Source organism: Carassius gibelio, chromosome B12, assembly GCF_023724105.1.
Source record: "Carassius gibelio isolate Cgi1373 ecotype wild population from Czech Republic chromosome B12, carGib1.2-hapl.c, whole genome shotgun sequence".
Lineage (NCBI taxonomy): Eukaryota > Metazoa > Chordata > Actinopteri > Cypriniformes > Cyprinidae > Carassius > Carassius gibelio.
This window is the reverse complement of record NC_068407.1, coordinates 9,739,420-9,861,315: the sequence shown is the minus strand read 5'-3', so window position 1 is coordinate 9,861,315 and position 121,896 is coordinate 9,739,420. Positions and strand designations below refer to the sequence as shown.

Sequence of the window (121,896 nt, the reverse complement as noted above, 5' to 3'; positions counted from 1 at the left end):
TTCAGATCATTATGATTTCTGTTTTGCTGCATTAATAATTCATGCTCTCCATCCAAAAACCTGCATGGCAACCTGATCCTAATCAATGATGTTTGTTGGAGCTGAGGGATTGTGTTCTGTAGGCAACAGAGACTAAATTCATTAAAAACAACTCTTTTTATGCTTAGGTCTTGTAATTAAACATCTAAATATCGTGTAATGGAAATATTATAGAAAAGCTGTAAGTGTTGAATTCTTGAAGTATTTTATTGTGAGATGGGGAGTCATTAAAAAAAACAAAACAAATGATCAAACAAAAAACTATCACTAAAAAGGTTAAAACAGGGACATATAAAAGACTTTGTTGTCTTGATGTAGACAAAGAGAGTTACAAATTGGCACAACCAAAAATAATAATAATAAACAACACTGATGATGTTTTGGCTTTGTTAAAAGGGCAGCGCAGTTTCATGGTGAAGGACAATCTTTCGATGCAACATCAAGGACTCATGCGTGTATAGCATACAATTAGTTTTCAGTAGCTTCAAAGTATAGTGGGGTAAGAGACAATAACATGAAAGTGACATGTAAAAGCTAACAGTTCTCATATACTTTAGGGGTGTTTTTGTTTTGTTTAGTTTTGTTTTTTGTTTTGTTTCAAACAATGCATTTTGAAAATTTGAAAATAACACTTTCTTTTTTCCTGTTCTAAAACACTTTGAAATGCTAGAGTTCGTTCCCCAGCTTTGATTTCATTTATCTTCGAAATTATTCTTCATACTAAAATATATTATTGTATTAATACAAACTACAGTATTGTACACTACATTGTGTAATAAATAACCATAAAGAAAATACAAAAATAAGACACATAAATATAAAAGGTCTCTAAAACTAAAAATGTAAAGTTATACATGGTGAGGGATGGGAGGGGTAATACTGCCTTTACTGAGAATCCAAACAAAACGAACAAAAAAAAAAATTACACAATGTTCACTGAAACAAACAACAACAAAAAAAACTTCATTTCAAACAAGACAAAAATTAATACTGACAGGTAAAAAGGCTGACCGAAAAAGAAACAAAAAACACTAAAAGTGAATTCTCCATTGATCGTATCTGCTTACATTTGTTACCTGAAGAAAAAGTGTCGTGCAGCTAAAGATAACAAGAGAAACAAGTGCACCAAACAGGGGAAAAATACTTCAAGGCTGAAAAAAAGAGCTATTTTTTTTCTCCTTTTTGCTCATTGATCGTCTTTCCTGAATTCTTGATGCAGTGTAGTCCTTACTGGATTGAACAAATTAAAAAAAAATTATAATAAAAAGAGGCAGTCTTGTCCTTTAGCCAGGACTAGTGGTTTAGGTGCAGGGGTCCAAAATTTTGCTACCAAAATCAAAGACAGCATGAGCCCCACGCGAGTGTGCTGCTCAGCGACGGCGTCACAGCAACGGCACAGCACTGTTCAATGGCACTTCCAACATGCATGTTTTTGCATAAGGGTGGATGATGGGTGGTGAAGGGACTGATGGCGATCACCTGAAACCAGCTGTCCAGGATTACTAAGGTTTTAATGTCTTGGCTTTTTGGGATTCATTAAAGCCCTCCCACCATAACCACATCAATATTTTGACATTTAAGGCTCACAGTCCTTCTTGAAATGAGACGGCAGACAAATGTTGTGCTAGCGAGCACTAGCGTGGCTTAGGGGTGCTAATACTGGAAGGTAGACATTAAACAACACAAGGCCCACATAGGTGTTCCATAGGTAAACTGGGAATATGGTAGTGCACAGGATTCTTTTTTTTTCCTTCAAATGCAAGAAAATACTGAGTTTTGTTCATTGGCAATAAAAACGTATAGAAATCTCTCTCTTCCAACTGTACAGCTTTTGAGGGTAAACCGAGAGTGACAAAAAATTAGTAATACTGATAAAAGAAATTGACCCAAGGCGTTTTAGTAATAAACATTATTAGCCAAAACGTGAGTAGCTTTCAGTCTGTATATGCGTCATTTTCTTTTTTGTTTTAGTTTTTTTTTTTCGTGAAACTTTGCATTTATACAAACCATACTCAAACACTGAAAATCGTCTTCATGTGGAAAAAGTATTTTGTTATTATCAGGCACACCTGGGGGTTTATACACAGTAGTGGGTTTAGATGCAGCGTAAGAGCAGTCACGCTCTCTTCCTCACTTCATTCTTGTCTTAACAGTCACTTCTCAGGAAGAGAGAGAAACATCTGCGGAGAGAAAACGTCTTTTTTGTTCCTTCAAATTAGTAACATTGTAAAACGACGTCGTAAGGAATAAGGGCCATAAAAACAGAGCTGTAGCTTCACTTCACGTCTCCGTTCATAGTGGCTGTGTTTTCTTCATTTTCAATCTTTTTCTTATCGTCCACTGGGTTCTCTTTTTCTGTTATGTCCTTCATGTGTTCAAGAGTTTCTGTGTCCATGGCCTCCTTCGCCGTTTGCTCATCCTCTTCGTTTCCATCTTCACATTCATCCTGCATCACTATGACTTTCAACGTTTGTCCATCATTTTCCTCACTCTCACCTTCCTCATTGCCATCTTCTTCTTGTTCCACCCCTTCCATCCTCTCTCCCTCCCCGTCCTGGTCTTCATCTGCTCCCTGGTCGTCTTCATCTCCCTCCTCTCCGATCTTGACCACCTGAATCTCATCCTCATCCACTAAGCTCCCCGAGCCCATCTCTTCATCCTCCTCACTCTCATCCTCTCTGGTACTACTCCCCCGCTCATCCGAGTCCAGGTGGGAAGGTGGCGAGGTCGCTGTGCTGCCTGTCCGAGGCTGCTCTTCCCCAGGATTGTCCTCTTCCTCGACTCCCTGGCCTAACCCTTGGCCTTGAGCCTCTTTCTTACAGTAGGAGTATCGGTGGTTCATGTGTTGCGAGTAGGAGCCAGAGTGGGAGAAGCGTTTTCCGCACTTGTCGCACTGGTACGGCTTTTCCCCGGAGTGCAGGCGCATGTGCTCTATTAGGTGGTGCTTGTGTTTGAAGGCCTTGCTGCAGATCCCACATTCATGAGGCCTCTTTCCTGTAAGAGATAAAGAGTTGTACTCTAATTAATATTTATCTTGGAGTACTTATTATTAGAATAAACAGAGAAATACAGTCATTTCTGAGCTTTTATTCTGTGCAATTGGGAGTTTCAGGTAAGGGCGTAATAGGTCCCCATGTAGAATGCAAATTAGTCATGTTGACCAACAGAACACTCCTTGGTCAAAAAGTGACTTCTGTTTGAGTGTTGCTAATTGCGGTAATGTGAACGCTAATTGTGCTAATGAAATCCAAGAGCTTTCTGACCCTGCATAGATGGCAACAGAACTACCACATTCAATGCCCAAAAAGGTAGTAAGGACATCATTGGTTCAACTGTGATTTTATGAATGTACGGAAAAGAAAGCATAAATAGTAATTTTATGAAACAATTTATTCTCTTCCATGTCAGAATTCGACATGCGTTCACGAAAAGTACCACCTGGCTTAGAAGACATGCACTGGGCCTTGCACTGCGCAAGCAGAGCAATGCACACAAAAAGTATTCTTGTAGCTTCATAAAATTAAGGTTGAACCACAGATGTCACATGGAGTATTTTAACAATGTCCATACTACCTTTCTGGGCCTTGAAAGGACCTAGTATTTCTGTTGCTGTCTATGCAGGATCAGAAAGCTTGTGGATTTCATCAAAAAAATATCAAAAATATTTTCCAAAGATGAACAAAGATAAATAAATAAATGCTTGTCAGTTGATCGACACAATTACACCACAATATTATATATTAAATAGACAAATTTTCATCTATAATGCATGCTATAAAAAACTAATAAAGGGTCCAAAACACAAAAAAATATATATTGTAATCTCTACATGCAGCCCTAAGGGTGCTTTCCCACTAGCACTTTTGGTGCACACCCGGGTTCGATTGACGTCAGAGTTCGGGTCGTTTGGATGATGTGAAGGCTGTCTTCCGTACTCGGATGCGCACCTGCAAACTGTACCCGATACCGCTTAAAAACGGTGGTCTGGGGTACGCTTCATGTGAACTCTGGTACGTTTTGCTGCTTATGTGAACGCAGTCATACCAAATCATGGAAGTGAACCGCTTTTAATGACAAATTATTTGATAAAAATGTGTGTTTGTGTGTGCGTTTCACTCAATTTCCTGATGAGTGTGACTGACGCGCTGCAAGCAGAGAGCTGTACATCTCATTTATGTTCGTCTTCAACGTTCTTTAGAGCATTTTCAGTACATTCGTAAGACAGACGCAAGTGCCGTTATGTACCGCAGCTTTATAAAAAAAATCCGAACAGTTCAAAAACGTAATACATAAAAGTGCAGAGAGTAATGTTATGCATTTGCTGCCTTCTCCTGCGCTGTCGTTACCAAGCAACGGGGTAAACAGCTTCTGGCTTGTGGGAGGGGGAGGGTGGAGCAACTGAACTCGGGTTCGGACCAGGCAAGCAAACCAAGTGTGAAAGCACCCTAAGAAATCCCCCACACCCAGTGTTCAACCCTGAATCTTTAATGCATTAAGAATTGCATTACATGTTGTTATGTAGCCATGGATAATAAGACCAAACAATGAATCAAAACAAGCTGTGGTGCACAAGACAGGCCAGTTCCACCAAGGCCTGTAAGTTTATAAACTTACAAAAAATAAGTGAGAGAGAAAAGACAGCACAATTTGTGGTTCAAGGCACTGTGATGTCATTTGGATGAGTGCTGCTCAATTTTTGGCCAGGTATTTTAACAGTGAGAGGTGACCGACTCTTGGCTTAGCTAACTTCTCATGTTTTTAAAGCAAAAGAGGGAGGATGAGTGTAAATTACTAACAGAGAACTGATGCAACAGCCTGGGTTCGGTGTGGAAGGTAATGTATTTGGCCAGCGGAAAAGGGAAAATAAATCACCACACCCTCCAGCACGTGTAATTTAACAGCGGTTGGAACTTGAAATTCTGTTCTGCTCCCTGTGTAATATGTAAAATTACTGCAACACAATGTATTCTGTCATAATTTCCCCTTCAGTATCACTTCAAATCATATTTCTATGAATGCCTAGCCATTTACATATGAAGGAACATCTAAAAACTGTCTAAACTCCTTATGCCTACTATTTTCCCCTTGTGTGTGAGAATCCCACCTGTGTGTTCGTATTTATGGCGGAGCAATGAGCTGCTCTTCTGGAAGATTTTGTCACACAGGTCACAGGCGTACAGCCCACTCTCCGTCCTTTTCATCTTCTTTCTCGTCGGCCCTGAGTCTGAGTCTGTCTGTTCTTCCAATGTCGAGGTGACCTCTGACCCCATCTCCTGTTTTTCCTCCTACATTGTGAGAAAAAGACGATCATTTTGATTTGATATAACCAAGGTACATTTGTAAGCATAAAAATGATTCATGGTACAAGGTACATTTGTATGCATGGCTCTCACCTTGATGCCATTGACGTGTATAATGTTCTTCTGTGGAGCGTCGTTCCCTGCTGGGCTGGAGGATGTAGTGGTGTAACTGTAAGTCAGCTGCGGGATCAGGATGGTCTGTTTAGTGGTGGTAAGTGCACGAAGACATTGCGCTTGTCCCTGGTCAGTGATAGCCACTAGGGTGGGCAGTTGAGTGGTCACGATGTTTATGGGATTGGCACTTGGTTGGCTGGCATATATGGCAGCATTGGTGCTTGCATTGCTGAGCAGTTCCTTCTTTGTGCAAGTCAAATTTAATGGCTCCTCTTGAGCCGAGTAAACAGTGTTTACGTGACTGCTAGCCACAGCAGCTGTAGCAGCAGATTTTGGTAGCGAAAGATCAAGAGGTCCCTCGCCTTCCTCAAGAGTCCTGGCTGGGACAGGACCATCGGCCGACAGGTTTAGTGGTGAAGGGGATGTAGGGACACTTTCTATCCCATTCTCCCCAGCTTCTACACCCTCAGCTGGGCTACAGCAGTCCCTCTCTCCTTGCTCCTCTGTGATCAGTTGCTTATCTGGCTCTGTATGGGGTGATGCACCTCTAGTCCCATCCAAATCTCCAGGAGTGGTCTGCTCATCCTCAGCCAGGGATGAGGAGGGATCTACAGAGATCTGTCCCAACTGCATCTTCTCAAACCACTTCTTCACCACCTCTGCCGGAAGATTAACAGACTCTGATATCTTTGCCAGCTCCTCCTTGGTGGGCTCGTTGTTTAAGGCAAAGTAAGCCTTGAGCAAAGAGAGAAGGTTTTTCAGAGGAGGCTGACCAGGACACAGTCCTTCCTCCAAGTCTATCTTCCCCTCAAGGTTTTTCCCGTTTACCCTATGTCCATCTTTACCACAGTGCTTAAGTGTTGTGTCATTGTGTAAAATACTCTTCTCGTCCACAGTGATGGTGGTTTTGTCCCTATTCATCTTGACTGTCAAGTCCTCTGGCAGCTTCTGAGCCTTGCAGGTTTCTGTGTTCAACCCCAACGATTCTTTCTTCGGACTTTGAATGACCACTTGGGCCTGTGAAGGGTCTAGACTGTAATTAATGAAGATCTTAGCACTGCCATCCTGGTCCAAGATGGGAAGACTAAAGGCCTGTATGACTTGCTGGGGTGCTTGGGCAATTCCCACCCCTCCTGCTCCAACGATTCCTGTCCCTGTTTGCTGCCCCTTAGCTTGTGTGCTTTCCAGCACTTGCCTGATGACATTCCCATCCACTGCCACCTTCAGCATGTTCTGTAAGTCCCCGATGTTGATGCTGATTGGGGATACCAGACCCACTGTTGGGAGCACAACAGCTTGTACGGCTGCCGCCCCACCTTGTAATATGCCATTTACTCCTCTAGTAGATGGGGCCACCACCACAGTCTTGTACTCAAAGTCCAGTGGCTCAGATTTGATCTGTGTCAAGGGAAGCTGTTCCTGAAGGGGTTTACTATTGTCCAGTTTGTCTCTGACTTGGACACGTGCCGTGGGGGAAGAGGTTGGCAGGGACGGGGAAGAGCACTGCGGGGTCTTGGCAGCCCCAGTGGCGGGAGAAGATCGCGGCCGTCCATTTACTGAGATGAGGCCGATGCATTTCTTACTGCTGATGTGGGAACTATAAGAACCGGAATGAGAGAAACGCTTCTTGCAGTTGGAGCACTCGTAAGGCTTTTCTCCTACACAACACACACAATAAAGAAATTAGAAAACTGACAATTCACATAAATATAAAGAGGTCTTCAACTGGTACAGATTTGTGATGATCAAATTAATGGAGGGTAAATCTCTTAAGGTAAATGAAACACTTCATAGGTGGTCCTCAAAAGAAACTACAGGGACTACAGTGCAGTTTTTAAAGGACAAACTCTCTTAGGTAGCCTCTGACAGTAAGTACTGTAAGTACTTTGAAGTACTTGAATGCTGAATTGCCCTGCAAATTTGTACAAAGAAGTAAACAAATGCACACACACATATGCATGCTTGCAAACACACACACACACACAAAAACACAGAGAGATACAGCAGCATAGCATATTTCAAGCAGTCCTCACCACTGTGGATGCGCAGGTGTTCTTTCAGGTGGTGTTTGTACTTGAAGGCTTTGCCACATTCAGTGCATTTAAACTTTCGATTCCCTCCTCCACCTGATTGAGTAACATGCCGCTAAAAATGTAAGAGAGAATGTGTTATAATCAGATGAACAATACTTCTGTCATAATTTATATGTAAGTGTAAAATCTCACAAAAAGTGTTTTTAACCAGCTCTTTGTATAAAATGTAGCTATGTAGTATAAATGCATAACGACAACACAGTACATTTTACAGTTTTTAGTTCTTTTCTTTAGGTAGTGCATGAGTGATATATTATCACTTGTGTGATAAATCCAACCATTTTGAGTTTTAAATCTTTGGGTTTCACTACAACTCACAATAGTCTCAAATTGCAACCTTATTCCCAGAATTGTCCCTTAGAAACTATTTTGAACATGTTAGATTAAAAATATGGCATTAAATCACACTTCTCACAAACTCTACAGAAAAAGGACAGAATACCTGTTCTCTGCCAGCTTTGTGTGCGGTCATGTGTCTGTCCAGCTGTGTTCGGTAGGCAAAGGTGTAGCTGCAGAGTGAGCAGCTGAAGTTGTCCTCGCTCTTCTCGTGTCTGTATTTAATGTGTTCTTTCAGTGAGGTGTAGCGCTTGTAGCCACGAGAGCAATAGGGACAGGTGAGGAGCTGAGAAAATGAGTCTGGCGTGCCTGAGAGTGAGAGAGAAGAGAGTATTACAGATGGGTAGAGGTGCATGTGTGTATTTTTTCCTCAAAAGCATATATTAGAAACATGAAAAAATCTGTTATCTTTCAGTAATTGTGAATGTATGAAAATTTGCATACAATTATTTGCTATGCTGTTCAAATATATCTGAAGAGGTGTGCAAGTAGACTAATGTACTGTAATACAAGGGAATCCAGTTGAATGCACTTCTGGCATAGATGATTTATTTGTGAAGTGTGTGTGCGCGCATGTAGACATGGATCAATGCACTGGCAAATGAGAATATGAGAGTTTGGGAAAATCTTTAATGTTTTACACTTCCCATCCTGAAATATCTCCAGCATGAAGAGCTGAAGAACGGTAGCCAAAATAAAAAGAACAAGGATTGGCAGTTTGGTAATTAAAGAATACCACGACAACAAGGCAAATAATTACATGGATGAACAAGGGATTTCATAAAAAGAAACAAAGAAACAACATGCTGGTAAAGCCTGTTATAAAGGCAACATGAATAACAAGCTAGAGAAGATCTGACAGCACATACTAGCAGAAAAATAAAGCCATGGATGACATATCATACGCTGTCATACATTGAGAAATTAACAAGTTTAATTGAAGTACCATTGTAGTGAATACAAATTAAGATATGCCACTGTCTTATTTCTCAAATAAAATGTCTACATTCAAGGAAACACTTATCTATGTTATATAATACTTATATATACATTTTCAAATGTCAAGTGGAAAATGTGCAGGAAACACCTGGACAGGTTTTTGTCCAGCTCTCACACAGGTAACATATTACCTGTTAACAGGTAATATATTAACCTTCTCTCTCCGGTCAGGTGAAACGTTCTCTCTCGCACAAACACAACAACAGGGACGTGAGAAATGAGCTCAGGTATGGAAGATTTGCACAGGTGTTGCAGGTCTTTTGTGCAAATTGAAATTGCTTATAGAAAATATGCCTAATGGAAGCATGTCAATTAAGCAAAAAACTCCCATATAGCGCAATCGCAAAAAGTGTTCTACACTTGCATGAGGAGGTTTTTAGGTAATTTGAAAAAGGACTGTATCAGAAAACTGCAATGTTTTGCATTTACAGGTCACCCGGTGTATGTAAAAATCTCATGATCATTCTTTAATGTGCTATAACCTCCAAGAAACACCTCATATGTGGCCGCTTTCCTTGCCATTAATTGCATTAACTGCCCACATCTGTGGCTCATTACGGTTCCAACACGGCCACCAGAGATGATCACAGCTACTCTAGTCAACGCTTATGTTTACACCAGCAGCACGTTTCAGAAGAATCCCAGAAGTGGCTTTCCGTACTGCTCCGTACACGCATACATGATGTCCTTTGATTAAAAAATAATAGCTAGTGTGGTGACTGGGATACATGTAAACCTACCAACATCCACCCATCCATCGACTTATTGCCAAAGGAAATAATTACGTTTATGTTACATCGGTTTATAGAAACACTGCCATTTTGCAATTGTTTTTTAGCGACATTTTATAAAAATTGCAAAGGTTTTGTGCAAATCTGAAATTGTTTCAAATTGTGGCTACTCCAAGTGTGAGATTTAAATGTCAAGTACATACAGTTGCTGGAAAACATATGTGAACCCTCGTGCCTTCTGCTGTATTACTCAAAAACACGGTCACAACAACAGATTAACAAAATAAACAATGATTAAGACAAAATCCAAGAGTTCAAACTTATTCTAGCAACCATTTATATTCATCTTGCGTGATGTTAACTGATGAAGTGTTTACAATGTGTGTGATGTGTGTGTGTGTGTGTGTACCATTTTCATCATGTCCGCTGGTTTCTGGTGTGCCCTGTCGCGGTTCGTCTTCTGGAGCCTCCGGGAAGATGACGGCCGTGTCTCCTTGCTGGAGCATCTCCTCAACCAAAGCATCTCTGCTCCTATCATCCTCGTCCGACAAGCACTCTTCTTTCACTGCAACACACACAAACACATACTTACAGTGATTCTCACTGCTGTTTCTGTGGACAGAATATCAGTCATACGATACGGCCCAATGCAGGAAAAAATTTGAAGGATGTGTAATTTGAATGAGACCAAATAACAGCTAAAATATTTAGTGGTGGCTCTCTATTAAACAGTACATTAGCTAAATACTCAGAGGAGTTTGAGTGGGTATGAGCTTTAGATACATAGCTTCACGTCCGTGGGTATGTACACCTACAAAAACACATATTAGTCCTCGATTGCACATTTACCTATTAAAAGCAAATGAAAAAGAAATCACTCTGGTGCGGCTAATTCAATTCCGGGCTTAATGCACAATCTGAGCTCAACGTCCCCATTAAATGAGCTTCTTTAATTTGAGAAATGTACTCTCATTCTCTTTTGCTCACAAACGAAAGATTGGCTCAGCTAACGATTGCAAATGAACAAGTGAAGGCTTCGGCAGAAACTGAGCCCTCGGGCGGCACGCTGTTCTGTGCCTTAGCAATGCGCTCTCTCATGCGTATGCTGAAAATGAGTCCGCAATGTCAGCAATTACAACTAATGGCATTTGCTAGCGAGTCAAAACAACATTCGGAAACACCTGAGGACATTTGTGCATTTGTGTGTCGGAACGATTTAAGAGATCCTGCAATATGTGAGGGACAAAAAGAAAACGAAGAGGGTTTTTGTTTGTTTTTGTTGATGTCGGTGTTCTTTTGCTCATTCTCACTCTCTTTCTCAGCAGCTCTTTTTGTAGTGCGCTCTACCCTTGTCAGCAGTGATGTCTTCATAAGGGACACTGATTCACACCGACACTGTTTATTTGTCTGACATGTAGGGTTTTCTCACCAGAGTATAGACGGACGTCCTTGGTCCAATGATGACACATATCCTGTCATCAGTGTTATTATATTTATTTAAGCTATTATTATTACTTTTTTGTTTTACATTTTTTTTGTCAAATTTTGTCTTTAAAATGTATATTCAATTGTCAATAGTTATTATTATTATTACTGTTATTAGCTATTATTTAATATGAATTAATTATTTATTAATAAGTAAAATGTGAATTTTAGTGTTTTCATTATTTTTAATTTATTAAAAAACATATATTAATGAAATACAAATGTAATAAAAATATTTTAGTCCATTTTACTCTGATTGAAATGGTATGATTTTACTTTACTTTTAATTCATTACATGCATCCAACAATTAGAATGAATCAAGATTAGCCAAATACAATTAAATTTTAACATATTTTAATGTATTGTTAATATATTGGTATAGTTGTCTCATTGTATTATTTTTTTTATTATGATAAAACTATTAAATGTTGATTAAATCAAGCACCCAGTCAACAAAAAAATAACTTATTATTTATTAATAATTAACATGTTAATTTGATTCTTTTCATTTTTTTATTCTAATTTATTTATTTTATTTTAGTCCATTTTTTAATTTAGTTTTTCATTTTAGTCCATTTTACTTTGAAGTGGTATGACTTTCGTTTATGTCCATAAACACAAACTTTTATTAATTCATTACGTTCATCCAACATTTAGGATTAATCAAGATTAACAAAATACAAATAAATCTGAAAACGTTTTAATGTATTGTTACTGTGTTATAGTTGTCTCATTATATTTTATTTATTTATTTTTTCATTATGAAAAAACGACACTCTTGCCATTTACTGACAGAAAAAAACATGAACACATTGAAAAGATAAACTCCACTGAAATGACTGGCTATCATGATCTCCAGTGATTTCGATAGCAAATGTTTCAGTCGGTCCCTCCTGAAGGTTCCTGAGAGCTTTAAATCGTGTTGAAATCTGGGTGTGAGATGTTCCACTAGTGAAGGAACAGATGATTACCAGAGCTTTGCCCTGCACTACACAGCCATCACAGCACGCTGTTGTTAGGACATCACAACACAACTGTAGCCATGACAGTCTCACATTATAAGTGGGCCAGAGATAGAGACATGAATGTTAGTGGGGCTGGACAACAGAGTCTCATTCCTCACTCTACACAGAGTTGTACACTACAGCGTTTCCAAGAATCGTTCACAAACTAAGCCCAAACACTTTATTATGCTACATTATTAAAGTCCTGTGAGGAACAATATTCCCTCATGCCTTACAATAAAACAAGTTGACAGAAGCAGATATTGTCTTGTGATTGTACAACAACCTAAATTTTCTTTGAAGAGAAACAAATAAGATACTGTTGTAGTCTAAGCTCAGGGAAGTAGCTAACACATGTGCATGATTATATATGACATCCTGACCTTGTTAAAGACATTAAGGGTGAAGGTCAGATAAAGTGCATGAGTGTTCTGTGACGGGCTTGGTTTGATTTGACAATGACGTGCTATTAGCGTGCCAGAGCTGGGTCACATGAGTCTAAAAGCTCAGCCAGTTCATGGATTTACTCTAACTTGGATGATTAAGTAGAGAAAATGAAGACATATGTACATAAAATCTTGTGAGGTACTCTAAGTGTGGTTCCACTATCCATTAAACCCACTAACAAAACAGTTACGGATGACTATGGCATTCTCACCGAGGCTGAATGTGGCCCAAATCTGATTTTCTGCTAAAATCGGATTTTTCTGTGAGGTTGCTCACATGACCCTTCAAATGTAGCCTGTATCAGATACTGGTTTGGACAGAGAACACTCCTAAACTGATTTTTGCTTGTAAAACATCATAGCATGTCCATTAGAAGTAAACAGGTAGAGGATTAGGTAGATAGGTAGAGGATAAAATTTAATTGCGAGTTTTTATCTTGAAAATCTGACCTTTTTTCTCAGAATTTGATATATATATACTGTATAGTTTTTTTTTAATAAAATTCTGACTTTATAACGTGCAATTGCAAGTTTACATCTCACGGTTGAGTAATAAAAAAATCAGAATTGTGAGTTTGTATCACGTAATTTTGAGGAAAAAGTCAGAATTGTGAGTTTGTATCACACAATTTTGAAGAAAAATTCAGAATTGCGAGTTTGTATCAAGTAATTTTGAGGAAAAAGTCAGAATTGTGAATTTTTATCACGTAATTTTGAGGAAAAAGTCAGAATTAATTATTAATTATAATAATAATTATTATTATTATTCAGTGGTGGAGCTTACATATATCTTTACGTATACTGCTATACATAGACAATAGTCAAAAGTTTGATGTCAGTAATTTTATTCAGCAATGATGCATTAAAATGACAGTATGAATGAGGCATTTATATAGAATTGTATTGTGTATTGACAGTTAATACAATTATAATGTCACAAATATTTCTATTTAAATTAAATGCTATTCTTTTAAATGTTCTATTCACCAAAAGAATCCTGAAAGAAATTTATAACAGTATCCACAAAAATCTAAAGCAGCACAACTGTTTTTAACTTTGATCATAATAAATCTTTATTGAGCCCCAAGTCAGCATAATATAACGATTTCTATTAATAACACTGTATGTTGTACTCCTCCTCTCTGTTTTCACAGCATTACTGTTTTTACTACATTTTTGTAAAAATAAATAAATCTTACCAACTGCAAATTTTGGAGGTAGAATGTAAACTGTGAGATTCATATGATTCTGATTATTGCGTGCCTCTCACAGCATAGACCATCAGCATGCACTACGTTTCCCAGAATCCACCAGCTTCACCTTTCCTGATTGAAGTTCTGGTGAGATTTCCATTATGAGTCAGGCACTTACAGCACTTTCCCCAGTGACCAATTACTCCATCACCATATGCTCATGCACTTTAAAACCTAAGAGTCAAATATAGAATGTAATCCTCCCTAACAGTAAAAAATGAGGTAAACCCACTTGCCATGTTTCTTGTTCCATTATGCTAGGTGCCTCTACTCACCGCATTACGTAAATGGCTGATTCCTAATGCCTGTTCAAGAAACGTGTGGTTAAATTACAGGGAAACAGAGTGGCTTGACATATCGAATTGGATACGCAACGTCACTATCCATACCACAGTAATCATGTATTGGTTTACGGAGTATTTACCCCATAAATGACTGCAAGAGGAGCGTTTTCATCTCTGTGAACACAAGAGCTGACAGTGAACGAGTGGCCAGTCATCTGATAGTGAAGAACAAAGCACAGAAACATAGCTTGGATGGAGGGAAAGTAAATGTGGAGGTTGAGGTACAAGAATTGTAGCCAGAGACCACAGAGAGCCAGCCATACGGTTTATAAGTGAGCTGGACCTCTAATACAGAGATTGCTGCCAAGATACAAAGAAAGAAAAGAAAATAAAGGTGCAGGGTTGCCCAAAATGGAGAGTCAGAGTTGGACTGATAGCGCTGAACCATTATGGCTAGTGGCTGCTTTACAGCTCTGAGCTCTATGAATGATGGGAAGCTCAGGCAGAGAAGTGTATATAACTCAAACGCGACATGTGAGAACAGAGAACAATGCACATTACATCTCAGCAGACCGATTTCTTTATGTTACACACCTTGCTCGTATATCTGGGCCTCTTGCTGCAAACAAGCCTTTGGCAATGAAGAGAGGGAAAAGCTACGAAATGAAGAGGAAAAGGTGCTGCAACAGGTGCTGTAACATGTTAAAGGGAGGAATTCTGGGAAAACATAAGAGACTCACAACAACAATTCATTCGGAGTTACAACAAAGAAGCAACAGGCAGACAAAGAAGGATTGCAAAGAGATGAAGGTGGTATGGAGGTAATAAAAGAAATGTTCAAGAGAGAGTGTGTGTAGTCCCTCTCTCTTAACTCGGGTTTCTGTGAAGTGTTTAATGTTTGGAGAGCGCTGCCAAAAACAATGACTTTCTTCTTCACCGAAGCTCTATCCTGCAGAGAACTGACAGAGAAGCCAGGAGAGAGGAATGAATGAATGAATACTGGCAGAAATTAAAATGACAGAGGACTTGAATTTGGGGGGCGAACTTTGAAATACAGAGTGGAGAGAGTAGAAAATGTTCCGAATGAAAAAACTGAAGAAGGGGCTGCTGTGCAAGCAGTTGCTGTGGTTATAGTGGCGGTATATTACCTGCCATGATGCCTGCGTCCCGCAACACTAAGCTTAATGCACAATAGCACCCTGGTAGCTCACATACAACAGACTTTACGTTCACCTCTTCCAGCATAATCAATCCCCACACTGCAGGCAATACATATTAGCCCAGGAACAGGAGAAATGCCTTTCGTCAAAAGCAAAAGAGCTCCATTGTATCCCAGTTACCCTTTATCAAGCTTTATTATCCAGATGGAGCCAAGATTTTAACATCACAATAAAAACTAGGTCTGCATTTTCTGAAGGAAATACCTGCGCTTAAAAGGCAGCAAAGGAATGGTGTTGAATTGTCGCAATTAGTGTTTGTTAGAGAGATTATGCTTAACAAAAAAAAAAAACTTTTGTTATTATGTTAATTTTGATCGAATAGTTGATTTGAAAAGTCAACTAGTTTTTCAATAGGGTGCTTTTTCTGAATACCATAGTCAGAACTTTTCAATATAATAATTTTTCTTAAAAAATTCAAATTTTCTTTTTTTGCAAAAAGTCATGAATTTTATTATAAACTAATGACTTTCCAGATCTATTATATAAATTAGACTTATGAAATTCCCTGATATTTAAAGTACAACCTTTATATATATATATATATATATGTATATATATATATATATATATATATATATATATATATATATATAAAATTTCTTTAATTCGTTTTGCAATACTATTGAAAAGTTTCAAAAGAGGTCTCTTACGCTCATTATTTCATTAGGTCTATTTGATCAAAATACAATAAAAACATTAATATTGTAAAATATAATTACAATAGAACTCTTTTTTTATATATATACTTTAATATTTTTTTCTCGTGATGACAAAGCTGAATTTCCAGCAGTCATTACTCTAGTCTTCAGTGTCATATGATTCTTTTGAAATCATTCTAATGTGCTGATTTGGTGCTCAAAAAACTTTTTTGATTTATATCAAAGTTAAATATGGTAGATTGATATATATTTTTTTCATATATAATTTATTAAATTAGACATTTTTGTAACATCATAAATGCATTTACTGTCACTTTTGATCAATATAAAGAGTGGGGAAAAAAAAAAGTATAATTTTTTTCTGTGTGATGACAGAGAAGTTGCATATTTAAATTCATCTCTTTTAAAGCATCACAGTACACACACATTCAGACGGAGGTCTTTGGCTGTTGCATCATGTCAAGCTCTGTTTTTGGAGCATCCTGCCACAAGCTATGCATTTTTAAGACGCCGTGTCAATTTAAAAATAGTCAAACTTTTAAAACATGCATACAGAGATACCTTCATTCTCTTCTATCTAGTTGTTTTCGAATGCAAGAACATGTAAGCACTTCCTGAGAAACTTAAGACTTAATATACAGAGCTTCCGTGATAAAGATATTTCACAAAAGGGCGAGCTTACCATCGTCCCATCTGCTGTCAGGGTCAACGGTCCCGTTAGGGTCATCATCAGGGGCCACACTGTCACAGTCAGCCCCGTCCAGGAGACTCCCTTCCTCCTCCACGATGTGAAGCTTATCTTCATCATCTGAGTCTGACTGGCCCTCCAGCACATGACTGTAGTTACTCACTGCAGAGACACAGAGAAAACACAACGCTTAAAGAGAATGCTAACATATGGAGACGGGAAGTGCTTGCAAACCGTAGAAAGGCTTGATGAAACCCTTGAAATCTGGAAAGACGCTGCTGGTGAAAATGACTACAATATAGAGCCAGACGAGATTAAAGCGAGAGACTGCAGCTCAGTTGTTGAAGCGGGAGATGACTGAAGAGATGTAGAGAGATGAAGCATACTTCAGGGAATAATTCAATGAAATGCCAAATAGTAGTGGAGCAGTTCCTGCGTCTTTCGGTGAGCCAATGAAACAAGGCAAAGAATCACTCGAGATTGAATCAATAAATCAGAACGGCTCGTGTTTAAACCATTTGTGGCCAAACGGTCCAGTGTGGACACAGTCCGACGGTGTAATCAGATCATGAAATGAGGATCAAGCTGCTGTAATCATGAGATCACACACCGTACAATACTGGAAACGTATCTTCTTATAGGTGTGCGATCAACGTTTTGTAATGATTAAATGCATCTTTTATTTTTTGACAAAAAGGTGGGACAGGTTGACCTCCATTTAAGCAGCACAGGAAGGAGAGACAGGGAGAGCTTGAGCTAAAACACCATTGATTTTCTGTAACAGGCCAGACGGCCTTAATTAGTAATGTGTGTGTTTGCATGCTAGGCTAAGTGTGATTTGACATTCTATTAAAACAGCGGATGACGGAGTGGTAAGCTCACCTAACACGTTCTCCTTCGTTAAAGGAAAGTGCTGGCAGGACAAGGCCTCTAATGGAGCCGGCATAAATCAAGCAGAGCTTTTGGAATGGAATATGTTTAGATTTATAAATTCAGCTAAAAGAGAGACCTTTCCAAACCCAGTGACAAGCATCCAGCACATGTTTATGCCTCGGACTGAAGAGTTTATGGCCACCTGAGGAATCAGTTTTATTTTAAAGGTATATTTCACCCAAAAATGAGAATTCCGTCATTATTTATCCACCCTGTGCTGTTCTTACTTCTACTGGACAGAATTTTGAAAAATATCCTGGGATTTCTTTCATCCATATGCTGTTTAGGATCCCATTGACAAGAACAGCAGAAACATTCTTCAAAATCTCTTCTTTTTTATTCCACAGAACAAGTTTAGATGAACATGGAGGTGAGTTATTGATCCAAAAAGGTGAACTATCCCTTTAATTGGTAAAAAGAAATTCTACAGACTGATAGCGATTATCATCGTAATATGAGTGAATCCTTCTTGACCGTTTTTTTGCAGGGAAAGGGATAGGTGTGCGGAAAACCCTTCCTCTTCATCCTCCTCCTCTCTCTCCATTTCTCTCACAGTTCTTGCTCTCCGTCATTCTTCTTTTCCACTCATCTAAGTACCTCTCTCTCCGGCCAAATCAATTTTCCTTTGAGAGGAGCAAAGTCAGCAGAGGGGCTGGCCATACACACACACACACACACACACACACACACACACACACACCATATCTCTTCTGCTGGGCTTATCTGGCACATTTACATTCAGCTGATTTTGTGCTTTTTGTTGCACACTTTAACCATCTCTCTCTCTCTCTCTCTCTCTCTCTCTCTCTCTCGGTCCCACACTCTCAATCTTCTTTTATTTCTCTGGCCTGTACTTTCATTCTCCACCTGTTCTGTGCATGTACAAACCTCTTAACCTCTTTCTTTCTCTCTATCTCATGCTTCATCTTTAGTTTTAAGGTCATGGATCACAGCAAAGACCTGCGGTGTGTCTATATATGTACCTGAAATAGAGTCTCAACATGGCAGTGGTTGAAAAAAGCTGCCTATGACAAAACGGTAAAAAAAAAAAATCACATAATCATAAAGATAGACCCATCGCTCACTAGCCACAAGTTCTGTCAAAGCTATCCGAGTGATGCACGGATCACCACAACAGTCAATTCGGTGTACTGTGAAGGAGAAGCTACCAATCCCATCAGGCTGTTCAGCCAAGGGAAGCAAACAGTGTGGCTAGTCAGCAGAAGACAGAAGTAAAGGGACAGCGGAGAGTGTGTGAGCTCACTGTGAATGATCCATGACAAACAGCCACGAGCCTTGTTCCGCCGTTCCACATGAGAGATTTCATTACAGCCTTCAGGAGGTACACACAGGAAAAGTGACTAAATAAATGCTTTACAGAGAAAGGAATAGCTCACATTATGCTGGAGCTGTAAGCTAAAACTGTGTAAAGGCACAGGAAGAACAAACTGTACTACATAAAAACACCTAAAAGACGGCATGAAACATTTAATATCTGTGCCTCAAAATAGAAAAGTCAGAGGTCAGTCGAAAAAACTAAAGTAAATAAATCAATGGAAAAAATAATTACTACTCATATTTTAAATATTTGTTAAAAACATGAGATGGAATACAAATTTCTACTCTCTTTAGTAAAACTAAGCAAAACAAATCTTTATATAATTTTGTGAAAAAAATTAACTAAATTTCTGCTTTACTTTATGAAGCTGCTTTGAAACTGTGAAAACCACTACACAAAAAAGTGTGCATAAATATGATTTTAAACAGAACTTAAGCATTTCTTAAATTAAAAAAAAAATTCTGGGTAGTATTTTAATGATTTGTTTTTTGATTTAGTTTAATGACAATATAAAAAGCCAATTTAATATAGGAAAGCTTATTTCACACAGTATACCCCACAGTTCAAAAGTTTGCAGTCGTTAGGAAGTTTATTTAAAAAATACACATGAATACATTCATTTAGCAAAGATGCATTGATCAAAAAACTTGTTTTATTGAATTGTTTTAAATCAATTTTAAATCACCCCTGGTTTAGAGGCAGAACAGAAAATGACGGGGTAAAGCTTCTTGTATTTTTAGCATGTGCACTAACCACCAAGCCAACGCTCTACCATTACTAAGTTACATAAATGCTTGCTAAATGTATTTCCTATCTCCTAAAATATCTCATACACTTGTCCAAATACAAACACTGACATTCCACCGAAACCTTCAATGATATTTTCGTGTGTTGTCGGCATGCACAGCACTATGAGTATGTCAAGTCAGCCTATGAAACCATTAGCCTAATGAGTCTACATTCTTACTGGTCAATCAGTTTTCCAGCTATGCATTCTCGATGGATTTTACAATCAACCCGTTGAAGTGATATGTTGACTGGGCAAAAGCTGGCCTCCAATCTGCTGCTCTGTACCTGTATGAATTCCCAGAACTATAGGTGGTTCTCTGAAAGTTCTATTTAAAGCAAACACAACCGAGACCCCCCAGTGACATCTGTCAAGGCACACTGATAAATGCCTCTAAAAGCCATCCCTAAACAATACACATATATATTGTGACTCACATGGGTAGAGCTCAATTGCTTGTTAGCGATACAGTACATCACATATAGAACCTTTAAATAATAAACCGAGCCTTCACCCATCTAAACTCCAGCTCAGGTAAAGGACACATGAGACTCTGAGGCAGACAAGAGTTATTGATTTGTCATTTAGGAAGGTGAGCTACAGGTTTCCCATGAGACTTTGCCACTAAGAACATTCTCCTCTCGTACTTGCCCTCTCAGTCTCTATGTAGAGCTTATTGAAGCACAAGCACAATGTGTAGGATGTTTATAGATCAAAATCAACAACAATTTTTTTTTTTAAATGCTTCAAGTGAAATTAGGTGTCATAGCATTATATTGTAGAGTGGATGAAAATGGATATTCATTTTGGAAAAGGATTACATTTTATTTAATTTAGGAGTATTCTTAAAGATTAACTTTAAGGAAGCATAAGATGAGTACAAAGGTAATCTAGATGTAAAATACAGGAAATGTGTCCACGCATAATTAAGTATACAATGTTAACAGATAAAATAAGAATAGCATTTTAAAATTAGTGTTTAATTTAACGTGATTAATTGCATCCAAAATAAAACGTTTTCTTTACACAATATAGTGTACTGTGTATATTTATTATGTAAACATGCATATATGCATGTATATACAGTATTTAAGAAATATGTTATGTTTATATATCAAATATACTTGTGTGTATTCATACATAATACATTGACACACATAGAAACAGTACACACACTTATTATGTAAAGAAAAACATTTATTTTGAATGCAATTAATCGCGTTAACCGTTTGACAGCGCTATTTAAAATAAACAATTATTTGGAAACAATTATTGTATTTTTTATACTAGAGTTTTTACTGTTTCTTTTTTTTACTTTATTTTTGATCAAATAAATGCAACCTTGATGAGCATAAGAGACTTCTTTCAAAAACAATAAAAAAATCTTACCAACCCCAAATATCATTTTAAGATTTTGTATTGTTTGTGTTGTTTAATTGGTCGGCTGTTATAATAATAACCGATACCCATTAAATAACACCCATGATACCGATAAAGTGTGCATCTCTAATAATGCATTAAAAACATAAATCTTCTGACCTGTGCATAGTTTTCCATTTTAAGAAGATGCACAGAATTAGGCAGTAAGAATCAGATGTGCTAAGAGGACAAACAGTGAGTTAAATCTTTCAGGAGTGTCTCTTCTGGAACACTCTTCTGCAGAACATATTAATCATTGTGGCCCATGGTGTAAGAAAATAATCGCTGGGGCACACTGATACCTCACTCAGGATTCTGTACATGGGATTTATCACCAATGAAGGGATATTGAGGGGGGCACAAGAGCGGTAAATTACAGCAGGCTTTCCTCTTCAGCATTACGTTTACCTCCCAGAGTCCTGAGCTCTGCATTGCTGGTCTTTTTTTTCACCTTTGTATGGAAAGTAACTTGTTGTATACCTGCAAGTCTGTCTGAATCAACATATGACAACACGAGGTGGGTGATCGCCACAAAAAAACCTTAATGGCCTGTAATTGGGTTTCCATTGCAAACACAGTTGTCTTTAGGGCTTAGGTACGCATTTTTTTCCCAAAGCTATCTTTGTGTCGAGAGAACTGGTGTTTGTTTTAGAAGGAGGTTACAGTAAGAATGGATAGTTGGGTTTTTCGTTCGTTTGTTCGAGTGCTTCTAGTTCACTCCTGCAGCCCTGGTGAGAGAAGCTATGTGTGGAATGTCCAATCATAACACTCTCCCTGAGTGGCTCGACCATAACGACAGATTGCTGTGTCGGCTTTTTTTTTTTACTTCATTACAACGGGCACATACTGCACTGTTGCTTTTCAGCTGCAAAGACTAATTAGTGGTGCTTACTAAGGGAAGCATTGCTGTTACTGTTGCTCATACTTATGTCAGATTTGGTGACAAACCTTTGAGATAAGTATTAAAATTTCAGAAGTCAGACGTCAGAAAGAGCTTTATTGCAAAGTATGTTTGCACATTCAAGGAATTTGTTTTAGTGTCACAAGCTTCCAGTACACAGACAATAAAACATATGAGAATAAAAATACACAAATGTATATTAAAGTAAAAAAGAAAGAAACTGGAAAATAACATAATGCATAACTTGTTTCTCATTATTTGTAATATGGACTTGAACGATTCCTCAGATCATACGTTTTTATGAGGAAAGGTGTGCTGTTACTTCTACACGTGATTTGGGTGCAATATTGGGTGTAATAATTTATAAAGTCTATAACTGTAGCATCTCTTATAATTATAAAACTCATAGCTGGATTTGTGACAGAAGTATAACACACAGAAGCAGCGTTGGAGGAATGAAGACACACCCTGCGCTAGAATTGAGCTATATATAAACCAAAGCTTCAATACACACAAACACACACGTCTGCTCTTATCTTAAAGCTAGAGGTGTTCGAAAACTGAAAAATAACAACGCAGAACTGGAAAAATGAAGTAATGCCTCCTGGAGCATGCACGCTCTGACTACATGGCAATCCTTTTTACACACAAACTACTTTTTTCACTGGCCAACACAAACACAGTGCTTCAAACCACATCCCCACCCAGCATTCTTTTCTCTTACACACACACTAACCACAACAAGACAGAGCCATCACATCAAACAAAGGCCTGTCACCGCACACATCTCTGGGCGTCTGGGGAGTGTGTGAACCCACTCCTGAGAAAGACTCGGGTTCCACATGCGGCCTGTATCATTATGTTTCTGTTTTCGGAGGCTGGGCTTGGAGCTGCACCCTCTGCTCTGGGCTGTAGGGGGCAACCTGTTCCCAAGGAGACGTCAGCGAGGCAACAGAGGCAGATGGAACACAGCATGGCCCAGTTTGCAAAGCATTTAGCATTCATGTGACATTCCTGATGTCAGAGATGAAAAGAGATGGGAAAACGAAAGAAAATTATGTCCGACATCAACAAGATAATAACTGATGTCACAGGCTTATAAAGTCAAAATCTAAATTTATAAGTACTAAAAATCCATGACAAAACTCATATGGGATACTGGAAATACAACCGAAAATAATATATATATTCTTTATAAATATATATATATATATATATATATATATATATATATATATATATATATATATATATATATAATTTTTATAATATATAATTATATATATATATGAAATTTATAAATATATAATAATTTATTTAGTTTTTTTTTTAAATATTATATTTATTTGAAAAGTGTTTTATTTTGACATTGTAACTGGACTTTACAATTGACAAAAACCTCTGCTATTTTGTTATATATTATTGTTATTATTTGCTAATTTTATTTTTTTATAATTATATATTGTTATATTTGTTATATTACACTATATAGTTTATATATTATTTTATATAATAATAATAATAATTATTGTTTTTGTTTTTGCCGTTGTTGTTTTAACAGTAATTATAAAATCAGACAAATATTTCTGTTGTAAATAACTGTTTTGTAAAATAAAGAACTAATGTTTGAAAATAATTATAACAACAAATATAAGTTTAATTTTACACAGCAAGTTACAATACTAATATTTATGTTTTAAATTCTTCACTTTCAAGCATTTAAACCCTTGAGCTTTTAACGTTTCTATTAAAGTACAAAAGTAAAAGACAGGAAAAGTCCAAAACAAACAGGGGTCTAAAATTAAATGTCCAGAACTGACTGTTACAAATAGTCCAAGATGGTGTGTCCCTATGGAAAACTTAAGCAAATAAAGTTAGTTGCTGTAGTAAAAGCTCAACATATCTTAATCATGTGCAGCCCTGACATGCTGAATTACATACTATTCATGCTCCTACATCTCATTCGCCTTGCTCTTCCCACTTCCTGCCCTCAGGGAGTCAGCACACAAGCTAGTGTTATAGATGGCGGCGGTGCCACTTGCCTTGCTAAGAGCGTCATTTCACAAGTGCATCATTATCCAGCCAATGCTAAGAAGCTAATTAGTCGCAGCAGGCTGTCTTCTCTTTTCACTGAAGAAGAGCATGTCAACCACAAACACATTGCGAATGTTCACTTAGCTCGACTGCAGGTTGGTGATAAAAAAGTGATGTGCTGCTGTTATACTGCAATACGTGTGTGTCTGTGTGTTTGAGCAAAGGTGACTTTGAGAACTTACATCTGACCATGCATGATGTGTGTCAGGCCTTCACATGAGACTCTGTGAGTGTATTTTGAGCTAATCTTGCTCAGCGCAACTGGGTTCTTCTAAATAAGGTCACAGAGCGCGGTCATACCTGCGCTATGATAACAAAGCACGCTGCCCAAGTTAGTCAGCGCTTACTTTAGTGTGTTTTGGTTTGAGGTGAGACTGACCCCCTTTACAGAAATAATGCTCTTACATTTATGTGCTGATTGGCTAAAGACTAATTTGAGAGTCTGAGAGTAAGTTTGTTTTTCATGGCAGTGCATTACCTGTTAGTGAAAATATGGGCGGTATGCTGAGGCACTCATTCATTATCAGAGCCTGTTCTGTATCTGCGCATTGCTAGACTTTGTGTCTGTTCATGTGTGTTTGTGCTTCACCATTGTGTAGATATAAAGAGGAAACATCTGCTGTGCCTGCTGGGTAGTCAGTCAGTCCTGTACCTGCAGATATGGTTCACTAACCTGAACCTTGCTTTATACAGTTTCACTACCTTCTCTTTCTCTCTCTCCTCCCACTCCCGCTCTGTCCTCACACTCGTCTTCATAAGCAGATCAGACAGAGGTTCAGTGCCGCCCATGGTCAGCACGCTGGATTTAGACGCTAACATAACACACTTTGTTTGGGGTGGGAAAGTCCAGTCGTCAAGGTAACACTACCAAAATTAACACTGACAATGAAGAAAGCACTAAACTGTTGTATGAGAACACACTGACGTGACCACACACCTGCGTCAACAGGAAATAGGGATTTCTCTCCTCCCCCAAGACTGGAACAGTAACAAAAAAAAAAAAAAAAATATATATATATATACATACATACACACACACACACAAACACACACACACACACACACATACATATATATATATATATATATATATATATATATATATATATATTATTTCGGTCATCAGATCTTCTGCACTTACTGTGCCATTTTGAGGGAAAGTGTGCGTGATTCTGTGGAATGGATTTAAAATTGTAAAATGTGATTTAAATGGAAAAATGGATTACATATGACTAGTAAACTCTTATTGGTAGCAGAAAATATAATCACATTCATCAAAGTTAAAAGCATGCAAGAGGCAGATGAAATGTATAATGTTGTGAATGACAGGTGTTCAAATTCTGTGGAAACTTTCTGTGGAGTTCAGCAGCCACCGATTCTAAAAACTAAACTAAACTTTAATCTTTCATTTGTCATCTCTATAGATTTAAGTATTGACTGGGGATGGTAAGATTCACCGCTATGAAGCTTTGGTATGAAGCTCAAAGTAGGGAGAGGAGGCCGTCAACATCTGACAACACGTCACTGCACGACACTCCCAGATCATTGCTGAAGCCACGCCCACCTAGCTCGACGGCATTGACAGCAGCAGCAATCCACCTGTCATTCAAGTGGCCACGCCCTTAATTATGCAGAACTTTAAGGCTTAATATAATTTGAATGGATGAGTCATCAAAAAAATTCACCCCCCTCACAATTGTCATAAAGGGCAAAATTAGCTATTTAGACCAAAATAATTTTTTGCACCAGGCTGTAAACACATTTTTTATTGCTGTAAAGTTGGGCGTTTTAATATGGGGAGTCTATGGGATTGACTCCCTTTTGGAGCCAGTGATGAATTGCAGCTTTAGTCACTTCCTTGTTGGCTTCACGAGAGAGAGCGGGAGGTTGGCTGCTATGTGAACACGACATAAAACAACACAGAGGTGTTAGGAGTCAGAAGCCACTGTTTGAACCAAAGAAATAAAGCAAACTATCTGTAAAATTTTGAATTGCATTGCATCATATTTTTTTTTTCCCATTGCTTTGTATTACATTGAATTGCATTGTGTTAAATGGAATTTAAATCGGATCACACTGCATCGTGATGGGGTGAATGGGGTGCTTGGATTTACCAAACATCTTAGACTAAATGCAATACATTTCAATATAAACTCAAACAATTCTTATCCAGTACATACAAGATCAAATGTTCTGAGTCACATAATTGTTTTTTTGTTTTGTTTTTTTTTATACAAATTTTTAGAACTTTTATTTGTCTTGAATTTTACAAAGCCGGTGAGACTAAGTTGATAGTTCAATGAAGCATAAGTACATACACCATTATGTATTCTCCTGAGCCATAAAAGAGCAACCTCTGAGCTATAAAATATTCCTCTGGTACAAGCCTTCCTGATTGGTGGTTTTTCCAGACATGTAATAGTGTCTGCTCACTCTCTTGGACACAAACACTGTCCGAAAGTTTTAATCTATGAAATGATCAATAAAAGAACGAGTGAATGAGCTAGTGGTGTCTAGACGAGACATTGAACAGCCTGTCTGACTGACCAACTCGAGCAAACCACTGGACAGCACACTCTGATACACTAACTTATGCACAAATCCAAACCAACACACAGTGACTCAGATATGATTAGTCATTTTAAGAGCATCTGAATACATTTGTCAGAGTGTGTGTGTGTGTATCCAGGGCATTTCCCAAACAGTTCAAGTGAGTCAGACAAAGAGGACAGAATATTTTGTTATGATTAAGAACATCATGTTAAAATAATCTTATAAAAGAGATTCTGATTCATCATTGTAGCATTCCAGCCATGATGCAATTTTATTTTAGTATGAATTATATACTATCATATGATTAATTGGCTGATGGATGGTGTTTTTCTCTCTCTGTTTCTCTTTCTAATATAGCACATCCAGACTGAAAACACCTTAAACCGGATTAAACCAGTCTGTGGTCCAGACCGACAGGAGGCCCACTCACAGTCTCAGCTGTTGGATTGTGGGAACAGGTGAAGTGTGCAGCAAGGATGACTATTCTTGTTAACGGGGCACTGGAGATGGGGGAGGGAGAAACAGATAAGCCGTCCCTTTCTTTCAGACCTAAAATAAGTCAAAATTGCATTTGATCTGTGAGAGATTGGGCTGTGAGTATATGCAGCGGTACAAAAAACTGTTAATGACTTGAAAAGACAAAGAATCGCTGTCAAAGTCCATATTCAAAGTCTATATTTTGGACCGAGTGTTCGCCCGGAGCAGATCCTGTCACACACGGTCAGAGCGAGGAAGACTGAGAGAGCGGGGGCTGCTCAGACTCTTGTATTTAAAGGTCAGGTCTCATAAAGCTGATCATTCAGACAGCCTGACACTTACAGAGGTGAAGAGATGCCACAGGCGTACACACACTCGCGCACACACACACATTCAGAGACTCGCACTGGAGGCAGAGGGATGAGTCAACAAAACAACCCCAGAAACTCTCCCACGTCACACGCAGAAACAGCTCAGATCTGCAAATTTCACTCTCTGTTTGCTTCACAGCCCCTTGCAACTCGTTCTCTGGTGACTGTAAAGAGTAAAATAATTTGTGATAATTGTAAATAAATTGTGGACACAATTATTGGCCGACCCTAGTGAAAAATAAAGATACTAAAATGCTTATTTCATGCTAAGTATCCTACAAATACATTGATATATTTATGCACTTAATACAAATACCCTGCAATTGTACTTTTGGTATACTAAACTGCTATATTTAAAGTCTGCTAAATTGGAATAACTGATTTTGGACTAAATTGTGCAGAAGTAGTGCTCAAGTCCAACTAAAGATATAGGCTACTGAAGTATATTTGATTGTGCTAAAGTTAAACTATTTGAAGTACAGTATACTTCAGGTATACTTGAAATATCTTGCATTTAAAGACCGTTATGATTCAAAGATCATACAGTCCTCATCAATAGTGACGTTAAAACACATTTTAGGCTTAATATTAAGAAATGTGCATTGTGCACACATGTAGTACTCCAAATAAAGTTTAATTATAATTTATTTATCAGTAAGTCCCACGCGTTAGGTCAGTAAATATGTTCTTTATTTTGAAATAACTGTATTTTAAGTATATCAGTTTTTTACTAGCGAATGCTAATAATTTGAAAAATTTCAAATAAACGATCGGTTAATCTGATAAAAGTGCCCGTTTGTTTGCATGCTTTGTTAAATATTCAAATTCAAAAGAATAAATGTTTTACTTTAGAATAAGTGATACATTGATCATAATGAATTAATTTATCAGGACTCAGAATTAGTCACACAGAAAAAAATTCATTTCTATTTTATTTATTTATTTTTAACGCTTATGAAAATAGCCTGCTTATGCAGTCGAGTCTGTTTCTGTTTATTTGTAGCCACAGTAGCCTATCCGTCACATTTAGGATGAATGATAATATCTCAATTTTTAAAGCTCCCAAACAAAAACATTATTATATTTTTATGATAGGCATCGTGGAGCTAAACTCTGTAGACAAGACTTATGACAGATAATATAAGTTCCTAAATAAAATACATGATCGCGATAGAGAATAAGAAGCTGACGTCTGATTTCTTCAAGCGGTCATATTTACCATGTTTACTATGGTAAAGTTAATGGCTAGCAGGCATAGTCTTTTACATCGCTTATAAATATTTTTGCCTTTTATTGTGATTATAATCCACATCGGCTCAAGTTATTTCAAACACCCGCTGCTGACTAAGAGTGAGTTTTGAGCTCAACTTATTTTAAAAAGTTTTTAATACTGGTGTTAAAGCTGTTATCTTTCTGAAATGATCTGCAGTGCTGAGCTCTCAAGATGTGGAGAAACTCCCCCTTTGTTCATAACCACTTCTCTAGCCCCAGCTGGCCCGCTTTGGCCCAAGGTTTTCTTTGGGCCAAAAAACCCTGGCCGTTGGCCCCGAGGAGGCCCGATGAGGCACGATCAAGCCCCGGAGTGACAGTGGAAACGCGACTGGCCCTGACACGCACTAGCAGGCCCGCTTTTAGCCCGACAGTGGAAACGTGGCTAGTGTCTTGAACTTGATTCGAGCCACAACCGGTAGCCAGTGCAAGGAGATAAAGAGATGTGTGACATATGCTCTTTTGGGTTTGTTGAAGACCAGTCTTGCCACTGCATTCTGAATCATTTGTAGAGGTTTGATTGTGCTTGATGGAAGTCCAGCCAGAATAGCATTGCAGTAGTCCAGTCTAGAAATGACAAGGGCCCGGACAAGACGTTGTGCAGCGTGCTCCGTTAGAAAGGGGCTGATCTTTCTGATGTTGTGCAATGCAAACCTGCCTATGTTCTTTAAATGAAATGACGTGTTAAAATACATTAAAACAGAAATTAGTTATTTTGAAACATAATAAGGTTTCACAGTATTATTGTTTTTACTGTATTTTTTTATCAAATAAATTCAAATTATGTGAGAATTAGGAGACTACTTTCAAAACATCCCTTTTTATCTTACGAAAAACAAACTTTTTAATGGTAATTTAAAGCATTTTTACTCACTAACAAACAAAACCTCCATTACAAATGTAATCTCCAAGATCCTTCAAACTATTGTCTGTCTGAGCCCCAGAAGGGTATCTTGTTCCTGGGCAGTTTGGTGGGGTTGAGCCCCCATCTCTTGGAGCTCACTGATCCATCCATTGCTGCTCCATTACACACTACTAAACAGGCAGGACAGCAATCACTTACACAATTACAGGCAGCCGAGATATATCTAACCTAACCAGCCATGAGAGAGTGTAAATGTGTGTGTGCTGAGAGGCACAGGGAGAAGAGAAAAAAGGGATTGGATGTTGGTGTAGTCACTAATTACAAGAAGTGACAAGGATCAGATGTCCTGTTTTTACCTTGATCACCAATCACAAGATTTAAACGGCCTTCCTACAGACACACATACAGCACTATTTACAGTCAACGTGAAACAATATCCTCAACCTGTTTTATTTAACTAATGTTACATACTGGACTGTATTTCCAAGTGATACGTAATATTCAACAAGAAAAAATGTAATGCATGTGTGGCTTTTATCCATCGGCTATTGCTTGGATTGCAAAAAGTGGGCGTTACATGCCAGACTGAAGTCAGGTGGTTTGGGACAGGAGCAATAAAAGATTACACATACAAACATTTCTCTTTGGAATAGCTTGGTTATACCAAAGTAAAACCAATGAATGTTGCATAATAAATACAGGAATATGGGTCTTTTACGGGGCTCTTTTGCGGTAAAACAGATAAAACAACTGACCTGGCAGATAGATGATGTCACCAGGGACAGACATATTGACATACTGAAGCTTCTCTTTGTCTGTGACTTGTGTATGCGTGTGTGTCAGAGAGGAAGAGAAAGATATACACAGACAGAAATCAATGTGCACACTGACAAATCGCTCAATGCAAAACAACACAGAGCTCTAATTTCCTCTCACCTTTACTAATGGGATCTCTGACCTAGACAAGTGCACATGCAACAAATTCATTATTTGCTTGTATAATACAACACTGAGCTTAAATGTTCTCCTATAGCATCATAAGAGCATTCGAGAAGAGCGTTTGTATTGAACTACCCACAGTGACCTAATAATTCTATTAGTCAATGTGACCCTGAACACAACCCTTCCTGTGATAGTTCTCAACACACACAATCACATGCACACAGGACACCTTTAAAAGATAGACAAGGTGAATATTTGTGCGCGTTTGTCCTTTAAGCTTTGCGGATCCTTTGACACTTCAGGAAACTCACATATGCAGCTTTTAATAAACACAATGGGAGGGTGTGACGCAATGCTGTGCGGAGAAGTGTGTGTGTGTGTGTGTTTAGTGACTGATAGACGGTTTGTCCCTGATTCCCCCTTAAGTGCAAAGGGGAAAAAACGAAAGAAATGAGAGGAAAGAAGAGGATTGAATGCTTTGAAGCAGACCCAAAGGCAGTTTTGGTTGTGTTGGCACACTTTAGGAATAAAACAAACAGAAACATCTGTTAACTCTTTTTTGTATAGTTTTCTATTATACAACAGTTTGTTCCGGTCCTGTAATCTGATTGGCTGAGCAGTGTTCCTAAAGTGATGATATTTAGTTTAACATCACACTGACATTTCCCTGTTTGCAGCATTTGTCAGTGACACGAATCTGTTAATTTAGCTTTAACTTCATTGAAAATGCTTACAAGAACTTTACATACTGTTTCTAAAAGTGATAGCAAATGCAGTGTAAAGACTCAATGCCACATTAAAGCCATATTAAATTATGCCTGCTCAGACCCATCTCAGCCATTAGTATCAAAGTACTGTAATTGCTGTGTAAATGCATTCATGCCACCTCTGAGCAGCATTAAACTGTCTATATAAAGACAGCTAGAGCACATTCCGCTTCATCTTCTGGGCCACCTGTGCAGAGTAAGTTTGGCATAAGATGTTAGCTACTTTATAATCCGTTTTTTGATTGTTAGATTATTATGAGGATTTTAAAGCAACTAATGGTAATACTAAAACATACAAACACATAATCACTGTTCTCAGGTAAATATCTAAAAGGTAAATAGGTAACGTATAGGTAAATATTGAGAAAAGATGAGACAATCACTGCCTTTACACAAAGAAAACAGCAACTCTAAGCACCATGTAGAAATTCCGATAACTAAGTTTTAAATCTTATTAACATCTTTGTCGAAATTCTTAGGGACATTGGTTAAAATAGTCCATGTGATGTCATTACGATATCCTTACTACCTTTCTGGGCCTTGAACGTCTCAGTTGCATTGCTGTCTATGCAGGGTCAGAAAGCTCTCGGATTTCATCAAAAAACTTGTGTTCCGAAGATGAACAATGGTCTTAAGAGTTTGGAATGACACGAGGGTAATTAAATAACAGAATTTTCATTTTGGGCTGAACTATCCCTTTAATTTAAAGTTTAATTAACATTTTTATAACCTTTGTGACATCATCAGTTGCCTCTACACATCACAGATATATAATGATGTCACAGAATGCTTTTTTTCTGTGAAACATATGGTAGTGGGATGAAAAAAAGCAAGGTCTAGAGACATTTCTTGAAATTTTAATTTATTTAAGCTTGAGCATCACATTATGATTATTGCGTCATACATGAGATGCTAAAAAAGATGCAAGATGCAGTCAAACACTTACATCCACTGCATGTTTATATATAAAAAAACAATGAAAAAGCAGCACAATCGAATGCAAAAATGTAATGCAATCTGTGAACAGACCCTTAGTTCATAAATATTCTGAAATAAAATACAGAGGTGATTTAATATTGTGATTAAGACATCAAGAACAAAGCCACAGTGGATCCATTCTGGTGTTATGAAAACTGCCACAAAAATTACTTGTAAGCAGCTCAGAGTAAATTCTGAAAAACGAGAGTTATCATCTCGTAATTACAGTAATTCCAACTAGAGGTGAACGCAGCAAAAATCCATAAACATTGTCTCAAACCAGAGTCAGAAACACGAGCAACAAAGCACGAGTCCTCCATAAGCACTCAGAACATCATCAATAAAGAGTTCAAAGGGACACACCATTTGCTTTTTAATTATTTGATGAAATGAAAAGGAAACAGGAAGTGTGTGTATATGCAGATGAGTGGCGGGCGTTGTGGACATGTTATTTGTCAGGAATGTGAAACACGCTCTCACTCTCATTGGGCTAATGGCATTTGATTTTTGTAGCTAGGCAACACTCCCATGCGTGACATTTACCTGCCAGACCAAATAAGCAAATACAAAACATTCACATATACACATTAACACATGCAGATGAGCACAAAAGCGAGAAGAAATACCAAATGGTCTTTGTTCATGCAGACATTCTTGATATGCTTGAAGGCCTTGGTCATCATCAAAGTAGCAGAGAGATCACAGTTTATGAAAATATACACAGATCATCTGCTGATCTTCATCACACGCCTCCTCACACACACCCACACACCACATACACAACAACAGTGGTCAAATAGGCTAATCGTGCTCTCAAATGATCACATGTGTTAATGCTTTTACTCTCTAAAACACACACACAATTAGTAATGAATAATAACACCAAAAACACCGGAGCTCTAAACATCCTCTTAATCTGAGAGAAACAAACAGCACATCAGATAAACAACAGAGATAAGGGATTATAATCATTTGACTGTCGTCACACACACACACTCACCTGTGGGTTTGCAGCAACAATCAGGCACAGACTGTGAGCGTAATGATTATTACACTAAGACATGATCTCTGGACTATAGGCCGGCATTATAAGCATGTGCTCTAAACCATGATGTGTGTGTGAGAGAGCTTTACCACAAGGCTTATATGCCCTACTGCACAAGGCTTGGGGGAAAGCTGCCCCTCCTGGCACCCACTTTTAACCCCTAATTCTCTTTGTAGACAGAAAGTGTGCATAATCAACCCAGGCATTCATTTAACACAGTATTTCACTGTGATTTTCTCAAACATACATACAGTAGGTACACAGTTGCCCTAAAAACAGCTATACAGGAGCGTTTGTCCACACTTACTGAAACTGCAAATCCATGTGATAATTACAACCAATTAGAAACTATTTGATGTTAAATCTACAGATATGTTGAGTCAGATTTGGAACCAATGATACTTTTTATGGACGGGGCAATGGACATAATGTTCCATTGACTGTCACTTACTGTGGGTAGTTAAAAAAATTAAAAAATTTAAAAAAAAGTTGGTCACACTTTATTTTAGGGTCCAATTCTCACTATTAACTAACCATTAACTATGACTTTTGCCTCAAATAACCCCTTATTTTAAGTTTAGGGTATTGGGTAGGATTATGGATGTCATGCATTATATGTACTTTATAAGCACTAATAAACAGCCAATATGTTAATAATAGACATGCTAATAAGCAACTAGTTATTAGTGTGAATTGGACCCTATACTAAAGTGTTACTGAATAAATGTTATAGCATTAGAAACAAAATATTTAGAAACAAGAAACATTTTAGAAAAATATATAATGTAATAATATATAGAAATATATTAACAGTATATGTTTTTTATACTGTACAAACTGTATATTCTATGGCCCTACACCAACCCTACACCTAACCCTAACCCTAATAAAGGAAACAGAAGCTTTATTACTTTCTCAAAAAAAAAAAAACCTCATTCTGTATGATTTACAAGCGTTTAAAAATGGGGACATGGGTTATGTCCTCATAAGTCACCCTCTCCTTGTAATACCTGTTTCATACACATGTCATTATACAAAGTTGTGTCCTGATATGTCACAAACACATACACACACACACACACACACCAGTTTTAACAAATCAAAACCTAACAAAAGCTGCAAACGTATAAGACATTGTTCCTCACTAACGGAACACAGTGGATCATACACTGTATTAGCAACATGGTTATTATTTCAAACACCTGAATGAACTGAAACTCAAACTCATTAAAAATCATAAGCAAAAATTGTTATTTAAAAGCCCCTTTGTAAAATTGTAATGAAATGAAAGTCATAGTTTTTTTTGGCCTAAAAAATATTTTGTTGCCACTGTACAGACTCAAACATGTGTCCATGTATCCAAATACAAAAACAGAAGTTAAGACATACTGAAGAAAATGTTCTGGACAGAATCAACTCGACAGGTGTGTGCTCTTGTATGCGTGTTATTTATTCATTCAGTTGAATTTGTTCCCCATGAGTCTCCACCGGCCAGGTCCACGTCACACAAGAACTGTTGCTTTGACGTTATTTCCTGTGCTGTTTCACAGTCCTTCCCCCTTCCTTTCTCTATCTTTAACAACATCTTTTCCTTATTTAAAAGAAATCAAACGGAAACTGAACAAATGGAAGTTATCAGAACCCACACTAAAGCGCTATGTGTGTGTAAACCAGGTGTGCTCCAGACCTCTCCTCAATCCTCCCTGTGTCTGGGTCTCATCCTCCTCTTATATCCCCAGACAGCTTTATTAAGTCAGCCTCGAATCCATGATAAAGAAAAACTGTGATGTCTCTAAGCTTGTAGGAATATCTGGTGCTAATAGATGATTTATAACTAGTCAGTACTGTAAAATCCCCAGACTTCTAATTATGACTTTGTCTCAAAACCTACTGCGCTGACTATCTGGACAGCCCGAGTGTGTTTTCAGAGACATTCTGTGGCATCATAAGAAGTCTTTGTGATTTGACTCTGTAACTGAACGGTAATGAACACGGTTAGTCCTTCTGAGATAATTTCCCATGACATGGTGACAAGAAAGTGACATTTTTTCCTAAACGAAAAGATTGAAATGGATGTTTCACTGGGGAAAAAAAGTATGTAGTGTTTGTGCTGGAGGGCATGTCCTCCAGGTCTCAGAAGAAGAAGAAAGAGAGAAGGAGAAGTGAAAAAAGTAAAGAGCTTGTTGACATTGGGCCCATATTTAACCGCCTACACACCAGGCTGAGCTTTGATGTAGCAGGAGAAATTAAAAAAGGGTGGAACAGAGAACTGAAAGAGAGAGAAAGAAAGGAGCAAGAAAAAGAACAGAGGGACAAGGAAAGAAAAACACACCAAAGTCATCAACGTCTCAGTTTCAAAGTGAGAGAGAGCGAGAGAGAGAGGTCAGGCTACAATATTAGCGGTTGAGCATCTCTTGTAAGAAGATATCTGAGAATCATTTAGATCACGTACTGTAAATGGGCATATCAATCCTGAAGTATAGATATATCGATACTGATGCGAGTATCGAAAGTATCGATACTCAAATAAAAAATATCGATAATAAGGTGTGCTTTATTTACCTGTAATTTTTATATAATATGCCTATATATATATAACCTATAACCTATATATATATAGGCCTATAATGTTTAGAACTGTCATTCTGACTGACACCCGGAGAACAACAGATATTAAATAACCTACTGTTAAGAGTTTTTTTTTATTCTACTTGTGTCCTACTTGTGTTTTATAAAAATGTATTATAATTGAAATCTCAAAAGGATATGCACTTGTGTGCGGTGTGAGCTGCTGTGCACGTGCACAAATGACTGCAATGCAAGATAACTTGCCATATCAGTTTGTTTCTCACCAAACCCTCAGTTTACCTTCAGAATGCTTGGAATATATGACACGAGATGCATAGGATTATTTTACGACAGATATTCATCCACTTCTAAAAAAAAACATTCTCTGCTATTAAATTGGCAAGTGCGGGCAGGACATTTTTTGTGATATTAAGTAAAAAGCCTTTAGAACAACATTAAGTAGTGACACTAGTTCACACAGTTTCAATAAATTGCGATAAACTGTGGTCTCTTTGCTTGGGTTAAATAAATAAAGCTTTAGCATGTCTCGGTCTCCTTGAATATCTTTCTGGAGCATGAAACAAACATGAACCACAGCGAATACTTGTTTTAAAAGGCTTAATTTAGATTATTTTACATTAAATGCATCATATAAGTCACAGTAGGCCTTTGCATCATGATAAAAAATGTAAAGACATTTATAATATGTTATCCTTTTTTATTTTTTAAGTAAATGCTTTTCTTTTGAACCCTGCCTTTCTAGAACCATGAAAAAATATATTTTTTAAACATTTAGCATCACAACTCTTTTTTTTTACCTTGATAATAAAAGTTTCTGGAGCATTAAATCATTTTATTAAAGTAATTTGTGTATAACAATGGGTTGTTTATTTATTTATTTATGATATAATTTTTTTTATTGTAATGCTTTACAACAGTAATGTTTTTTTTTATCATATTTATGCTAAAATAAATGCAGCCTTGATAAGATACTTCTTACCGACCTCCAACTTTTCAACAGAAGTTTAAGTGTCTCACATTTTTTGAGAGAAATGTGCTATTTTAATGTGTTAAATCACATTATCTGTTTACTTGAGGCAAACTCTTTGGTTTGAAAACTTGCATGAAATGTTGTTTCAAGCAATGAACACACTTCACTTTTCTGAGTCCAAGATATAAGAGAACAGAGAATCCAATGTCTGACTTTATTTAGCCTAGCTCTCCTTCACACCGTCCCTCTCACACACACAGTTCATACTATCCACATCCTCTCTTCTCGTGACACTGCCACAATGGCTGAATTCCCACCAGCCCTTATCTGAGGTAATGTACTTCCTGGGTCATGACCTTGGCAGGAACAACCTCAACTTCCTGGTGAACTCGCGTCGAACCAATACGCTTTTTCTTTTGAGTTTTCCATGATGTGATGTTCCCCAGCTGTTCAAAAGAGTGGCGCACTTTCACTTCACAAATGTTCTCACGCTTTGCTACTAAATGGCAGCTTAAAATTAAGCAAGATTAATCTGGAAATGGTCCACGATCTCACTAAATCTGATAGCTATAAATTTTAAGAAACTTTAGGCCTAATTTGAGTATTTCAAAGGTTTATTTTGCAATGATTTAGCAATTTAGGATAGAGTCATTCAAGGTAGATCTGTGCCAATGCTGCAGAAATTTTACCCTCCACATGACACAATCTCTCCTAAGGGCAGTTTATACTTGTGTAGCTAAAAGTCATTCATTTTTAATGAGTGTTGGAGGTTTGAGGTGACATGATGGAGGGATGCAACAAAGTTGAGCAGAGTTGAACTTTATGCAAATATGGTGGGAGTTCAGACAATGAAGCTTGCGATCTCCCAGCTGATACATTTAGATACATTTAAAATGAAACTCTACTATCGGCAACTTGGCAACATCTAACATCTCTTTACACACAAACACACCAGCTACTTTTGATAACAGCAGTATATTTTGCTCTTGTGTTTACATTCCTTAGTGTCTGAGTCCTCTAAAACAAGTTTCTGCATTCCCCATTACCGTGCTTCACTCCTGCAAAGAGGCGGGAGCTGGTTGCTGAAACCACGCCCACCTGGCTCAACGGCGTGGACAGCAGCAGCAACCCACCTGTCACTCAAGTGGCCACGCCCTTAATTATGCAGAACTTTAAGGCTTAAAACTTTTTAAAAAGATGATTTATAAAAAAATTCACTCCCCTCACAGTTGTCATGAAGGGCAAAATTAGCTATGTAGACCAAAATAAATTTTTGGTACCAGGCTGTAAACACATTTTTTTTCTGCTGTAAAATTGAGCATTTCAACATGGGGATTCTATGGAAATGACTCCCTGTTGGAGCCAGAGATGAAATGCAGTTATAGTCACTTCCGTGCTGATTTCATGAGAGAGACTGGAAGGTTGCCACTCGGTTGCTACACACCTAAAGAAATGACAGAATATTGATTATTGGGTGAACTATCCCTTTAAATTTCTTACACACTATAAGCTTCCATTGACTTCTATTCTTTTAAACTTTTCTATTTCTAATAAAATATATTCTCTTTTACACAGATATTTTTTTTTATTCCCTAACCTTAACATAAACCTTTCTGCATGTTCAGATTTTTATTAAGACATTATGTGTTTATTAAGCCTGGCTGGTCTCTAGGCCAAAACCTATGCCACACACACATCTGTGGCCTGAAGCTAAAGTCATATAAACCATAAAAGCTCTTTCAGGATCTAAATGGATCTTGGACTTGTGGACCCTGACTTAATCTGTCTAAACTCAAAATATTACACTGCCAGCCGACGGCAATAACAACAGTGGCTCTGTCCTGATTTCCTACTGTAAATTCCCAAAGCATTCTTTTCACTGCTCCAAGACAGAGATCAAAACATCTGACATCTGACAGTCAAAATTTAGAGCAGAAAGAACCAGAGGGAGTGAACATGAGCACATGACAAGTGAAAAAGAAAGATAAATATCAAATAAGGAACTGTAGAATCATGTCTTCGGGGTAACTACCTTTGACACAATATACAAAAAGGCGCAACTATTTTTGTCAGAGTAATATTCAAGGTTTGTATTCCTTAATTTAACAACTGTCCGCTTTAGTTTATTTTTTGATAGTTTTATGAGTAAAATGAAACATAATCATAAAACTAAATTAAACTGAAAAAAAAAAATAACCTAACGGATGAAGAACTACATTGTAAGTACAGTAAAAAAGTAATCATTTTTGTTTCATTATAGTTGTCAGTATCATTCGTATCAGTTTTAAGTTTGTCAGTATTATTTAGATTCTTATATATTTAAAGTATTATAAATAAAATTAAAGAAAATGGACATTATATTTTCTTACAGTAGGACTATGGATAGTTTTCAGTCTATGATTATGTTTAAAATAAAAAAGTAAAATAAACTGAATACATGTGAATGCTATGCTAAGAATGCCAAAAGCAAAATAAAAACTAAACTGAAACTATTCCGTTATATGAGCATTACACCAACTCATATCAACACAAAAACATCAGTCTTAAAAACAAGGCCAAAACAATTAAAAATCAAAATTACCCATGTGGGAGAAACAAACACCTGGTGGGGATTTGGATGAGGAAGAATGGAAAAGACAACATGGATGAAGAACGAAAGACAGAACAAAAGAGGAACAACCCTGTCCACCTCTGAGCCACATGTGCTGAGCGATGATGACCACTTAATCAATAAGGCCCCGTTTCCAAGACAACCCTGATTTGATGTGCCATGTCCTCAGACACGATGATTGTCTATGATGCCGCCCCGAGTGTGTGGGAGTGTGAGTGAGAGTGTGAATGAAAAAAAGAGGAGATGAGTACATTTTGAGTAGATGGAAACACACACACACACACACACACACAGCATGAAGAGTGCTTGTTTAATTGGTGCACTATTGCGCTCTTGTTCTCTGTGTCCTCTTCCAGGACGACACACCCTGTGATGATGGGATAGGGTGGATAGATGTGTTAGCAGTAAGTCTGCGTTATTTCATACAGCGACTTCATTAATCGTGCACGATAACAGACCCGAGATGGCGACAAAAAGGTGATAAAACCCCACTCAGGTACACAAATGCAGTTAAAGCATGTTTGCAGAGGCGCCCTGGTGAACGAGGGAGAGGAAGCACAGCGAGAGGAAGGAAGGGAACGGAAAGACACAGGAGATAGAGATTAGGAGAGATAAATGCTAAAGGAAGAGGGATTTATAAATAGGGTTTATCGCTACACTTTTACCTGTTCTTCTCCTCTCTTACAAATCTCTCCCACACACACACATATAAAGGTTTAACCTTTGAATCATGCGCTCTCTTTCTCCCAGGCAAACACACACACACACACACACACAGCTGGTCTCTTAAGCCCCTCATTTTTGGGTCAGGAGGTTGTGCTTACTACTTCATGTGGAGCTATTTCAGCCATAACGTAGATGGATTGAGCTGCACTAATCGCACAGCCGACCCACAGCAGCAGAGTCACGGCCACGGGTTCCACAAGGCCCCAATGAATCTGTTACCATGAGAAGAGATTGAAATATGATCCACACAGATCTACGTCTGTTGACAATTAGGCACATAAAAGAGATTTTGGTTCATTATTTGGTTCACAGCTTGATTCTGATTGGTCAGTTGCAGTCAAATGTTTTTGTATAATGGCGACTAAATTGAATATTGAGTATTGTCCCTGAGCACTGATTTCTTTCATTGCTGTGCTATAGCTGTCTCTATTATATGATCTTGCTTTTAACATAATGAAATCATTTCAGCTCATATTAACGAATCTGCTTTTGCATTGGGGTCCTGATTACACCATTGGGTATTTTGTGATAATGACCAACTGTACATTATCACTTACTCTACCAACTTTAATAACTTTAAAAGCAATGCCATTTGCAGCACGCTTAATGTACATAACGTGCCCTACTACTAAGTGAAACAGAATATTCAACAAGAAACCATGGAGTACTGATTGTATTAATGGATTTTATGAATCGTGATTTGCCTGGATCATTTGGTCAGATGGATTGAGATAATATAGAAACATATATTAGCTTTTTATAGTTTTAATTTTAAATATTTAGACAACAAAGTCAAAGCCAAACGCAGCATTTTGATAATTTTCTATAAAATCAAGACACATTTAAATTCTAGAATAAATTCTATTGAATTTTGTATAGATTTAATTTCAAATATTTTAAACAGACTGCCAAGAAAGTTAAAGCCGAACCCAAAATGTTGATTATTTTCTAGTAAATTAAGACCAAAATAAATTCTATAATAAATTCTATAAAACTTTTCTAAAAATTTTAAAAGACAGCCAACAAAGTTAAAGCCAAACCCAAAAGATTGAACGTTTACTAGTAAATTAAGACTTGGCTCTGCCTTTAGAGGAATTAATTACATTTAAAATATATTTAAATACTATTAAAAATAAGATATATAACTTCAAATAACATAAATAATTTACAAATGCAAATACTATTTCACAATATCAGTCGTGCACAATCTGACATTAAAATAAAAAAAATATTGATTTAATATTGTCTTCAAAAAGAACACCTTAGAAAATACAGTATGGTTTTACTGATTGCTGTTCCCCAATGTTTCTCGTACATTAGCCTAGAGCTTCAGATTCTAGTTTTCTGTGGTTTTTGCAGAGTTGTGAGTGTATATAGTCAACAAGGAACTATTTAGCTCCAGAATGCTCGAGGAGAAGCCGTGATTGAATCAGCATGATTGGAGCTATTATCATGTTTCCTGTGCAGACCATGTGACGGGAGAGACGTGGCTTTTGATGTGAGCCAGTTTGGAAGCCTATGGCTGATTCGAACAAGCATTCAGTTATCAAAGCAGGAAAATGATGCCGATTCCCTCCAGTGTCCTTCAATCCATCTGGTGTTTAAATGTTCAGTGTGTGTGAGTCCATGTGTGATGCATGGTCGAAATCTGTCCTGTGGGCACCATTTAATGTAAAGGCTTAGCCTGCGAGCGTGTTTGTGAGTGTGCGCGTCTGACCTGGACGTTATCTGGTGAGCCGTACTTGAGTGTAATTGGGGGAGGGGTGGCGTCAGACATACAGAGATCAACCTCAATAGAGAAGATTAACCATGAACTAATCATCCTCTCTCTGGGTGCTTCAGGTGGTCTGCGTATTTGCGTGCACATGTGCGTGTGTATGAGGCAAGCGGCATGCAGCAAAACTCCTGCGCTTTTCCATAATCCAGGTCTCCAAGCACTAGCCTGCGAGCAGACTAATCCACCGTATTTACGTATTAATAACCAGCCAGGCCACAAGATCATCATTACACATGGTGTTGTTGTAAATTAATCTCTATAAATGGGATGCTTCAGTGTTACACGACTCCATGGGACAACCTGGTGCATGACTGAGATGCGGAGAGAGCGCCACAAAACACACACACACACACACACACTAGTTAACTCAGGAGCAAATCAATAATTGACAAATAACTGAGGTTACATAAAATGCTTATATACTTTGCATACATGCATATATATGCAAAATAATATTAAATTAATAAAAAAAATATATATATTAATAAACCAATAAATCAAGTATTATAAAATGAAATTGGATAATCAAGTATATCAAATATATCATATATTAAAAATAATTACTATACTTACATTAAACCATATTTAATTATATTTACATAGTAGAATTTTACGTGTGTTACACTTGTTATCTGTCTGTCTATTTAATCTAGACTACTTCTGTTATCAGCATTCAAGCTATATTATCCACCAATGGCATCTCTCGAAACAACTCCATACCGCCTCACATCAAACAGGAGATGAGAGCGAATGGCTGTGAATTCCAAAGTTCCAGCATGGCATACCGGCCATATACGTCTAGACATTCCCAGCATCTGTAGGGCTAAAGAGATTCTCCTTGATTTAATAGATTTATTAGGCTTTGATTTGATTAGGACAGAGAGAGGGCTCAGCTCTAAATGACAGCTCAGGCTGAGGGCACATTGGCTGCACAGAGGCTAAATTAAAGGGTAAGTACAGTCTGCATCGGCTGCTTACCACAAGCCCAGACCCCTTTACCACTCTTCAGAGATTTCAATTCAGCTAACGGGATCCCTAATCACTCTCATTATCCCAGACATATCAGGTTGTTAGCCTGGTGAAACTTAATTTTCAGCGGTTCAATTTTCAGCTTGTGTTGTGCTTTCTGACAGTGCTCTTTTACTTGTTCTTCTCCTCTCTTACAAATCACTCCCACACACACACACACATATAAAGGCAAGAATCATGGCAAGACCTAAAATGTTGGTTGTAAAAGGTCAGCAAATGAGATCCTCAGGAGACACGATGCCACAAAAATGACAAAAGGAGTTAAAGAGACAACAGTAAATTCTCTTCAGGGTCTGGTATCAAACCAACCTGTCCTCCATCGTGCGCTTTTCCTGTTGAGCCAAAAAAAAAAAATCTTATCACCGAGGGCATCTAAGCCAGAAATATGAAGAAATGTTAATACCTATGAAGAAATGTGCATTAGTGTGTTGGGTGTGCAGGGTAAACAAGGTTTTTTGATTAGAAAAAAAGATGCATGTCCAGTTCAGAGTAAGGTCAGCATTCAGGTGGCGGTTAGGAATGCATGCACAAACCAAATCATCCACCCACACACAGACACACAAACACAAACACACACACACACAGGCCAACCATGTGAGTCTCACACGCTTATCTCATGAGTGCATTCCCGTTCTCCACCCTTTCTGTTGCCCTCTTCCTTTCATTCCTCTTCTTCTTCTGGCCTCTTTCTTAACGTCCTCTGCCTGTCCAACCATTGCTTAATAGTAGTTCTCTCTTCCCCTTTTCAGATAACACACATTAAACTCTGGAAGACACTGACTTCCTTGTCAAATGGAAGATATACAGTAAAAGAGACTTCTAAAGCAACAAAACAGCAATCTGCAGTCACAAAGAGAGCTGAAGTCATTTATTTTCAGTAATTAAGCAAACAGCTATTAGTTATGAAACAATAGTCATCTTTATGCAAATACATGATGCAATGCAGAAACTGCCACTGAGAGTGTAGAAAGTGATTCTTAAAGGGATAGTCCACAGTAATAACAATTCTGTCATAATTTCTTTGTTTGTTCCAAACCTGAATTTCTTTCTTCTGTGGAGCACAAAATAATATTTAAACTATTTTTTTGTCCAATACATTATTGTTTTGGACGATATTTACTTTAATTATATAAACAATACAGTTGTCAAACTCTTCAAAACCTCAGGTTTTTCTTGTTCTGCATAAGAAAAAAAGGCATTTGGAAGTTGAGTAATTTACCAAAATGTTTATTTTTTGGTGTATTATCTTTTTTTAATGCACTGTCACTGAGGTGGTTCTCTATGGTACAAAAACTAAAAGCTACGTCTTTTTTACCTTATTAACCTATCTATATTTCAAAAAAATTAGCTGAGATGGGCATTAATAGGGATACTTAAAGGGATAGTTCACCCAAAAGTGAAAATGATGTCATTAATAACTCACCCTCATCATCCGAACACAAATTGATGTTTTTGATGAAATCCAAGAGCTTTCTGATCCTGCATAGACCGCAATGCAATTAAAACGTTCAAGGCCCAGAAAGGTAGTGAGGATATTGTTAAAATAGTCCATGTGACAGCAGTGGTTATACCTTAATTTTATGAAGCTATGAGAATACTTCAGAAATAAAATGAAAGGTCTTACAGGTTTGAAACATGAGGGTCAGTAATTAATGGCAGAATTTCTTTTTTTGGGTGAATTATCCCTTTAAGTCTTACCAAAGTTTGATTTCTCATTTACTGATTGTCTTAGCACAATCAGGACGGCAGGACAGTGAGCTGGGCTGGCAGTGCCCACTTAGGCGAGCGGATGCCAGGCAGGAACATGCAGAGGGGCCGTCTGTGCCAGCGAGGGCAGACTCAGGCTTTCAGCGGTCATGAATGAGGCTTATTTATCCCAGCGCGTGAATAAGGCCAGTCAGTGCAAACAGCACAAAAGGAGACAGAGGCTCGTTGGCATGCACACAGTGTTGCCTCAAAAGCAGTGTTGCAAGACTTTGGTATAAGTGAGAGGAATTGGATGAAACAGAGATCCAGTGTGTGACGGGAGCATTTCAACACTATGTTTGTGAGAGAATCAGTCTAATTCTATTAATACTGAAATAATAATTAAACTTCTGCAGTGTTAAAAGTCTAAAGTCCACTGTCACGTCTGCAGCAATCGCACACTTATCCTAAAGTTGCATGCACTTCCTTGTTTGTTTTGTTTTGTTTTTGTTTTTTGTTACTTTGTTTTGTTGAGAGGGGGCATTGGAGCTGTACATCCTGGGTAAGTAATCTGTCTTTGTCTCTTCCTGGTTTTGTTTGCATTGGCCTGGATGGGGGTCACTCAAAGTAGGAAAAGGGGTATGTTCAGGTCCTAGGGCTGGACAATACAACATATATTCCCAGTATATATAAAACTGTTTTAGTCAATCACCTTTGAACTTGAGAGTGCTGAAATCAGGCTATTTAAATAGTTTCCCAAATATAAATCTTATTAAAATGCCAAAAAGAGTTGAGTTGAGTCCATCTGAATCAGTTTGATAAATCTATCTAAATAGAAAATAGTTATTTTAACTGTAATAACATTTCACAAAATGTGCATCGACATGCATGGAGGATTCCTCATTTCTATGAGAAATACAATCACTAGCTTTCATGTTTAAACAAAAATTAAGATTCCCATCAGAATACGATTCCAGCTGGTACCATCAGCAAAGGATGGGTTTACAGACAGCTTGATGAAATGATTCATTTAGTTAAAAATATGCCACGTCCAAGCATCAGTAACTTCAGCCTTTTATAAATAACCTCTGAGAAAAGCAAAACAGGGGTAGAGGAGCACAGTAATGATTCAATTAATCACTTTACACATGTCTATTCATGCCCAATCTAACCTGATTAATGTGCACTTCTTAATTATTACGCCGCCACTTTTTGAGACACTCATTCAATGTCATTCCTGACGACGTTAGCAGCTTTTAACAGCGCAATTAACACAGTCGCCCGGTTTTCTTTTATGGAATTATAAACTCCTAGAGAAGAGAACAATGCCCTCCCCGCTACTTGATTTGAATTCACAAGCACTCTTTCATATTCTCGTCTGCATCCATTAACCAAACACATCCATTTGTCTTTGATTAAAAAAAATAAAAAAATCCTTTTTATGATCTCCATGCTTTCAGTTAATACCAAGCATAAAAGCTTGATTTAAGGGAGAGAGAACATGGACACATGCTAAAATACTAAATCGGCAGATTATGAAAACAAAGTTGTTTTTTCAATGGTTGTATGCAGTCTGAAGGTGATATTTCACACCGGATTTCTGTTTCTCACTGCGCTGGTGAGCTCATAAAGACTCATAAACCCAACTGATAAATAGAAACTAAGATATTTCTTCCACATATAGTTTTCTGCGTATGACTAAACAGCCGACTTCCCCTGAAACTAGACCACGTGATCCACAGGAAATCTTCAATCTCAGCTTTCTTTTGACCTTTCTCAGTCTCGAAACCTGAAAAGTACTGTATATGCCTGCCTATGATATCCCACAATCATATGCAAGTGGTTTTGAAAGATGCAATATAATTCATAAATATATATATGTATATTTGTCAACTTTTGATTGAATTTCTTCTGAGAAATACGTATTTGAATCATTAAATATGTGCTTAGCTATCTTTATCATCTCACGTGACATAAGACTTGGAAGCTTTTTTGAAAGCAGTTTCTTTCGGAGTTGCCTTCATACAAAAACACTGCTGTTTAGTCATTGGCTAACTGGACAGCAGGACAGCTGTCTATGGTTTTAGCCACAGCCAATGTCATGCATCTTTTTTTCTCTCTCTCTATGCAGACACACCCTCATGCATCATTCCATTTGCGCAATATGAAGAGTCTCGTTCCTTTCCTCTGCCTCACTGACCTGTTTCTTTTCCCTGTATTTTAAAGCAAAGTAATTCAGAATCCATGTCTGCTGAAGTCTTTCACTCCAAATCATCAAAAGTACCATGTCTCCTCTCTCTCTCTTTTGTCAGGTGTTATTTATGAGACATGTAGCGGAATTCCTGTGAGCCTGCAGCACCTGCTGTAGTTGGACGCGGAGCCGAGCGGCAGCTGCCGTACTCTGTAAGAGCAAGGAAAATGTTGTGAAAGCACTGTGATTATGTTATTTAAGTGTTAAGGGAGGCCGGGAACATTAAAGGACATTGAAAAAGTGTAGTGGATTTGTTCAGGGAGGCTGGGACTTGCAGAAGAACTGTGAAAGCATTGTGAGAACAAAAAGGTCTAACAACGTTTTCAAACACATTATGAAAGTGTGCTGAAAATGTTAAGTGGACCCAGGGAGTTTTTAAGGATAAAACATGTAGCTGAGCTCAAGAATACTTCAAAACAATGAAACTAAGAAAAGTTTTACAATAAGGTTCAATTTATTACAATTAATGAATGCAACAAATATTATGACCTAACATTGTTTACTACATTTAAAACCGAATAAATAAGCTTAAATAGTCGAAGCTTAAAAAATTGAAATACAGAGAAAATCGCCTTGTAAGTTGTCCAAATGAAGTTCTTAGCAATGCATATTACTAATCAAAAATTAAGTTCTGATATATTTACAGTTGGAAACTTACAAAATATCTTTATAGAACATGATCTTTACTTAATATCCACATTTTTCTTTTTAGCATAAAAGAAAAATCGATCATTTTTGATCCATGTATTGTTGGCTTTTGCTACAAATATACCAGTGCTACTTATGAATGGTTTTGTGCTCCAGTGTCACATATCGTCAAGTGTTACTGAAACAAATACTAATAATAAATTTAAATCAATGCTAAAATGAAAACAGATAAACATGCGCTTCCAGTGAAGTGCAAATATAGAAAAAATAAACTGATGAGTAACTTTCCTATTTGTTGCCAATATCTAGACCCAAATTCAGTCATCACTTCTTGTCAGTATTGTAACCAGATAAACACAGCACACAGGTGAACAAGGCAAGGTCAGAGTTTGTTTTGACTGCACACACCTGAATCAAGACAGGTGGACTTTAATCTGCCAGTTTGGACAGAGAGCATCGTGTACAGTGAAAAAATAAACACATTAGCACCTGAATGCTGTAGCATCTACTGGATACACTCAATTCAACTAAAACGGACCAAAAACATATCCTTAAGGGGGATACTGAGTTTTTTACACTGTTAAAGTGTTGGATTCCCATGCTAAACATGGACAAAGTTTCAAATATTAAGTTGTACGTTTGAAGGAGTATTTCTGTTCCAAAAATACTCCTTCCGGTTTGTCACAAGTTTCGGAAAGTTTTTTTCGAGTATGGCTCTGTGTGACGTTAGATGGAGCCGAATTTCCTTATATGGGTCCTAAGGGCACTTCTCCCACAAGAGTGCGTGCTCCCGTAGAGCAGAGCACTGAGAGGCTGAACACAACCTGATCAGAGCGAGAGCGTCGCGAAATGTCACAAAAGGAGTGTGTTTTTGGTTGCCAGGGCAAGACAACCCTGCACAGATTACCAAAAAAAAACAGCATTAAGGGACCAGTGGATGGAGTTTATTTTTACAGAGCATCAACGGAGTTGTGCAAGTGTTTGTGTTTGTCGAAGATGCTTGTTTTACAAACAAGGCCCAGTTTGACGCCGGATTTGCACATCGTTTATTTCTTAAGGATAATGCAGTCCCAACGAAAAAGGGTCACGATCGTGTGTTGGAACCGCATGCGGAGAGTAAAACTGCTTCAAATATCTCTGTGTTGTTAACTTAGCTATCGGCGCGTAAGCACATCAAGTAAACAACATGCGATGTTGTCATCAAACTGCACTTTCCACATGTACAGCTTAAAAAAAAAAAAAAGACAACAAAGTGGAACTTAGTCATTTTCCAAAACCGCTAAGCAAATATATACAGTGTTTTTCCGGGAAAAATCGGTACAGACTATCTTTCTCTTATGAATATAATAAAACTAAAGACTTTTTGGAGTTATGAAGGATGCAGTACTACTCTATAGGTACTCAAGATTAACAGGATATTGAGTGAAAACAAGCATTTCACCCCCCCTTTAAAATCAACATGAAATCCAAATTGACCTTATTTACTGTCTGAATGCACACTTTCGGTCTTGCTACATGCAACTGATTTTATTCCAAATACAAAATGCTTGTATTCTTCTATCAGAATGCAATAAACCGCTCTGCCTCTATCCAATCAATTCCTAATAGATAAGAAATACATCACATTATAAATGTAAAATAGACTGCAAATATAATTTCAGTTTAACTTTGCAGAAAGCCAAAAAGTGAACCACAGATCAGATCAAGGCATGGAGCAAGATTATTACGCAAGTCATTTATTTGATCTTGATGTCTAACCCCAGTTCAGTATCAGGTAACTATCAGGTAAACTTGGCAAGGCCAAATACTGTGTACTGCAAATACAGGAGGGATACCACTCCTTGCGCTGTGATTGGGTGTAGCGTGTAGTGGGAGGATCTGATACCATCAGGTGCCAGGTGCAGACGGACAGAGGAGGGGAGGGGGAATCTGACAGCACCAGCAGAGGTGAACGATCACCGCTTTAAAGATGTCCAAATCACATACAGGGAGAGCGTGGAGCCAAATCTGGTTCACAAAATCTGGTTCACATTAGGTTGGTTTTAAAAGGAAATGTTGCAATGACATCCCCTCACACGGGACCCCAGGATAATTATTACAATGGAGGAGGTGAGAAATTCCCGGGATGCCATTTAGCACATGGACAGATGACATCAGAGGAAACCCGTGGGGACCTGAGGCAAACATATGGAGCTGGAGAGCAGAAACAAACAGTTTACTAAACACCGCTTAAACATATTTATCATCACATGACAAGCCTTTCTGCCAAAACACACATAGGCATGTTTAACGCTTGCTAACAGATCGGATAGACCCCTAAGAAACATTTTAATAGGGGTGACAGCATCTCAAATACGAGAGGCTGTAATAACATCACATTAATTAAAAACAGAACACTTATATACTTTCTGTGTGTGTGTGTGTGTGTGTGTGTGTGTGTATGTGTATATATATATATATATATATATATATATATATATATATATATATATATATATATATATATATATATATATATATATACATACATACATATGGGCCATTTTACAGAATTTGTCCAAATTCAGAGCTGTAAAATAAATTATTTTTCAAAAAAATGTGTACATATGTAAATTGTACAACATCCAAGTTATACATAGTAATTGTCGATTTTAATTCTCATATATTATATTTTTAGAAGGTTTTGGAATATTTCTCTCTACCGAAACAGTAATAATAATTTCATTAGAAGAGTTATATTAACAAATTAAGATTTTGCTTACATCTAGACCGTAAATATTTAACAGGTAAATCAACAACAATTACATTTATAAAAATATTTTAAGTAATTTATGAGATTTGTTGTATTTTTTTAAAGGCAAAAAGCCTCAATTATTTTGAACATCACTTTTTAAGGGAATCAGAAAGATTCTTTAAAAAACAACAATGGGGAAAAAAAATATTTCAATATAATTTTCATAAGTTTTAATAAGGGTTTAGGATTCGGGACAGCCACCTCCCAACTGAAAGTACCCAAAAATGATGATTATATATATTAAGCTGACTAATATTTGAAACATTATTGTAGGTTTCAATAGATAATAGAAGCATAGTAATAAACATGTAAGATTTAAATACTTAAATGGTTCTTAAATGTGTTTTTGTGGTTGTGGGACAGCAATTTGCACCAGTTCTGTAGAATGGCCCACATATGGCCAATTTAGCAGTTTTTTTTTTTTAGCAAAGGCTTCACTTTTTCCCCATCGCATGGGGAAAAAGATGTTTAGCAGTCTTGACGGTCGCTCTGGCGTAAAGCCTTTCACAACGTGACTAATACACACACTCATAGTATGACCTAACATCCTACTTATACAATCACTTCTCTAGGGAGTTCAGATGGACAAGGACACACACGCACACACACACACATCTCCAGGGGGCCGTGGATAGAGACGCATTACGATGAGTACCCCCTCAAATCATAGCGCATCAAACCCTTGCAGAGCTCCTCAGAACCTCAGAGAACAGAGATCTCACGCTGCCTCCCAGCATCCCTGACATTTCATACATCACTCTGATAGATCACCTTATCAGTGCAGCCGCTCGCTGGCATAAGAACAGTATTCATAAGGCCGCGCGAGCCTACGAGCTGACAAAAGTATATGGCATATTCATCATTACCTTCTTAGCATTGTTTTGATGCGATAAGGGCTGAAAGCATTAAATGAGGATGCATTACTTCTAGCTGTAATTTCGCTTTCTGATGCAACAGGGCTGCAAATGTTGAAAAAGGAACGGTGACGGCTGAAGGTGTGTTGATGCTCTTTAGGAGCTGTTTCTGTCCCAAAGAGACTGCCGTGCGTCGTGGATCAATCAGGAGATATTGCAGGTTGTTGCCTATTACGGATGCAATATGGGGATGCTGGGATTGGATGTGAGCGTGAAGCTGGTAAGATTAAAAAAATGAAAAATACAGCTTTTCGCTTTTAGCAGAGGTTCTTTATACACAGGGGGTGACGAATCCGATAAGAAAAACACTAAGCAGTGATAAGACTTCCACTGCTTATCCTTTGCTGTGTCCATATTACACACTGAACAGAACAACATAGAATGACACCATGTTAAAGCTTCAGCTTTTATTTTCTGGGGGGGGTTTTTATATTTTTCTGACAGATATCATACCTGTCGCTGTGAGAGTCTAAACTCTGTAAACTATTTCCCCCAAAAGTTTTGTTTGATAAAAAAGTAAGTGGGCCTTCATGGACCCTTTTCATCAGTTTCCACAGATATTAAATATTAAATCTAGTTTTTTTCTTTTTTAATACATTTTTAAGAAATGTAATGTACATTTAACACTAGGCCTGTGTGTTTCCATTGGCATTTTTACAGAGAACTGGTTGTACGAGTGTTTCTAATACAATGGCAGAGGGAGACACGAAAAATTTGACATTTTACTCTCCGCTGTAATCAATCGTTCTACATTTTTTTCCTCTTTTGGAACGACAGAAATGCTATTATTGATTTTTTTACTTTTGCAATTGGGGCAAGTGGGAAAGCAAAAATGATATTTGTTGTAAACGTTTTCTTAAGTAAGACAACTTCTGCTTCTTAGAACCTCGGAAATGTGAAAAGAGCACATTCATGAAAATATATAGCTGCATTTATGTTTTAGTGAGGTGATCCGTCACAAGGGGATCAACATATTTTTAGAGCTCCTCCATGGCATCAGAAACTTTGAAAACCGCTGTAATTGCATGTTAAGTCACAGGAACAAACCTCCTGGAGAAACCTCAGGTTAAGTGGCTCGCTCCAGAGCACAATGGTGTTCGTTCATGGATCGCTCCTCAGGGATTTAAGCTTGCAACCTTTTGGTTACCAGCCAAGATCTTTAACTACTAGATTACACCATGAATCTGTCCAGGAAAAGTCCAGCAGGCCTATATTGTGTAAACAGTTAAACACAAACTTTAGGATTAAGGCCAGGAGAAGCATGAAAGAGAGAGAGAGGGAGAGACGGAGAGAGATGCCAATGACTATCCTAGCCCCTTAAGAGATGTCCAAGTCATATTATTAAAAACAATAAATGTATCAGCACAACAGACACACAAAATTAGCCCCCACACAAGCCAATTACGAGCACTCATATTCTCAGGTGCACTGAAGAAACCCTAACAGGTGCACACACTCATAGACACAAACTCGTAGACTTATCCCTAAAGAGCAAGCCACTTAAGTTGTCAGGCTCCGATCAGAGTCTTTTGGACAGGTGTACACACAAACATAATATCCCCAAAGAGTAAAGGAGAAGAGAAGGGGGGGGGTGGTGTCTTAATTTCCTGTGTGATGTGGCAGCGACCTTCCCACCATGCCTGCACACACACACACACACACACACTATGGAATAGATGATTGTATTAGATGAGGTCATACACCTCACACACCTGTTCATATGACTCACGCTGACAAGAGATCTGCGGAGAAGTGTTTATCTCCAGAGAATCTATTTCATACACACTCTATTAGATGAGATCAACACAACACACTGACATACAGCAGAAAAATAGGACTGATAGGAAACATTCACACACACACACACACACACACTCATTGTGGAATGTGTGCTGCTGTGTCCAGACAGCACAATACTTGTGAATGATCCTAACTGGCTGTTGCTATTCCAGGGCTGAGCTGTAAGTGTGTTCGTGTGTGGCTTTCCTTTACTGTGAAGACAAAATTGTCTGCAGAATGGACTGATGAACAACATTTGAGAAAATCCTGTTTGATCATGTAAATAAATGTGTGACTTGTTTCAAGAATGAACCATGCCCAACATAGAGCATATTGTGTATTCCTCAATATTTTATATTCTACAAAAAGCTTCCTTTTAGGTGGAGGGTGAGGGAGGGGCATATATAAAGTGGTACATGATGTGAACTTATCATATGTTATTTGGGTATCGAAACGAAACTCAGTCTTTAAGTGTTACTGAGATGTGTTTTTGACCACGTGTCTTTCCTCACCACTCAGACACCTTTAGGATATTTTAGTCCGTGGACTAGCGCTGTTGACACCCGTTCGCTCTAACACTTGTTCCTCTATCACACCTCTCCATCACAAGCGACAAACGCTCCTCCTACACACTGACATGCAGAGAGACAAGGATTCCTCCACATCTCATCTTCCTCTCGGAGAAGAAAGGGTCATATGCAAATGAGTGTCTCCGCATGGGCAGTAGTTTCCCACAGGCAGCGGGAGAAAGAGTGTTCCCTCCCTCTCTGCACTCTTTCAATAGTCCTTTTCTTCTGCCGCTAAGCCTCTCTATGCCCGATAGTGGCCTGCTGCATAGGTAGCAAAACCCCTTTTCTCCCCCTCGCTGAAGCTTTAAAACACAATAGCTCACTTAAGCATGCACACACACACAAATACACACACAAACCAACCAATAAAGTACAACCGTGCACGTCTAAAAAGGGGGTCCCTGAAACCTGGGCTCTTCTGAGGAGAATGGAAACGAGGGAGAGATGAAGGAGACAGAAATAAAGAGAAGGTTTTTCTTTAGGAGTAATGCTTCCTCTCCTTCCGTGGGACCAGTGAGCGGCCTGATCATTAATCCCCGTTTGTAAAAGCACAGAGATGTTTGGAGGCCTGTTTGCTGAGAGCCAAATTTGGACAGGGCCGCAGGAATTAAGCGGCACCTGAAATGAACCGTGTACGGATTTCAGTTCTTTCCAGGATGGATGGTTAATTCCAATGAGAATCTTCTTAAAGACAAAATTAAACTATAATTGACACTCTTTACTATAAATAATAGTATTATAATAAAGAAAAAACATTTTGGTTATTAATAGTTAGTAAGGCTGTATTGGCAGGGAAAAAATATTATTTAGCAATGTCAATCGCCAATAACAATGCAGTCTAAGTTTGAGCTTAAAAAGTGCCACCCCACATTATTTCCTATTGAAAATTAAATTTTCACTCAGCAAACAACAAAACACTGTTCAACACTTAAATTTTTTATAATTTTTTTGTTTATTATTTAAATAAATAAATAGTTTATTCAGTAAGGATACATCGATTTGATAAAAAAAGACATTGAAGTAAAACTTTTATAATTTTACAAAAAATTTATATTTAAAAAAAAAATGCTGTTCTTTTAAAACTTTCAATTTATCAGTGGATCCTGAAAATATAATTAAGATATAAAGCAACATAACTGCTTCTGCAGCACAAAATCAGCATACTAACTGCATATCATCACAGGAACAAATTTGTATATTTAAAATATATTGAAATAGAAACAGTTATTTTCAATTTTGTAATAATACTTCACAGAATAAATGCAGCCTTGGAGAGCAGTTCTAAAAACTTTTGAAGGGTGGTGTAAGTCACACTACACATGAAGTTGTGCATGCTTGTCTTGTGTCGTTCGTATTGTCATGAGTGGCCTGAGTGGCTATCACCATCGCCTATAATTGAGTCCCATTTCCCTTTCTTTCCTTTTCATTCACCTAATCAACAAAACAAAAGGACCAATTTCCTTCTCTGATCCCTCTAAAGAGAAGCGGACAAATGTGTTCAATGAAAGAGAAAACACAAACTGGACCTCGATCAAATAGAAATGCACCACCATGCTCTGTCTACAAGTTCTCAGTCACATACAGTGTTTTCGACGTGCTTTAAACACACATTCACACACCGGCCCTTGACAAGAAGGCCATGTTTGTTATGCAAAGCACAGGAAGGGAGAGAAGAGCAGCTATCTTGCCAGTTTACAACAGTCCTTCACTGTCACCTCAGCAGGCCTCCAAAACACTGACCCCCATCTTCAACAAATCCCTCCCCCACGTGACCTCCACACGGGGGGCAGACTGAAAGGGAATGGGGGCAAGACGAAAAAACAAGGGCTGCTTCTGAGCTTTGTTACCTAGAGATCTATTCAGAGCATGTGTATTTGTGTGTGTGTGTGTTGGGGGCTTTAACACACAGCCAATTTGTTACGCTGGACACCTCACAATGGCGGGGGTGGGGGTGGGGGGGTGAAGTCATACTTGAGGCAATGCATGGGCGCCCATGGCAGAGGTCACTAAACATCACCCTGCTACTGTGTCTTAGAGAAAAAGTAAAAAAAGTAAATGGACGTAGAAGAGCGGAGAGAGCATTTCAGATGGACTTTTGGAGGAAGTCAATGAAAGCATGACGGATAAATGAAAATTTCCTCCTCGGCTGAACCTAGCGCACCAGGGAGAGACCCTAAATGTTAGCAGATGGCTTTTAAAATGCCCTCACAGCATGTCCTGCAGAAAAGCGGTCCTCCTAACTCACATATACCTACAGAAAAACAAATACATTTAAAAAATACTTCACAGTTTCCTAACTATAAAGTGTCAACTTAATGTGCATGAGTGAGAGAAAAACAAGCATGTGTGTTTATTGCTTCAAACCCCTAGAAAGTCTGGTACGGGGTGTGACACTAACCTAGCGCAGTAATTAAAGTTTTATCAGCCAAATAAATTCCGCTACACCCATTTTATCACAGCGCTGGCAGTAGCCTGACGTTGGCCATAGCTCTCCAAAGGTAATGACAGTAAACAAGCTAAATATTTCTCATCATTCATTGGGTGTATTTATATAAATGCAGTTGGGTAAAACTTTGTGGGTTCTGCTCATTTCAGAGGTGTAAATCCTTCCCCTAAAAGGTCTCGGAATATAAATACAGTCTTGCTAAGGTTCTTTTGAAACGTAACCTCCATTTTAGAAAGCCACTACAAAGCACAGCACGCCCAACAGCCGCTGCCATGTTTATTTTCTTAGCCATGCTAATACCGGTCAGCCACATTCCTCTATTCCCAAACTGGGAGGTTTCAAATTGCCCTCCAGTACTCTCGGAAAGAGCCAAAGGAGGAAGGGACAGAAGGAGAGCTGCCCTGTGAACAACACCTGTCGTCTTGCGGACTATTAGCACCTTCACGTTTACAGCTCAAGCCCCTGATCGCCTTCATGTTACGTGCCACGAGAACCCCAAGTGGCTGGGAATGTTGCTAGAACCAGTCTCATGCGAAAAGGTGAAAAAAGACAGACTGGCACACAGTTAAAGCATCTTCTTAGCTCTATCAATAGAAGTGTTTTGGGAATACGTATGTTCAGAAGTGGCATACTCGAAATGCACTCTGTCGGCCTTTGGAGCTGTTGGTGATATAAGCAAGTTGTGTTTTTAAATAAGATTGATTAGGGCTTTACTGCACAGCAACATCGTTTTCAAGATGTTTAGACACAGTTCACCTTCCTCGCATTCTGCAGATAACTTCACCTGAGACGGCTTTAAATACTCTGAAAAACTGTTGACTATTTAGCATTCCAATCCAAGACGGAGAGTCAAAATCTGTGGGTTGTTCCCTGGGCCTCAAGTTTACTCAGTTTAACTAACTACAGACTTACCCAATGATGAAAAAAAGTACAATTTTCTGTATCTCTATAGAATTTTGGCATATTTTGTTTCCAGGGTAGGCCATTCAGTCAGCCTAGGGTTAAAAGTCAGAGAGAATTAATGAATTCTCTAGCTTGTAAAACATTCTTCACCTGCCCAACAGCTCATCTCAGGGTTAACACCCTGCCTTTAGTCAAAGCAACAGGCAAGTCACATATTTTTCACCTGATGGTGAAGTGCTGCTGTCACATGGTCAAAGTGTCTGGTAAAAGCTTCAGCACCAGATAAAAAAAAAAAAAAAACTTTACCTTCCCCCTCAGCCCCTGTGTAGAAACCACTGTAACCTTTACAAATGCTTCAAATGAAGGTAGGCTATATTACTGCAATATGACTGACTCATGAGTGAGAGTAAAGAACATTTTATTGATAGCCAAAAAAAGAAAGATTAGTAGAATGGTATAGGTATTTCCATATTTACTGCTTCATCTCACACTAATCTGTATATGCAAGTCAGGTGACCAATTAAGAGCATCATAAAAATACAAATGCAGTTCTCAAATAATGTTGCCTTAATGAGCTATTATATTCTTTTTAAACACAATTTGAAATTTTCATATGAATACAAACTGGGAAATTTGTATTGCTTTGTCTTATTGCTGGAAACTGTCTCCATGTGTGTTTTATCAGGCCAGCTATGTTGCCAACAATTAGGCCTTCTATTAACAGCCACAATCACAGAAGACCTGAGGGAGATTTTAATTATGTGTGATTGTTAAGTCGATGAAGGTTGTGTGAATTATAATAAGATCTGAAGATGTTATGAGCAAACAGTTTAGTACCGCTCATATCACATAACTTTCCAAGATAATTTATAGTGTTTAAGCCTTCTGTGGCTGATTCAAAATAGTTCTAAAGTAGGTGAGTTGAAATGAAAAACATTCCATTCATCATGATTATGGTAATTAAAGTGTAGGTACGTCTGGTAAACACTTGGTGAATCCATCTAGAAGACAGTTTGCATCCAGTGGACATTTACTGTTGTCCTTTACACCAAACGGTGAAGCACTCAAGCGGCCACATTCCAATTATACACGGTCTGATCAACACTCCTCACGGCCGCGCGGAGGGGGAGGGGCGTATGTTAATGACGCAGGGAGCGTTCATCACGCACCAGGAGCGCTCCGAGGTCAGTCCGTGACTTCAAATAATGAACGGTAAGGACGCAAAGCGTAAGAACACACTTAAATGAATGTGGGTTTAAAATTAGAAAACCACCTTTATTTAACAGAGAAGGACTGAGTTTAAAATTAAATTAAGTACAATGTCATCGAAAGTTATATCTGGAGGTGTTAATATGATCAAATAAGTACAAGCAGGTGCGTCTCCGCGTTCAGATACCTGCAGTGCGGTGAGCAGTGCCAAACGCCCATGACAAAGCACTTATATCAACCCAACACCGCAGAAAAGCGCTGCAAAATGACCCTCAAACCTCACGGTGTCAAATCATTGTAGGTTTCGAAACAATTTCAGAACACGCCTATGCTTTTACCGCATGAAAAAAAATCATGAGCTATGCTCCAGCACCTATAAGAACAGAGGATGCTCTTTTGCACTGAAACGATGCTTTTAAGAGTAAGCCGAATGATAACAGGCACCCATCCCTTCTGCAGTTACAAACAAACGACAACAGCAGCTGAGAGTGAGAAGGCATGCGAAAAACACTACATATATATCTTGTTTTATACCTGCACAAGTTGACATTTGCAGCAACGAACGATTAACGCCTCCCGTCTGCTTTCAAAACGAGACAATGTATCTCAGAGAGAGAAAAAGAAAGACTCCTTCCTTGTCAGAACGTTCAGGTAGCAAAAAAAAAAAAACAATAGCGAGATGGTCAAATGGCATTTACGTAAAAACCTAGGTGACATTTTTATCCTCCCCTCCGATCAGGTAAGCACATATTTACAGGTCGCTCACACACACGCGCGCGCTGAGAGATCCGCTATATGGCGCGCGCATGGCGTCAGCCTGAGGAAAAGTGTATTTCTTCACTCATCTCTTCACAAAAAATACACTTAGTACAACATATAAGCCGACGAAATGAAAAACGGTGGATTTCAGTCTAAAAGAGAGAGAGAGTTTGGACGAATAACATTATTTTAAAAGTATTTTCAAGTTTATAGTCTCTATCTCTATACGCATGCAAGCGAGAAGTAAAACGCGTCATATTTCTCGCTATCGATCGATTTCCTTAGTAAAATTACTCAGGCTCACATCTATACCTGGACACAGCTTGCCGGATAGATCGTTATAATTCAAAGAAACAAATCGCAAGAATGATTTACCACACATAAACCCGAATCCTACACAGTTGCGCACGTGCATTACATAAAGCGGATACATAAAGTCCCCGAAACAAATAAACTGTCAGTGCAGTAAGTCCAGCTGCAGCAGCGAGATTTATCAGGACCCTGTGCGCTGCTCGGGATGTATACGCATTCCTTATATAGGCTGCAGCAGTTGTTCTAGCAGCAGACAGCCCTTCAGATTCCTTTCCTTTTCTCTTCAGCGTTACCACCCAACTAGAAATGTGGCAGGCTGGCTGCACAAACAGGTTGCTTTAACTGGCATCGTGCTCCAGAGCTCTCTGAGCCCCGATCCCGCAGGGACGCCTGGACTGGCAGGACTGTTACATAAACACACCCTTATTTTTTGCTTTGTAAACTTCAATCGGAGTTCAAGAAGAAACTATCCTGTCAAACATCACCCCTAACTGCACACATGCCCCTGTTTTCTAATGCAGCAGTAACAGAGAGAGCAGCGTGCTGCTGTTATCAGGCAGTTTCTTCTGAGCTATATCACAAAAGTGCGACTTGTAGATAGTGAAACAAGCCAAACTGTCACATCGGCGATTTAAAGCCACGTATTCGTAAATATTACTCTAAAACGTTTACATACAAACTAATATTAGAGGTTATTTTTGGGATTCTGCTAGCTTCGCTAGCTACCTGCTACCACGCAGACAGCGGAACAGCCCATTGCTGCAGATATATAAAAGTTTGTTGTCAACGAAAATAAAACAAAATCCTCTCAAGCCAGCGCTCTATTCCCAAACACGTATGTATGAAAGCATTTCCACCACTTCAATCGCTCAAACTGATTCATGCGAAACCAGATCACCCGCATCGGACCAAACAGGTACATTTAGAGCGAGGAAATAAGTTTCAATTCGTCTGAATCTAAAGAAGAAAATCTAACAGTGACGAGTAACAGATTCGAATAGAATTATTATTTTTTTAAACCCAACAGCTTTATAATGTGAACTCAGGGCGAAGGGGAATAAAAGGGGAAACAAAAGCGAGAGTCACTTGTATGGGACTGGCTGCGTATAACGGTCCGCGCTCGCGCGGTGCACCGCTAGGCGGTGAGAGAGTCGCGAGCGCGGCAGGTATAACGGTACACTAGATAGGGGCTATAACACGGCGCTACTTTCCAGCACTTTGTGGGGCTCGAGAAGTTCTGTCAGCGGCCCGGAGTCCAGAGTTGAATGAAAACAGCCGTCGCCAAGCAAAGCGAAGGGTTTTTACTCACCGTTTGTCCTCCTCGGGTTCGCCTGCTTTCTGCGCTTACACCTGGGGCCATCCGCCATGATCCTTTCGCTGTGTCTAAATGCTGCTGGAGAGTCACCTCCTCTCGCCCCCACACCTCCCCTCCCTCCCTTCTACTCCACCTCCCCTCCCTGCACCTGGTTTACGGCACTCGGCTTTACGACATTACCTTCTGGCTCCTATACCTCTCTCTCTGGCGCTCAGACCCCCGTCTCTGGCCAACTCCCGCCCCTCGCACCACGCGCTCCCTGCGGCGCTCCGAAACGCTCGCTGATCAACCTGTGCACGTACAGGGAGAGGAAACGCTATTTTGATTGACAGTTCAAAAGAAACACGAGTGTCTGGACAAAACAAACATTTCCAAGCCCATCACACATAAAAGCGTGATGTGTTTTTTTTTTTTACAGTTAGGATGGGGGCGGGGAAAGTTTGATGCGTGCACCTGTTTATGGCGCACGCACACGCATACACAGTCACGCAATCGCTGCTGCAACTTTTTTTCATTTATGACGAGGCAGAAAACTGCTTGTCATAAAACTAGTCGCAGCAAGTAGACAGTAACTTTTTATAGAGGGGGCACTGGCTAGCTGTCACTTTACTCTAATTTGATTTTAACCGTACAGTAAGTACATATAGTTACTTAATATTACTCAGTACTTAAATGTGTAATTACACTGTAACAAGGACACCTTAAAATAAAGTGTAACACTATTTAATATTATTTAATTATTTGACCCCAACATGAACAGCCATAGGAAAGAGAGAATCTTAATTACTTGGTGTGTTTTAATCATAAAAGTGTTTAACATTACCATTGTTTTCCCATTTTGTGACTTCTGTGTACTTATGGATAAAATTAAAAATTAAGCTAATATTGAACTGGTTTTGGTACTCAACTTTTGTTTTGGAACTTCAGTACTGATTTACAGACATTGTGAAAATGTTCCTGTTCCCCAATCTCTTATTTGTTATAGGCTTTACTTACAGCTAACTTCAGATAGAATCTCCAAAAAGACTGACAAGATCTGACAAGATCATTTAAATCTTTTATATGGAAGTCAGTTTTCCCCATAAGTTTTGAATTATATATTACTGTTTTTATTTTGTCCATATTGAATTCAAAGGAACATCAAAGCAGTGCCATTCATTTTTTAATTATTAATCATCATGTCAAATGACTGATGTTATCAGTGGCTGATGTAGCTGAGTTGTTGTTTTGTTTGAAAATAAAATGGTCTATCACTAAAGAGTACACAACTAATTGTAACAGAATAAACACTTTAGTGAAATAAGCATATCTAATGCACTTCACAGTTGGCAAACGATTTGTCAGTTCACTAAATAACTGTGACATGAGGTCAAAATGCTATTTGCAAAATGTTCACTGGCACAAACACCTCTAGTTAGCCTTGTAGGAGGGTCTGGATATTCATATTAATTTAAATGGGTCATATGATGCAATCTCAGTTTTTCCTTTCTCTTCGGGGTGTTACAAGCTCTTGGTGCATAAAGAAGATCTGTAAAGTTGCAAAGACTAAAGTCTCAAATCCAAAGAGATATTCTTTATAAAAGTTAAGAGTTAACCACTTCTACCTAAAATAATATATTTTAACACAGCCCCACATCTATGTCAAGATGAGGGAAGATTTGCATAGCGCCGCCCAAATGTTCACGCAAAGAAAGAAGGTGTAACTTTTATTCTCGCTGTTGCCGCCGGCGCCATGTCGTGGAGGCGCTGTGTTTCATTGTGAAAGCGAAGCTACTTTGTTTGGACTTCCAAAAGAGGAAACAACTAAATCAGTGGTTGAGTTGTATTTACAACACTGTTGTACTCAAACAAATATTCAGATGTGTGCTGCGCATTTTACTGGAGGACAAGGACTGTTTCCTCTGAGAGTAGCCTACAATGCGGGTTTCTGTTTCTATAAAGTGGGGCAATTCTAACTTTGCTAGGAACTTTGCAGTCAGGCACTTCTGACACACAGCCTGAAAGTATGTTTACATATGAAACGTTAAAGGATTTGCCACTGATGATGCAAACGTGAGTTTTGAGCAGTGAAGAGTGCTGTTAGAACAGACATGGTTTTATGTTTATGTAGCACAATATGCAATGGAACACGTAAAAAGACAGTATAAGTCATTATGATCAGTAATTATGTCCCCACTGGATGCAACCAATGCCTGGTTTGTAATGGGTTTTATTGGTTTTGTCTCATCGCACCAGTGTCCTGACATTTTATCCTACCCATCAGGCACACACGGCATCACAGTGTTTAGGGGTGTAACATTTCCTTCACACACTTCAGGTATTCGGCCAATCACAATGCACTGGATAGCTGGCAAATCATGGCACACCTCACATTTAAGAACAATGAGCTTTGTAAAAATCGACGCATTTCAGAAAGGCGGGGCATAGAGGAGAAACAATAATGTAAATAATGTGGGAAATAATGTTTTTTTTTTAACCTTAAACCACATAAACACATTGCATTACACCAAATAAACCAAATAATGTTATTTTTAGCAACATCATATGACCCCTTTAAAGTATGAAGGAAATGTGTGTTCGAGTGTACGTGTGTGTGACCGAGTAGGAAGGAGGAATGCAGTGTGTGTCCCAAGGCAGAGGGAGGATCATGGGACCCTCACTGCAATGATTCAGTCCTCCACCCAAAGAAAGAGCTCGCTGTTCCCCAGGGATGTTTACTCCTCTGACTCTGACTAAGGAGAGAATGCATGAGAGAAAGACAGAGAGAGCTAAACTGACACCAAATAAAAAAGAACTTCAGGCCAATGAAAAAAAAAGATGTAGGTAAATGTTGAAGATATTGAGTTTAGTCAGGCCTTATTGCATCCAAAAGATATTCAGGTGTTTTATCCATTACAGCCAATGTAAAACATGATCTGGTCAAGTACATACATATGAATGCAGCAGCCAAAACATGAGCTAGCGCATTTATTTGACTTTGAATACAAGGACACACTAGGCTGAAGTACCAACATGGTTCGATCTGAAGGTATGCCGCTCTCTGTTACAGGTCACAAAAGCAAGTGCTGCAGCAGTGGTGGGTAGCGCTATTCTTGTACCTGATGACTATCAGGTTTCTGTCAGACCTCAGCTGGGTGTGGTGTACTTAGCATAGGTCTGCAGTGTACAGTCCACATTGCCTGAGTGAAAACACACACACACACACACACACACACACACACACACACACACACACACACACACACACACACACACACACACACACACACACACATATATATATATATATATATATATATATATATATATAATCTCATTATGATATGTTGCAAATCAAAGAAAAATATTCAGTATAATCATTGTAAAATTAAACAGTATTTCCTTCCTCCACTGCTCAGAACATATTTGATTCAATGGGGGCTGCTCAAACAGAGGAAAGCAATGAAGATGTGTCCTTCTGAGGCTTCAAGGCTAGAGTCCTTCTCAGAATTAAATGATAGAATGAGACTGTCTAGTTAGTTCAAATATGTCCTAAATGTTTCCTCCATACGGTATTTATTCAACAATTCACTACTTTTCTCATGAACTCTAATAAGTAACTTTTTGTGTTCCTCAGTCCAATGGGTTTGAAACAACATGAGGTAAGGTATAATGACAGAATTGTCTTTTTTGAGACTTATCTTTTTAACATCCTGTGTCCTCATCTTGCATTTCAACTGCAGTATGAAAAGTGTTTCCATAAAACGAACCCAGACAATGAGGTCTGAAAAGAACTATGACCTTCTTAAACATTCCAAAGCCGTCTATGTTTAATCAAATCTGCAAACGCTCTACAGGTGAGCTATGGTCATGAGAACAGGAAGTGGAAAGGGAAATGAAACAATGGTTAGGAGACAAATGACAGGGCAATTTCATTTTGAATGTTTAGAGAGAAGACAAGCTCTGTGTTGAAAGCAATATCCTCTAAGTACATAGCGGAATCTTTGCAGAGAAAAACCCAACATTAGTTTAGAAATGCCCCTGGTAGTAGCCTCAAATACCCTCCCAGTCATCTGTCTAACCCTCTCCAACCCATGGCCTCTTTCACTTCATCAAACAGACAACAGACAGAGCTGAGTAAGGTGCCTGTCCCTTCATCATTAAGCCAGTTCGCCCTGCCTATGGCTGCTGACAGTGAATTATTCAACAGGACAAAGTGATCTGTGGTTGTGCAGAGGCTTTACAGAGTAACAGATAATAATAGCATTAATGTCCATAGAATTTTAGTTAGCATTCATCTCTGCCTTCCTATATATATTTATTCACATGCTGCATGTGCATATAATGGAAAAAAGTCATGTGGAAAAGGGTGGACAGGTTTGGCTGGCCATAATGAAGGGGTTTGAGCTATGTTCCCCTACTGGCCATAACCATTGCAATAACTGGAAGCTGAGGTAGAGTTGCAGAAAGAAACTTTTTGGAAGAAGTGAGGTAAGCGGCTTCTGGTGGGATTAAACGAACATCATCCTCCTGAACCCTCACTGGGAATTTTGCTGGTACGTGGTGCTGTCCTGAAAGAAATCTCTGAAATTGTGCTGACTTTGTGCGGACTTGGAATAGCGAAACGGTAAAATATTATTTCATGGTTTAGCTTGTTTTTGACCAGGCACCAGTTATATTCTCCCAGTGTGCCAGCGACCAGAGCAGCTGTCCAGCTGAGTTGGCTCCAGGTGCCACTACGGCTGGGCAAGCTCAGAGACAGAGCGAAGGTGAAAAACAGACGTTCCCTGGCTAAGGGAAAAAGAAAAAGAAGAAAAGCATTTCAGTGAAGGGCAGGCTTCATCAGAGATCAATGATGAGGCATTCTGAAAACCACACACGCGCTCACTCTCTGCTGGTGCTAACCGACTGGAAAAAGACGGGGGCCATTATTCTGTGGAAAGTCCGGTCTATTCCCATTTTCCTTGGATGCTGCCATTTCGACATGAAGTCATATTTTCTTGCAACGATGGAAAACAAAGAGTAAAAATAATGCTACAGCAAATATTACAACTGTATAATAGCGTTCAGTCACTATGCTATTTAAATAGCAGTCTGAAAGCCAGTAGCCTCTATTCCTGGTTACTGGTGACAGGACCACCCAACAGGACAAAATTAAAACCCAACAATATCTGCAATCCAAGTGCTGCTGGTTTCAATCCACTGGGCATACTGAGGATGGCAGTTTAATAGGAGAAGTGTGGTGACTTCATCAACGGAGGTTTTATTTTTCATTAAAGCGACTGACCTCATACTTCAAGCAATTTATCCGGTCATTTTTCCACTGTACATCCATTTCTTCACCTGTTACCTATTCCAATCCCATTTACCTTTTCCTTTCACTGGGCTATGAGGAAGAGAAGGAATGGGCCATGAAGACAGGAAGAAAGAGTGCGAAAGGAAGAGACAAGATAGAAGGAGAGACAGCAACATGGGGGGGGGGGGGGGGGGGGTAGAAAGCTATCCTCACTGCTCTACATTAAGGGATCAGGCGCGTCTCTGTAAATGAGTATTGATCCTCCTCCTGGCGGAATCATTTAGGAGATTAATGCTGGCAGTGCTATTTGGGGTGGGGGGGTGGGGGGTTCCAGTTGGTCCAGGGGGGAGCCGACTCAGAGCTGCCCAGGACAGAGAGCCTGCTGTGGGGCTACGTGGAGAACAAGCCCCTGCCTCCCCTCCTAACCATCTGGACTAACAGCTCAGGGCGCCAGCTGTGTGGGGGAAGGGAGAAGATGTGTGTATGTGCATTGGGGGGGGGGGGTTAGAGGGGGTAAAGGATTGAAAGAGAGAGAAAAAGGAAGGAAGAGAAATGGAAATGCAAAGGACTACTAATGATACAGGACAACATACATAAAAAGAGGCTGGCAAAATCAGCTTAAAGTTATTTGTGTAGGCTCATTTGACACAGAGACACATTGAAGAAACGGATGATTTAAAGTGGTGAGAGAGGAAAGGAACAGAAAGCGAGAGGAATGAAAGAGAAATACAGGTGGCAAGTACAACTAGAGATACAGAGAAAGATTATAAAACAAATGGACGATTATGGTAGACACTCACAGGTATGTACTAAAGACTAAGAAAGAAAGAAAAGAAGAAAGAAAGAGTGGTGATCATAATGGATGGAGATAAAAACTAGAAACCCTCAGGAATGCGTTCGGCATGAGGCATTAGCCATCTTCCATTACAGTATGACAGTAAACAGAAATGTAATAATCTTAAACTAGGGACAAACCATCAAGGATCAAGGTAACTCAAAAAGGCATTTTCCAGAATACTAAATTGATTTGAAGACCCCATGAAATGGCTTGACAAGCATAATTTTGTATTGACATGAAACAGGAAGTTTGGGTGGGATGTACTGAAGGGCATTTTATGATAAAAACCCATCAATTTTATTTTAATATTTCACAGAATCATAATTATCTGTGTGCCTCTGCTAGTCAGTTGCAGGTAGTATTAATGTGTGGTCACATTTATGGTTGTTTGTCAAATTATCATGAGCAAAATCCAGTCATTACAAATTGAATCTAAGTAATCAGGAATTTTTTAGGGCAAAAGCTTTCTCTACACAGAAGTTAGTCATGCAGATTTATCTTAACCAGTTAACCAATAAAAAATGTATTGTTTTGAAAATGACTTTTGTGTGATGCGCTTCATATTGCTACACTATTGACAACAGGCAAAGAGCCTTTTAAGTTTAGCTGAAAATGAACTTTTGTGACCATATGTTTTGGGTGAGAAACATTCTCGTTCTATCTTCAGAACATTGTATTATATGCAAAAACTTGGATAAACGTTTGAGTGCAAGATATGTCATCAATATCAACTTTCTGAAGTACACTGATAACCCCAAAGCTCACTGACATGGATTAACAGCCACATTTCTGAGGGGACTGAGAACTTTGGACATAGAGTGCACAGATTTATAATGAAATGAAAGCTGTCCTTCCTGATCCAAGCACAGCAGAAACATCTGTGTAAAAAAAGAGTCTGAAGTGATTTCTAAGTCTAACAGTTACGTGGCCAAAAAATGAGTTGATTCTTTGTGACATGGTCCAGAAAAATCCAAAGCCACAAAATCTGTGTTTACTTGTTTCTCTAGCACTGTGCTGAAGTTACTACTGCTCATGGAAAACGCAAACACAAATTCCATGACGACAAAACCATTCAAGAGCCCAGGAAAACTCAAGGGCCCAACAATGGAATGTTTTGAAGGCAAGATTGAGATGTCAATCACAATACACACCCCCTTCCCAAGAACAAGGTCATTATGATCTCACTTCCTCTTCTCTGGAGTGTCCCTGGACAGGGTTGTGCAATAACGCCCAGGAGGCCAATTTGGCCACACCCAAAACAAAACATCGAGGGAACCAGCAGATTCTTAGAACACAAACTGTTTATAACCTAATGCCTAATGCAGAAAGTGTGATCTATAGATACATACAATAGAAATCTTATCAAAAATATTTTATGCATTGAAAATTTTTGCAATTTAAATGCAGAAGTCATGATTATAGGTGTGCCATGACCAATCACAAAATCATTTTGTTTCATAAAGCTTATTAATGTAGTTAAAAGCAGTATTTCAAACCTTGCATAAAACTTTCGCAGCTAAATTAAAATTACAGAGATGTGTAAAAAACAATATTGTTTCACATTTCACTTTTAAATATTTTGTTCATTCTAAAATATCTGTGACCCAAAATCTAACATTTGAGTGCCCAGGAGTCTATTATAATGGAAGCGTTAGGAAGAACAGTACCATAGTTGAAGCACACTAATGTGCGTGTGTGTATGAGATAGGATTTTTTCTGGATCATCCAGGTTGTACGGGTGAGCTAAGTCTGTCACGCAGTTTACTGGAGATCCATTCCAAATGTTCCGTAAAAAATTCACCTCACAACCACAGCTAAAATTTATTTTGTGTATGTTGGAAAACCAAAATATTTCTTCTGTTCATTTTGCTGGCATGTCTGAGAGGAAGAATCATGTGCTTCCCACACTCACACATACACACACTTCAGGCTCTGAATATTGAAGAATCCTTCACATTTAGGAGCAGATGTGAATGCACCTGAGAGAAAAGGAAAAATAAAAAGAGAAACCAACAGAAAGAAAGAGAGAAACGATCATTATCCAGGTGCTTTCTGTGAAGGAACTTATTCCACAGAAGGCATTTGGACATCCTCGTTATTAATTTCCAAATTTTTGTTTTCCGATATCGCATTAGCGGTAAGAGATTTCCATGTTTAGTATGCAGGTGTTTAGTCTATCTATTAGTCTATCTATCTATTAGTAAATCTATTTTGTGGATAGATTTGGCGAATTAGCATGGTGCTTATTTCTTTTCAATATCAGATATTTAAATCTGCACTTTATGTATTTTTCCTCATTAAAAACGTTATTTACATGGAGTGGGTCGCCTCATGGTGGCCCCCATGTTGATGACCTGGGGCCCGTTCTTCGTACGTCGCTAACTCAGTTAGCTGGATTTGAATGTTGACGATTTGGCATGATCTTGGATCATTTGGTTCTTCGAAACTCATCCCAGAGCTTCTGTCATAGCAACAAGTCCGTTAGCTTAAACCTGCTCGGGAGCAGGCTTATTTCATGTAAACAGGATTAGATCTCTTCTTTTCAACCAGAAATGATAGTCAAAATATGCCTGCTACCACTGCTACTTTATTACAAGAGTATCCTATAGATCCAGGGACAATAATTTAAAATAATAATCATTAAAAAAATTATTTAAAAATAATATAAAAATGTTCTGTAGTCCATAACAGCCTACTATAGACACAGCCAGTTTTACTCACTGAAATATTTATTTGTCATAAAATTATTACTTCATAATTGTATTAGAGTCTTACACACATGCTATTCAGATACTGGAGTCGTGCATTATTTTGAGTAATGACTGCTATTATAAGAGTGGCTTGATGGAGTGCAGGAGATGCAGATATCATGATATTGACCATTTAGAAACTTTCATTAATGCTGTCACGTAACAAATCTGTCCAAATATAAAATGAAATGAATAGATAATTTCTACATTGAAATTAAAATGTAAGACTGCACAACTATTATAAATTGGGAATCTAAATAATTGGGAATAATGAAAAAAATTCTAATAAAATAAAAACATGTATCTATTATCTGTCTCATGTATCTATTATCACATTTATGTAGTTTTGTTTGCTTGGCTGTTTCCTTATAAAAGTCCAGAAATTTGTCAAGTTTTTCGTCAGGTGTCGTTTTAAATTATATGACGTCATTACATTGCCGTCTTGTCACCAGCCAATCGCTGCACTGCTGATCATGGTTTCGAGTATCGATACATATCCCCTTTTAAGACAACACATGAACGCGCAATTATCTCTCATAACTCAATCCAGCGATACTAATCATACACAACAGGTGTGTTCGAAGAACCCAATTAGCCGGATCAGGATTAGCACGATGATATCATCTTGGATGTGTAATTTGATCTCGGATGTAATAAGCGACGTACGAAGAACAGGCCCCTGTTGAATACTACTCACATTATATAAGTAAACATAATATCAATAAATTAACAATGATTGACTACAAATCAGGGTTGTGACGATAGATGATAGAGATATCGCCTGTGGCTAATTATTATAAACAGACTAGTAATGTCATGTAATTAATATTAGGGCTTACTTGTTCCATAATATTTTAAGAGTTTGGTTCCAAAACACTATAAATCAGTTTAGATTAATTTGGGTAAAAATTAGTTTTCTTTACCAAGAAAGTGGCGAGATGAAAACCACTATTTTCGGATTCAAACTTTCACATAGCATCTTTAGGTTATAATAACCTAAAGATTCAAATCCAGATTTAGATTTTCCAAGATTTCCCCAAAGTGCAATTAATCCATTGGATCAATATTAAAGTTATTTTTCAAATTGAAACTGTTAAAATACACAACATAGTAAGTTGATCCACATGACAGCCTCTGAACTTGGTCAATGCTAATCTTATTAATAGCTTATGTTTCTTCCCCACCACAGGTTCATCAATGCCATCAAAATGATACATTTTTTTTAGGGCTGCATGATAAATCACATGCAAATTTCATGCGCATCTCGTCAGTAAAGCCAGTTCTGTGATTAGTAGTAAATCTCCATCATATGCTTTCAGATGGAGCCACATTTAATTCACAGAGCTGTAGATCACTGACAAGCTACACAATATCACGTTCTTAATCGAAGGTGATTAATCTGCGATTATGAACATGATGTTGCGTAGCTTGTCAGTTACTGTCTACAATGCGTGGAATGGTGCGCTGCGATTGGTTAAGTGGATGTATCGTATTCTGCAGAGAAGGGAGACTGGTGTTTGTCGCAGTTTGGAAAGATAGGGTGAAAACATGACAAAGTAACATGGCAGATATTGCATTTTGTGTACAATTTAAAAATTTACTTTTCAATACCTGCCAGAAACATTACTGATTTTGGCTCAAACTTTTTTTAAATGGTATTTATCGCATTTTGGAAACAAACTCTTAATTTTCTTTTTTACAGCAGTTAGAAAAAGCAGAATGCCTCTGTTCAAGAAAAACCATGTATTTACACACACATCTGCTCTCAAAAATGGCAAGACATATGTGTCTAGAGGTCATGAAAGCTGCAACTAGCTACAAATTTAGCCTCTCAGTCTCAACCCATAGTAACTTACAATGTGTACAGAGAGAGAAAAGAAATGAAGGAAAGCATGCCAAATAAATGACAAGACTCTCACTGCTTTTTTCACTACATGCAATTGACTAGCCCATGTCAACTTTGTGGTTCCTAAGGACAAACGTCAAAAGACATAACCGAAATAGAAAAAACCCTGGTTGATGTTATGTAACTGAAAAGCTATGTCAGGTGTACTTCTGCTATGGGAGAGGGCAAAGTTGGAAACTGCAAAATAACTATTTGAGGAAGCTCTCCACTACCACTTTCAATGTGGCATTTAGAGCTTTTCAGAAGCAGCCAAAAGGCAAGTTTCCTTGAAATCAACCCGAGTGAAAAAGAATCCCGTAAGCTTTCGGTTTTATGCTCAACGACTGATAAACAGCCAGGCCATCACACTTGCTAGCCCCAGTGGAACAATTCACTGACTCACCTTTTCTCTGCCTTTCTAATGACCATGACAGATTTCACAGACAAAACATTCAAATGGCTCCTGTTACAGAACAGACATCCATAAACCATTACATATATGCCTGAGACAAGTGAGGGATGAGGGAAAGACTATGAACTATAAACAAACTAGCTTAAGAGAACCATTTATTTTTATCTGACTTCTTACTGATGCTTTTTCTTTTTGTAAACACAAGTTATTGCCATCTGGATGCCCTTCGGCTTGAATGCACAAGTGCTTCATTTCTTAAGGAGATGTAGAATGAGGGCGGGTGAGTCCATTTCATTGTTTACAACAGAAGGAGTGTCATTGATTCTCTCTATGTTTATACTCCAGCAGCCTAAGCCTATGAAACTCACATTCTCTCAGTCTGATGTTAAGAAAGATTTTTACTGAAATTACATTAAGGTTCAAGCACTTCAAGGTTGCAAGTTTAGTCAGTAATAATACAGTACACTTTAAAATGCACAAGGCAAAATTTGCCATTGCTCATGAAAAATATTTTGGGCCACGTGTCTGTTTTCTGAGGGCACACAATAAAAGCATTGGATTAACAATAATTTGAAGATGCTGGAGAGATCTTTTTCTGAATGTTTTTTGCAAGGCCACATGTAACCTTCTACTATGTTTAAAAAGGGAGAAGGCTGTGACCGTGAGCCACTCCTATATAAATACAATTGTCTGAATGGGTCTTGACAAATTACATTTTACTTTCAAGGTTACTTTGCAGTCTAAATACCAATTTGTAATTTATTCAGATATATTCCTTTTTTTAATCTAAAGCACGTAAGTGTTTTTGTTCCACCCTGAGTCAGAGTCATAGCTTTGTGGGAAGTACTCTTATATTTTGCAGTGCTTTGGGGTAACCCAAGTTTAAGTCTCCAACTAAAGGGTTTTCCCAAACTCTGTTCCTCTTTTACATCTCCTAATGCTTTCTTACACTTGCACTGTCCCAATAAAGCCAAAAGGCCAAATATATATCTTTACATTTTGAAACAAGTGGAAAGTTCCGTCTAAATATTATGCATATGCTATCAGAAAAAAATATGCAAAATGTATGATAGTATAACAAGTGTATAACAGCTTGTCACTTTGTCACTCAAAGGGACAGCTTTACCCCTGAAGGGTGCATATTAGTACATTAGAGCATGACTATGACAAACTGAAAAATAGCTGGATAAACCAAAATATTCTGCTCATTTCAGTTTATCATCACATAGAGAATTGGAATCGAAATGTTTAGCTTTAAGAAAAAAACATAATGGCATAAAATAATTTAATGCATGTAAAAAATGTGACACCGACCATGTAAACTTATTTGAAGATAAATCAAATACTAATTCATGTTAATTTAGCAAAATTATTGTAATACAAGTTTGAAATTATATATATATTTTTAAAACTATAAAAGCGAAAGAAAAATATAATTAATTAATAATCTAAATTATACAGCCGTCTTAGATTTTGTATCCCACTGGTGTATAGAAAAATGAAGCTTGGACATTCTGCTAAGCAACAATTTTATGTCATAGTAAGTAGAACAGCAACAGTATTTTCATTTTTAGTGGCATGTCACTTAGTCAATTGTCTGGATACACAGAACAAACTGTGCTGTACAGACAGTGTACCAAACACCAGAGTGAGAGCTGATGAGACTGCTAAATCCGCCACTAGTCGTTTGTTTACCTGTAGTCTTTTATTGCGCAAGCCTTCACTTTTACTCTCTCAGCAGTTCCAACTTCATCTAGTTTCTAGTTTAATTATAGCCTAATGTTATGCTAGTTAAATATGTAGGCTACACATACAACGCTCTCTATAACCGCTGAAAACCTATATAGCTAGTCTTGCACTGGTGTTGTTTGGGTGCAATAATCCCTGTTCAATTGACAAGTGACAACGTCGTCTTCCTCAGATTTCCCGCAGTTCCTTGAATCTGATAAAAAAAACGCCGACTGTGCGCTCGTCATAAAGTAGGCGGTGCTCTGATTGGAGAGTGACAATGTAGTCGTCTCTGATTGGCTGTATTCACAGAAGTAAACTAGTGTTGACTGAGCCGTACCATTTTTCTTTAAAGGGGTGGACGTTGAACGTTGTTATTTGATTATAGGCGAATATAGATGGTGTTTGCTTAAATGTCGCGCTTTACAACAAAAACGATTGGATTTTATTTTGAAATGTATGATTTCGGATTCTCTATATTGCGCATAAGATAAATACCCCTTACTTCCACTTTGTAAGAGCCACCGTTTGGGACTTGAGGTCTCGCCCAAAAATGGCTGTGGAGAAACAGTTATGAAGATGTGTCGATCTACTCACCTAATTAATGTGGCGCGTGCTTCAAATTAACCAAGAGTCCTCTGATCGAGCTGGAGGACATTTCTGGAAGGTGAGGCACAAGATGTTCCGTTATTCCGTGCAGAAAAGAGGAACGCAATGGGTTCTCCATGCAGTCGTTACGACTTTATTTTCAGCCAATAGGAATACCAGAAGGATTACAGGCCAGGGCCTTCAAGGATGTGTTTATGCAGAATAAAACAACAGTGAGCAACACAATTCATAAAAACAGAGCTGTAGCACCTAAAGTACAACGACACGTTCTTAAAAACCATTGCCGTTCATATTCGCAATGTGAGGATTCTTATCTCGGTGCATAGTTAACAGTTCTCGTGCAATAACGGTTTAAAAGTGACATTGTTTTAACAGAATAGTAATAACACCGATACATTTATTAATATTTTTGTGATGATGATGATGCAACTCAGTGCATGGTGTTGTGATTGTTTGTGTATGTTATACCCACCTTTTGCGTAGATTTGAAGCTAGGTCATAATGTTTGCTTTGGGTATTTATGTTACTTACCTAATGCATTATTAGACTTTGGTAAACTGTTTTTATCATAATGTAATATTGTGTATAATAGTCTGATCTTAGCTGTCAGTTTGTAAATCTCATAAGCCAGCCTTTTAAATGAGGAGCTATAAGTCATATTTACTCTTTTAATAGTGATTTACATTGCTTGTACTGAAATGAATGTGAAAGTCAGGCCTTTTTAACAGAGTTTCACATTGTTTCAACCGTAAGTGCTAAAGCTTTCACACCAGCACTATATTTGCAAGAAAGTGTTGTTTGTGTCTGGCACTGTATGTAACTTGCATTGACCCAGACAGATGCTTTTTTTAAACAATATGTGAGCAGTTTGCAGTGCATTATGTTGCTATATGCAAATTTGTAATCTGGAAGCATTTTCCACCAAGATTTAAATGGTTCACATTTTAAAAATTGGTTCAGAGCTGAAACACAACTCGTGCCTACATTTCTGATATGCAGTACCATTGCTTGGGGATATTGTAACCTATTTATATTGTTGCTGAAATATGTTATGCTTTCTCATACAGTGTGAAATAGACCTAGCTCATCTAACAACAAATCAAAGTTGGACTATAAATTTACCAATCTGTGGTTGTTTGTTTGCATATACATGCTTGACCAGTGACATTTCAAACTAGTAAATCAACCACGTTGGATTCCAAATGTTAGAGTAATATTTTCTCAGTTAAGCTACAAATCATCATGGACGTTAGATTGGAAATTTGCCCCAGGAATTCCAGTGGAACATCCTTGTGTTTATAATGGCAAGGTTTGCTGAATGAGTAGCAGTGTCAGGAAAATTGTCTCACACAATTTGTTAAATTCATAAACGCACGCACATACCCTTTTGCCACTTTTTGGTGATGAGAATTGGCTCTCATGAACTGAACTGGCAAAAGCTGTACAATATGGTTCTGTCAGACAGGAGACGTTTTGAAAAACACAGCGGAAGCCAGGTTTATAACGTACAGGATTGTAAGCAAGCTTTTTTAAATTGATGATTATGTTGAGTGTATACATGAGTGTAAAACATTTGACATGACAAGAATAGTAAAATGTAATGTACAAAGGATGAATTTGTTACTACAGTAATGGAAAGACCTGTTTTTGAAAGACAGATAAAGCATTTCACGGCAGGTAGATTTCAGTCTGTTCATCACAAAAAGTTACTGTTTGGCATTAGAAGATTTGCAATATAGTGTTTTAGCTGTATGCACTACTTATGGTGTTTTGCATCCTTTTTAAAACTTGAAAGCCCTAGTCCTTATCTTTTTCGTTATATTGAAAAGTCTGGCCAGTAGGGCTGCACGATGTGTCGTTTAAGCATCGATATCGTGATGTACGAATCCAGGATAGTCACATCGCAGGATGTGCGATGCAGGCTGTCGTAGTTGATCCGTTATTCATTAACTGTACGGGCCAGCTGCTCCCCGGCCCTTGACGAATGTGATTTTTGTTTGTAAAAAAATTTGATTAGATTTCATATCGCAATATATATATCGCAGTAAAATAAAATATTGCAATGTCATTTTTCCCAATATCGTGCAGCCCTACTGGCCAGGATAATCTTGAAACATTTTTGTTTTCCAGAACATCACAAAGATTTGGACATTTTTCTATGAACTGTTCCCTTTAGAGCTTTCGAGTCATACTTTAATAGCCGCAGAGTTAAAGATATGACGAGAAATGCTTAATAACAGTGTAACACGACACAGTATGCTCCTGGAAAATATTGGCATAGTGCTTTCAAACGTTTAGAAAGGGTTAACCTTAATATAGGAGTTGAGAAAAGCCTTTTCTACTCAAGTAACGTTTTTTTCCTCATCAAAATATTTGACTTTAAACTTAAAACTGCTTGAGAGAAATTTAGGGGATCGTTGAGAATCTTCTGCTGGTTATGGTGTAGCTGTTGGCAGTTGAAATTCATTTCTGCGGTGTCACTGAACACATTCTTTCAGGGATTTTGCAAAAGGTTATTAAATACACTGCTGCACGGACGTATTGCACGGCAGGGAAGCGCACACACACACTCTCCTCTTGGAGGATGCTGAGGTTTATTTTGGCAGTTGTCATGACGTTGTGTGGTTTCACATGTGGTGAGAGAGAGAGGGGGACGGAGACCCTTTTCATAGCAGAGATGCTTATTTAACATTTCCGGTCAATCAGAACCATGTCAACATCACTGCATGCGCGCGCACACACATACAACATTTATCCCGTACACACAAACCTAGCCAGAAAAAGATAGCTATCTTAAACTCTCCTTCAACTTCTTGGTCAGTGACTTTGTAGTGATTACTCGCAGGAGAGAGTTCACCTATCTGTGAGGTTCTCATGTGTGGTCAGAAATAAGGCTTTCCACAATTAGAGATCAAAACTGCGGAGGAAACTGCACTGTAATTACTGGGATTGTTCTGAGCAGATGCAGAACAAATGTCTTTGTTGTAACAGCGCAGAGCTTCACGGCAAGGTGCGATGTGTAGCCAAAGTAAACATATGAACATGGAGCCGTGCATATTTTATGAGTAATTCATTTCTTTGTTCAAGGGGACCAGGTTTGCTGCGATCACAAGATTCAGAATTTCCACCGTTATCTGACATGCAGAATTCAAAGAGGTCATACAGCAATGTGTGGCAAACCCTCATGCTTTCCTGTTTATTTTACACGCTGTGGAGTGCATTTCTAATATTCTCTCACAATACACTTTTTTTGTTGTAGTTTTAGACACAAACCAACACATGAACAAGCTTAAACACTCAGCTTACTGCTTTTATAGATACCTAAAGGAACATTTTAAAATGCAGGTCGTTCAAAAGATTGGGGTCAGAAAGATTTGAATACTTTTTAATAATTTATTACAGTAAGAAATTAATACTTTTAGTCAGCAAGGATGCTTGATTGATTAGAAGTGGCAAATACTTGTACATTATTTCAAAAGATTTCAAGTAAATGTTGTTTTTGAACTTTTCTATTAATCAAATCTTTTAAAAAATGTAAAACATACTAAGAATCCGAACTGCTTTTTCACATTGAAAGGAAGAAATGTTTCTTAAACACCAAATCAGCGTGTTAGACTGATTTATGAAGGATCATGTGACATTAAAACAGCACAATTATTTAAAATTGTAATAATAATTCACAAATCAACTGTTTTACTATATAATTTTTTATGAACTTAATGCACTTTTGGTGAGCATAAGAAATTTATTTAAAAACCCGACCCCAAACTTTTGAACTGTAGTCTTAAGAGTTTTTGACGCAAACTACTGAACAAATTTGAAAACTTCTGTCATAATTTCCACGTAACAGATAACACAAACATACAGGTTTGGGATAACATGAGGATGAGTAAAATAATGTCAGAAATGTAATTTATAATCAGGTAAAGACAATTTATGCTGTTTGGAATTTAGAGTCAGTGCTGTGCTATGGTCCAAGGGAGTCATGTGACATTTGCATCTTCATGACATCACATCATTATAGTTACTTATAGTTTTTCTGCTGCAGAAAGTCATTTATCCGTAAGAGAGGATTTAAGATATTTAAAACCAAATCCTTCTGAATCAGTAGTGGCTCATTTACATTGAATAGTTTTCTCTCTCATCATCTTCATTCTTATTAAGAGAAGCACCTCACTAATCATGGCCAGTAGTTGAGATAGTTAAGAGTACACGGATTAAACTGAAGTGACAAGAATGCTGCTTATGCTAGAATGTCTGTGCAACAGAAACTCACCTTAGTATTAAAAAAAAAAGCCAACACCTTGTACAAGAAAAGTGCATAAAAGTGTGAATTATGAATGTGGTGGCATCGGACTGAGGGCAGAGTGGCTGTGGTAATGGACTAGTGAATGTTTCATTTGCTGCTGTATTGCATCTCACCACGGCATGTAGGAAACTTTAAGAAATTCTTTGGTTGTCAGGGTGCTAATGAAGTCATCAATTTCAAGGAGGTTTGGAGGCAGATCTCAGTCCGTTTTTGATGACTGAATTGAGTTTGTCTGGTTGCATAGAGATTATGAGTGGACAGGCTTTTTCAAGCACGCTCATAAATTCTCAGTTGGCTTGAGATCTGGACTGTGGATTTGGCCAATCCAGGATATTAATATTGTTGTTTATAAGCTATCCCTGTGTAGCACTGGCTTTATGCTTTGGTTCATTGTCTTGCTGGATAACAAATCTTCTTCCAAGTCGCAGGTGTTTTGCAGACTCTGTCAGGTTTTTTTCTCCAGGATTTCCCTGTGTTTTTCTACATTTATTTCACCCATCCACCTCACGAGCCTTCCGGGAGCCTGATGTAGAGAGACATCCCCACAGCATGATGCTACCATCACCATGCTTCACAGTGGGGATGGCGTCTTTCCAAATCACTTTCATTTGCATACTCCTGGTCAGAAATATATATAGTAGTTTATTGCATTTTCATACTTCGGGGGTGGGTGAGGGAAGCATGAATCTGTATTTAGAAAGGCATGGAAAAAATATAACGATTGCTAATGGTTGCCTGTTACATTATAGTACAGTATTTATTCCCTTTAAGGGTCCCGTAGTACACATAATTTTCTTTCCGTACAAAGTGGGGGTGGGGGTGGGGGGGGGGGTCACGATGCCGGCTCAACATCATGACGTCTACCAGCCATCGGGAAAGGACGATGGCATTATCTATCGGCCCGACCCTAATGCCTATATTACAGTTAAATTTGTGTCTTCTCATTCTAATTACGTACTGCTGCTGTAGTAAACATCTGGTGCTATTACTTATGGTGGTGCTAAAAATGTAATTTACTGTGGTTCGGACCCACAGGGGAAGGAAGTAGAGTCAAACTCAGATTTGGACCAGTGAGACGAAACAAATTAGGAAGTGTCATTTTGATTTTAGGGCTAAACAATAAATGTTGGTACCATGTGTATTGTTATTTTTATGTTTTTAGATGTACAAGATAAAAATATATATATATTAGTACTGTTAAAATGTTTGTGGTCAGTATGAATTAATTTTTTTAGATTTTATTTTTATTTTTTAGAAAACCGTTTCTTCTCTCTCACCAAGGATATTTAATCAAAAATGCAGTAAAAAGGTAATATTTTAAATATTGTATAAAATAACTGTTTCTTGCTTTATACAATTTTAATATGTAATTTATTCCTGTGATGGCAAAGCTGAATTCTCCAGTTTTCAGTAACAGTTTTCTAATCCTTGTAATATTGTTATTATTGAGAGATTCTTGATATTTAATGGAATTAATTCTTTGATTAATAGAAAAATTCAAAAGTAAAAAGTGGAAAAAGTGAAAGTGACATGACATACAGCCAGGTATGGTGACCCATACTCAGAATTCATGCTCGGCTTTTAACCCATCCAAAGTGCACACACACACCATGAACACACACACACACACACACACCATGAACACACACCCGGAGCAGTGAGCAGCCATTTATGCTGCGGCGCCCCGGGAGCAGTTGGGGGTTCAGTACCTTGCTCAAGGGCACCTAAGTCATGGTATTGCTGTCCCAAGACTCGAACCCACAACCTTAGGGTTAGGAGTCAACTCTCTAACTATTAGGCCACGATTTCCCCCCAAACACCATTTATTTGAAATAAGAAAAATGTGTAAAAAAATGTTTTGCATTTTGCAGTAATTTCTTGTAGTTGTACAGATCAGTTGTAATGTACATAAATTCGTTAACAAATGAACACTGACATTTGGGTATTAATGTAAAAAAAAAAAGCAGTCAGTCAGTCACAAGCCATATGTCTGTCTCTATCCTTCGCTCTCTCTCTTTCAAAAGTGAATGATTAGTTGCATATGGAACTTGATCAGATAAATCAATCCCTTTTGTTGATTACACACATCTGGGCCCACCTTCCCAGCTAGTGTGTAAGTATCTTGCACAATAATGATGTTTGCCAGAGATGATTGAACTTCAACATGCAGGTTAACAGCCAGAACTGTGATGGGGGAAAAGTCAGAATGTCTTTATACGGCTCATTTGAGAATCCTTGTTGCTCAACTCTTATAGGAAATTGGCTGCGTTGCTCCAATACTAAATAAAAGACACAACTATTTGTTTTGTATAACAATATTGTTCCGACATTATGACCTCCTTCCAAAGAAAATCAGTCTTACCCATTTGGGATGACAATCGGATGCCAGAAAGGAAGTGCTGTTTAGTTTACAGGTGCTTTCAGTGTTACTCGAGTGAATGAAAGGAAACGGGGAAACACCATAATGACGGTTCCCACTGGTGCTTTTGTCCGTGTCAGGATCTGTTCTATATGATTCAAGTCTCTAATTAATTTGATGTGACATGCCCTTGTTTTACAAACACAACACAATTGCTTGGACACAAACAACTCTGTTTGTCCCATTTCTCATGTTTGTGCCATTCAACATAATGTTTTTTTTTTAGTCATCATCCGTCCCCGTCTCTCCATCTCACTCATTCCTTCCCCTGGTCCACCTGAGGAGGTGACTGTAGTGTGACTCACTTTTTCCTAGTGTGGTTTTGTGGTGGAGCGAGTACCGTCTCAAGACTTGAGCCCAAACCACACGTAAATCGTTACTGCCGCAAACCTACGCATACTCATGCACACGTGACATGGGGTTATGTAACCTGTCTCTGCAAGGATGGAAGAAGCTGAAGAGATCTAAAAGAGAGGAAATAGTTTGATCATAGTTAGAACCTACTTCTGTTCCCTCAGCCACCTATCAGTGCCCTGTAACCAAGAGCTGTTTCTGTGGTCAGTCAAAGATATGTAATGTCATTTAATGGTTGTGCAATGCTGTCCTTCTCCCCAATGATGGATCTGTTTAACTCGTGGTCCAATCCTTCCACATTAAATTGATTGAAAGTTACCGTTGTGAGGGAGATTTTTGTGATGACCTATAGGCCACAGATGTGGCTTGAAGAGATGGTGTATGATGCAACAAGATGCTTTTTCAAAGTGATGCTTATCATTACATAAATGCATGTTAAAGAACCCAGTAGGTTTATGTGTGTGCATGTACAACAGAGAGAAAGACAATGTGAGCTTTAGAGTTTCACTGTGAATGAAGAGCATGTGATGATGTGCATCTGAATCCATTATATAGAGGCCCATACTGTGTGTATATATATATATATATATATATATATATATATATATATATATATATATATATATATATATACACAAAACTTTCTGTAGACCACTGTGTGCGACGCGTGTGTGTATATATATATATATATATATATATATATATATATATATATATTAGGGGTGTAACGGTTCACAAAATTCACGGTTTGGTTCGATACGATACACTGATGTCACGGTTCGGTTCGGTACGTTTTAGATACAGCAAAATGTAAAAACATCTAAACTTTTCAGAATGCCGCAAGCGCACCGCGGCCCATGTGACAAGAACTAACCAATCAGCTTCATCCTTTCCCGTAACAATGTTGAAAGCTCAGTCAAGATGAAGGAACAGCTGATCATAGTTGTATATGGATTGCAATTTTGAAATAAATTTAGTAGCAGAGTTAGCCTACTGCAAGCGATTTTAAGAGCTGCAAATCCATTTATCCTTTGCTGAAATTTCCGCGTCTTCGTGGAGAGAGCACGTCATGGTTGCTTAGCAAAGGCAGACGCCTCAGGGGCGCTTCTGCTCAAGCGCTTTGGAAAGGAGAAGAAAGACGGGCCTAGCTTTTTCCACGCGTTTTTAGGTGCGATATGTGAACGGCCCCTAAGGCGCTCGCTCACTCAGCACGCGCTGAAGGCTCGTTGCAAAATGTCTAATGCATTTAACAGACCAGAAATAGAAGATCCTCCAATAACCAACAGGTCTGGTGTTTGGGTGCACTTTGGATTGTAAGCTATAATGGTGATGATAGAATGAATAGTAAATAGTAAAAGGTCTCATATTCGCGGCTATAATGTAAATGTAACGTAAATGTAGCCTACCAATCGCTGCGGTGATGTCTTTTGCCCTGTTTGAGTCAGTTGGAAATGTCTTTCTAAATGCTGCAGGGATAGTTTGTTGCGTGTATATTTCTCCTTTTTTTCGTCTTTTCCCAGATACTGACACAATATGGTGATGTCGGCGTAAATGAGTTGACATGTTTCAAGTATTCCCGCTGGTGTTTTTTTTTTTTTTTTTTTTTTTGTATTCCCGCTGGTGTACCCTATTGTCATGTAGCAGATGCGACATACAGTTGTTTTTTTATCCACCACTCTCTTGCCATCACCATTATAGCTTACAAGGAATCCAAAGTGCACCCAAACACCAGACCTGTTGGTTATTGGAGGATCTTCTATTTCTGGTCTGTTAAACACATTGGCCATCACGTACCGTGCATGAACTGTGAGCGCATGACTGAGTAGCCTAACATAAACATATAAGTTGGTGTTTTTTTCTTCTTCGGGAGTGTCAGGGGCGTTGCCTGTTACGTCGTTTGGGTTATTGGGCTACCTTGTTGAACGCATATCATTATATTTCACCGTTCGGTACATTAATGCGTACCAAGTACCGAACCGAAAGCCTCATACCGAACGGTTCAATACGAATACGCGTATCATTACACCCCTAATATATATATATATATATATATATATATATATATATATATATATATACGCGTCGCACACAGTGGTCTACAGAAAGTTTTGTTTATTCCACAACCCTAATGTATTTGTTTAGTAAATATTAGGGCTGGTAAGCGATTAATTTTTTTTAATCTAATTAAATACATGATGTGGCGATTATTTAATCGAATTAATCGCACATCAAATTTGGATAAATGACTCCCAAAAGATAATTTAAAGTCACTGTTGTGTAAAACATCAAACAGGCATTACAAAAAGTATGTTCAGCAAGAAATATTTTGTTTGATAAAATGTATAACATATAGCCTACTCTTTTGGACCATGTGAGTAAATGATGACAGAATTGTCGTTTTTGGTTGGGTGAACTATAACTTTAATAATTTATTTTCTTAATTTTATTATTATTACTATGAAAATATGAAATTATTTAGTTAATGGTTCTAAATAATATACTAAAACTGCCAGTAGGTGGTGGAAAATGTCTTCATTGAGTCATTTATTCATTCATTTGATTCGTTCAAATGGTTGATTCATTCAGGAATGAGGAGGAGAGGAACATACAAAACCAACGCAAACGCCAATGGTTCAGCGAGCCAATTGGTTGACCAAATTCATTCAAAACGTGGATTAAGAAATGAAATGCCACTGTGGGTTGCTCAGAAATTAACAGTTCTGCTCTGTCTTTAACTTCTGGTTCGCAAAATTGAGCAAAACAGACAACAATGTGTCTAAAATAACACAATATTAACTTCTTAATGAACTGTTGTATAAGATGAGTATCACATTTGCACTCATGTGATATTTCACTTAGCCTAATTGTGATAATCTATAACTATATGATGTAAATATGAGACACAATCTCAAGCGGGCGTTTTGCCCCATATCTTGAATTTTAGGGACATTTTCTAGGCTCCATCACCCAGTAAGTTGTTGCCCTGCCTCATATTGGTCATCAATCGACTGTATAGAATGACAGATGATCCACATGGGTCTGGGGCGGGGCAAGTGCATTAAATGCATCAATCATTTTAACGCATTATTTTTCTCTATGATTAATTTATCTAATTAACGCGGTAAATTACCAGCCCCTAGTAGATATAACATGTTTTATAAGGATTTTTGCTACCTGTTAAAGTGTTGTAATTGAGCTTAGTTTGACACATTATTATGTAGAATTCTGCAGATTTCTTGCCCTAAGATAAAAACTGAAAATGTATTTATGTATTTAAAAAAATATATATTATATACCTTTTATAAGCTTATATATTTAGTTGTTTTTATTTAAATGTGATTACATTTTATTTAATACATTTTATGTGATTGTTATTTTATTTAGAAATTTTTATTTATTTATTTATTTGCTAATTTGGTTGTTTGTTTTAAAATCAATTCGTCTTCAGCAATATCCAACAATGCTAAGGAAATAATCTATTCCTTAGGCTGGGAATTATTTGTCTTGATAGTTTATAGACACTTTCCTTTACTCAACAAATGCAACTACACACACTCAAAAATTGGTGAAGTAGCAAACTGTCCCATTGGTCCAGAAATATTTCAAATGATCTACTTTCATGCCAAAGACAATTTAGGTGTAACGTTATGTTGTGACCGTTCCTGGAGAATAAATGCAAGCATTTACAGCTCTAATAAGACCGTTGTACTGTGCTAGATGGCCTAATTGTCCCAGAAGATGAGGTTTCTGAGCCTGAGGGAGTAGTCTGTTACAGACCAAACAATATGGGAGCTGATTTTGTTTATTTTTGTTCTTTACGGATAGACCCGTCTCTTGCTCTCCAGTGAAATAGGGTTTACAGTGCTGAATTCAGCATGTCTGAGGAATTGTTGCAGTATGCGGTACCTGAAGTGCTGACAAGAACTACTTTGTAATCGGAGTGATTTGCCAAGCTGGTGGTTTAGCACATTAGCCCATTCAGTAATGATTAAGAGCACTTATTTAATTGCATTTCGTTTGTACGTTGGCCTTTTTCTTATATTTTAAATATTTTACTGTTAAAGTTATACTAAGAGCATTTAAATGAAGCTAGACAAAGCACTTCTCTATATAGATGTAATGATGACGGTGAACCAATTTTTGATCCTGTCCATTTCTAATTGTGTGTAATGTAAAGCAAAGTAATGCAGTTAAAACCAGAGTTGAATACAACTAGATCTTGTTTATAAGGGTTTAGGCAGCATGTGAACGGATCTAAAATTGATCATCCTTGAGACCTAAAGCCATTCTGTGCAAAACTCGGATGAATGAATGTACAATTCCTCTAGCAGCAAACACATATTTACCTATTTCTTATAAAGTTCAGTCTGCACAGGCTGTTTAGAGGCAACATGGCTGTTGTAATGAGGACATTTATGTCGCTCTGCATCAGGCGCATGCATGAATAAGCGACAGGCTGCCTTTCTGTCTGAATGCTCTCTGCCAGCTACATTATTAAAATGCATTTGCGTGGGTCCTGTTTAACTTTTTGTTATGGCCTGTTCTCTTTTTCGATGTTCACCTGAAAGTGACAATCTCAGAGTGATTGTTCATCATGTCATTGCACTATTGGAAACGCAGTATGGTTGTAAGCTGTTAAGCTGTTTTCAGTAAAGCTCAGCTCGCTTGCCAGTTGTGTGTAAAATCATTCATTCCAGACCTGGCACTGTCAACTGGGGACTTGGACATAGTCACCATCTCTCAAAAACACAGAACAACGAACTTTCAGCTAGTGCTGTGAATCTCAAACTGTGGAACGCAATGAATCTCCAGCTGGTAGAAATTAAAGGGATAGTTCCTGCAAAATGAAAATTCTTTCTTTTATTACTCCCTTTCATGTCGTTCCAAACCTGTAAGACATTCGTTCATCTTCGGAACCCAAATTAAGATATTTTTGATGAAATCCGAGAGCTTTCTTCTGACCCTGCATAGACAGCAATGCAACTGACACATTCAAGGCCCAGAAAGGTAGTTAGGAAATTCTTAAAATAGTTCATGTGACACCTTAACGTTAGAAAGCTAATGGAATAGTTTTTATGCGCAAAGAAAACCAAAAAAATTATTACTTCATTCAACAATTTCTTCTCTTCCGTGTCAGTCGTCGATGCATGTTCATGAATAAAACACATGCATACCACAAGGGTAATTAATGACAGAATTATAATTTTTGGGTGAACTATCCCTTAAATACTATTATTTAGCAGGGATGCATTAAAATGACCATGTAACAGTAAATTCTATTTCAAGTGAATTTCTATTTCAACTAAAAGCTATTCTTTATAGCTTTCTGTATTAGCGTATTAAGGTTTCCACAAAACTATTATATCAGTACAGGATCAATACCATAATAATAAGAACTGCGCAACAATTTAACATGATTTCTGAAGGGTCATGTGACACTAGACTGGAGAAATAGCTGGAAATACACAGGAATAAATTACACTTTAAATTATTAAAATAGAAAAGTTATTTTAAATTGCAGTAATATTGCACACTTTATTTTGATCTAATAAATGCAGCCTTGAGTATAAGAGACTCATTTCAAAGCCATAAAAAAATCTTACTGACATCAAACTATTGAACAGAATTGTATATTTTTTAGATAATAAAATGGTGTTAAGACCAAAATGCGGTTCTAAGGGTCTATAGTGTATTGTAAACCCGTAGGTGGTAAAATCTTCACAATTAATTGTTTAATAACAGACAGCCAATTAGAAACAGAATAGTGCTTGCTTACATTATTCATAGAAACTTTCAGACGTTATTTATTTTCAGGATCCGATAGAAATGTGATACTGTTTTAAATTGACACCAAATGTATTAAGTACATGTTTATTATGTTTTTCTTACCACGTGGTGACATTTTCAAAGATGGACAAGCAGTTCTTAGAAGAGGTCATGTCCGACACAAGCTGTGTTTGTCCAATCAATGTTATTGACCTCATAAATATGCAGTAATACGTTTAGCCTAGGGTTTATAGATGTACAATGTGACATCCCAAAACCTGACTACACAGGTTTGCACTATGGTTTAGGAAGACCCCAGGTTAACATTTTTGGCCCAAAAGTGCAAACAATGTTGTGATTGGATGATACTTAGTACTTGTTCTGATCTGACTCAAGATTCTACTTGGGTTTAAAAGTTTGAGACCCACTGAGCTTGTGCATTTTCAACAAGTTCTCTCCAGTCTTTCTCTGTTAAACACGAGAAATAAACACGCGTATCTGACTCAGGCAGACGCTGACGTGTGGTGGACTGTAGGTGTAATGCTGGCCGGCTGTGGTGCAGTATTCTCAGGGTTTTAGGGGAGAGGTGCCGTGGTTTGGCGTGTACCTGTCACTACTAAATGATTGCTCATTTCCTGCCACGGGAGGAGGGGTGGGAGAGCGGTAATAGCACACAGCTGCCTGAGCTGGATGCTACCTTTCCTCTCCTCCGCTGTCTTGTTCTTTTGCTGTTTATCTTTGTATGTTCCTCTCCTCCTCTTTCCCAGTCTGTTTGTATTGTTTATAATGTAAGACTCTGGAATGGCAGAGGTGGACACACACCCATGGTGTCTCAGCGTGTATGTTCTCCACCTAGCTCGATTTGCGTGTCTGTGTGAGTTTGTGTTTGTGCGTACACACATGTGCGTGTCAAAGTGTGTATGTTAGGGGGAGGATTGGTTTAAGGAGGGGTCAGTAACAAATTCCATCCTGGTTCCAAACTAGGTCACATGACCCAGAATGGAAGTTTAGCAATGACCAGCTGTAGTCCACATTACACAGCAGGAGAAACTAAAGCACAATCGGTTTAACCGGAGACAGGACAAGATACGATGATCATTTATTCCATCAGTTTGGTCTAGAGATGTTGATAGCTGTCATTGTTTTCATGTTGTGTTTTTAGGACCAATATCATACAGATTTTTGATGACCAATATGGAGAACAGTTTTTACTTTTTTACTTTTGACATTATGATCATTTTAAAAAAGCATTATACTGTAACAATAATACAAATGATCCATGATTAATTTTATTTAATTTAACATTCAAACACAACAACTGTGAATTTCCTGCAGTTTATTATTCTTGTATAAATACATGAATAACAGTAATTTTTACAGTAATAAAAAGTAATTGTACTTCTGTGGCAAGCCATTTTGACTTCTATTACTTCACAGAATATGAATTATTGATATCAACAATTCAGTTTTTTATTAGTTAAAATTCTAATAATGGATATCAGGAATTGGATTTCTACCACTAACAATGGCTATTTTTGATATCTGGAATTACATTTCCAATAGTAACAATGTTTGTTCTTGATATCAACCATTACATTTTTACTAGTTAAAATTCTCATTCTTAATATCAGGAATTTAATTTCAACTGGTAAAAAAAATACAATTCTTGATATCTGTAATTGTATTTTCACTAGTTAAATGTCACCATTTGGCTGCTTTTCAAATTCAGTTGTTGATATCAAGAATTGATTTCTTACTGGTTAATTCCAATTGCACATATCAGAAATACAGTTCTTACTAATAAAGGCAGGTTTTTGTCTCAATAATAACATTGTTACTAGTAAAAAATGTATTATTGATATCATGTTAATTTTGACTATCTGTAAATGTATTTCAACATGTTGCATTTGTCACTTCTGATATCTACATTTTTTTTTCTGATATCAGTAATTAGTAGAGTAATTTCTGATGTGTAAAATGACTTTTGTTACTAGTAACAATCACATTCATGATATCAGAAATTAACATTGTCACTAGTGACGTTGAATCATTGATATCAAAAATGAAAAATTTTACTAGTGGTTGTTGATATCAAGAATAGATTGCACTAGTGATTACTGATGTCAAAAGCAAAGGTCTTTACTAGTAAGAATATTTCTGATATGTGCAATTGGAATTTTAACTAGTAAGAAATAAATTCTTGATAATCAACATTTGATTTTTTGAATGGCAGTCTATGGTAACATTTAACTAGTGAAAATACAATTACACACATCAAGAAATAAATATATATTTTTTTGTAGTTAAAATTTAATTACTGATAACAATCACTAGTGAAAATGTCATTGTTGATATCAAGAACTAACATTCTTACTAGTGGAAATGTAATTCCTGATATCAAAAATAGCCATCGTTACTAGACATCCAATTCCTGATATAAAAATTTAGCATTTTAACTTGTGAAAATTTAATTGTTGACATCAAGAATTCATAACCTCGAAGCAACAAGTAAATGGCTTGCCATAGTGCCTCAACAGTTTAATTATGTATTGATTGTAAAAAGTTTTTAGTTCCTTATTTTTTTATTATTCCTGCTGTTCTTCAGAAAACTCCCTCTGTTCCTGAACATTCTTTGTTTTTTCCAGCATCTTCTGCATATTTGAACCCTCTCCAAAAGTGACTGTATGATTTTGAGATCCATATTTTCACAGTAAGGAGAACTAAGGGACTTAGTTTCAAATGCTCACTGATGCTTCAGAAGGAAAAAACATACATTAAGAGCCGGGGGGTTAAAACATTTTGAATTTAAAGATCAGGGTAAATTTTACTTTTGTCTTCTGGGAAACATGTAACTATCTTAGGGCCCTATGATTTCTGCGATGCATAAAACACGGACCGAATCACAGAATCCAGTCCATAAAAATTGAATTTACAGTTAAAAGCGGAATGTCACAGAATTTTTCAAATTTTGAATGAATTCATCAAAAGTAGGTCATTGCACGTACATCAAATCGCGATATGGACTAGTATCTGTAAATATTAAGTTGGAAAAGTCCATTTAAATATGAATCCTGCATGTTATGCATGTCTGTGTTAATGAAGGGCACAGAAGCGCAACTCGGTTTATTACACACATGGAAGCGGATGAGGACGTAAACACATGAACAACATCGACAGAACTGCACTGACACTGTCACTTCATGAGCATTTGACCATTTGATTTGAGTAAAACTAGCGTCACATCACACACAGAACTGTAAAGGGATTCACGATAACCTGTCAAAATAAAAGTCCAGTTTAGTTTAAAGACAAGTATTTGCCAGAAATGTAATACTCTCGTTCAGCAGAATGTATAGCCTACCACTACTACTACTACTACTACTAAAATGAAACAAACATAATATTTTTAAGGAATAATCAAACAACATTTCTTCCATGTTTTATTTTTAATAATAAATCCCCATTGTAAAAAATAAAGTTAGCTTAATTTTCAGTAATTAAAATAAAAATTAAATGAATGTTTTGTGCCTTCATTTGATAACCTGAAAAATGTAAATAAACAAAATAATTTCTTTTCAAAAAATTTCCAAAGTATTAAGATTCAAGTGCATGTAAAATTTTGAATGGGGTCATTTTTATAAAATCTTTTTTTTTTTTTTTTTTTTTTTTTTGTGGAGTGTATATATAAACATCTGTTAAGTGAAACCGCTTATTCAGGTCAGTACTAAATAAAGAGTAACATGCAAGTTTCATGAATCCTCTTATTTTGTTAAAATTATTAACATTGGTATTTGCATATATTCTTCAAGGTGTATGTACACTTATAAGCACAGCTGTGTGTGTATATATATATATATATATATATATATATATATATATATATATATATATTTGATGTTTTGAGTTTATGCCATTTGTTTATGAATTATGCCTGTTTGATAGTTGCATTATACGGTCCCTCCAGGATTTTGCAATTCTGTGTTAAATCAAGTAAACTTTGCAATTTTTACAAGAGTGCACACATTTTTGTAATTGCTTCAGGTTTTGTGCTTAAACGTATCCCGTGACCTCATCGCAACACCCATTTAGTCAAAGAAATGCTGTGTTTACACCGAAATTACCCAGAACATTTGTACCAGGAACATTTTTCACCAGGAACTATTTTCCCTCCAGACCTGTTGCTTGCTGCGTTTCCAACGTGGTGTAAAGTACCGGGAAGATTAGGCAAATAGACTGGTGACGTAGGTCTGCACGCGTTTCTCAATACAAAGTGCGCTGATTTTGGATGTGCATCCTCGGTAGTTCAGACTTTGTGCATTCGACTCGGGCATGTGATGTCCGCGACGACGCAAATCCGGTAAATCTGCAAACAGCAGCGTACTTGATAACTTCAGTCATCTGACCATGGCTACTGCAATTTTCCTCACTGTATATTTACAATAAAACGAAATAGGATATCAAACACCTCTGCCTCCTTTCGTTTTCATTTAAACATAATAACAGCTGCAGAAATTTACTTAATTCAGGGATATGCGTGTATGTATGTATATATATATATATATATATATATATATATATATATATATATATATATATATATATACATCCATTACAATGAAACGAAATATTATATAAATACATTTTTATTTTCATTTTAAACATGTAGATAAATTGAATACAGACCAAAGATAACCTGTTAGATTTACCCAAAACGAAGCGGCACATATCAGAAGGTCTAGCTGAGGTGAGGCTGCTCTCGGCGGATACATGAGGATTGAGTTCTCGCTGATTGCGTGGAGCTCACGGTCTCCGAGAAAACATTTTTAAATAGGCGCTGTCTTTATAAATAAACCACAGATTTGAGTTTTAAACAACTACATTCTCGCCTGAAATACTTATAAAATAACATTTCATGACACAATAACCGTAATATTTTTAAAATTATCTGAATAAATGGTTGTTGAACTCAACCAATGCTGCGTGAACTCAACCAATCAGGATGTTTAGTGTCCAAGTCCCGCCACCAAAAGTTCCAGAACTTTTGAAAAAGTACCACCTCGCCAGCAGGGACTTTCTGAGGGGCATTTTTTACCCGGAACTTTATTTAGTTCCTGGTTCCTGCGCTGGAAACACACCAAGTACCAGGCCAAAGTCCCTAGTTCCTGGGGAAAGTTCTTGCGGTGGAAATGCGTCAATAGGTTCCAAAAATGGATTGAACCGCCTTTGCATTCTCATCATGACCGATTTACAAGAGCCACATTGGAACGAATCTGCGCTACTCATTTGGGCTATGCAGTGTAGACTATTTGTTTGCTCAGCCCAGAGTCACGGGCTGATCACGCTCACGTAACATCATTAAACACAGCTCTGGGAGATGCAGTGAAGAAAGCAGTCGAATTCATCGCAGAATCAATAAGATCTCTGAAATCTTGTGAGAAGCATTCAGATTGGGCGCAGAATTCTGCTAAAGCTACAGATATCAGAACAAAGGCCAGTGATCTGGAAACCAGGAAAAACATTGTTCAGTAAAAACAAATCACCACCATTCATCATGGAATTAACATTGTAAAACTACAGGTACAGAAGATGGGTACACTGTTTTCATAAAGGGACATGGTCAGCAACAATACTCAGGTAGGCTGTGGCGTTTAGACCATGCTCAATTGGTACTAAGGGGCCCAAAGTGTGCCAAGAAAATATCCACCAAACCATTACACCACCACCAGCAGGCTGAACCATTGAGACAAGTCAGGATGGATCCATTGTTTCATGTTCTTTACTCCAAATGTTCGAGAAATCGAGACTCATCAGACAAGGCCATGTTTTTCCAATCTTCTCCGTTTCCTGTTCTTAGCAGACAGTAGCAGCACCCGATGTGTGGTTTTCTGCTGCTGTAGCCCATCTGCTTCAGGGTTGTTGTGCGTTCAGAGCATACCTTGGTTGTAACGAGTGGTCATTTGAGTTACTGTTGCCTTTCTATCATCTCTATCCAGTCTGCCCATTCTCCTCTGACCTCTGACATCAACAAGGCATTTTTGTCCACACAACTGCTGCACATTGGATATTTTCTCTTTTTCTGATCATTCTCTGTAAAACCTAGAGATAGTTGTGCATGAAAATCCCTGTAGATCAGCAGTTTTTGAAATACTTGGCATCAACAAACATTCCACAGTCACTTAAATCCCATTTCTTCCCCATTCTGATGCTCGGTTTGAACTTCAAGTCATCTTCACCACATCTAGATGCCTAAATGCATTGAGTTGCTGCCATGTAATTGGCTGATTTGTAATTTGTGTTACCAAGCAATTGAACCGGTGTACCTAATAAAGTGGGCGATGGGTGTTAAAAAAGATTAAATGTTTAGTAATAAAAAAAAAATGGCTTTCACCAGAATAATTAGTTGGCTTTTTTCACGGTCACTTTCACTTTCTAAAAAAAGAAAAAAAAAAAATTGTCGTTAGGGCAGGGGAAAATTATTAGCCTGACCCGGTCACCAGAATAAATATAATCATTGTTGTTATGCTCATAAGAGCACTAGCCAAAAAGATATTGTATCTGCAGCTCTACTCATTTCATTGGAAAATGTAAATGTAAATCTTCTGAATATCTCCCTCTTTTTATAGGACAGAGAAAAGAGTGCATGTCAGAGTTTCCATGGGCCATTGAAATGCACAAGTTAAAGGAACCACAATCCTCCTCGACAGCAGGGGCCTCTAAGTCATCTCAGTTATTTTGTTCAAGCTGCCCAGGGATTGCAGAATATTATACTCGTGTATAAACTGGGTACATTGAGTGACATAAAATGGCACGAATCATCTCTCTTATTGCAGCCGCTTTATTTCTTAGTCATTCGGGACATCTGCTGAGAAGAGTGCCAACGTCATGCTACATATAATCCCCAATGTACTCTCGGTAAGCCCTGCTCATGATGTGTTTGTTATACATATTTAAAGTCATCTGAATTTTATTTCAATAAATTATGTCACCCCAAGGATATGCTTGAATCAGTTTCCCATACACAGACCAGCGTAAAGCAGGGCAGACTGTTATTTCATTTCACTCGAGCTGACCGATAAATAACAAACATTTTTTATATACTGTCCATCGAGCATGTCTGCTGTTTTATCACCTGGTCCGATTGCCAAAGTAATCTCTTTTCTTTCCTTCTCTCATTCCTCCACTCACTTAATCTCCCTCGTTGTCCTCCTACACACACACACGTTGTTTCCTCTTTGGATATTTCATAGGGATTTCTCCAGGGAAAATGTATTCTCTGCTACATGCCAATTTTTGGTTCTCAATGTTATTTTGAGGAAGAATGTTATCTTTGTGATTAAGTATTAAAGCTGTGTAATTCTGGATAGGTTTCTGAATTTTTATGGGTTGGAATACATTTAAAGGGATAGTTCAGTCAAAAATGAGCATTTTGTCATTATTTACTCATCCTCGTGTTGTTCCAAACCTATTTTTATGTAACACATAAATTATTAAGCGGTCTTTAGAGAAACAGAACAAAAAATAAGTATAATTTTGCCCTAGTGAGCTGTTGACTTAAGTACTACTTCAGAAGAATCATATTGAGTGCATTAATCATTATTTTGAGTTGGTTCTTTTCAGTTATCCTGCTGTCGGATAGAACTGATTTAACAATATATTCACTTAATGATTCAGTAACAGTATTGAGAAAAACCCTATGTCATTCCAAACCTGTTTGACTTTCTTCTGTGGAAGAAGTTATTTTAAAGAATGTTGGTAACCAAATTGTTTTGACTTTCATTGTCTTTTTGTCAGAAGACTTATTACAGACCACTTTTATGCTTGTTTGCTGTTTTTTTTTTTTTTTTTCGTTATCAGCCATGGTCCATATGAACCGTTGTTGTATGGAAATGATCTACAATTCTGAATGAACTATATATTTTTTTGCCGGTATTTACTTATAATTATGACTCCTGCTCCTTTTTGAGTGACTTTAGAATATTGAGCGTCCTGTATAGAACTAATAACCAGATTATTCCTTGTTATTTTTGCCTTTACTGTGGCATTTTCCTTATTACCATGGGCTTTGTGGGTGGTGTTGGCGCAGTGAATAAGACACATGCCTTTGGTGTGAGAGACCCGGGTTCGAATCCACTGTGAGACACCAATGTGTCCCTGAGCAAGACACTTAACCCCTAGTTGCTCCAGAGGCATATGACCTCTGACATGTATAGCAATTGTAAATCGCTTTGGATAAAAGCGTCAAATAAATGTAAATGTAGGCCCTCTTCCCCTTATTGGAAGTGATCATGTTACACAGCATGTACAGGATTGTGATTATTGCCTGACTGCTTTATGAAGCCGAGCTGTTTCCTGAGCTTTCATAGGTAATGTTTGTCATGTTCAATATCATGCAGAAATGTCCTCTGGCCAGAGAGTTAAAGAAAAGAAATGCTCTGGGCAGCGAAGACATGAATTGATTTGAAATATTTATAAAAATCGATAAGAACACACTGCAGCGCTTAACTTGTCTTCTTATCTCCCCTGTGTCTGTTCTCTTCCACTAGTTCTCTGCCTCTGTTCTCTGTTCTCTGCAAGTTACTAATAATATGGTTTGATTAGTGATGGACAGGCCCACACGGCATCGCTGCCTGCAATAACCTGCAGAATTTGAACGCATGTCATTCACAAGTTTATGTCTTTATTATTTTCTTATTTCATAATGCATTCAGCTACCAATGAAAAGTAAATTCAACTCAATTTAGCAAATTTTTCCATGTTTAAATCCAGATTTTTACCCAAAATCAGCACAGAACATTTGAAAATTGTTGTCTTGGTCTTTTTCTTGGATTGTAATGAATCACTATGCTTTTAAATTAAGTAAACATAAACTGTTTTGGTGTCTTGCACCGTGTGGAAAATGAAATGGTCACAATGGAGACTTTTGGCTCAGCCTGTTTCCATGTTTTTCATAATATCAGCATTTATTCTTTCCCGGCTGCTGCCTGTACCTATGCTGACAGGTCTCCAACTTTGCATTAGTGTGGAAATGAGTCAAATCCTTAATGCCCTGTTTTTATAGCATTTTTTCCCCTTCTCTCTCACCCTCTTAAGACAGGAAAGGGTTACTTTCCATGTTTCCTGTCCAATTCCCCCAGCTCCAGCTCCTTTCGGATCACTTTCTTCATACTAAACATTCCCAGGCTCCCATAACCTCCTGGCTTCCTTACACTGGCCAAGAGAGATCCCAGGTGAGAGTGTGGGCGAACCTCCTGTTTTTAAGGATAAAAATCTTCTGCGTTTTGCCTCCTGACAACGGTGGTGGTGAAACGTGTTTTTTTTTTTTTTTTTCAGCTTTCCTTAATCGCAGGCATGGGAAAACAGTTATTTGAGAAATCTATACCAGTCATTTGGCTCCGAGTAAGACCAAGCTGATTGGTGAAACTCAAGTTTTTGTGCTCAAGTGAACAATATTGTCTTCTCACGTACTTTAAGCAATAATTTAGAACCAGACTTTCATGAGGCAGTTCTGCATTTCATCCACCTCATAATGAGGAAGAAGAATTTAAAGGCTTGTCATTGGATATTGGAGCTGTCACTCATGTTACCATAAGAACAGATGAATGGCTCTGATACTACAGAGGTGGCCTGTGATCAATCTTAGCGATAACGATGGTTTAGCGCAACATAGTGACAGGATACTTGATACATCCTGTTAAAGATTCACTTTAAATGTTTAGAGAAGAAAAAAGAAATGAGACCTATCTGCTAGTTCATTTTTATTTCTTATATTACTCGCACTTTCCAAACAGGAAAACCCTTGTAGGATCAGAATATAATCTTATCAGCAGGTTTTAACTGCACACTTTTAATAAAAGAAACATAGTATGGTTTGTGTTTTATAATCCTGATGTTCATCTCTCCCGTTCACTATCTTTTCCCACGGATTCTCTTCCAACTCTTTTTCTCTCTGAGCACCTGACAGATGGATGGGGAGAGAAAGATTGAGAGAGAGAGAGAGAGCTTTGGATGTGCGGTCACCCCCGCTTTGACCAAAAAACGCCAGTCTTTGTAAATGGAAACCCGGGGCCGTACGGAACAAACAGCAATGTTATTTGGGCCTGACCCAGTGATGGACCTGCTGAGACAGTCTAAATATAGTCCCGTGGTGTACTGACTAATTGCCCCATGAGCAGTAATCATTCCCAGCCTCTGAAACCTCTTAAACTGCAAAGAGAGTCAAGGCACTGCTTTCCCCCTGCTGTGCCGGAGCCAAATACCAGAATGAGCAGAACTGAACGAGCAGATCCGTACAGAGATGAACCGGAAGCTTCTCTATGTTTTCAGGTGCCTGCCTGCACAGGTGGAGTTCATCTCAACAGGATATGACCAGGATTGTGTATTTTTCTAATGTTGCATAGCATTTGAACTTCAGCGAATACCCTTGCATAATAAATAAAACTGAGCAACCCAATTTTAAAGAGCATTTTGGCCAAGGCATTCCTTTCGGACCTTTTAGTCTCTCCCTAAGATTATTAGTGATGGGAAACTTAAAAACTTTTTTGGTTTAGATTCCTTAAAGACTGCGTTAACACTACCATTAATATTTCTTTGATAAATGCTTTTAAGAAAGAACCACTTTTTTGGTTAAAAAATCAAAATTATGCATTATAAACAAACAAATACTAACATTTTTAGGTTATCTAACTGTATCTTTTTTTTTTTTTTTGTATAATAATAGTAAAGTGTGTGTATATAGTAAAGTGTGTTTATTAGGGTCTCTCTTATTTTGGGACTTTTTAAATCTGCTCTCACCCACCAGAAATGGAAACGAAGTACATTTTTCTGAGGTTGGGCTACGTTTGGGGTGTGCTCAACAAAACAGAAATTCTGTCTTAGTGACCATAACAGCATGTTATTAATAATTATACAAAACCGTAAATTGTGTATTAGAACAAAAACAAGAACATAGAACACTGTTGTTAGTCTTAAAATGTGACCCTGAACCACAAAGCCAGTCATAAGGGTCGATTTTTAGTTTGACACTGGCTTCTTTTATCCAGCCAAGAGCTGTAGTTTGCATATCATATGCTCCTACAGTTGTTTTAAACCGCCTTTCAGTCTGTAGGCTATTTCACAGCGCGATACGAAACAGTTTGCTGCTTTGAAACACATAACATCACAGAATACGTAGAGACGTGTTGTTGTTATTTATTTATATTATTTAACATAATAATCATAACATTATTGAATATATTATATTTTCGTTTTAAGTCGTCTCGCGCCCCACTGATCTAATGAGTGATCTACCAGCATTGTCTTCGCGATCGACCTATGGGTCTTTTTTTGCTTCATATAAACTTACTGTCCTTTCGAAAATAAAGGCATAAATAAAATTACATTTTTTAAGTTAAATTACAATGCTGCAGATAACTGATTTTTGAAAAATTGCAATCTGATCTAGATTGTGATAACAATCCGACATTTGCTTCAGCCGCAGAAACATAGTTTAGTGCTTTCTGACAATCTGCATCATGAACTCTGTTTGTTCTTCAGTCTTTGAGAGGAGTCAGTTGTACAGTTGGATACATCTCTTTGCAACACCTCTTTCTTGCATCGTTTGCCCAGGTACTCCCCAGAAAGGGCCACCTAGTGTTTTTATTTATTTGTTTACTTTTATTTATTTATTTATTCACTCGGTTCTGAATGAGAATGAATTCTTGGTTTCCCAACCTTATAGATTCTTGTGTAAATCAGTAGCACACTGTAAAAAGATTACCCAGACTGCCAGCGTTAAAGTGCTGTGGCTTTCTTGCTCTTTGTGCAGTCAGTAGAAAGCACTCCTGCCGAGTAACATGAGATACTATGTATGCTCTACCTGCTTCCGAGCAGAGCTACACAAACCTGTGACCAAAGCTTAACCTGCGGTCTCACATAGGAAGTGGCCGCCACCCACCGGATATCCTCCTAACTCCCACGGCTAAATAAAGCCATAATGTAGAGCAGCTGATAGCGAGTGATGTTCGCCCTCTGCTGCTTCAGCATGTGTGATTATGACACTGCTGCTTGATCTGAGTGCGACAAAAAGACAAAGTCTCTTCCTCTGTCATTCATGCTTACATTCTGCATGGTAGAGGGAAACATCCTGTCCTTTTACATACTTTTGAGTAAGAGCACATGCCCTCTGTAGAGTCAATAGTGGTTTTATGATAAACAAAAAAGCAGCCACAGGATTAAGTCATGAGACAGTTTCCTTCCTAATGTTCATTTAAATTTAGACATTGTTCTTAAAAGGACAAGAATGAGGTCTATCTTGAGAACATCAGTGAATTTTTACCTCTCCAGAGGTAAAGGCTGAGCTTACAGGGTCTTGACTACAGCTTGACTATATTTAGCCTAACCCAGAACCGTTTTGCTAAACTACTAAGGCTTTAAAAAAATACAGCTAAATTAAATGCATAGTTTAGGAAAATCAAAACTTAGTCTACTACAACAAATAATAATTTTAGGGATGCACTGATGTATCGGCTGCTGATATTTATCGTATAATTTTTGATTATTTTAAAGCCATTGGCATATCAGAAATAGCATGTAATGGGCTGATAACGATGGTATATATTAAAGGGGGGGTGAAATGCTCGTTTTCACTCAATATCCTGTTAATCTTGAGTACATATAGAGTAGTACTGCATCCTTCATAAATCCAAAAAGTCTTTAGTTTTATTATATTCATAAGAGAAAGATAGTCTGTACCGATTTTTCCCGGAAAAACACGACCGGCTGGAGGCGTGACGTGTGGGCGGAGCTAAAGAATCACGAGCGCGAATAGGCTTTTGCGTTGAGAGGATGTGGAAGCTGTGACATTACCGTGAGGGAAAACCCATCATCCAAAACAAACCATGGCTTACAGTCAGATTCAGCCGTTTATGTATGATCCAGAATCGGATCCAGAGGCTGAAACTGAACGAAAGCAGCAGCAGCAAAGACTCGCTCCGAGCGGGGCTCGAACCCGGGTCTCTGGCATGGGAGGGGACGCACTAACAAGAAGGCAGAGATATTTGAAGCAGTTTTACTCACCGCCTGCGGTTCCAACACACGACCGTGACCCTTTTTCATTGGGATTGCATCATCCTTAAGAAATAAACGATACGCAAATCCGTCGTCAAACTGGGCCTTGTGAACAAGCATCTTCGAAATGCAGGGAACAAACAAAAACACTTGCACAACATCCACTGGTCCTTTAATGCTGTTTTTTTTTTTTGGTAATCTGTGCAGGGTTGTCTTGCCCTGGCAACCAAAAAAACGCGACACTCTCGCTCTGATCAGTGAATCGCTCTGATCAGTGAAATGTCTGTGCTGCTCAGCCTCGCTATACGGGAGCGCGCGCTCTTCCGGCAGAAGTGCCTTAGGACCCAAATAAGGAAATTCCGCTCCATCTAACGTCACAGAGCCATACTCAAAAAAAACTTTCCGAAACTTGTGACAAACCGGAAGGAGTATTTTGGGAACAAAAACTTAACTCTGCAACTTAATTTTTGAAACTTTGTCCATGTTTAGCATGGGAATCCAACTCTTTAACAGTGTAAAAAACTCAGTATGCATGAAATAGCATTTCACCCCCCCCTTTAATTAACTGTATGGAGACAATGAGTTGCATGACTGTTGCATAATCCAGTGTTTTCTCTGTGCAAAATAATTAAATACTTTCCAAAATAAAATTAATGGCAGGTAATATGCAGCTTTTTGTGTTTGAAACCAGCGAAAATGGCAGTATCGTGTAGAACATGGATTCACACAAGCTAACATCAAGCAACTGCAGCGTTTCTGTGAAAAGAGAAAAAATTAAACTATAAAGGCTACATAAATAGAACTATATATGCCTATACAAAAAATATATCTCACTTAAATCGTTTGCATCATTGCATTCCGCTTCGAAGTTCATTGAAAAGAAAGCGGTTTTCTTTATTTTTTAGAAGCTTTATAGTTTTGAATTGGATTAGTGACTAACACACACATACAACATATTTTTGCTAGCTTGACATCGCAGCCTGTTCATTATCAAAATAAAATACAGTTAAAGATACATAAAAAGTTATACTGCTTAATTAATATTCCGTAGTACAGTCCTTGCTGTTCAGCGTAACCACCGCCTCATTGTGCTGTTATAGCCTATGTAAAGGATGATGTTTTATGTTGAAAGTGTGAGTGACATTTGTATGTTGACATTTGTAAATGTGCAGAATGAGAGGGGTAAGCTTCAGTTTCGGTAGCGTTTTTTTTTTTTTTTCATGCTACAAACATTTGTAAATATCTTTTAAAAAATAATGTCAAGTGACCATATATAATGTAATGTTAATGTAAATAATGTTTCTGTTATTTTAAATAACAGAAACATTCTAATACCAATTCTCTGAACTGTGAAGTGAACAGTGAACTGATCAATTTTATTTTGATCAATGCTTTACCAATATCGGTATCAGTATCGGCCAATAGGTGTTTGTTAGAATCAGTATCGATATCGGCCAAAAAAAATCCTATTGGTGCATCCCTAAATAATTCATATTTGCTTCACACTTACTGACTCTCTCATACTCACTCTGGCTGCTTTCAGCACATTCAGGAAGTTGCAGTAAATCACCTTGACAAAACAAAGAAGCATGTACGAAAGCGGAAGTCATGAGTCAGCATTAGTCCTTAAACTGCCGCTGTGTCCCACCAGCACTTTTACAGAGGACGTGATTATCATTACATGTAGCTTTCGGTTTCTCGTTCACATGGGGCCAAAAGTTTTTTTTTTTTTTTTTTTTTTTTATCTGCTCTCTGGTCAATGGGCTACGAGCTAGCCAATAACAATTTATAGAGACATATGAATATGTGGACCTTGAGGAGGCAAAGTTTAGTTTACCGTGCCAGAGTAACATTTTAATATGGAATTGAGTTGATATGTGGTCACAGGTGTGTGTGTGTGTGTGTAATAGACTATTTAAAGAATAGTTTGCCCTAGAATGAAAATTCTGTCTCGATTAATCAATAATGTCGTAAGACCTTCATCTTCGAAACACAAATTAAGATATTTTTGATGAAATCTGAGAGTTTTCTGTGACGTATAGACAGCAATGCAACCACCACATTCAAGGCACAGAAACTAAGGACATTGATAAAATAGTCCATGAGACATCAGTAGTTCAACTGTAATTTTATAGAGCTTTGTTCACTGCATTATATAGTAATTAATGTGTTTATATATAGCTATTTAATACGAAAATTTGGGTTTAATTTTCAGAAGAAAAAAAAACTCCACAAATTTTGGGGTTAAGATTATGGGAAAAAAAAGGTTTTTGAAAGACGATATGACGTTACGCTGCCAGAAGTATCACGGAGCCGTGGATAATCAAAAGAGACTTTTAATAGTCTAGTCCAACACAGAGGGTAAATCCAACACCGGGAACAGGAGGTAGACACACATACATCACCGGTAGACCCCGACAAACACTAACTGAACATACTGGGGCTTATGAACACAGGATAATGAGGGACAAAATAGACACATCTGGAATCATATTAACAATTAACACAATGACAAACTACGTCACCAGGAGCAAAACGCACACAGACAGTCCAGAACCCTGGCATATCACCCCCCACCTCCCAGAAAATTCGTCCTCACACCGTAGAACAACAGAGGGGGAGAAATGGGTGGAAATAAGAAGGAGGCTCAGGAGGAGGACGGATGTCTGGAAGGGGGCCGGCAGACAGAGTCCAGGGAGAAGACGATGGAGGAAGGAAACAGGAGGGGCTAGGAGCAGGAGGAGACCAGCTGGACCCAGTCCACAGCCATAATGTCGACCCACGGTGGAGCCAACGGAGGGAGGAGCCATGGAGGAGGAATGGCAGCTGACTCCAGAGGGCTGACCAACGGCTGCGGAGCAGGTGGCGGAGGAGCCTGAGATGGAGAGCCAACGAGCCAGGTGGATGCCGAGGATCTGGGGGGACCGAGGTGGAGATCCGCAGCGACCAAGGAACAAGGTGGAGCTGGCAGGAGGAAGGAGCCCAACGGAGCCGGTGAGACAGAGCGATGAGTGCAGCCAGAGGAACGGAGTCCTGTGGTGATGGCATGTCGACGTTTGACCAAGGCAGAGCTGGAGGGATGAGGGAGCCCGGTGGAGCTGGTGGATTGACGGGTGACGGTGGAAGCGATGGAGCTAGGATCCAAGGTGGAGCCATTGGGTCTACTGGCCGAGGCGGAAGTGAGGGATTCTATTGTTATGGCGATGCTGGAGGATGGCAGACCTGTTTGTTGGTGGGGTCTTCTGTCACGTTACGCTGACAGAAGGAACAGGGGGCCTTGTATAATGGAAAGAGACTTTAGTAGTCCAACTAAGAGGGTAAATCCAAAACAGGGAACAGGAGGTAGACGCACGTACATCACTGGTAGATCTGACAAACACTAACTGGACAGACTGGGGCTTATGTACACAGGATACCGAGGGATAAAATAGACCGGGATGGAATCAAATTAACAATTAACACAAGGAGAAACTGGGTCACAGGGAGCAAAACACACACAGACAGTGCAGAACCCTTAGACGTCTCTTCTGCTTACCAAGGCTGAAATTTGATAAAATAAAAATAAAAAGATTTCAATTGTGCCTGCATTGGAGTTTTATTGTTACATCTCTTAATTTGCAATGAGAATTAGCTGTAATGATGTGGCTGCTCTGGGGACAATCAATTTACTACGCTTAGCATGTGATGTGTCTCGGCTTTACAGTGAGGTCACCTGTGGCTTTTACTAAAGGTGAATTGCCTTAACATCATTTCCCCTGCTGTTTTCTTTGCATTTAAGTTTACAAAGGGAAATCCTTAAGGATATGGCCTGAACTAAATGCTTAGAATACTAAATTAATAAACTGTGTTAAGGTAAATTTACAGATGTTTATTTTAGCACAAGGCAAGCATCAGCAGAAATTCTTGGGCAGCCGGATATGTTAGGTGTGTTGTTGGCAAAGGGTGGGGGGTGGGTGTAATGATATTATTTGTGATTGGCTAATTTACGAGGCTGTTTAGTTATTCATGTTGAGTGTCGGTCATCCATCATGGCGGTGCTGAAGGAAGTCAACCTGCACCAGAGGAGCACTGAAAAGCATGTCATGATGTGGAAACCACCGCTGCTTGGTAACTAGACAGGCAGAACATGACATAGTTTCATAGTTGCAGTCATATGAGGGATTTGCCCAGGAACAGTACGTAGAGAAACAAACAAATTTATACTGGAAAAACCCAGGCATCATGAGCATCTTGCATAGCAGAGCTCCATCAAGAGGAACTCCAGCTGAGAGTTAAAGCACACAAGGGACAGCAGCACTTATTTTTTATCCTCTTCTCACTCATGTTTTTCACACACTCACACTCTATTTTTCTCATCATTCTGGTGCACGTGTTTTTGCTAACAGTTTGTGTTCTTAGCAGGAGAGTATCTGCAGTTTGGCCATTTGAATGTTCTTGAAATGTTAGACAAACTGTTCACTGATTGTGTGATGCATATTTCACACAAAATAGTCAGATATGTCTGAAATCTCCTGGTACAATCTTTTGGCTGACTTCTACACTTTACTGGAGCCCCATCTGGAAACAAAGACGTGTTAACAAGTTCCCATGGTCCTGCTTTTAGAACTTCTGTAGAACAACTACCCCTAGTTTTTTCCTCAGAGTTCAGATATATCTGGAACATCAACATTCTTCTAAAGTAATTGGATGGAGAAGATTATGAGTTACTCATACCTGTGTGTGGTCTTTATACCTTGTTCTATGAGCCGGTCCCTCAGGAAATACAGTACCCTGCTCTATATTTTTATGGCAGTGGGTTCTGGTTCACATACGCATGGTTCTTATTTTAATCAGATGCATTTGGAAAAGATAGACTCTTTTAAATATTCATTTTCTGGACTTTGCAGAGGAGTTTCTGCATAACACTTTAAGCCATTATATTATCTTGAAAACTTTTCAAAGCGCTGGATTATTTTCAACATTGATGAAGTTGTAACCTAGTTTCTATCACCGGGATGGTGTTCCATCAGCACTGGGGTTTTCCATGTGAGCCAGAGGACATATTATCTCTCGTTCACAACCCCCTTTTCTTTCTCTCTCTTACCTCACATCCCGTGATTTGTTGGAGGGCTTAATCCAGGGTCTTAAATGAAACCTTGAGGGTCTCTATGGGATCAATTTGAAGGGATTTCTCCTCCCTGTTCTCCTCTGTTGTTCCTCTTTCTTCTTTGTTTTCTCCTATCCTGTCTTCATTTTCTCTTTTGGCTGAATGCAGCGTGTTTAGAGCCAGATGTATTAGGGTGTCAGTTTGATCTGTTGGCAAAATGCTCTCTGGTGGTTGGCCGATCACTTTTGGCTTTAATCGGGCAATCAGTTGGGGGTCTCTTTTCGCAGGTCCAGTTAAATGGTAAACGTCTCTGTAGGTGAAAAAATATGATCAAGATAGCCTAGAATTTTACTTTTACATTTAAGGTTTTCATGTCAACTCCCTGAGGTTTGATTTTGTACTCCGTAAGACCTTGTCTTGCACTAAAAGGGGATTTTTTGTTTTGCCTTTTAATGCGGTGCTTGAGAACAAGTGAGAAGGAGAGATGGACAGGAGGGTAATAGATGTCTCCGTTGGCTACTTTCACTTAAACAGGCAGAGCTTGCTGAAGGGAACCCGCGGGCTTGAATCTATTATTCACATACAGTGCTGCAGATCCTCTCTTTCAAACACATGCACGCACTCACACAAAAGCGAGGAAATGAAAGCTGTCGGCTGTTAGCGCTCTCGGAGCAAATGGACAGAGCGAAGGCCTTTTGTCAAGACATGAGTCTCCAGTGACTCTACAAAGACCTACTAGTAGAGATATTGTGTGAGAAACAAGGACAGATACAGAATCTGTATTGAGTGAATAAGCTCCATGGGTAGTGTTGACTGTTGACTCTTGAACCGATAAAGGTCTTGCTGAGTCCTGGGACTCGGTTTTTCGGCTGAGGTTATTTTTGAACTGCAGAATGTTGGCATCAAGAACCTGGATCTACATCATTATTCAGTGAGACGTTTAATATACTTTTTATGCTCTAACCACTTGCGGCCATTCGAACTGCTTTAAAACAGCAATTTTTATTGCATAGAAATATCAAATCAATTGAAATGTACATTTCAAATTATAAATATGTATTTTAGGGACTAGGTTTTATTGGCTTTCAGAAAACAAAGTGCCACACTATAGTCAGTATTAATCGCCTCTGGCAAATGATCTTCAGATTCGTTTTCAGAAGTGACTCACTCTTGCTTAAAAACACAAGAGCAAATTTAGCTCAACAAGTTCAGGCAGAGTTCTGATGTAAATGCTAAATATAAAATGGTTGGTTTGAAATATCATCAAAACTTGTGTCTGTCCAGCCTAGGACCAGTCCTAACTTTCTTTTGTCAACTTTTTTTCTTCAGTCCTTCAAGTCTCTGCCATTTAACTTTATTCGTAAAGTCAACATGAAATGAAAGTACACTTAATGCACTCTTCTTGTCTTTTTGTGAAATATTCATTGGTACAATAAAAAATATTTTGGACCCACTTTATATCATGTGTCCTTGACTGCTATATACTTACATTTAAATTAATCATTTAATACAGTGTGTACCTTTTTATATTGTACTTATATTTGACAATACTGTCCAGTAATTGCATCTTTTTGATGAAATCCGAGAGCTTTCTGGCCCTCCATAGACAGCTAATATAAAGTGGGACCATTATTTTATTAAAATCATTTGTCTTTATTAAATAAGAATATAAATTAATTTATTTTCATTTTATTATTATTATTATTATTATTATTATTATTATTATTATTATTATTATTATTCTACTTGGAAATAAGTTACAAATTAATGACCCACTATAACCCAAATCTGAATTGTGTCCCAACAGGTTTCCTAAGCAATTATGTCGCTCTTTGTTACCATTGTTTGACAAACTGTATACACTGTTTAGGAATCAACCTATGATTGGCTTTTTGAACATCAAAGCATTTTATACAATTTAGATATTGTAAGGCAAGTACTCAAAAAAAAAAAAAAAAAAAAAAAAAAAACTTAAACTATACAGTTCGCCTTTGAAAATGGCCTCATCTGTAAAAGACTGGGGGCAAATAATATTATTTTTTGACCCTAAAAGATTCATACTTTAATACCATGCTGTTTTTTTTTAAGGCTTTTCATTAGACATCACTGGAGCAGGGCCTCTTCCCTTCGGTCACATGGCTGGTAATAATGACATCACTGAAGCTCACCAACCGAAGTTTAATACCAGAGTCCAGGGCTGAAAGGTATAATTTTGCTTCTTGTCTTTTTGACATGCAGTCAGTCCGGTCTAATTTAGGCCTGGGTACAGCTGTGCAATTCTAACCATACCCTGTTAAATCTGTTTGTGTCCGTTGCTAAACTAGTGTTTTTAAATGACAACAAAAACACCTGCTGCTGTTTTATTCAGTGATGTGCTGACTGTCTTTAGTGGCTTTGTTTCAGTTAAAGACTATGAAAAAGCTGCAACATTTTGTCTGTTAAAAGACTAAATTGTTATTTGTCATGTTTTGTCATGTCATATTAGATATAATGATATTTCACTGTATATTTGATGATTTTTGTCTCAAGTTTTGATTTTAACAAATACAAAATTTTGTATATAAATACATTTTACTTTTTTTTTACTGGACAAAAAGTGTGCCTTCAGTTTTACAAAAAAAGCCAGTGATGCAGTATGTCGCACACATGTGCAATTAGAGACCCCAGGTCACAACACAGGACTGCTTATGAAGTGTGTGTGTCCGAGATAATCATGTGTTCACTGAAAACCATTTCGGTGGACAAACACAAACACACACACACACACATTTGGCTGTCTGCTGGGATTTTATCGGCGGCTCTATCGGGGTAAACACTGTGCAATGTTTGGAGTGGAAAGCTTTAATCAAAGAGTAACTGTTTACATTTGAAGGTGGCTTGGCCTTTTGCCGTTGGGCATCCATGCATGAGAGAGGATAGATTTGAAATAGACCCAAAAATTAAAAACCTGTCATTATATACTGACCCTTAAGTTTTTCTGTAAGGGTGTGTAAATGATGATAGTTTTCAGTTTTCTTTCAGGCAAAACCCCTAAGCATTAGACCATCTGTGCTCTGAATGAATGAAGAGATGTGCTTTTTCTGTTCTATGAGCGCTGAGTGGCAGACTTGCATTTTGTAGGATTGACCGTGGAGATGAGTGTGGAGAGTGTTAAACAGTTGTGAAATGCTGTTCGAGTCGAGAGTCAAAAAATGCCAGGCAACAGCTAGTTTCTTTAAGGTGAAGGCAAAGCTGTCATTGTTGCTGATAATACTGGAATTTGTAGAGAATTTAGTGCTTAAAACAGGTTACATACTTCAGATTTTAAATGCAGTTTGCACACTTTCATTGTGGCTGGGTGGGCCAAAGTGTTATCATTTTGACACTATATGTATTATTTCGGCATTCAGGAAAAAATAGCACATTAATTATTCACATACCAAAAGTTTGGGGTCAGAAAGATTTTAAGAAATGAATACTTTTGTTCTGCAAGGGTGCATTATAATGATCAAAAAGTACTGTGTGTGTGTGTGTGTGTGTGTGTATGTGTGTGTGTGTGTGTATATATATATATATATATATATATATATATATATATATATATTATACTTTGACAATAAATCTTTTTGAGCTTCTTATTCATCAAGGAATCCTAAAAAAAAAAAACTTTGAGAAGCATATTTGTGGATTTCTAGAATCATGTGACACTTAAGACTCAATAGCTGCTGAAAATTCAGCTTTGCCATCACAGGAATAAATTACATTTTAATATGTAATATATAAAAATTTAAATTGTAAACATTTTTTATATTAAAAAAGTATTTTAAATTTTAATATTTTACAGTATTACTGTATTTATCAAATAATTGTAGCCTCCAGCCTTGGAGCATGAGAAACTTCTGTTAGAAACTTGCTGATACCAAACATTTAACTGATGACTTTGACTCTTTGTCATTTGTCATTTTTACAGAAATACCCCAAATGCAGCAGACCTCTAATGTTTTGGCAAGGATTGAGCACACTTCGCCTGGTGGACAATAAAACAGGCGAGAAAGTATCTTAGACTTACATTACTCCATACATGACAAGCACAGATGACCTTTTCTTCTTGAAAAGAAAAAATAGTATGTTTTCATAAATTCTTGTAATAGAAGCGCAGTGTGTGAAAACTGTCTGCAGAGTTCTTGTTTTTTTGTTATTTATGGCAGCTGCCAACACCGCACGATAAATATTTGGCCTCATCTCATTTGGCTCATGAAGTTCAGGTTAAGCTCTTTTTAAATGCTCTTATTATCATTTAGATGGACGATCAATGCAAGCCAAATTTAACATGATTAATGAATTTGCACGGTCAAACGAACATCGTACACTCATTATGCTCATTATACTAATCATTACAAAAACACAGGATGTCCCGCTTTCCAGAACTTCCCAAATAAAAGCCCTAAAGTAGAACAATTTTATTTTATTGCCATGTATTTGAGTCTCTTATACATTATTCAGAGACATAGAGAGCCACTTTGTGAAGCATTATGAATAATCAATAAGCAAACCTCAGTAATACATCTTATAAAGAGATCATTTCTCCCTTGACTGTAGAGCAGATTATAGTCGTACAGACAGTAAAGCACGATTTCATACGGACCTCCCGGTGAGGTCAACAGTGTCTTGGGGCTAAACGTTATTGACGGAGTGCTTCAGCATCTGCTTGTGTCCTTGTGTGGTGCTGACTACTTCTGACCTCTACACACACACACACACACACACATCCAGGTGAGAGTTGTAAGCTTTGTGTTATACCCTGGTGGGACTCCAGGGCCCTCGTCTATCATACTGTTACACCCAGAACATCCATAATTTACCATTGAAGATTCAAAGAGGACGCGTGTTTACTGTAGAGGCTTGTTTCATGTATGTTGGTGGACTTTTCAGCATCTGCATTGGTGTGCAAGAGCATGTTTGTGCACTTCTGTGCATTAGCAATCCCAGTTTCGAAACAAAGAATGTGTTGGACCTGATTATCTCTGCTGCTCACAAACGCTGAAGACATAGTTTTTGCTGAGTTAGCGTACAGGTGAATGTACTTTTCTCTCTTTCCACATCTCGTTTTTTCCTGTTTCACAAGGGGGTGTCTAACAAGGGAAGTCAGTCAGTGTGGACCAAGAATGTAAAGTGAATAATTTACTGGGACGTTCTTATTATTTATTTAGTCTTTTCTGTGTGCTGGACTGATTATGTGGTTTAACGGTCCTTTGAGGGGGTATTCACACTTGGTCATTTTTCCTAGTTACAGGATCATGAAAAGACCCAAGTATAAACGCATCTGGTTGTTCAGGTCACAACTATAACGTTTAAGCTTCCTAAAATAAACTACGACAAGATAAGGAAGTGCAGGAGCCTCGCAATCATCGATACGAAACCTAGAAAGAGTGGCAACAAATCTTAAACACCAAGGTGGAAAGTTTCACCGGCTGGCATTAGCATCAAAGAGAACTGTTTGCATATTGCATGGGAGTAGTCAATCAGATTTATATCTGATATGTGGAGATGCATTTATGTTGCCAAGTATAAATGGATTGTGCATACCCAATCAGACAGCTATACGAGCGATCCAAATGCACGAAGTGACTAAGTGTAAATGGGTTAGTAAATGTGTATAAATGTCTGTCCTGTGATTGTTTTAGGTGAGTGGAAGGCTGTGGAAGGAGAAGAGGAGGAAGAAGAGGATTGTGGGCCGTCTTGGGACAGCGAAACTGAAGATTCTTTGGGTATTTACTGCACGTCATACACAAGACAAATGTGCTGCTAGCTACATTAGCCAGCATGAAACCAAAATTCTCAATTTTTATTTTAATGGTATATTACAATGTTTATTATAATTTATCCTGTATTATTCATATCTTCTCTTCCTTGTTGATGTGAATGTTGGCTCGAGGGTTGGGCCATAACCTGTCAATCACATGAGATTGCAGCAATTAGCAAACAACAACAATCCAAGCATTTAATCAAAACTCCTGATGGACAAAATCAAGTGTTGCCCCTTTTTTTTTTTTTTTTTTTTTGCTCTTGCTCGGGTAGCTGTTTCACTTGTGTAGGCATCACAATAGAGAAGATTGCAGTTTCCGTTTCATACTGAATGCGGTCATATTTAAAAATGTTCACGTGTGAAATCCAGTCATATCATAAGCAATCTGCATGATCTGGAATTTCACACGAGGGGAAAAAGATGTCCTTGCAGATTTCGCCACAGGTTTAAGTTGGTCACACAGATTCCCCTTGAAATTTTTCACTAAAGTGAATGCACCTTTTAAACTTGAGTGTGACTCTTCATTGTCCGTAGCACTGGAAAAACTCACTCAGTTAAAATGAAGCCATTGCAGTTGTTGGTCTTTGGCTGCCAGCGTGGTTTTACATTCCATTGTATAAAACGATCACTCGACCTTGTTTCCTAGAGCTTTCTTATTCTCTCGTGGCACAGTGACACACTTGATCTTTATTTAAACTGATGTGGTTGAGGTATTCTGGTATTCTTTGTGCATCTTTGATGCTTGTCAGTCACTGCAAGCCACAGAGCACAGCAACATAGTGGAATGTTTTGCATTTAGGTCTAGTCATGTATTTTGATTGCTATACATTGTACAGTACATCATCAACAATATTAAGTGCTGGATCCAGCTGTATATATATTTCCTGTGTTTACAGCCAACTAGAGACCAAGGCCTTGACAAATCCCCATTGGACCATCTCCAGAGATCCGAGAACTCCCTTTGCTACCTTGTTATAAAATAGACAGCTGTTTCTGTCAGATTTTCAAAACAAAATACGGCAAAGATCATCTTTTCAACATGTTTTTTTTTAAATGCACATGATATTTAATTAGAATTCCGAACTCAGGCTCTCTTTCAAAGCATTCTGTCTTTTGTACCTCGTCAGGAATTGTGGCAGCTGTCAAACAGACCACACAATCAAACCTTGTGTTTATGTAGTTATACCACTTTCTCAAGCAATGGATTTTGAATGTTCTTTTTGTTCAGATTAATTGAATCTGGTTTTAGTGTATTCTTGTAGCTCTGACCTGATTAGTTCCGTTGGAACTGCGTAACTCTTTATTTAGTGAATGTTTAGATATGATAAATGCCCTCAATCAATAAATAACTCTCCAGACCCCAGTGTGCGGTTTTGACTCGCCTCACAAATGCCTCCTCTAATGAGAGAAGGAGAGAAATTTCTCATTAACAGACTGCTTAATTTAACAGCTTTACCGTTGCTTACCGTGATAATTACAGCCCCGCTTCTCTTTGATCTTGCCAGACAATGTTTCCCAGATTCTCCAACTCATCAGAGAAACAGCTGCTATATCAGAGAGAACCTCTCTATGGCAGGGAAATGAGAGACAGCTCCTCCATCACATGACACGCGCTCTGAAGTCTGGATTTACAACTGGTGCCTTTGTTGAACACAATGTGGGTGATTCCTGGGAGATTTCAGAGGGACCGGGGGTAAAATGGCATACCGGACTTTAAAGGGATAGTTCACCCAAAAATGGAAATTCTGTCATCATTTACTCACCAGATTGTTCATGCTGTTCTTTTGCAATGTAAGTGAATGTTGACAAAGGGCTGTCAAGCTCAAGAAATTACAAAGCCTCATAAAGGTGGCGCTTATATGGCTTGTGTACTATATTCCACTTCCAATTTTTAGTCTGTTCCTTACACTACTGTAAGAGTCGCTTTCTTTATTAGTACTCTATAAGCAGTCCCTCCAGAAAAACGCGATTATGCGATCGCGTGATTTAATGCATAATCAGCCAAGGGCCGCATATTTATGCGGGGGTCGCATTTTTTCAAAACGCCGCACTTTCGCCGCATAAATTGCCGATTTCAGGAAGCAAAATATGCGATAGCATGATTTCATAATAATAATAATTTTCGTTGCAAAAAAAAGTCACATATATCTTAGCAGAAAGTTGAAAAATGTTGCGTTTACTTCACACAAAGGAAATCGCCATTATTTTCCAATGGGAACCTTATGAAGTGACGTAATTGCGCAACGTGAACATCATCTGTGAAGCCTGCGGTGAAACCAGGTTGAAAGGACACAAATCATTCTCTTCTGCCAACAAAAATAAGCGCAAAAGACCGCGCGAAGCAGTTACCCGGTGTCTATGACAGTGGGGGCAAATTATTTTGACAGAGGGATGAGGATGGCGAATGACAGGCCAGTGTTAGAGGCTACACAGTTAGTTTTCATGCAAAAATATCCCGCATGTTCCATCGCATTTTTTTAAAAACCTGCCGCAAAACCAAGGATTTTTGCCCGCAACAATCACAAAAATAATCCGCGTTTTTCTGGAGGGACTGTATAAGCCCCTAATCTTATATTTGTAATGCGAACATCCTGCCTAACATCTCCTTTTGTGCTCCACAGAAGTCATACGGGATTGGAATGACATGAGTAAAAGGTGACTGATTTTTCATTTTTACCTGATCCATCCCTTTAACCCCAAGAGCAGACATTGAGAATACACTGATGTCTGTTGATTTAAATGCAATGTTGGTCACTGATCGCACAAAAAACCATGTTTATGTGCAGACAGGCTTTCTTCTTGGTTCTATCTTATCTAGACAGCCGTTCCTCTTATTACTACTTTAAAACTACCTGAGTTCACTCTTAAATCTCTTGGGTCTCCAAACCTGAACAAGTACTGAGGCAGGAGTATCTGCATAAGCTTTGATGCTCAGTTTCATATTCTCTAACATTAAAAATGTGCATATTATAACAGGCTTCTTTTCCCTGGCCTCTCGGTTCGGATAATATACACAGATTCGAGGACCGAGATCTTTAACCACACCTTCCATCACTCAGGAATACTTGATGCAGGTCTTTGTCTTTCTGCCTGTGTTCCTGTATAGTTGGCCTTCCTTGCTTTGTTTTGCTCTCTTTTGTTCTTTGTTACCATTTTAGCTGTTTTGCTTAAGCCACAAGAACTGAGTGAGATAAGGCCCATTCACACCAAGCACGATAACTGTAACTGAAAACGTAATAATCCACCCAATCATAATCAATTCGACTTTAAAGTGCTTGAGCATGTAAAGCGGAAGATGTGTGCTTAAATATATAGAATATTATACATTTTAGTTGTCCTTCTTGATTGGTAACTGATTAAATAAATGTAGGATTGTCAGAAGAATCAATAATTCAGTGTCAGTAATTTGCATTCAGTTTTTCTAATATATATATTGATGCTGTCAAAAGATTAATCGTTCACATCAAAAATAAAATGTTTATGTGCATATGCATATAAAATGTACATGCATATATATATATATATATATATATATATATATATATATATATATATATATATATATATATATATATATATAATTTATTTTATTCATATTAAAATCATTGCACAGAATTATTTGGAAAAATATAACGGTGAGTAAATGATGAAAGAAATTCAACAGAAACTGCTTTGACATCAGAAATAATTTTTTCAGGACAAAATAAAAACTATTTGCGTGTTTTAATTTGGTAGCTGCTCCAACAGATTCTTTGAGTTCATTTATAAGTCTTTGTTATTTTCCACTTTTATTATTGACTTGCCACTCTGCTGTTCAAGATGTGACATTCATCTTTATGCAGATGATACAATTATATATTGTTCCAAACCAAATATTCCTGACACAAATTATTATTTACAACGTGACTTTGATTCTGTACAGCAGTGGCTATCATTTAATAAACTCCTGTTGAATATAGCAAAATCTTACCGTATGCTTTTCCAGAAGAAAGATTTTTCTGGATTCTTCTCCTTTAGAGTCAACCGAAATTTTTTATATCTTGGTGTTTGGCTAGAAACTGATCTTTCATTCAAAGCTCATGTACACGCGCTTAACAACAAACTTTTCATCTTAAAACATTATATCAATCGATAGACTGCTTTAACTTTCAGGTTAGGAAAGGAGTAGTCTCTCAGTTGGTGCTACCTATTCTGGACTATGCAGATATTATATATGATAACACCACCAGCCAGAAGACAATATCATTGGCTTCAGCTTATTTTGAAATGTATTTACTTTCAATATCCATATTATTTATCGCAATATTTAGTGCCTTACAGTACACAATATAGCCTAATCACAACGAACAGATCTTTTTAACTGTTCCTAGAGTTAAGAGAGAGATTGGGAAATATGCTTTCTGTGTTAGAGCCCCTCGTGATTGGAACAGTCTTCCTGCATCCATTCGCTCGCTTAGATCTCTTCCTCTGTTCTGAACTGCTTTGTTAACACATCTTCAGAATACTTGTCTATGTTTTTAGCATTTCAAATTTGGCATCGATATGTGTCATGTTATGTTTGTGTGTATATATGAATGTGCTTATGCATATATACATTCAGTTGTATTTGGGATTATTGTTATATGCAATATGTTGTATCAGTTGTTCTCAAAGATCTCATGAAATACCCCTCTTAAAACCTAGTCCTGGATTAAAAGGGTTTTACTTAAAAGGGGTATAAAATAAAATGTCTCATGGGGTTGATCTTCTAATAAATGTTTATAAATAAAATAAATAAATAAATTTAGTAAAGGATTTGTTGACTGATTCAATGAATGAGTGAACATGACTGAGTGAAATTGGGAGTTTGAGATTTTTGGTGGGACTTATTAAAAGAGGAGTAAAAATAAACACAATATAAAGCATTGAAGGTAGCATTAGCAAGCATTAATACAATTATACCATGCAACCCTAGTACTGAGAGGCAAAGAGAAGGAAGTAGAGAGGAATTTGGAAATGAGGGCATAGTGATGAAATGAGGGAAGCATGGTGTTATGGGAGTCGGTTGAAGATGGATTCTGAGTGTTTAGGCAGTCTTCTCTACTGTGTGACCTACTTAATGAATACAAATGTCACACCAAACAGCAAAAGGTCATTTAAAGGTTCTATAAGGTGACTCACATAGACTTAGCTTCTGGCCACAGAAGCACACACTTTCATTACGGTTTCTTGGTCTCCCCCTGATCACTTAATCTGGGTTAATGCTATTATCAAAGACCAATCCTCCCAAATGCCTGTGCCTTCTCACTTCTGCATTCTAGAAGCTACAATTACCCATCCGTAGCCCCCTTCCTACTGTGGACGTTCATGCAACATCAACCCAAGTGCTGAGAGTCATTTTGACTGTCGCAGTCACTTCCTTTCCAACACTTCACCGTAGAGGTGACACACACACTGAGTTGCCCTTGGCGACTGCATTCCGTGGGTCAAAGTTCAATACCTTGATTTACAGCATCCTGTCTGGTCGGCTCTGCGGAAATGAGGCTCCTCACCACAGTGTCTTCAAGAAAAAAAGTCACTGCCAAGAGAAATTATGACACACTATTATCTTTTGACTCCTGCAAACATTTCCATGAAATTTTTCCATCCTTTTCTCAAGCATCCAGACGTGTTTTCTGCTAATATTATTTTATGGCCTGAGAAGTATGACATGGAATTTATTATTATTATTATTATTATTATTAGACTAATTATTATGTTTTCCATACAGTTTACAAGCTCCGAAAATTTTTTTAAAAATTTAGTTTAAGAAGTAGTTTAATTTGCATTTTGACACTTAGAGTTTAAAATCAGTTCAGTCAACATCACTGGATCTCAAGTCTCAAGATTGGAAACTACAAAACTGGAAACAAACAAAATTTTGACAGGAACATTCCCAGAAACAGAAATGGGATCAAATGTCATAGTTCCGAACCAAATCAAAAATTTAAAATGGCCATTAACCAGTTAATAACGTTATTTTATCGTTCCATTTAATATTTGAATTTGCGCAAAATTCGACATTTTTTTAAACTGAAGAACTTAAATTAAATTTTTGCTCCTCACATAAAAATATTATTAAAGCTACCAAAAGTTTGAACCATACTTCATAAATCGTATTGACTATGCGATACTTTTGTTGTTGTTATTTTTTTGTTACTGTATTTTCCGGACTATAAGTCGCACTTTTTTTCATAGTTTGGCTGGTCCTGCGACTTATAGTCAGGTGCGACTTATTTAACAAAATTAATTTAACATGAACCGAGAGAAATGAACCAATACAAAACATTACCATCTCCAGCTGCGAGAGGGCGCTCTATGCTGCTCAGTGCTACTGTAGTCTACACAGAGCAGCATAGAGCGCCCTCTCGCGGCTATAGACGTTAATGTTTTCTCTTGGTTCTAAATAAATTTGACTTATAGTCCAGTGCGACTTCTATGTTTTTTTTCCTCGTCATGACATATTTTTGGACTGATGCGACTTATATTCTGGTGCGACTTATAGTCCGAAAAATATGGTATGTCCTTTTATTCTCATTGAATTTTTATTGTTTAAATAAAGAGCAGCAGGCATATTCTGCAAAATATCTTTCAGCAGCATTTGTGGGAGAGATTCCTTTATGTATGTATGGCTTTAAACTGAAATGATTTAGCCAGTGGGATTATTTTGGTTCTGTATTCTCTCGTCTTTCTGATGCGGGATGCTTTTCTTATTGATTAGTCCACATCTGCGTGTACAGGCAAGCCTGTAGTTTTGAAATTGGAATAGATTTTTTCCCTTCCACATTGATTGGCCCAGGTGACAGCTAATTACTCAAGAGTGTGTTTGTTTGTGTGTTATGCAGAGTTGATATTATTTCATGTGGTTCATTTGTTATGGTGCTCTGGTTGACTGACATGTTTTAACATCTGTTGTGTTGTTCCTACAGAGGGCAGTCTTTTTTCCAGACGCATGTATGTAGCGTGTTATGATGTTCTGGCATGTTTGTGTTTTCATTTCCTCTGGTTAATATTTTGTTGCTTTGGCTGTCACATGATAAGATACTGCAGATGTGTAAGTGTGCAAAACTGTGTGTCCGTTAGTCTGCTGTGGAGAGGCACGGTCTCTTCTAAACAAGGAACTTAAATTTTTATTTATTTTTTTAATCCGAGATTGGCAAACAGTGCTGTTTTCTCTGAAAATGTCTCCTCTTCTGAGAGAGACAACTGACCTTTCACTCAAACACACATCCAACAACGTTATAAGATGGTTTTTCTTCTTCATGTGAGGCATCCAGATCTGACTCAAACAGCTGATGTATAGAACACAGTCCCCACCCTACACTTTTTTGATATTCTGTTTTACTCTTAAGTATGTTAAAATCAGTGTTGGGAAGGTTACTTTGTAAATGTAACAGGGTAACTTGTAATGGTAATTCTGTAACCTAAGGTTCCAACTAATTGTGTTTTGATTACTTTTGTAAATTTTCTAATGAATGCTTGCAACTAATAATCATTTTCAAACATTTAAAGCAGGCAGGGTTAAAATTACAATAGTACTGAACACTGATTACTGACAGATTTTCAAAATCCTTCATCATTTGAATTATGATTTTAACCATTTAAAAGCACAGCCACCATAAAATCTGACTTCAGCACCTTTTTTTACTTTAAGATCGTTCTGAGGTTAAATACTCAGATGAATCAAAACTAAATTTAGATTTTAAAATCATAAGAAATGGTTTAATAGCTATGATGCTATTTTTGAAATCAAATCTTTGCACAGCTGTGACTGGAAACACTGGCATCTAACATAGACCAGATGGTGGATCGGCACCTAGAAAGGACCTCTACATCCCTGAAAGACAGCGGAGACCAGGACAACTAGAGCCCCAGATACAGATCCCCTGTAAAGACCTTGTCTCAGAGGACCACCAGGACAAGACCACAGGAAACAGATGATTCTTCTGCACAATCTGACTTTGCTGCAGCCTGGAATTGAACTGCTGGTTTCGTCTGGTCCGAGGAGAACTGCCCCCCAACTGAGCCTGGTTTCTCCCAAGGTTTTTTTCTCCATTCTGTCACCGATGGAGTTTCGGTTCCTTGCTGCCCTGGCTTCTGGCTTGCTTAGTTGGGGTCACTTCATCTACAGCGATATCCTTGACTTGATTGCAAATAAATGCACAGACACTATTTAACTGAACAGAGATGACATCACTGAATTCAATGATGAACTGCCTTTAACTGTCATTTTGCATTATTGACACACTGTTTTCCTAATGAATGTTGTTCAGTTGCTTTGACGCAATGTATTTTGTTTAAAGTGCTATATAAATAAAGGTGACTTGACATTGCCTTGGCGGAAATAGTTAACATTGAGAAATAAGGCATATACATAAACACAAAAAGGAAATAAATCCGTTATTGAATAAGCATGTGTCCTGTGTGGCTTAAACTCATGAAACATTGATGTCTCATATATTAGAGCAGTCAATGAAGTTTGTGAAAGAAATCAGTTAAAACTGTATGTGTGTGTGTGTGTGTTTGTAAAAATAGATTAACATTTTCATAAGTAACAAGCAAGTGTGTCCATTTTTTCTTTTTACTGGAAGAGTGAAATAACACTCTTAAAGTGGTCCTATCAAACAGATCCGTGGACTTTCTCTTTTGAGACAAACTTCTCATTGGCTTTTCTGGAGGATCTTGGCTGAGAATATTTAGCATGTGCAGTTTATTGTCTCTTCATCTTTTCCCTATTTTGTTTATTTTCACACGTGTTAACGACTTCACAGCTTGCCCAGAACAACAGGGGAATTAGCCAACACAGGCTTGATTAAACAAGCGAAAATATGGTACGACAGACCGGTGTTGTGTTTAGAGATTTTGAAGAGGCATAGAGATAGGACAGATGTGCTGTGTATGTAAGTGTGTGTGTGTATCTGTCGGAGCTCATGGCCGCTGGATATGGACATTCTAGCCAGAGCGGCCGTGTGTGTCCACCTCTCTTATCTCCTGCAGATCCCTTCCTTTCATCTCCTTTCAGACCTACAGGGTACTGGACAAACCTCTCCTTAAAATATAGTCCCCTGCAACACACGCACACACTCCAAGGCTGCTATCTCACTGCTACAGATGAGGACCTTCCTGTACAGGCCAAATGACATCCCCCCCCTGTCCTCGTCCCACTACCACACACACACACACACATTAGGGTTGGTTCCCATCTCACCTGGCTCAGTGTCCCCTCCTCCACGGTTAACAGTCTTTCACTCCCTTTCTATCCTTCCACTCCTGTTGTTTTTCTGCCTTTGCCTTGACTCTAATCTGAGCCTGTGTGACATCTGGAATGTCCTCTGGTTTTGATCGAGATAGTGAGAGAGAGATGGGGGGGGGGGGGAGACATCGTTTGAACGCAGGCAGACACCTTTAAACACTGTAATTTAAAGCATCTATTGTGTTAATTACATAGCAGAGGTTCAGTTCTGTTCTCTGTATTTGTTTTTTGTTCAGGACCTTCAGTGACAGACATGAAAACCCAAGAGCATCGTTCCAGCCCTCTGAAATCACACACACAAAGTGAGTATAGAGATGAATATAAAGCTCATCTTTTAAGGTCAACTAATAATAATCACTGTTGTAGTCACCAAGATTTTGTCTGCTTTAGAAGTACTTGATTAGATCAAGAGTACTTTTTTATTTGAGTTCATCACACAATCATTTTTAATGTTTAATAAGGGGTAAAAACACATTTGGTTCCATTCATCTCATATCTTTTAAGAAAAATGTGTTCTTTGTGAACGTCCCATAATCTTGACACTTAATTGCCACTAATTGTTGTCTGATGAATCAAAAATGTCACAAACCAGTCACAAAATTAAAAGATTTGGTCCTTTTTTATGTTTGTATGTAATTCTTACTGAATTGAAATCACTGGGAAATGTTTGAAAAATAAATTCACTTTAAAAGTCCCTTCCAAGTACTTAGGTTCCTTTGTCCTAGCCTGACTACGTCAGACTTCCTACTTCCGCTCAATTTCATTTTGCTTCTGTACTCAGTCTGATACAGCGTCAGAGCTTTCTGTTTGCCACCGGTCTGGAAACAGCCGGGCCAATCAACGAACAGAGGGCGGGCTGAGAGCCGTGACGTAGATGCTAAGTGCCGAGTTTTACATTGTAGGTTAGAGAAATCGAAAACCGAAACGACCGGAAATGGGAAACGAGACACGGGAAGCAATTCGCTCTGTTATGGAGAACATTCAACTCTTTTTCAAACTGCAAAAGTCGTTTACAGCCATGTTCACTCGGGTATTTCGCTCGCATCATCATGTGTTTACAACAGGTTTACAGTGGAAGTTCAATCATAGATTTGAGTTCGATGCATGATGTCTGTGCTTCGATGCGGCTGTACAGGCGCATAACATACGTCATAACTAAACGTATATGATTGGCTTACGGGTAACCAATGATTTTAAACTTCAGACAAGCGCCCCCTAGCGAGAGAGAAAACACTTCTCTATTATGCCATTCCAGACTCTGTCTACGAAGCAAAGTGAAGTAGCAGAGTCTGGTATTACCAGGCTACCTTTGTCCATCCCTATAATCACTTAGAATTAAAATGACAATAACAATTTTGTAATGTTGGGCTATCAGGTAAGTCCCATGACCTATTGACCAACATATGGTCTACATTCCTTTACGCATGAGTGAGGAGTAAATACACACATGCACACTAAATTCATTCCCACAAAAACATTCTGGTACTCACAACAAAAAACAGACCTACATACAGATATGCATGGTGACCAGAGCGTAACCCTTCTCTAAAATAAACACCAGATCTCACCTTTGAACTCATCACCTTTCATACTGTTATTGGTCCGGGATGCTCTTATTTTTCTTCATGGGACTGTGGCTAAAAATAAGTCCCCATTTCTTGCACCTAAAATAGAGTACTCTCCTCC

General features: G+C 38.0%; 2 protein-coding genes across 12 annotated transcripts in view; one reads left to right on the top strand and one right to left on the bottom strand.

The window, feature by feature from the left end:
- Positions 1-227: 227 nt before the first annotated feature.
- On the bottom strand, positions 228-61,069 carry LOC127968983 (zinc finger E-box-binding homeobox 1). 3 transcript variants are annotated; one of them, XM_052570492.1, is made up of 8 exons: positions 60,674-61,069; positions 16,647-16,814; positions 10,022-10,177; positions 7,989-8,191; positions 7,487-7,598; positions 5,433-7,111; positions 5,144-5,324; positions 228-3,033 (listed from the first exon to the last, which is right to left on the bottom strand). In XM_052570492.1, exons 1-8 carry the CDS (start codon positions 60,729-60,731, stop codon positions 2,315-2,317), a joined length of 3,276 nt encoding a protein of 1,091 aa, XP_052426452.1. In that variant the 5' UTR covers positions 60,732-61,069; the 3' UTR covers positions 228-2,314. The 3 variants fall into 3 exon arrangements, with proteins under 3 accessions (XP_052426452.1, XP_052426453.1, XP_052426455.1); XM_052570493.1 differs by lacking the exon at positions 60,674-61,069 and adding an exon at positions 58,828-59,933; XM_052570495.1 differs by lacking the exon at positions 60,674-61,069 and adding an exon at positions 14,680-15,044 and having other exon boundaries at positions 16,647-16,788.
- A 12,887-nt stretch (positions 61,070-73,956) lies between these two features.
- The window catches only part of LOC127969099 (zinc finger protein 438), a 61,433-nt gene continuing 13,493 nt past the window's right edge, over positions 73,957-121,896 (top strand). The window contains exons 1-6 of one of the 9 annotated variants that reach the window (XM_052570782.1): positions 73,959-74,234; positions 107,243-107,358; positions 110,818-110,901; positions 112,445-112,730; positions 113,561-113,594; positions 120,447-120,512. In XM_052570782.1, coding sequence (XP_052426742.1) covers positions 120,464-120,512 — 49 coding nt within the window. In that variant the 5' untranslated portion in view covers positions 73,959-74,234; positions 107,243-107,358; positions 110,818-110,901; ... (1 more) ...; positions 113,561-113,594; positions 120,447-120,463. Of the gene's footprint in view, positions 74,235-96,114; positions 96,252-107,242; positions 107,359-110,817; positions 110,902-112,444; positions 112,731-113,560; positions 113,595-120,446; positions 120,513-121,896 lie in introns of those variants that run through there. The other 8 variants (XM_052570786.1, XM_052570784.1, XM_052570783.1 and 5 more) reach the window with 8 other exon arrangements.

What these genes read in the sequence shown, in the direction of transcription:
- LOC127968983 (XM_052570492.1), bottom strand. Translation starts at nt 60,731, where the DNA reads ATGGCGGATGGCCCCAGGTGTAAGCGCAGAAAGCAGGCGAACCCGAGG. An exon ending in CAGCGGACATGATGAAAATG is followed by an intron (nt 8,192 to 10,021) that starts GTACACACACAC and finishes TCTCACTCTCAG; the next exon opens with GCACGCCAGACTCATTTTCT. An exon ending in CCATAAATACGAACACACAG is followed by an intron (nt 3,034 to 5,143) that starts GTGGGATTCTCA and finishes TATCTCTTACAG; the next exon opens with GAAAGAGGCCTCATGAATGT.